Consider the following 118,915-nt stretch of genomic DNA (forward strand, 5'->3'; position numbering starts at 1 on the left):
TGATATCAGGTGCTTAGAGATATAGTGACAATGTATTTGTTATGGTGAGTGTTATGAGAATATATTAGCATGATAGACTATTTTATTCTTGCGATATAATTCGTGACAACCAGTCTGAAAAGTTTCCATTTGCAATGTTATTCTAATAGTAGGCTAATATGTAGCCCGACCGGCCGGCAGATTGCACTATTATTATTTTCAGTCGTTTGTCATCGCTTCATCTGCCGGCCGTTTGTGCTAGCTAATATGCTTGGGCTCATAAACGTGTTATTTGAGAATGCTCTTGTGGCGAGAGTTGCTTGCAAGAGGAAAATGTTGAAAAATGGGACTGTTATGTTTCCTACAATTCAATTCATCCTGCAAAGTGTGTCACTGACAAATGTAGTAATTTCAAGGAGATATTTAAGCTTTTATATGTTTATTGTCTCTACATTTTACAGATGATTGAGTAGCTAGTTTGAAAGTTGTATTGTTGTAATTATGGCATAGTATACCATTATTATTCTATGTAACTCCTCTCTCCATTTTATAGACAGTTGGGCTGGCAACAACAACATCTCCACTAACTACATTCTTGTTCTAACGTCCATACAGATCTCTGGCCCTTCAATGAAGCTCCACTGCCTAACTCTTGTGACCCTAGAATAGAAGTGACCTACATGGATCACCTGTCTGAGCTGACATCACTCTCTCCCCCACATCCATGTCCTCTCCACCTCCTCCAAACATGTCTCACACACTACACCCAACCATGTCTCCCCCACCTCCCCCTGCCATCTCCCCACCACCCCCACCTCCTCCACTTCCCGGTGGCCTCCAGAACAGTCGGGATGTCCTGCAACGGTCGAAGTTACGCAACCTGAACTGGGACCTCATTCCGAAGGAGAAGGTAGAGGGCCGTCAGAGTGTCTGGAACAGTCCAGATGAGTTCCACTTCGACCTGAGCTCGTTGGACGAGCTGTTTGGACAACAGAAGAGGTCTCGGCCCCCCAAGAAAGATGGCAGTTTACGGCATGGTCTCAGACCTATTGGCTCCCCTCTACGCAATGCACCTGAAAAGGTCAGTGGACTGGTTTTCATATGTAAATGCACAGTTTTAGGCATAATGTCTATTAGTCTTAATTGTAATGAAAAGTGTATTCCAGGTTGGTGCTATTACCATACTGTGGGTTGTTTCCTTAGAGAATGATTGGGGTGTGGCTGTATGCTGATTGTTGTTCTGACTGGTATTTTCTGTTTCTGTCTAACCCTGTAGGTATCACTTCTGGACGGGAAGCGCAGTATGAATGTGGGAATTTTCCTCCGGCAGTTCAAGAGGTAGGAGAAATATTTTAAGCCCACTTTAATCAGGTTTTCATAATAATGTCACTATCAGATAAATGTTTAATGTCATCCGTGGCAACTCATTATAACTAATGTCTTCACAGTGCAGTCAGGGAGATAGTGGAGGACATCAGGCAGGGGAATGGGCAGCACTATGGAAGTGAGATGCTCAGTGAACTGTGCAAAATGCTGCCTGAGACTGAGGAGGTACTGTGGAGTTCGGTCTGTCTCTCCATATCATCTGGCTCTATTTAGTATCTTCATTGTTTTTCCGTCCTACAGTGTACTAACTCATGTGTCCTGTTCTGTAGGAGAGGCGTCTGAGGGCATACCGGGGAGAGCGTAGCCATCTTGAAGACCCTGACCTATTCATGCTCCTACTAGTGGAGGTGCCCAGGTGATTAAACACATTGTTGGTGTTTAGTCATCACCCTTCTCCTACCAAAAGACAATGCTATCGAATCCTCCTTGTCTAATTTCTCTTCTTGTCTTTTGCATCCCCTCAACTTGTCGCCATTTTCTCTCATTTAAGCTGTTTAAAATGTGGGTTTTCCGATACTCTCCTGTTATTTTTCTTGGTCAGTTATCGCTTGCGTCTGGATGCCATGATCCTGCAGCAGGAGTTTGACCCAGCCTTATCTTCTCTGTGTGTGTCAGCACGCTGCTTGGTGTCTGCAGCCACAGGTGAGAAAACAGCAGAGTGATTGAAATGTGTTTTTCCCAGATCCCTGAACTTTTTTTGTGAGATTTCTTCGACTTTTAGGTTGATTTATCTTAGTGACATACTATAAATTACTATCCCTTCTATCTCTATTTCTTAGAGCTTTTGAGCTGCCCAGAGTTGCACTCCATCCTACGGCTGGTCCTGAGGGCAGGAAATTACATGAATGCCGTGAGTCGCAGTCACCTGGCACCTAGACAGCCAGTGCAGCCAGACAGGCTGATTGGTTGATTTATTGACAACCAATATTCTACATTTTTTCCAAATGTGTTGAGTGCATGAGTATGAATAAGTTATCTGATCTTGTCGCACCTTCTGACCTTCAACAACAGGGAGGTTACGCAGGCAATGCTGCTGGGTTCCGCATCGCCTCTCTGCTCAAGCTAGCTGACACCAAAGCCAACAAACCAGGCATGAACCTGCTGCATTATGTGGCCATGGTAAAAGTCTGATCAATATTTCACAAAGGGATGTAAAATACTTTTCCCAACACTCCTACTACTAGTCCTACTTGGGTCTCACAGAAAGAAAATAATACAATATGTCTGTCCTCTCTCAGGAAGCCGTTAGGAAAGACCCAACCCTGCTGTCATTTCCCCTCAAGTTGAGCCATGTGGGTCTCGCCTCCCGGTCAGTGACACACTTAGGATGTTATGAGTGCTTCATGACAAGTTGCTGACATAGTTCTCACATGCTTGAAAAAGAAAAGAAGCAGCATTATATAAAATTTTGTTTTTGCATGTTTTGGGGGTTTACCCAAGTACTCAATGATGTTGATTGATTAGTTTGTTGATTGATTGAGTCATTCATCCATTCATTCATTAATTCAGTCCATTGTTAATAACAATGTTAGGTCCCTTTAAATCAGACTAATCTCACCTTACTGTTCTCTTTCACCCATCAGACTGTCTGTGGATGTGGTGCAAGGGGATCTGTCTCAGCTGTGCAGCAGACTAATTGGACTAGAGAGGAGAATTCAGACGGAACCTGTTCTCCAACAGCAAATCAAATACTTCCTCCAGGTAAGTGCTTCCTGTAAGTACGTGTCTGTGGGTTTTTGCTCCTCCCTTGTACTTGATTGATGAATTAAGGTCACTAATTAGTAAATAACTCCCCTCACCTGGTTATCTAGGTCGTAATTAAAAGGATAAACCAAAAACATGCAGACACTAGGCCCTGCATGGAATGAGTTTGACACTCATGCTATAAAATAATTAATAATATGTCAAAATAAGACCACAAGACTGCCCCTGAAATGTTTCATAAAGGACCTTACCATTGCAAGTCATTTGAAAGTACATTTATGGTAATTTGGACTAACAATCATAAGTTGTGAAAGGTGGTTTGCAAGACTTTTGTTGTGGTCTGTTGTCAGAGCGCTGAGGGGAGGCTGGAGGAGGCGGAGGTGGAGGTGGAGGCTCTACTGCAGGCCCAACAGGACCTGTTGGACTTCTTCTGTGAGGATGATGTCACGTTCAAGCTGGAGGAGGCCTGCAGCATCTTTTACTCCTTCAACATTCGCTTTCAGAAAGCTGTAGAGGTCAGCACCTAAGCAGCATCTGTTGGTGTTCATGTTTTCATTTCTCCCATTGATATGAATTAATATTTGTTTGCTACAATAATGTGTGCTGGTTGGCAAGACCTCCATTGATGCACTTTTATTTGCCCTAAATTATTTTGTTCATTTTAATTTGATAACTCTTCTGATTTTGTTTCAGGAGAATGCAAAGAGGGAGCTTCAGGAACAGAAGCGAGCAGAGAGAGAGAGGCTGGAGAGGGACCGGGATGGGACGGTGAGACGTCGCTCCATAGCCACCTGTTCAGCCCTGGAGGTGGGACTCAGGGACACCCAGCAAGAAGACCTGGAGAGCACTCTGGAGAGGAGCCTCTACCACACCTGGCAGAGCCGCCACAACGTGCGAAGCCCAGACAGCCGACTACGTGCCATGAGCCCAACCTTACACAACTTACTGGAGAACATCAATGATGATGATACTAGAGAATCATGTGACACACCACCAACAACCCTTGCTCACTCACCAGCCCCACCCAAGACAAAGCATCAGCAGACTGTGTCTGCTCCCCCCTCTAACCCCACAAACAGTATGTCAGCCAAGCCTGCCAAGGAGACCACCCCTCCAGTGGACAGCCCACAGTCACCTCTGGAGAGTGCCGATCTGCTGAAGCATGTAGCATCCAAAGTGGTGAACCAGCAGTGCAGTCTACAAGAAATGTCTGACCCAGAGAAACAGCATGACACAGCCTCTGCCCAACCTACCACCAAGGGACAGTCACAGAAGCCTGGGGAATGGGAGTGTCTGTATTCATGCATGGGAGACACAGTAGTGTGTCACACTCTTGTGACTGGCCTATGCTCCTATAAGAACCTGAGCCCAACACAGCCCTGGGAGGAGCCCACGGAAGGATCCCACTGCTTCTTACGGTTGAGGGACAAGCAGGTCAGAGCGGCATCACCCCAGGTCCACAAAGCGGCAGCACCCCAGGTCCACAAAGCGGCAGAAGCCCAGGTCCACAAAGCGGCAGCAGCCCAGGTCCACAAAGCGGCAGCACCCCAGGTCCAGGGGGACAACGTGCAGAACAAAAAGGTGCGCACACCAGCTTCTGGGCTGCAGAGAACTATACCCAGGAGTAGGGCTTCCACACCCTCCACAAGCCCCACTTCCACCCTTTCCTCTACTGCCTCTGCCATCCCCACTCCCACAGCCTCGGCCATTCCCAAAATGCAAGGCAGGTCAGAGGCAGCCTCCACATGGTCCTCACGTCTCCCTCTCAGGAACTCAGTGCGTTCCCCAACTCCAATCACCTCCAGAGATCATTCTGAGGTCAGACCGGAAGGGATTGTTAGGGGAAAAATGCAATCTCTGAATGAGCAGACCAAAAAAAAGCATCCTCTTCGTCGACTACTAGAAAAAGCCAAACCAAATGAGGAGAGAGAGAAGATAAAGAAGGAAAGAGAGCTGGAGAGTGAAAGAGAGAGGGAGGGAGTGAGAAAGGAGAGGGAAAGTGAGAAGGAGAAGAAAAGAGTGAAAGAGAGGGAGAAGGTCAAGGAGAAAGTGAAAGAGAAGGAGAGGAAGATGGCGAAGGAGAAGGTGCAGATGAAAACTAAGCTAAAGGGGAAAGAGAAGGAAGTCAAAGTGGAGCCAGTGATGGAGTCAGCTCTGTGTGTGTCCAAGCAGCTGCCCCTGCACCCTGACTTTCATACCTCTCTGCCTCGCCGTGCCCTTCAGGCCTCGGTGACCACCAGTGCTAAGGTCATACGCTGTGCCCTCATGGCCGCTGCGGCTGTGAATAAGGACAGGAGCAGCCAATCTGCAGTCTCAAAGACCACAGTTATAAAGCTGCCTGGCCCCAGGTCAAAGCTCCCGATTCCACTATCCATGTGGAAGTGAGTCTGCCCACACCCACCTAGACATACATAAAAACCCTCAGATCTGATATGGAGAGATGCCAATAGGGAATCAAGAATAGTACCTTTATTTTTGATATCACACCTCATTGGCTTTAGCTAGGTAATCAGGCATCTTTTTAGAAATGACTTTGTACTGAAAGTGTGATAAATATTATAAGGTAGGTAATAAAATAACTCAATAACGTGGAATAACGAAAGTAGGCAAAGGAAAGGAAAAATAAGGTATGGATATGGTGGTATACAGGAAGTTGTACTTAGGGTTATTCAACAAGATACTTGAATATGGAGTGATAGAGAGGGAATGGGCGAAGAGGGGATAAACAGAGAAGGATCTGGTCAGGAATAAGACCCACTTTGATGAGTATTGAAGTTCTCCATATTTCAATTGAGAGATGGAGTGGTGGGGTGCTTGGAGGTGACTGCATCAAGATGCATTGCGAGTGTATTTACATTTCTGTGTTCCAACTGTACACAAAACAATAAAAACAGTGATCTTTCAGTTGTGTTTAAATTGTGTGGCTTTTGTTAAATAAGTGTGACCAACTCACTTCTCCACTACTGTATTGTAGCAGCTAGCGACTACAACAACCAGAATAAAATACTGTTTGGGCAAGAATCCCCGGATGAAATACCTGCTACAACAAAAGGAGGGTTCCCCCATTATTGTTTTTTTGTGAACAAATGTGCAATGCACTTTCCAAACTGAGATGCAGCAATACGAAGCGTCGAGTCTGCCGGGAAACCACACGAAGAAGAAGAAGGAGGAGGAGGAGGATGATGAGGGCGCGAGTCAAAGAAGCGGTGGGGCAATTTATTAAGATAACCTGACTTTCAGCTCAGTTAGCCAATGGGACATTTCAACGTCCCTTTTAAATACACTGTGAGTTATATTCTTCATTGAACCTGGTTAAAGATTATTTCCCAAAAGTTATTTGTGTTCTCGGCCAATTTTACAAAGAAAATTGGCGTTCGCGTGTAGCGGTGGCTAGCGTGCACTAACGCCAGCTAAAGTTCACAGCTAGCTACGGAAACACAAGCGCGTGCTAACTAGCTAGCTGGCTCAAGGTTCTATCGACGTTTTTCCTGGCGGATAGCTAACTAAATCCCTGGGCTGTACTGCCTGTACATAACCGTTTTATTTTCATTCAATAATACTAGTATGTTTGTACTTAGTTAGCTATGTAACTAACGTTAGTGCAACCTTTGTAGTTAACGAGAAAGAGTTCGCTAGCTTGTTTGTTAACAAGCAAAAGAAGCTAACTAATGTTTTGCTATCAGTTTGTGTAATGTATTTAACTGTCTTATTTCTAATGTTCTCGTTTTGACTGTATTGGTAAGCCCTGTCTGCCTCTTTCCATTGAGGACCACATAAAAAAAATAGGTGTTGCAAAAACATGTGTTCTCTAAAATCAATGACTACTCATTTATGATCAGCATTTTATGCTCATGTGGCTCTCTCTCATATTGCCCCTTGTTTCAGGAACCCTAGTGGCAAGTGTGGATGAAGGAAGCATGCAGACCATAAAGTGTGTGGTGGTGGGCGATGGTGCCGTGGGTAAGACTTGCCTTCTAATCTCCTACACAACAAACGCCTTCCCGGAGGAGTACATCCCCACCGTGTTCGACAACTACAGTGCCCAGATAAGTGTGGACGGCCGCGCCATCAGCCTCAACCTGTGGGACACGGCCGGCCAGGAGGAGTACGACCGCCTGCGCACCCTCTCCTACCCCCAGACCAATGTCTTCATCATCTGTTTCTCCATCGGCAGCCCCTCCTCTCATGCCAACGTACGACACAAGTGGCACCCAGAGGTATCCCACCACTGTCCTGGAATTCCAGTGCTGCTGGTGGGCACCAAGAAGGATCTGCGTGGAGATGTGGAGGCGGTGAAGAAGTTGAAGGAGCACGGCCTGGCCCCCACCAACCAACAGCAGGGTAATGCCTTAGCCAAGCAGATCGGCGCCGTCAAATACCTGGAGTGCTCAGCTCTGATGCAGGACGGTGTGAGGGAGGTGTTTGAAGAGGCCGTGCGAGCTGTGCTCTACCCCGTAACCAAGAAAAATGGAAAGAAGTGTGTTGTGTTATAACTATGTGCCTAGACTGTAGGGGGACTGGGGGAAGAGACTAACGATTGGCACTGCCATTTTGGCTCCCAATATGCCTTCCACGTTCTAACCCTTGCCACTTGTTAGCATTGCCTGGCTTCAATATTAATTGGTTGTTTGTCAAGAGGTCCTCTCCACTAAGATGTGGTTTTAATTGATGCCAACAGCCTTCCTATGGATTTCTTTGTATCTCTGAATTCAAAACTACAGTGACGATGCTGAGGGATTTCAATGGTGCCTTCTCAGCAACTTGCTGCCTTGTCCTCACTGGCTGTATGTTTAAGAAGATTACAATTGATTTGACACCTTTGCTTTTCTCCTTCATCAGGCCAGTCTTGTAATGTGTTGATCTTTTTTTGTGAACTTTGCTCTTGTTTTCATCAGATGTGATTTACAGGAATGTTGTGTCAATCAGTAGCCACTGTTAAACATTATGTTCATTCCTCTGTGCCATTACAGTAATAGTTGTAGTGTGGATTGTCAATAAGATAGTTTGCCTTTAACGTGGTTCATAAGCCAGGGTCACAGGATATCTGCCGAACTACCCTTGCTGGTATGAGACAAGCACGGGTGTATGTATGACACTGTCACCCTGAACACATGCACAATTTGATTAGAACAGTCTGTCTCCTATTGCTCTGTTACACTCTCTTACTCTGTAAAACCATGAGCTTGCCATTCTGCTTTGTCAAAACAAAGTCCTGATTGTGTCAGAGTGAATACAGATTTGGGTAGCTGCTAAGTAAACAGATGCCCTAAAGATTTATTTTTGTATTGCTGGTGGGAAAAGTCAGGAAGCAATAATTTGAGTGTTCAGTGATTAACACCCCCCAAAAGTCTAACTCTGTCAGCTGACCTGCTTATGGGTAGACTTTATTTTTTTGTCTGAAGAAAACAGAAACCACAAGTAAACTACATTCTATGTTCTATTGTAACTGATTGAAATCGGTGCTAAATAATGCTACACATTAGGATGTCATAAAAGTTGTTTAGTGTTACTGGCCTCATTGAGGAATGCGTGTTGAAGGTACCACATATCAGCAGTAATGCTGCTTATTCCTGGCTAACTGTTAACTTATCTAAGTGTAATGGCAAGTATGTATGGCTAATACTGCAACAGGAGCTGCAATCCTAACAGTTACTTGTGCTGCATGAACATGCTTGTTGGAGAGTGGAAGGCATAGGCCTACATTTTTACCCAAACTACTCTAGCAGGATTTTTTTTCATTGTCTGGTGGTATTATTGGTATGAATATTTCTGTCGTTTGCCTCGTCCCTTTGTGATGGCATATGGGATCTGTAATGAGTTGATGTGCAGCTTCTGTAATTAAGAGCCACAGGGTCAGCTGGTTTTTCCCATCAGACCAAATTCAATTTAGTGGTGTGAAGTATTGCATTTTAGGTATAATTCATAGAAATTTGCTGACTGGACAATACATGTGGTGGAAACCTGCAGAGTCTAGCACTTGAGAACTGAAGTTGCGCTTCCTCTGTGTGGAAGTCTTTGCCTTCTCAAACAGATGGAATTCATTCTACCCCAACACTGACTGATAACAGATTGGTTCTGGTGGAATGTAATAGTTTTTTAAAACCAGAAACCTGCTATGAAATGTACATCTAATTGCCAAAATAAAGGAAACACTTGAGGAATAAAAGTATATTGAAAGCAGGTTCTGCCACACAGGTGTGATTCCTGAGTTTATTAAGCAATAAACATTTACATTTAAGTCATTTAGCAGACGCTCTTATCCAGAGCGACTTACAAATTGGTGCATTCACCTTATGACATCCAGTGGAACAGCCACTTTACAATAGTGCATCTAAATCTTTTAAGGGGGGTGAGAAGGATTACTTTATCCTATCCTAGGTATTCCTTAAAGAGGTGGGGTTTCGGGTGTCTCCGGAAGGTGACAAACATCCCATCATGCTTAAGGCCATGTGTGAAAATGCCCAGTTGCCTGTTATTTTGGCAACCATGGCTAGAAGAGATCTGTTACTTTGAAAGAGGGGTCTCAAATGAGCATGGGGGTTTAAAGGATGTGTGTGTGTCAGTCACCAGATCACAACCCAATTGAACACATGGGAGATACTGGAGCGGTGCCTGAGACCGCATTTTCCACCACCATCAACGAAACACCAAATTATGGAATTTCTCATGTAAGAATGGTGTCCAATAGATTTCCAGACACTTGTATAATCTATGCCATGCTGTTCTGGTGGTACATTGTGTCCCAATGCCCTATTTAGACATTTTATATTGGTGTTTCCTTTATGTTGGCAGAGACCTGTATAACAGGTTATAATGGTTCAATTAAGTAAGGCCTACATATTCCCTTATTACTTTGGTGCTCAATTCCATTCTGTACTACAGACTAAAGAGGCTTGGTTGTGGTATTTATGATCCAAGAGAGACATTTTGGTATTCATTTTATATTCCATTTAATTCCAGATACAAGTTTCATGGTCTTTACCTTTATGTGTAAAGACTCAACTTGATATATTTTTGATTAAATTCTTTTTTACAATAAGTCAATGTGTGTACTGTACAATAAATATTTCAGATAAACGATTACCTTACGTTGTGTAGTTAACTTTACAAAGAATCACATGCATTACCTTTACAAATAATTACTTTGATAAGATGTTTACCCATTTTCTTTTAATTATATAAGCTTACTAATAAAAGGCAATGTAAAAGAATGTGCAACCAATTTCTTCAATCTATTAATGCGGTGTCAGAGCAGTTGCATCAAGGAAACGTCACCTGGTAATAAAACATAGAAATAAATAAAAAATTGTCCTCCTATACTTACAAATCACTGACAGGCTTGGTCGGTCCTGTATGGTACAGTGAACCCAAACCATAGATTTGGCATTACCTAGACTTGCCCTTCTGCATACAGCCATCGTTTGAATCGGTTGTTGTTGGTCTATCAGTGTACAGGTTTACTTAATGAAAAGGCACATTCTAGCATTAGGTAGTGCCAAAAACTCAAGTTTTACCTTCTTTAAAAAAAATCTCTACCTGAAAGGAATGACTTGGCATTGAAGTGCCTCAAAGGAGTGTGTGGTTGTTGACTCAAGCACTGTGGAACTTGATTTGTGAGTTGTAATTTGAACTGCAACCAAACCCACTTGCATTACTAAATAAATGCAAAAGTTTACATTTGTGTGTATTTCATCTTTGTTCTGTATATAGTGCCTTCAGAAAGTATTCACACCCCTTGACTTTTTCCACAGTTTGTTTTGTTACAGCCTGATTTTTTTTTAAATTGCAACTGGCCTACACACAATACCCCATAATGCCAAAGTGGAATTATGTTTTTTGAAATTTGTAAAAAAAAAAAAAAAATGAAAAGGTGAAATGTCTTGTGTCAATAAGTATTCTACACCTTTGTTATGGCAAGCCTAAATTAGTTCAGGAGTCAAGATTTACTTAAGTTGCATAATAAGTTGCACAGACTCACTCTGTGTGCAATAGTATTGTTTAACATGATTTTTGAATGACTACCTCATCTCTGTACCCCACACATACAATTTTCTGTACAATCCCTCAGTCGAGCAGTGAATATCAAACACAGATTCAACGACAAAGACCAGGGAGGTTTTCCAATGCCTCGCAAAGAAGGGCACCTATTGGTAGATTTTTTAACATTTTTAAAACAGACATTGAATATCCCTTTAGAGCATGGTGAAGTTATTAATTACACTTTTGATTGTGTTTCAATACACCCAGTCACTACAAAGATACAGGCGTACTTCCTAACTCAGTTGCCGGAGAGGGAGGAAACCAGTCAGGGATTTTATCAGTCAGTGACTTTAAAATAGTTACAGAGTTTAATGGCTGTGATAGGAGAAAACTGAGGATGGATAAACAACATTGTAGTTAATCCACAATACTAACCTAAATGACAGAGTGAAAAGAATAAAGCCTGTTTGCAACAAGGCACTAAAGTAATACTGCAAAAAATATGGCAAAGCAATTCACTTTTTGTCGTGAATACAATGTGTTATTTTTGGGACAAATCCAATCCAACACATTACTGAGTACCACTCTCCATATTTCCAACCATAGTGGTGGCTACATCATGTTATGGGTATGCTTGTAATAATTTTTCAGGATATAAAATACATGGAATGGAGCTAAGCACAGGTCAAATCCTAATCCTTCAGTCTGATTTCCACCAGACACGGAGACGAATTCACCTTTCAGCAGGACAATAGCCTAAAACACAAGGCCAAATCTAGAGTTGTTTACCAAGAAGACAATGAATGTAACTTCGTTACAGTTTTGACTTAAATCTACTTGAAAATCTATGGCAAGACCTGAAAATGTCTATCTAGCAATGATCAACAACCATTTTGACAGAGCTTGAAGAATTTTGAAAAGGAAAATGGGCAAATGTTGCACAATCCAGGTGTGGAAACCTATTAGAGATTTACTAAGAAAGACTCACAGCTGTAATCACTGCCAAAGGTGCTTCTACAAAGTATTGACTCAGGGGTGTGAATACTTAAGTAAATTAGATATTTCTGTATTAAATTGTCAATACATTTGGAAAAAATCCTACAAAAATGTTTTCAGTTTCTCATTATGGGGTATTGTGTGTAGCTGGGTGAGAAAACAATCTATTTAATCCATTATGAATTCTGGCTGTAACACAACAAAATGTAGAATAAGTCAAGGGGTATGAATACTTTCTGAAGGCACTGTATTTGAGGCACTACTGAATGATGAAAACCTCACCTCCGCAGATAAAATGATTAAATATGAGAATATACACATTTTCTATGAACAGGAGGAGCATTCAGCACCTCTATTGACAGAGCCAGCAAGGGGAAGTCACCAGATTTCTTTTTTTAAATAACACTTTCAAGATAGTCTGTGACATTTTCAATATATTCTGTGATTTTGTTTTACAGTTTGCTGAAAGCCCACAACAAAAGACAGAGAGAGTAGATGCAGTGCATTCTCATTGAACAATCTTACATCCTACCTTGCTGTTACACCACTGTAATGCTGGTAGCCTAGTGGTTAAGAGGTTGGGCCAGTTACCAAAAGGTTGAATTCCCTAGGTGAGAAATATGTCGATGTGCCCTTGAGCAAGGCATTTAACCCCAATTGCCCCTGTAAGTCACTCTGGATAAGAGTGTCTGCTAAATTACAAAAATGTACACAAACATCTCATTGTCACTTTGCTTGGTGAGATGGGCATGGCTGACTGGGCTCTTGCCCTGGTGTTTGTCACACAGATTCTTAGTGGGAACAATAGAATAAATGTTCCAAGACACTGTCATAAAGGCAGAGACACCTCAAGCCAAGGATGTTTGCTCTCTTTCTCAGACCAGTGAGCTTAGTTACTTCTTAAGGGCTAGGAGTCAGGTCAGGTCACATCAGGTAACAACAACAATAATCATGTTGTTTTGATCACGTGTGTCAGTGTGTTACTACACTATCTTCACAGTCAGTGGCTTGCATTGAACGGCCCTGTCCAAAAAGAATCAAATACGCTATCCTGTAGATGGCGACACATCACTCGCTAAAGGAAAAACAACTGCCGGGGGGCAATCCTTCATGGGGCGGAAATGAATTATGCGCACGCGCATTGAACAATCTCACCAGTTTTGGTTGGTGTTGTCTGCATGGACTACACTTGAAAATAAATGAAACCATTACATTTTCTTTCCAAATAACGGTCCTGTGAATTACTTTAGACTACGTGCAAGCGTACTCACAATTTTACTCCGTGTGGATAATGGCGTAGTGAAAGGAGATCGCATAGGGTGTAATGGCTAACGTTAGCTTGCTAAGCTAAACTTCGGTTAGGGTCCGAAGATATTATCAAGCTGGCCTCAACCCGAGGCCAACCGGCCTTCCTAACTGAGTAAAAGTAGCGCAAGGTAAGATTAAACCTTCAACAGACCTTTTTTTTTTGTTGCATGCAACTCCTGTCTGTCATTCCATCCCATTTGCTGTGATCATGCATGCATGAATGTCATTGACACCCCCTTTAACTGCTTTCCATTTCTCCTGACAAGTAAGGACTAAATAAACAATGTAAGAGAGAATCTACGAATCACACATTGATTTGACTAATTGATCAGTAAATGTTTCTCTCAGGATGTCGGACTCAGACAGTGATGAAGACCAAGACCGTCCCTTCTCTCTCACTGGCTTCCTCTTCGGGAACATCAATGAAGATGGTCAGCTGGAAGGAGACAGCGTGCTGGACACTGTGAGTGATTACTTTGTTACAAGAGGAAAACACTCTGCATAGAGTGCAAAAAACCACAACTGTTTTGAATGCATACATTAAAGCAGGAATGGGTAATCCTCACGATGAGTTCACATAAAGTCTGAACTCATCATGAAGGGCCGCATTGGCTGAGGGGTCTGCATAGCTACATCCGTACTCATATATGCAGTCAGAGCCGGCCCTAGCCTTTTGGGGACCCAGAGTAGGGATGTGATAGAAAAAAATGCTTATCTTCTAAACATACAGTGGGGCAAAAAAGTATTTAGTCAGCCACCAATTGTGCAAGTTCTCCCACTTAAAAAGATGAGAGGCCTGTAATTCTCATCATAGGTACACTTCAACTATGACAGACAAAATGAGGGGGAAAAATCCAGAAAATCACATTGTAGGATTTTTAATGAATTTATTTGCAAATTATGGTGGAGAATTGAGTATTAGAGTATTGCCATACAGGACTTCATTGCTGTCGCTTGCCTTTCTCTGCCATTTTTCAGACTGTTAACAATGATGACATTTTATTGATTTATTTTTATTTTTATTTCACCTTTATTTAACCAGGTAGGCTAGTTGAGAACAAGTTCTCATTTGCAACTGCGACCTGGCCAAGATAAAGCATAGCAGTGTGAACAGACAACAACACAGAGTTACACATGGAGTAAACAATAAACAAGTTAATAACATAGTAGAAAAAAATAATCTATATACATTGTGTGCAAAAGGCATGAGGAGGTAGGCAATAAATAGGCCATAGGAGTGAATAATTACAATTGAGCAGATTAACACTGGAGTGATAAATGATCAGATGAACATGTGCAGGTAGAGATACTGGTGTGCAGAAAAGTAAATCAAATAAAAACTATAGGGACGAGGTAGGTAGATTGGGTGGGCTATATACCGATGGACTATGTACAGCTGCAGCGATCGGTTAGCAGCTCAGATAGCAGATGTTTAAAGTTGGTGAGGGAGATAAAAGTCTCCAACTTCAGAGATTTTTGCAATTCGTTCCAGTCGCAGGCAGCAGAGAACTGGAAGGAAAGGCGGCCAAATGAGATTGTGGCTTTAGGGATGATCAGTGAGATACACCTGCTGGAGCGCGTGCTACGGGTGGGTGTTGCCATCGTGACCAGTGAACTGAGATAAGGCAGAGCTTTACCTAGCATAGACTTGTAGATGACCTGGAGCCAGTGGGTCTGGCGACGAACATGTAGCGAGGGCCAGCCGACTAGAGCATACAGGTCGCAGTGGTGGGTGGTATAGGGTGCTTTAGTAACAAAACGGATGGCACTGTGATAAACTGCATCCAGTTTGCTGAGTAGAGTATTGGAAGCTATTTTGTAGATGACATCGCCGAAGTCGAGGATCGGTAGGATAGTCAGTTTTACTAGGGTAAGTTTTGAGGCGTGAGTGAAGGAGGCTTTGTTGCGAAATAGAAAGCCGACTCTAGATTTGATTTTGGATTGGAGATGTTTGATATGAGTCTGGAAGGAGAGTTTGCAGTCCAGCCAGACACCTAGGTACTTATAGATGTCCACATATTCTAGGTCGGACCCATCCGGGTTGGTGATGCTAGTCGGACGTGCGGGTGCAGGCAGCGAACGGTTGAAAAGGATGCATTAGGTTTTACTAGCGTTTAAGAGCAGTTGGAGGCCACGGAAGGAGTGTTGTATGGCATTGAATCTCATCTGGAGGTTAGATAGCACAGTGTCCAAGGAAGGGCAAGAAGTATACAGAATGGTGTCGTCTGCGTAGAGGTGGATCAGGGAATCGGCCGCAGCAGGAGCAACATCATTGATATATACAGAGAAAAGTGTCGGCCCGAGAATTGAACCCTGTGGTACCCCCATAGACTCCCAGAGGACCGGACAACATGCCCTCCGATTTGACACACTGAACTCTGTCTGCAAAGTAGTTGGTGAACCAGGCAAGGCAGTCATTAGAAAAACCGAGGCTACTGAGTCTGCCGATAAGAATATGGTGATTGACAGAGTCGAAAGCCTTGGCCAGGGTGATGAAGACGGCTGTAACAGGTCTGTAACAGTTTGGGTCCAGGGTGTCTCCCTGGAGGGGGGCATAGCTATTGGCCGAGGTTGGAGTAGCCAGGAGGAAGGCATGGCCAGCCGTTGAGAAATGCTTGTTGAAGTTTTCAATTATCATGGATTTATCAGTGGTGACCGTGTTACCTAGCCTCAGTGCAGTGGGCAGCTGGGAGGAGGTGCTCTTGTGTCCCAGAACTTTTTGCAGTTAGAGCTACACGATGCAAATTTCTGCTTGAAAAAGCTGGCCTTTGCTTTCCTGACTGACTGCGTGTATTGGTTCCTGACTTCCCTGAACAGTTGCATATCGCGGGGACTATTCGATGCTATTGCAGTCCGCCACAGGATGTTTTTGTGCTGGTCGAGGGCAGTCAGGTCTGGAGTGAACCAAGGGCTATATCTGTTCTTAGTTCTGCATTTTTTGAATGGAGCATGCTTGCCTAAGATGGTGAGGAAGTTACTTTTAAAGAATGACCAGGCATCCTCAACTGACGGGATGAGGTCAATATCCTTCCAGGATACCCGGGCCAGGTCGATTAGAAAGGCCTGCTCGCAGAAGTGTTTTAGGGAGCGTTTGACAGTGATGAGGGGTGGTTTGACCGCGGATACAGGCAATGAGGCAGTGATCGCTGAGATCCTGATTGAAGACAGCAGAGGTGTATTTGGAGGGCAAGTTGGTCAGGATAATGTCAATTAGGGTGCCCATGTTTACGAAATTCCCCTTTGGCAGTTATATCTTGACGGAAAGTGTTATAGTTGGGTATGGAAATCTCAGAATTTTTGGTGGCCTTCCTAAGCCTGGATTCAGTCACGGCAAGGACATCAGGGTTGGCAGAGTAGTGGAGAGTCGATTCCTCGACTCCAGGTGTCAACTCCAATTTCTTAGTGTCAAGATTAAACTCTGCAAGGAATCGACTCCTAAGATTCAATATTTTTGGAGACCAGTGCTTGACTTGAGCAGTAGCTCACCGGGGGCTGGGTACCGGCACCTCACATTTTCTACTGCTTGAGCTCCCGTTCCTCTTATTTATTTAATCTAGAATATTTGCTCAAAAGTATTGTGGAGCTCCTAAATGTAAACAATACCGGCCCAAAAAATGAGTACATGCTCGTATTTCAGTCCAGGTCAAGCACTGGAGGAGACTAATTAGTTGCTGTATTTCCTAGAACACAAAAACTCGCATCTTTCGTAGTATAGGCAGGTTGGCAGTCAGAACCGTGCACTAGGCCAATCTATTGGTAATCAATAGCTGTATCTCGCAATGAAATGCTGTATCTCACAATTTCTTGGCTTGCAATGTCTCGCAACTACAGTGAAGCAGGGCCTGTCATTAATGAAGAGGCTAGGACATTGGGATGAGCGAGGTTCAACACTTCACTCTCACACAGTCACACACAGTATCTGCACATGTGCATGTGTTTGCTTCACACTGTTCACAGTGTGGTAGCCAGGGATATCAAAACAGCAGAGAAGTTGAGCATCATGCTTCAGAGCTCTTGGTTGTTGTGGAAATTGACCCACTATGCGGTTTACTTTCTGCATCTACGTGAAACATTAATCAATCAAATTGATTTTATAAAGCCCTTTTTACATCAGCAGATGTCACAAAGAGCTTATACAGAAACCCAGCCTAAAACCCTTTGGAGCAAGCAATGCAGATGTAGAAGCACGGTGTTTAGGAAAAACTCCCTAGAAAGGCTGGAACCTAGGAAGATACCTAGAGGGGAACCAGGCTCTAAGTGGAGGCCTATCCTGGCTGTGCCGGAGTCATAGTCCTAGGGCTCAGGTCCTCTAGGAGGGGAGAGGGGGAAAGATCCCAATTTCAAAAATATATATATACACTGCTCAAAAAAATAAAGGGAACAATTAAACAACACAATGTAACTCCAAGTCAATCACACTTCTGTGAAATCAAACTGTCCACTTAGGAAGCAACACTGATTGACAATAAATTTCACATACTGTTGTGCAAATGGAATAGACAACAGGTGGGAATTATAGGCAATTAGCAAGACACCCCCAATAAAGGAGTGGTTCTGCAGGTGGTGACCACAGACCACTTCTCAGTTCCTATGCTTCCTGGCTGATGAGGAATTTTAATTATGAGATTTTTGTTGTTTTGAATTTGGCGCCCCCACTTTAACTGGCTGTTGGCAAGGTGGGACGCTACCGCCCCAGTTACACAAATGTTCCTTTTGTTCCATAAAGATTATTTTTATATCCAAAATACCTCCATTTGTTTGGCGCGTTATGTTCAGAAATCCACAGGCTCGAGCAGTCATGACATCGCAGACCAAAATTCCATGTCGGATCCGTAATGTCCACAGAAACATGTCAAACGTTTTTTATAATCAATCCTCAGGTTGTTTTTAAAATATATAATCAATAATATATCAACCTGGACTGTCGCTTTTTCAATGGGAGAGGGAGAGACAATGGTTGCCCCACTGTTGCGCAAGCAAAACTCTGCGAACACCCAGCTATCCACTGACTCGATGTTATCTTTCTCGCTAATTTTTCAAAATAAAGGCCTGAAACTATGTCTTAAGACTGTTGACACCTTGAGGAAGCCATAGGAAAAATAATCTGGTTGATATCCCTTTAAATGGAGGCAAGGCATCCAAAGGAACAGAGCGCTTTCAGGAAAAACAGCACTTCCTGGTTTGATTTTCCTCAGGTTTTCGCCTGCAATATCAGTGTTTTCTATCCTAATCTGACAATTATATGCATATTCTAGTTTCTGGGCCTGAGAAATAGACAGTTTCAAATGGGTACGTTTTTTTTGCCAAAAACGAAAATCCTGCCCCCTACACTCAAGAAGTTTTAACCAACAATGCGGTTTTAAGAAGAAGAAAAAAGAGATAAGAATAACAAATGATTAAAGAGAAGCAGTAAATAACAATAGTGGGACTGTATACAGGGCGTACCGGTGTCGGGGTAATTGAAGTAATACAGTTGAAGTCGGAGGTTTACATACACCTTAGCCAAATACATTTAAACTCAGTTTTTCACAATTCCTGACATTTAATCCTAGTAAAAATTCCCTGTCTTAGGTCAGTTAGGATCACCACTATGTTTTCAGAATGTGAAATGTCAGAATAATAGTAGAGAGAAGGATTTATTTAAGCTTTTATTTCTTTAATCACATTCCCAGTGGGTCAGAAGTTTACATGCACTCATTTAGTATTTGGTAGCATTGCCTTTAATTGTTTAACATGGATCAAAGGTTTCAGGTAGCCTTCCACAAGCTTCCCACAATAAGTTGGGTGAATTTTGGCCCATTCCTCCTGACAGAGCTGGTGTAACTGAGTCAGGTTTGTAGGCCTCCTTGCTCACACACGCTTTTTCAGTTCTGCCCACAAATGTTCTACAGGATTGAGGTCAGGGCTTTGTGATGGCCACTCCAATACCTTGACTTTGTTGTCCTTAAGCCATTTTCCCACAACTTTGCAAGTATGTTTGGGGTCATTGTCCATTTGGAAGATCCATTTGCGACCAAGCTTTAACTTCCTGACTGATGTCTTGAGATGTTGCTTCAATATATCCACATAATTTTCCTACCTCATGATGCCATCTATTTTGTGAAGTGCACTAGTCCTTCCTGCAGCAAAGCACCCCCACAACATGATGCTGCCACCCCAGTGCTTCACGGTTGGGATGGTGTTCTTCAGCTTGCAAGCCTTCCCCTTTTTCCTCCAAACAGTTCCATTTTTGTTTTATCAGACCAGAGAACATTTCCCCAAAAAGTACGATCTTTGTCCCCATGTACAGTTGCAAACCGTAGTCTGGCTTTTTTATGGCGGTTTTGGGGCAGTTGCTATTTCCTTCAGCAGCCTTTCAAGTTATGTCGATATAGGACTCATTTTTACTGTGGATGTAGATACTTTTGTACCTGTTTCCTTCAGCATCTTCACAAGGTCCTTTGCTGTTGTTCTGGGATTGATATGCTCTTTTCGCAGCAAAGTACGTTCATCTCTAGGAGACAGAACGCGTCTCCTTCCTGAACGTTATGACTGCTGCGTGGTCCCATGGTGTTTATACTTGCTTACTATTGTTTGTACAGATGAACGTGGTACCTTCAGACATTTGGAATTTGCTCCTAAGGATGAACCAGACTTGTGGAGGTCTACAATTATTTTTCTGAGGTCTTGGCAGATTTCTTTTGATTTTCCCATGATGTCAAGCAAAGAGGTACTGCGTTTGAAGGTAGGCCTTGAAATACATCCACAGGTAAACCTCCAATTGATTCACACAATGTCTATTAGCCTATCAGAAGCTTCTAAAGCCATGACATAATTTTCTGGAATTTTCCAAGCTGTTTAAAGGCACAGTCAACTTAGTGTATGTAAACTTCTGACCCACTGGAATTGAGATACAGTGAAATAATTTGTCTGTAAACAATTGTTGGAAAAATTACTTGCATCATGCACAATGTAGATGTCCTGACTTGCCAAAACTATAGTTTGTTAATAAAAAATTAGTTGGGGGAGTTTTAATGACTCCAACCTAAGTGTATGTAAACTTCCGACTTCAACTGTATGTACATGTTGGTAGAGTTGTTAAAGTGACTGTGCATAGATAATAACAAAGAGTAGCGCAGCGTTCCAGATTGGTAGCCATTCAATTAGCTGTTCAGGAGGCTTATGGCTTGGGGGTAGAAGCTATTTAGGAGCCTCTTGGACATAGACTTTGCGCTCCGGTACCGCTTGTCGTGCGGTAGCAGAAAGAACAGTCTATGACTAGGGTGGCTGGAATCTTTGACAATTTTTAGGTCCTTCCTCTGACACGGCATGGTATAGAGGACCCTCTGTAGTGCCTTGCGGTCAGAGGCCGAGCAGTTGCCGTGCCAGGCAGTTATGCAAACCGGTTGGATGCTCTCTATTTTGCAGCTGTAAAATCTTTTGAAGATCTGAGGACCCATGCCAAATGTCTCCTGAGGGGGAATAGGTTTTGTCATGCCCTCTTCATGACTGTCTTTGTGTGCTTGGACCATGTTAGTTTGTTGGTGATGTGGACACCAAGGAACTTGAAGCTCTCAACCTGCTCAACTACAGCCCCGTCGATGAGAATGGGGGTGTGCTCGGTCCTCTTTTTCTGTAGTTCACAATCATCTCCTATGTCTTGATCACATTGAGGGAGAGGTTGTTGTCCTTGCACAACACGGTCAGGTCTCTGACCTCCTCCCTATAGGCTGTCTCATCGTTGTCGGTTATCAGGCCTACCACTGTTGTGTCATCAACAAACTTAATGATGGTGTTGGAGTCATGCCTGGCCATGCAGTCATGAGTGAACAGAGAGTACAGGAGGGGACTGAGCATGCACCCCTGAGGGGCCCCCATGTTGAGGATCAGGGTGGTGGATGTGTTGTTACCTTCCCTTACTACCTGGGGGTGGTCCGTCAGGAAGTCCAGGATCCAGTTGCAGGGAAGTGTTTAGTCCCAGGGTCCTTAGCTTAGTGATGAGCTTTGAGGGCACTATGGTGTTGAACACTGAGCTGTAGTCAATGAATAGCATTCTCACATAGGTGTTCCTTTTGTCCAGGTGTGAAAGGGCAGTGTGGAGTGCAATAGAGATTGCATCATCTGTGGATATTTTGGTGTGGTATGCAAATTGGAGTGGGTCTAGGTTTTCTGGGAAAATGGTGTTGTGAGCTTTCAAAGCATTTCATGACTACAGACGTGAGTGCTACGCGTCAGTAGTCATTTAAGCAGGTTACCTTAGTGTTCTTGGGCACAGGGTCTATGGTGGTCTGCTTGAAACATGTTATTACAAACTCAGACGGGGAGAGGTTGAAAATGTCAGTGAAGATACTTACCAGTTGGTCAGCACATGCTCAGAGTACACATCCTGCTAATCCGTCTGGCCCTGCGGCCTTGTGAATGTTGACCTGTTTAAAGGTCTTACTCACATCGGCTGCGGAGAGCGTGATCACACAGTCATCCGGAACAGCTGATGCTCTCATGCATATTTCAATGTTACTTGCCTCGAAGCAAGCAAGAAAGTAGTTTAGCTCGTCTGGTAGGCTCGTGTCACTGGGCAGCTCTCGGCTGTGCTTCCCTTTGTAGTCTGTAATGTTTTGCAAGCCCTGCCACATCCGACGAGCATCGGAGCCGGTGTAGTACGATTCGATCTTAGTCCTGTATTGACGCTTTGCCTGTTTGATGGTTTGTCAGAGGGCATAGCGGGATTTCTTATCAGCTTTTGAGTTAAAGTCCCGCCCCTTGAAAGCGGCAGCTCTAGCCTTTAGCTCAGTGCGAATGTTGTCTGGAAGATATTCCAGTCTGTGCTAGCAAAACAGTCCTGTAGTTTAGCATCTGCTTTATCTGACCACGTTTTTATAGACCGAGTCACTGGTGCTTCCTGCTTTAAGTTTTGCTTGTAAGCATGAATCAGGAGGATAGAATTATGGTCAGATTTGCCAAGTGGAGGGAGAGGGAGAGCTTTGTACGCATCTCTGTGTGTGGAGTAAAGGTGGTCTGAACAATTGAACAGAGCAGTAGCTGAGTTTATCTGTATGGATCAGGTGCCGTTCTGTGACTGGCTAATATACCTTGTATTGTTTTAGGTGGTATCGAGTATCGTGATACTAACCTGATATGAGTACAAAGTCAAAATTTTGCTTTGGGGCGTAGAGAATTTTTTGTTCAATTTTAAAGCAAGTTTGCTGCAATTCTACATAATTTTGCCATTGGCCAAAGAGAAGATTTAGCAATTTTATAACACAGTTCTACTAAATTTGCCATGGGGTGGAAAAATGTGCAGTTTTACAGCGAATTTGCTGCAATTCTACACATTTTGTCATGCAGTGGATTTTTCCATGACTTATGTCATGTTAATATGATATCTGATTGAGAGTGAAAACAAACAGTGACTGACATAAAAAGATAAAATGCTGATGCACAACCACATTTCAAAATTGCACCTTGTGTATTCTTCTATTCTAAACCTCAACAGTAAGTTGAGAACCCAGCTGAGTTCCCCCATCCCTGCACAACAGTATGCCTAACAACAGGACTGAGATGTCCATTTGCTGATTATGGGTTTCTTGTTACACTATATATACAAAAGTTTGTGGACAACCCATCAAAAAATCTGAAGGAAGTTTGTTCTGAAGTGTCTGTCCTATATCTGAGAGATACAGTGAGAGATAGATACAGAATGAGATACAGTATGAGATACAGTATGTTGATCACTTGTCCATTGTCTTTTGTGCAATGGTACTTTTATAAATGGTCTTTCTAGACAGAAATTCTAACACCTGGTATTTTCCAATACACTTTGGCATATCAAATGCTGTGGTTGTTTGACAATGGTATTTCCCTCCACACCCCCAGGAATCCAAAAAGAGATACAGTATGAGATAGATAGATAGATACAGTATGAGATACAGAGATACAGTGAGAGACAGATAGATACAGTATGAGATGCAGAGATACAGTGAGAGATGGATAGATACAGTATGACATACAGAGATACAGTATCAGATACTGAGATACAGTGAGAGATAGATACAGTATGAGATACATAATGAGATACTGAGATACAGTATGAGATACAGTATGTTGATCACTTGTCCACTGTCTTTTGTGCAATGGTACTTTTATAAATGGTCTTTCTAGACAGAAATTCTAACACCTGGTATTTTCCAATACACTTTGGCATATCAAATGCTGTGGTTGTTTGACAATGGTATTTCCCTCCACACCCCCAGGAATCCAAAAAGCACCTGGCTGGCCTGGGCTCCCTGGGACTGGGCAACCTCATCACAGAGATCACTGCTAGTGAGGAGGACGATCTGGACGAGGATGGAGACACAGGTAAGAGGGTGAGAGTAAGGCTGTGGGTGGGGTAGTTCCTAGCCCTACAGAGCTCTCTGTCATGTACAGTGCCTTCAGAAAGTATTCATACACCATGACTTATTCCACATTTTGTTGTGTAACAGCCTAAACCAAAACAAATCTCACCATCTACACACAATAGCCAATAATGACAAAGTGAAAACCTGTTTTTAGAAATGTTTGCTAATTTATTGAGATACAGAAGTATCTCATTTACATTGGTATTCATACCCTGAGTCAATACTTTGTAGAAGCAACTTTGGCAGCGATTACAACTGTGAGTCTTTCTGTGTCTCTCTTAAGAGCTTTCTACACCTGGATTGTGCAACATTTTCCCATGATTGTTTTCAGAATTCTTCAAGCTCTGCCAAATTGGTTGTTGATCATTGCTAGATAAATATTTTCAAGTACATTTAAGTCAAAACTGTACCTCGGCCATTCACTGTCTTCTTTGTAAGCAACTCCAGTGTAGATTTTGCCTTGTGTTTTAGGTTATTGTCCTGCTGAAAGGTAAATTCATCTCCCAGTGTCTGGTGGAAAGTTTTCCTCTAGGATTCCGTTTCTATTTTATCCTAAAAAACTCCCCAGTCCTAATGATTACAAGCAAACCCATAACATGATGCACTATGATTGGAAATATGGAGGGTGGTACTGTGTTGTATTGGATTTGCCTCAGACATAACATGTTGTATTCGGGACAAAAAGTGAATTGCTTTGCCACAGTTTTTGCAGCATTACTTTAGTTCCTTGTTGCAAACAGGAATCAGGTTTTGTAATATTTTTTATTCTGTACAGGCTTCCTTTTCACTCTGTCAATTAGGTTAGTATTGTGGCGTAACTACAATGTTGTAATGTCCATCCTTAGTTTTCTCCTATCACAGCCATTAAACTCTGTAACTGTTTTAAAGTCACCATTGGCCTCGTGGTGAAATCCCTGAGCGGTTTCCTTCCTCTCTGGCAACTGAGGTTAGGAAGGATGCCTGTATCTTTGTAGTGTAATTAATAACTTCACCATGCCCAAAGGGATATTCAATGTCTGCTTTTCTTTTTACCCATCTACCAATAGGTGCCCTTCTTTGTGAGGCATTGGAAAACCTCCCTGGTCTTTGTGGTTGTATCTGTGTTTGAAATTCACTGCTCAACTGAGGGACCTTACAGATAATGTTATGTGTGTGGAACAGAGATGAGGTAGTCATTAAAAAATCATGTTAAACACTATGCCACTTATTATATGACTTGTTAAGCCCATTTTTTACTCATGAACGTGTTTATGCTTGCCTTAAGAAAGGGGTTGAATGCTTATTGACTTTTACAACATAGTGACATTATGGGGTATTGTGTTTAGGCCAGTGACACAACATCTCAATTTAATCCATGTTAAATTTAGGCTGTAACACAACAAAATGTGGAAAAAGTCTAGGAGTCATGAACAGTCAATATGCTCCTTAGTTGTGTTTGTAAGTTGTATGTTTGTAAATGCTGCGATAAATGAGTGACGGTTTCGTGTCCTGTTTCTTATGCAGGCTGGGTGAAGAACGATGCCGATGCAGTTGATTATTCTGACATCAACGAGGTGGCTGAAGATGAGACTAAGAAGTATCGTCAGGCCGTGGGCAGCCTGCAGCCTACGAGGAGAACAGGTGCAGTAATACGCATGCAACTAGTCACATATAATGAGTATACAAAACATTAAGAACACCTGTTGTTACATATGTACAGTTGAAGTCGGAGTTTACATGCACTTAGGTTGGAGTCATTAAAACTCGTTTTTCAACCACTCCACAAATTTCTTGTTAATTAACAAACTAGAGTTTTGGCAAGTCGGTTACGACATCTACCTTATGCATGACACAAGTCAATTTTCCAACAATTGTTTACAGACAGATTATTTAACTTATAAATCACTGTATCACAATTCCAGTGGGTCAGAAGTTCACATACACAAAGTTGATTGACTGTGCCTTTAAACAGCTTGGAAAACTCCAGAAAATGATGTCATGGCTTTAGAAGCTTTTGATAGGCTAATTGACATCATTTGAGTCAATTGGAGGTGTACCTGTGGATGTATTTCAAGGCCTACCTTCAAATTCAGTGGGAAATGGGAAAATCAAAAGAAATCAGCCAAGACCTCAGAAAAATAATTGTAGACCTCCACAAGTCTGGTTCATCCTTGGGAGCAATTTCCAAATGCCTGAAGGTACCACATTCATCTGTACAAACAATAGTACACAAGTATAAACACCATTGGACCACGTAGCCGTCATACCGCTCAGGAAGGAGACTCATTCTGTCTCCTAGAGATGAACGTACTTTGGTGCGAAAAGTGCAAATCAGTCCCAGAACAACAGCAAAGGACCATGTGAAGATACTGGAGGAAACAGGTACAAAAGTATCTATATCCACAGCAAAACGAGTCCGATATCGACATAACCTGAAAGGCCGCTCTGCAAGGAAGAAGCCACTGCTCCAAAACCGCCATTAAAAAAGCCAGACTACGGTTTGCAACTGCACATGGGGACAAAAATCGTACTTTTTGGAGAAATGTCCTCTGGTCTGATGAAACAAAAATGGAACTGTTTGGCCATCATGACCATCGTTATGTTTGGAGGAAAAAGGGGGATGCTTGCAAGCTGAAGAACACCATCCCAGCCGTGAATCACGGGGGTGGCAGCATCATGTTGTGGGGGTGCTTTGCTGCAAGAGGGACTGGTGCACTTCACAAAATAGACGGCATCATGAGGGAGGAAAATGATGTGGATATATTGAAGCAACATCTCAAGACATCAGTCGGGAAGTTAAAGCTTGGTTGCAAATGGGTCTTCCAAATGGACAATGACCCCAAGCATACTTCCAAAGTTGTGGCAAAATGGCTTAAGGACAACAAAGTCAAGATATTGGAGTGGCCATCACCAAGCCCTGACCTCAATCCAACAGAAAATGTGTGGGCAGAACTGAAAAAGTGTGTGCGAGCAAGGAGGCCTACAAACCTGACTCACTTACACCAGATCTGTCAGGTGGAATGGGCCAACATTCACCTAACTTATTGTGGGAAGCTTGTCGAAGGCTACCTGAAACGTTTGACCCAAGTTAAACAATTTGAAGGCAATGCTACTAAATACTAATTGAGTGTATGTAAACTTCTGACCCACTGGGAATGTGATTAAAGAAATAGAAGCTGAAATAAATCATTCTCTCTACTGTTTTTCTGACATTTCACAGTCTTAAAAAAGTGGTGATCCTAACTGACCTAAGTCAGGGAATTTTTACTAGGATTAAATGTCAGGAATTGTGAAAAACTGAGTTTAAATGTATTTGGCTAAGGTGTATGTTAACTTCCGACTTCAACTGTATATACTATACACAGACCTCTAGGAGTGCATGTACCCTAGGTTACCAGAACAGATAAATGAAGCTTATTTAATTTCCTCTATTGTCATCAGAGACTTTGCACAGCCGGTAACTGGATACTTTTTTTCTCTCTGTCTCAGATGATGAGGATGACTATGATGCGGATTGTGAGGATATTGATGCCAAGCTTATGCCCCCTCCACCTCCTCCATGTCTCCCCACGCCTGGTGGCAAGAAAGACGACTCCTCTCCCACGGCTGCAAGTGGTAAGGATCAGATAAGGAAGGGCCAAAGGGTGGCGGTCAACTGTAATTAATTTAGTCTTTGATCAATCTCGTGCCGGTGAAAATATACTTTGTTCTGTACAAGCATAATTACTGCACAAGCATAATTCTTCATAATCTGTTATAAAGTAAACATGGATATTGATGTATTTAATGTCAAGAATACATGCTAGTAAGTTAGCACTCATCAGAGGGGCTCTAACCCTAGTGTATGCTATTGTGTTGTCCACAGTTGGGGATGAAGGAGACGGGATCATCCTGCCCTCCATCATCGCTCCTTCCTCTCTGGTAGACAAAGTGGACTTCAGCAGTTCCTCAGATTCTGAATCGGAGACAGACAGGCCATCTGCAGGCCCTGGGTCAGGGGGTTCTCCAGCCTGCCTCAGCTTGCCCCTGGCTGGCATCATGCAGAAGGATGCTGCCAAAGCCCTGCCTGGCGTCACACAGCTTTTCCCAGAGTTCAGGCCTGGAAGGGTGAGCTGTCCTTTTTGGAAACACTATATAGTACACCACATAACAGAGAGTTGTGATTGGAAGATTAAAACCTTGCAAAATGAATACCTATCCACTCCTCTGAATCCCTCCAGGTGCTGCGGTTCCTTCGACTGTTTGGCCCTGGGAAGAACATGCCGTCGGTGTGGCGGAGCGCACGGAGAAAGAGGAAGAGGAAGCACCGCGACCCCCAGCCAGGGACACCCCCACCAGAGGGCGCTGAGCCCATGGAGCAGCAGGGACCAGAGAAGAAGTCTGGCTGGGACTATGAATACGCCCCACCTCCACCCCCAGAACAGTGCCTGTCTGACGACGAGGTCAGTGTGCAACAACAATGGTCTTAGTCAAATATATGCAGGACTGTGAAAACTTGTTTGAAATCCCTTTGAAACTGTGTGGTTATTTACCAGTATAGTTTGTCACAGCTAATTTATGAGAGTTTACTAGGTTTAGTAATGTGATTCAGTCTCAGTATAATTATGTATGGGATCTTTCTCCTTACAAAAGGAAATGGACAAAAGTGATTGCTATAAGATGTTCTTCAATAGTTCATTCCTTGTGACTCTGCCCCCAGATCACCATGATGGCCCCAATAGAGTCCAAGTTCTCCCAGACCTCTGGAGACGGGGACAAGGTGACAGAGTCCAGGCCCAAGGTGGCAGAGTGGCGCTACGGTCCGGCCCAGCTTTGGTACGACATGATGGGGGTCCCTGACGATGGCAGTGGCTTCCACTACGGCTTCAAACTGAAGGAGGAGGAGGACGATGAGCAGGAGAAACGGGAGAGGCCAGAACCACCGCCACCTTTACAACATCCCAAAGAGGTTAACACCCATACACTACACTGACGCTTTAGGATTAGATATCATGGAGTTCCTTAATAAAGTAGCATTCAGCAGTTGAAACAATAACAAAGCGCTCTCCCACCACTATTTTGGTAAAAAGCTGAGGGATGGGGCTTGAGAAATCTAACCAGTCTTGATAGCTTTAACCATGTAGTGAGGCTATACAGTGTTTGTTTACAAACATATTACTTTGTTTACAAACATTGGAGTTAAACAATCGTATATTTTGGGTTCTGGGGGAGTATGACTGTTGAACTAAGCTAATGAGGCATTAATAAGTTATATTCTTCAAGAATCAATGGGTACATTGATTAATTTATAAGTCCACAAATGGATGTAGCAACTGCAGATTGCCCCTTTTTAAGAATCAATCACCCATTTCTAGCAGATTTTTCTGCGAAGAGACTTTCATTAGATCATTTGTTTTGGTACTGTCCATATGCAGCATGTTTTAGGTCGCAGGTTCAGGAATGGCTGAAGAATTGCAACAATTACCTGGAGCTAACTTTGCAAATAGCTGTAATGTAATTATACTCTTAGCAAAAATCTTTATCTTAAATTTACAATCTGTAGAAACTATGAGACTGGAAAGGTTCAGAACCTTTGTGAAACAACACAGTTGAAAAATATATGGCAAATATAAATCCAAACTGGATGGTGTTCAGAGGTAGATGGGAGGGGTTGAGGGTAGCTGAAGGATGGGACTGGATGGTGTTCAGAGGTAGATGGGAGGGGTTGAGGGTAGCTGAAGGATGGAACTGGATGGTGTTCAGAGGTAGATGGGAGGGGTTGAGGGTAGCTGAAGGATGGAACTGGATGGTGTTCAGAGGTAGATGGGAGGGGTTGAGGGTAGCTGAAGGATGGAACTGGATGGTGTTCAGAGGTAGATGGGAGGGGTTGAGGGTAGCTGAAGGATGGAACTGGATGGTGTTCAGAGGTAGATGGGAGGGGTTGAGGGTAGCTGAAGGATGGGACTGGATGGTGTTCAGAGATAGATGGGAGGGGTTGAGGGTAGCTGAAGGATGGAACTGGATGGTGTTCAGAGGTAGATGGGAGGGGTTGAGGGTAGCTGAAGGATGGAACTGGATGGTGTTCAGAGGTAGATGGGAGGGGTTGAGGGTAGCTGAAGGATGGAACTGGATGGTGTTCAGAGGTAGATGGGAGGGGTTGAGGGTAGCTGAAGGATGGGACTGGATGGTGTTCAGAGGTAGATGGGAGGGGTTGAGGGTAGCTGAAGGATGGGACTGGATGGTGTTCAGAGGTAGATGGGAGGGGTTGAGGGTAGCTGAAGGATGGAACTGGATGGTGTTCAGAGGTAGATGGGAGGGGTTGAGGGTAGCTGAAGGATGGAACTGGATGGTGTTCAGAGGTAGATGGGAGGGGTTGAGGGTAGCTGAAGGATGGGACTAAAAACATACAAAAGATAACTATTGTAAAATATACTGTGTCTGTAAAATGTACAGTGTATAGTATGTATAATCTGGAAGTAGAAGCCTAAGGGTTGTTGTCCTTAAGTTTACTCCAATTAGGAGACTGGTGGTAGGGTTAGGTGAAAAAATAAAGGAAAATATATTTTAAAATATATACAGTACCAGTCAAAAGTTTGGACACATCTACTCATTTGCTGGTTAAGTGTGCCTTGAATTCAAAATAGATATCTGACAGTGTCACCAGCAAAGCACCCCCACACCATCACACCACCTCCTCCATGCTTCACGGTGGGAACCACACATGCGGAGATCATCCGTTCACCTACTCTGCGTCTCACAAAGACACGGCGGTTGGAACCAAAAATCTAATTTGGACACATTTTCACTGGTCTAATGTCCATTGCTCGTGTGTCTTGGCCCAAGCAAGTCTCTTCTTCTTATTGGTGTCCTTTAGTAGTGGTTTCTTTGCAGCAGTTCGACCATGAAGGCCCGATTCACCCAGTCTCCTCTGAACAGTTGATGTTGAGATGTGTCTTTTACTTGAACTCTATGGAGCATTTATTTGGGCTGCAATTTCTGAGGGGCAGTTAACTCTGATGAACTTATCTTCTGCAGCAGAGGTAACTCTGGGTCTTCCTTTCCTGTGGCGGTCCTCATGAGAGACAGTTTCATCATAGCGCTTGATGGTTTTTGCGACTGCACTTGAAGAACCTTTCAAAGTTCTTGAAATTTTCCGGATTTACTGACCTTCATGTCTTAAAGTAATGATGGACTGTCGTTTCTCTTTGCTTATTTGACCTGTTCTTGCCATAATATGGACTTGGTCTTTTACCAAATAGGGCTATCTTCTGTATACCACCCCTACCTCGTCACAACACAACTGATTGGTTGAAACGCATTAAGAAGGAAAGAAATTCCACAAATAAACTTTTAACAAGGCACACCTGTTAATTGAAATGCATTCCAGGTGACTACCTCATGAAGCTGATTGAGAGAATGCCAAGAGTGTGCAAAGCTGTCATCAAGGCAAAGGGGGGCTACTTTGAAGAATCTCAAATATAAAATATATTTTGATTTGTTTAACACTTTTTTGCTGACTACATGATTCCATATTTTGAAGGTTTTATTTTTTATTTAACCTTTATTTAACTGGCCAAGTCATGTGCTATTTCATAGTTTTGATGTCTTCATTATTATTCTACAATCTAGAAAATAGTAAAAAAAATAAAGAAAAACCGTGGAATGAGTAGGTGTATCCCAAATTTTGGCTGGTACTATATACAGTTGAAGTCGGAAGTTTACATACACCTTAGCCAAATACATTTAAACTCAGTTTTTCTCAATTCCTGACATTTAATCCTAGTAAAAATGTCCTGTCTTAGGTCAATTAGGATCACCACTATTTTAAGACTGTGAAATGTCAGAATAATAGTAGAGAGAATGATTTATTTCAGCATTCCCAGTGGGTCGGGAGTTTACGTACACTCAATTAGTATTTGGTAGCATTGCCTTCAAATTGTTTAACTTGGGTCAAATGTTTCAGGTAGCCTTCCACAAGCTTCCCACAATAAGTTGGGTGAATTTTGGCCCATTCCACATGACAGAGCTGGTGTAACAGAGTCTGGTTTGTAGGCCTCCTTGCTCGCACACGCTTTTTCAGTTCTGCCCACAAATTGTTTATAGGATCGAGGTCAAGGCTTTGTGATGGCACTCCAATACCTTGACTTTGTTGTCCTTAAGCCATTTTTCCACAACTTTGGAAGTATGCTTGGGGTCATTGTCCATTTGGAAGATCCATTTAACTTCCTGACTGAATTTTTGAGATGTTGTTTCAATATATCCAAATAATTTTCCTCCCTCATGATGCCATCTATTTTGTGAAGTGCACCAGTCCCTCCTGCAGCAAAGCACCCCCACAACATGATGCTGCCACCCCCCTGGCTTCACGGTTGGGATGGTTTTCTTCGGCTTGCAAGCCTCCCTCTTTTTCCTCCAAACATAACGATGGTCATTATGGCCAAACAGTTCTATTTTTCTTTCATCAGACCAGATGACATTTCTCCAAAAAGTACGAGCTTTGTCCCCATGTGCAGTTGCAAACCGTAGTCTGGCTTTTTTATGGCGGTTTTGGAGCAGTAGCTTCTTCCTTGCTGAGCGGCCTTTCAGGTTATGTCGATATAGGACTCGTTTTACAGTGGATATAGATACTTTTGTACCTGTTTCCTCCAGCATCTTCACAAGGTCCTTTGCTGTTGTTCTGGGATTGATTTGCACTTTTCGCACCAAAGTACATTCATCTCTAGGAGACAGAACGCGTCTCCTTCCTGAGCGGTGTGACGGCTGCGCGGTTCCATGGTGTTTATACTTGCATACTATTGTTTGTACAGATGAATGTGGTACCTTCAGGTGTTTGGAAATTGCTCCCAAGGATGAGCCAGATAAAGCAACATTTTTTCTGAGTTCCTGGCTGATTTCTTTTGATTTTCCCATGATGTCAAGCAAAGAGGCACTGAGTTTAAAGGTAGGCCTTGAAATACATCCACAGGTACACCTCCAATTGACTCAAATTATGTCAATTAGCCTATCAGAAGCTTCTAAATGGCATAATTTTCTGGAATTATCCAAGCTGTTTAAAGGCACAGTCAACTTAGTGTATGTAAACTTCTGACCCACTGGAATTGTGATACAGTGAATTATAAGCGTAATAATCCATCTGTAAACAATTGTTGGAAAAATTACTTGTGTCATGCACAAAGTAGATGTCCTAACCGACTTGACAAAACTATAGTTTGTTAACAAGACATTTTTGGAATGGCTGAAAACGAGTTTTAATGACTCCATCCTAAGTGTATGTAAACTTCCGACTTCCAACTGTATATTTACAAAAAATATATATGGGGGATTGGAAATGATGCAGACAATTACATTAATGGAATTTGCAATATTAAAGCTGAACTACCCCCTAAAATGTTTTGTAAATAATAATTTAGAAGAGAACAGACAACATGATTTAAAAACCTATGTTATTTGTGTGTATTTCTGTCTTTTTCTGTCTAGGAGGGCAGTGGTGACGAAAAGGACAAACAGGCCCTGGAGAATGAGCTCTTCCTGATGGTCACTCAGCTTCAGTGGGAGGACGACATCATTTGGAACGGAGAGGACGTGAAACACAAGGGCACTAAGACCCAGCGAGCCAGTCTGGCAGGGTGGCTGCCTTCCAGCATGACCCGCAACGCCAATGCCTATAACGCACAGCAGGGTGAGAGACCCACTCACTCCAGTACCAATTAACAGACTGACCTGCGTAATGGAGATTCCTACCTCATTGATATCCTATCACCAAAGCATAAACCCCAATTGTCCAGGGGACTTAGGACAAAAGTGGCAAATATAAACTGTTATAACTGTTGTGTATTTGTCTGCTTTGGGTTATCTAGGTATTCATGATGTCTATCTACACTCTACAGGTCTGAGTAGGAGTAACTCTCAGCTGGTGCCCCCCACTCCTCCACCCATGCCCAAAGCCCCTTCCATCGGCTCTGGCTCCAAGAGGGACAAACACCACCACGACCATCATGGTACTATGAGTCTATTTTACCTGCCATCTGTTGTAGAGTGTCATTTACTTTTAGAATGATGAATAATGTGATATTACAACATATCCTACATATCTCCGTTAATTGATGTGTTAAAAAGTACCACTAAAGCAGGGGTCTCCAACAGGTCGACCGCGAGATATTAGTAGCTCGCAGCCCACCTATGAGTAGCTCGCCAGACAATTCTGAAAGTACATGCAATTTTCACGTGTTTCATAGCACACTGTCATAAACAAATCTCACAAGTATCAGACACATCAAGCTCCCAGCTACTATGTAATCAATGCAACATTGATATTATCCCAAGGCCTGAACTCGTGGTTAGCCTTTATTGGCTAAAAAAGCCAAACCTAAAACAATATCTGCCAATTAATTTCCAACAATATTGTCCCTGTCTGTCTGTGTGGGCTCACGTTTGTCTATCACTCCCGTGTGTAGCCAGTTGATGTGATAACCATCTTGTGAGTTTGCAGAAATACTTTCCCCAAAACCTTCTCAATTAAATGTTAACTACAAAGTATGCTTACCTGGAAGAAGTATATCATGAGTAAGTATATACAGTGTATTCGGAAAGTATTCAGACCCCTTGACTTTTCCAACATTTTGTTAAGTTACGGCCTTATTCTAATATTGACTGAATTCATTTTTCCCTCATCAATCTACATACAATCCCCCATAATGACAAAGTGAAACCAGATATTTAGAAATGTATGCAAATGTTTTAAAAATAAAAAACAGAAATACCTTAGATACATATGTTTTCAGACCCTGCTATGAGACTCGAAATTGAGTGCAAATGCATCCTGTTTCCATTGATTATCCTCAAGATGTTACTACAACTTGGAGTCACCTGTGGTAAATTAAATTGATTGGACATGATTTGAAAAGGCACACACCTGTTTAGATAACGTCCCACAGTTGACATTGCATGTCAGAGCAAAAACCAAGCCATGAGGTGGAAGGAATTGTCCGTAGATCTCCGAGACAGAATTGTGTCGAGGCACAGATCTAGGGAGGGGTACCAAAATATGGCCTTCATCATTCTTAAATGGAAGAAGTTTGGAACCACCAAGACTCTTCCTAGAGCTGGCCGCCTGGCCAAACTGAGCAATCGGGGGAGAAGGGCCTTGGTCAGGGAGGTGACCAAGAACACGATGGTCAATCTGAGAGAGTTCCAGAGTTTCTCTGTGGAGATGGGAGAACCTTCCAGATTGACAACCATCTCTGCAGCACTCCACCAATCATGCCTTTATGGTAGAGTGGCCAGACAGAAGCCACTCCTTAGTAAAAGGCACATGACAGCCCACTTGGAGTTTGCCAAAAGGAACCTAAAGACTCTCAGACCATGAGAAACAAGATTCTCTGATCTGATGAAACCAAGTTGGAAATCTTTGGCCTGAATGCCAAGCGTCACTTCTGGAGGAGACCTGGCATCAGCCCTTACAGTGAAGCATGGTGGTGACAGGATGTTTTCAGCGGCAGGGACTGGGAGTCTAGTCAGGACCGAGGGAAAGATGAACGGAGTGAAGTATATAAAGAGATCCTTGATGAAAACCTGCTCCAGAGTGCTCAGGACCTCAGCCTGGGATAAACACCTTCCAACAGGACAACGACCCTAAGCACACAGCCAAGACAACACAGGAGTGGCTTCAGGACAAGCCTCTGAATGTCCTTGAGTGGCCCAGCCGGAGCCCAGACTTCAACCCAATCGAACATCTCTGGAGAGACCAGAAAATAGCTGTGCAGCAACGCTCCCCATCCAACCTGACAGATCTTGAGAGGATCTGCAGAGAAGAATGGGAGAAACCCCCCAAATACAGGTGTGCCAAGCTTGTAGCGTCATACCCAAGACGACTCGAGGCTGTAATCACTGCCAAAGGTGCTTCAACAAAGTACAGAGTAAACGGTCTGAATACTTACAGTTGAAGTCAGAAGTTTACATACACCTTAGCCAAATGCGTTTAAACTCAGTTTTTCACAATTCCTGATATTTAATCATAGTAAAAATTCCCTGTCTTAGGTCAGTTAGGATCACCACCTTATTTTAAGAATGTGAAACGTCAGAATAATATTAGGATGATTTATGTCAGCTTTTATTTATTTCATCACATTCCCAGTGGGTCAGGAGTTTACATATACTCAATTAGTATTTGGTAGCATTGCCTTTAAATTGTTTAACTTGGGTCAAACGTTTCGAGTAGCCTTCCGCAAGCTTCCCACAATCATTTGGTGAATTTTGGCCCATTCCTCCTGACAGAGCTGGTATAAGTGAGTCAAGTTTGTAGGCCTCCTTGTTCGCACATGCTTTTTCAGGTCTGCCCACACATTTTCTGTTGGATTGAGGTCAGGGCTTTGTGATGGCCACTCCAATACCTTGACTTTGTTGTCCTTAAGCAATTTTTCCACAACTTTGGAAGTATGCTTGGGGTCATTGTCCATTTGGAAGATCAATTTGCATCTGACTGATGTCTTGAGATGTTGTTTCAATATATCCAAATAATTTTCCTACCTCATGATGCTGTCTATTCTGTGAAGTGAACCAATCCCTCCTGCAACAAAGCACCCCCACAACATGATGCTGCCACCCCAGTGCTTCATGGTTGGGATGGTGTTCTTCGGGTTGCAATCATCCCCCTTTTTCCTCCAAACATAACGATGGTCATTATGGCCAAACAGTTCTATTTTTGTTTCATCAGACCAGAGGACATTTCTCCAAAAAGTTCGATCTTTGTCCCCATGTGCTGTTACAAACTGTAGTCTGGCTTTTTTTTATGGCGGTTTTGGAGCTGTGGCTTCTTCCTTGCTGAGCGGCCTTTCAGGTTATGTCGATATAGGACTCGTTTTACTGTGGATATAGATACCTTTGTACCTGTTTCCTCCAGCATCTTCACATGGTCCTTTGCTGTTGTTCTGGGATTGATTTGCTCTTTTCGCACCAAAGTACGTTCATCTCTAGAAGACAGAATGCGTCTCCTTCCTGAGCGGTATGATGGCTGCATGGTCCCATGGTGTTTATACTTGTGTACTATTGTTTGTACAGATCAACGTGGTACCTTCAGGCGTTTGGAATTTGCTCCCAAGGATGAGCCACTTGTGGAGGTCTACAATTTTTTTTCTGAGGTCTTGGCTGATTTCTTTTGATTTTCCCATGATGTCACAGGTACACCTCCAATTGACTCAAATGATGTCAATTAGCCTATCAGAAGCTTCTAAAGCCATGACGACATTTTCTGGAATTATCCAAGCTGTTTAAAGGCACAGTCAACTTAGTGTATGTAAACTTCTGACCCACTGGAATTGCGATACAGTGAATTATAAGTGAAATAATCTGTCTGTAAACAATTGTTTGAAAAATATCTTGTCATGCACAAAGTAGATGTCCTAACCACCTTGCCAAAACTATAGTTTGTTAACAAGAGATTTGTGGAGTGGTTGAAAAACAACTTTTAATGACTCCAACATAAGTGTATGTAAACTTCTGACTTCAACTTTATGTAAATGTCATATTTCAGTTGTTGTTTTTCTAAAAATCTGATTTTGCTTTGTTGTTATAGGGTATTGTGTGTAGATTAGTGAAGGAAAAAAACATTTAATCCATTTTAAAATAAGGCTATAACAAAATGTGAAAAAATTATAGTGGTCTGAATTCTTTCCGAATGCACTGTAATTTGTATGTATACTGAACAAAAATATAAATGCTCTATGTGAAGTGTTGGACCCCAGTTTCACGAATTAAAAGTTCCCAGAAATGTTACATATGCACAAAAAGCTTATTTCTTTAAATTTCGTGATCAAATTTGTTTACGTCCCTGTGAGTGATGTATTATTTGTCAAGATAATCCACCTATCTGATAATCCACCTATAGTGGCATATCAAGAAGCTGATTAAACAGCATGATCATTGCAAAGGTACACAGGTGCACCTTGTGCTAGGGACAATAAAAGGCCACTCTTTAATGTGCAGTTTTGTTACACAATACAATGCCACAGATGTCTCAATTTTTGAGGGAGCGTACCATAAGCCACCTCCAGCATCGTTTTTAGCAGTCCAACAGGCCTCACAACTGTAGACCACATGTATGGCATAATTTGGTCGTGCGGCTTGCTGATGTCAACGTTGTGAACAGAGTACCCCATGGTGCCGGTGGAGATATGGTATGGGCAGGCATAAGCTATGGACAACGAACACAATTGCATTTTATTGATGGCAATTTGAAAGCACAGAGATACTGTCACGAGATCCTGATGCCCATTGTCGTACCATTCACCCACCTCCATCACTTCGTGTTTCAGCATGATAATGCACGGCTCCATGTCGCAAGGATCTGTACACAATTCCCTGACCTCAATCCAACAACTCCCAGTTCTTCCATGGCCTGCATACTCACCAGACATGTATCCTTTGAGCATGTTTGGGATGCTCTGGACTGACGTGTACAACAGGGTGTTCCAGTTCCCACCAATATCCATCAACCTTCCACAGTCAACAGCCTGATGCTGAACTCTATGCGAAGACGTTGTGTCGCACTGCATGAGGCTAATGGTGGTCACACCAGATACTGACTGGTTTTCTGATCCACACCTCTACCTTTGAAGGTATTCTATCTGTGTCCAACAGATGCATATCTGTATTCCCAGTTATGTGAAATCTGTAGATTAGGGCCTAATGAATTTATTTCAATTGACTGATTTCCTTAAATGAATTAACATCTTTTAAATTAACATCAGTAACATCTTTTAAATTGTTGCATGTTGCGTTGTATATTTTTGTTCAGTATATTATTCCTTAGTTGCGAACTTGGCAATAAAATGAGCAGCAGCAATAGGCTCCAGAACCATCGCTACACCACCACATTACATGGCACATTCCTCACTCGCTAGATGTGGACGCAAAGGGCCAGATTACACACACTATTATTATTATTTTCTTCTCCAAGACCTAAAACAAAAAAATGTATTTTGATGTGATTTAAACATTGATATGGACTCAGAACATCCAATTAAATTGTTTATCTATGAACAATTGTAATTGAGAGTGAAAAACAACAATTCTAAAACCAGAAAATCTAACTGAGAACATAATTTGAGAAAATATAGAACAACATTTTTTGGGGGGGAAATCACAGATTTTTGTAGGGGCCCCCTGTTTATTAACCATTATTTGACCAGGTATATGAACAGAAAACACAGTACACTACTTTCTCTTGTACACCAAGGACCAGGGGAAGAGTTGCAGGGCAGAGGAGCTAGAAAACAATGAGTAGCTTGTGATATGTACATTTTTTTAAAGTAGCTCTCATGCTAGAAAAGGTTGGCGACCCCTGCTTTAAAGAGAGAGTAAATCTCTCACTACTGTTTTCCTATTGGTCTTTCCACAGCCGCTCATGAAGAGGATGCCCCCTGGTTCTCCATCTTCCCCATTGACAATGAGGAGCTGGTGTACGGGCGCTGGGAGGACAACATCATCTGGGATGACCAGGCCATGGACCGCATGCTCTCACCCCCTGTCCTCACCTTAGACCCCAACGATGAGAACATCATTTTAGGTATTGCCCCTTTCTTAGTGAACTGTGGGTACACTGTTTTTCAGTCAGTTTAAACAAGTTATGAAATATCTTGATGGTCTCTGTAACCTATTGAATGCTTTGATCTATCCACTAATCTCTACATTTGGCCTCTTGCAGAAATCCCAGATGAGAAGGAGTCTGAGCGTATGTCCCACTCTCCGTCCAAGGAGAACAAGAAGGAGTCATCACTAAAGAAGAGTCGCATCCTGTTGGGGAAGACTGGGGTCATAAAAGATGAGCCTCAACAGGTACTACAGGACTGGACCATGGAACATACAGTGGGGCAAAAAAGTATTTAGTCAGCCACCAATTGTGCAAGTTCTCCCACTTAAAAAGATGAGAGAGACCTGTAATTTTCATCATAGGTACACTTCGACTATGACAGACAAAATGAGAAGAAAAAAATCCAGAAAATCACATAGTAGGATTTTTAATGAATTTATTTGGAAATAAGTATTTGGTCAATAACAAAAGTTTATCTCAATACTGTGTTATATACCCTTTGTTGGCAATGACAGAGGTCAAACGTTTTCTGTAAGTCTTCACAAGGTTTTCACACACTGTTGCTGGTATTTTGGCCCATTCCTCCATGCAGATCTCCTCTAGAGCAGTGATGTTTTGGGGCTGTTGCTGGGCAACTCCCTCCAAAGATTTTCTATGGGGTTGAGATCTGGAGACTGGCTAGGCCACTCCAGGACCTTGAAATGCTTCTTACGAAGCCACTCCTTCGTTGCCCGGGCGGTGTGTTTGGGATCATTGTCATGCTGAAAGACCCAGCCACGTTTCATCTTCAATGCCCTTGCTGATGGAAGGAGGTTTTCACTCAAAATCTCACGATACATGGCCCCATTCATTCTTTCCTTTACACGGATCAGTCGTCCTGGTCCCTTTGCAGAAAAACAGCCCCAAAGCATGATGTTTCCACCCCCATGCTTCCCAGTAGGTATGGTGTTCTTTGGATGCAACTCAGCATTCTTTGTCCTCCAAACACAACGAGTTGAGTTTTTACCAAAAAGTTATATTTTGGTTTCATCTGACCATATGACATTCTCCCAATCTTCTTCTACATCATCCAAATGCTCTCTAGCAAACTTCAGACGGGCGTGGACATGTACTGGCTTAAGCAGGGGGACACGTCTGGCACTGCAGGATTTGAGTCCCTGGCGGCGTAGTGTGTTACTGATGGTAGGCTTTGTTACTTTGATCCCAGCGCTCTGCAGGTCATTCACTAGGTCCCCCCGTGTGGTTCTGGGATTTTTGCTCACCGTTCTTGTGATCATTTTGACCCCACGGGGTGAGATCTTGCGTGGAGCCCCAGATCGAGGGAGATTATCAGTGGTCTTGTATGTCTTCCATTTCCTAATAATTGCTCCCACAGTTGATTTATTCAAACCAAGCTGCTTACCTATTGCAGATTCAGTCTTCCCAGCCTGGTGCAGGTCTACAATTTTGTTTCTGGTGTCCTTTGACTCTTTGGTCTTGGCCATAGTGGAGTTTGGAGTGTGACTGTTTGAGGTTGTGGACAGGTGTCTTTTATACTGATAACAAGTTCAAACAGGTGCCATTAATACAGGTAACGAGTGGAGGACAGAGGAGCCTCTTAAAGAAGAAGTTACAGGTCTGTGAGAGCCAGAAATCTTGCTTGTTTGTAGGTGACCAAATACTTATTTTCCACCATAATTTGCAAATAAATTCATAAAAGATCCTACAATGTGATTTTCTGGATTTTTTTTCTCGTTTTGTCTGTCATAGTTGAAGTGTACCTATGATGAAAATTACAGGCCTCTCTCATCTTTTTAAGTGGGAGAACTTGCACAATTGGTGGCTGACTAAATACTTTTTTGCCCCACTGTAACATAGTTCTGCCATTCAACGGGTACTACAGGACTGGACCATGGACATAACATAGATCTGCCATTCAACAGGGACTACAGGACTGGACCATGGAACATAACATAGATCTGCCATTCAACAGGGACTACAGTCCCTGAACTAACCTGCTCTAACTCCTTTTCTGTTTTGTCTGCTGCCTACAGAACATGTCCCAGCCTGAGGTGAAGGACCCATGGAACCTGTCCAATGATGAGTTCTATTATCCTAAGCAGCAAGGACTGAGGGGCACCTTCGGTGGCAACATCATTCAGGTGAGAACTAGATTCTCTCCTGTGAGCTCTGTTCCTATACAGGTTGATTAGCAGTTAAAGAGTATAATCTTAAAGATGCACTATGCCGAAATCACTCTGCAATTTCCTGGTTGCTAAAATTAAAATAGTTCACATAAATTCAGTTTGTGACAAAACAAGCAGTCATTGTGGAGAGAATAATCTAAACCGCTCTGAAATATATTTTCCATAAAAAAACTAAACTTGGTAACGGGAAGCATAGAAATAGCGCACATAAAACATATCTACCACTTTTTAGACTTGCTTTCAATGACAATTAAATATCTATAACTCACATCTATATGTGAATTTAGTCGAGTCACACAAAAAGTTACATATTGTAGCTTTAACCCCCTAAGGTCGATTTCCACACCCCCGCGGAAATCTAATTAGCATAATAATAATAAATCCCCATAAAAATTGGTCAATTTAAACTAGAGATATCTGTTTTTTTTGCATTGGATGCATCTCAATCCACCACGTCCATCAGTGCCACACTTCCGCATCTGTGGTGAAAGGTGACAGAGCTAGAGAGGTGTTTGTCAGACCATGGGACATCCCGAAAATCAGAACGGTTTGGCCTACACGACTCAAATAAAGAGATATACAGTATCTCTCAGATGTAGAACAGACATTTCAGAACAAACTTCCTTTAGATTTTTTGGCTGGACTATCTGTTGTTCCATGTAGTAAATATGTTATTCAATGCATTTGTATGGGCTAATAACAGTAAGGCTGAATTTTGTTTTTCATGAAATAAATTTTTTCTATTTTGAAATTGTATTTAATTTTTTACTTCAAAGGGTCTTAAAATTCCAAATCAAATAGCAAAATGATCATTGGTATGACCTTAAAACAATTCCATATAGCTTAGACTGGTTATTGCCAAAAATAAGGGGTTAAATACATGTATTAAAAATAGCTTAGTAGAACCCCCCCGTCTCAGACAGGGCTTAGACTCTTATGGGTTAACTATAGTGTAGGATAATCTTAACAACACTGTAGTTAGCCTATGCTAATGTTTCATTTCCTTGTCTATCTTTCTCTCCAGCACTCCATCCCTGCAGTGGAGCTGAGGCAGCCGTTCTTCCCTACTCACATGGGACCCATGAAGCTGCGTGGGTTCCACCGGCCCTCTCTGAAGAAGTACTCATTCGGGACGTTGTCCCAGCCAGGTCCCCACGCAGCCCAGCCCCTACTCAAACAGATCAAGAAGAAGGCCAAGGTGAGGCCCCAGCACTCACCTCATTCACCTCCATCTTTCTCTCCGTCTTGACACAGGTCGTCAAGAATGCTTCTGCTTCTCTGTCTGTGTTGATAACCTTGTTTGTGTGATTTGTGTTAAATGTCCCTTTTTTGTGCCTGTAGATGCGAGAGCAGGAACGCCAGGCTTCCGGTGGAGGTGACATGTTCTTCATGCGGACAGCTCAGGACCTGACAGGGAAAGACGGAGACCTGATTCTGGCAGAGTACAGCGAGGAATACCCTCCGCTCATCATGCAAGTCGGCATGGCAACCAAGATTAAGAACTATTACAAGAGAGTGAGTCACTGCAGTCGTCTTTCAATTACCATTCCCCTTGTATCAACATCGTTTAGCATTTACTAAAAGCTGAACCACCTCAGTGGTTCTTTTCCTTCCTCTATTGATATGAGTTATGTTTATGTGAAAAAATGCATTTTAAGATCTAATTAACTTGAAACATGGCTGTTCTCCCACAGAAACCAGGGAAGGACCCTGGAGCTCCAGACTGTAAGTACGGAGAGACCGTGTACTGCCACACCTCACCTTTCCTGGGCTCCTTGCACCCCGGGCAGCTGCTGCCGGTCAGTACCACAGTCATTACAGTCAGTTGCATGACAATTCAGTGATGTTTGAAAAAGCCATTCACTGTGAATGTGAATAGCCTGATACCTAAAAAGAGAACATTTTAGAGACCTTATTGCAAATCTGTGTCTTTCTTTTAGGCTTTTGAGAACAACCTTTTCCGTGCCCCCATCTACCTCCACAAGATGCCAGAGACAGATTTCCTGGTGCTGCGTACACGGCAGGGCTACTTCATTAGAGAGCTGGTAGACATCTTTGTGGTCGGCCAGCAGTGTCCCCTCTATGAGGTCCCTGGACCCAACTCCAAACGAGCCAACACCCATATCAGAGACTTCTTGCAGGTATACCTTACGATACACACACACACATTGTCAAATGAGTTGTTCCACAAAATAAGTCCCTTTTAGGTAAACAAACAAACAACAGGTTTATTTCAGAATATTGTCAAATTATGTCATGACGAGTACATGTTCCACTTAATGAAAAACATGTTTTCCCATCTCAAGAGGTTAAATAAAAACAATACATAGTATGTGTCTATTAAGAGCCAAATAAACAGGGTTGCCCGTGACAGACAGGGTTGCCCGTGACAGACAGGGTTGCCCGTGACAGACAGGGTTGCCCGTGACAGACAGGGTTGCCCGTGACAGACAGGGTTGACCGTGACAGACAGGGTTGACCGTGACAGACAGGGTTGACCGTGACAGACAGGGTTGACCGTGACAGACAGGGTTGACCGTGACAGACAGGGTTGCCCGTGACAGACAGGGTTGCCCGTGACCGGGTTGACCGTGACAGACAGGGTTGCCCGTGACAGACAGGGTTGCCCGTGACAGACAGGGTTGCCCGTGACAGACAGGGTTGCCCGTGACAGACAGGGTTGACCGTGACAGACAGGGTTGACCGTGACAGACAGGGTTGACCGTGACAGGGGTTGCCCGTGACAGGGTTGCCCGTGACAGGGTTGCCCGTGACAGGGTTGCCCGTGACAGGGTTGACCGTGACAGGGTTGACCGTGACAGGGTTGATGATTTCATCTTAAATCAGCAATAAATCTCACTGTAACAGCTTGTTGTATGCAGCAGGGAGGGACAAAAGAATGCAACAATGGTAACAGGGTTGACGTGTTTTGCCGACCTACTCAGTTTTCCACCACGGAACACCAGAAATTGGAGTAAAACCAGCTTACCTGCTTTAAACTATGATTTGACTGTTTATTTTGAACAGCATATTTAATGAGAGTTGAGTTCACGTAACAGTGTTGACCTTAGAATGAGGGACAGATTATTGTTTTAACCTTAAAATGTAATACTAATAACATTAAATAAATAATCATCATCAGAAATGACTTTGTCAAAGCAAAACATAACTAGGACTTTACAATGATGGTGACATGTTTTAGAAGTTCGGAGGTTAAGTGGGTTAAAATGTTCCTAGTCACAAATGGTGCACAGAGGGACTTCAAAATGCTGCATTTAGAATTTCCCACGCCGTTTATATTAAAGGGCACTTCATCTCATATAACAGGCTTTTATAATCAAAAATTGATGCACAATTTCTACTTCAAATATCAAAGGGACGCAAAAGGGACTCATTTCATGGAATGACCCACATACAAGAGAAAGCACACTTACAGAATACATGCTTGCCTACACTCATGTCTTCTCTGCTCTTCTGTGCAGGTGTTTATCTATCGGTTGTTCTGGAAGAGTAAAGATCGTCCCAGGAGAATCCGCATGGAGGACATAAAGAAAGCTTTCCCCTCACATTCAGAAAGCAGCATCCGCAAACGCCTAAAACTCTGTGCTGACTTTAAGCGTACAGGTAGAAACGGCTAACCCTGCCATAACCCAATACAACCGTATAGCCTCATGTTTGTCAATAGTACGGTATGACACGCTGTCCTTCATTGTTTGCCCTCACAAAGATGAATAAGTAATGCAGAACTGTGAATATGCCTCGTGAACGTTGTCACTCACAACTGTCCCAACAATCCTGATTTCCTCTTAACGTTTCTACTCCCGTGTGATCTCAGGGAAGTGCTGAGGTGTAAGAGAGAGTGTTTAGCTGTGTGAGCTCAGAGATGGTGTGCCTTACTTTGACAGATAGGCGCCAGGAAAGAGAGAGGTCAGCATATTATGGATATGGAGTTTACTGTGGAGGTAAGGTGTGGTCTAAGGAAAGCATCAATAAGGACCCATAGGTTTGCAGGGTCCTTCGTTAATATCTGCTGTTCTGCTCCTGCAACACCTCCGCTATAAGCCTACAAAACACTTCAGTTGAATGGAATGATGGTACATTTGATGCAGCAGGGAAGCTTTCTAATCAAAAGTCTTTGGAGGGGGGAATTGGCCATGCAAAATGCATCCATGAATCTTAAGTAAAGGTGGACTAAAGAGAACTTAGTAATACTTGTTATATGATTGAAGCTCATTTGCCCTGCCTCTGTCCCCAGGGATGGACTCTAACTGGTGGGTGCTGAAGCCTGACTTCAGGCTCCCTACTGAGGAGGAGATCAGGGCCATGGTGTCTCCAGAGCAGTGCTGTGCCTACTACAGCATGCTGGTGGCAGAGCAGAGACTGAAGGTAAGACTGACAGGCTCCTTGTGTAGGTACCGGCTGTGATACCGATTCTCTTTATGGCACTGTGTGAACTATACCAGAACTTTTCTCTCTCCTCCAGGATGCTGGATATGGTGAAAAGTCCTTCTTTGCCCCAGAGGAAGAGAATGAGGAAGACTTCCAGATGAAGATTGATGATGAGGTACAGCTCTACTGCTTCCTTTTCATGAAACATTGATTTTGATGCTCCATTGATGTTGAAAAAACGATGATCCATGATTTCACCAATATTCTCTGTGGTTCACCTTAGGTCCGCACAGCCCCTTGGAACACGACACGAGCCTTCATCGCTGCCATGAAGGGGAAGTGTCTGCTGGAGGTCATGGGGGTGGCCGACCCCACAGGCTGTGGAGAGGGATTCTCTTACGTCAAAGTACCCAACAAGCCCACTCAACAAAAGGTACTTCTCTCTCTTACCCCCAGTGCTCTGAAACACTTCTGCCAGATCAGGGGGCCCTAATTCCATTCATGCGTTCATAGCCTCCAGAAAAACAATACCCATGTTCCTGTTCTAACCATTCAACGGTTGTTTGGTGATTATTACTAAAGCTTAAGGTTATTTTATTTGTCGTGTTCAGGCCCAAGACGACCGGGAACCACAACCCGCTAAGAAGACTGTGACAGGGACAGATGCTGATCTGAGAAGACTGTCACTCAAAAACGCCAAGCAGCTGCTGCGCAAGTTTGGTGTCCCAGAGGAGGAGGTAATAACACAGTAATAACATAATAATAATCATCATCATTTGGGAGGTGCTTATATTGGTCCTGTTACACACAAGTTTGTAATGAAAATGAGTTTTTTCGCGTATCCCAACTCCCCCTGAGACACCCACAGAGAGTGGGTGGTTAGAGTTAAGAGAGAGCATTTAGAGTTAAGTGCCTTGCTCAAGGGCACAGCAACATATTATTTTACCTTGTTGGCTCCGGTATTCAAACCAGAAACTTTTCAGTTACTGGCCCAACACTCTAACTTTGAGGCTACCTGCCGCCATATAACTTAAATGTCTTCATTCCCTCATTTCATCCACCAACCTACGTATGAAGGCTATATCAATCTTTCAAACCAGTGTTTCTGTGTGTGTTTCAGATAAAGAAGCTGTCTCGTTGGGAGGTGATTGACGTGGTGAGGACCATGTCCACAGAGCAGGCCCGCTCTGGTGAGGGGCCCATGAGCAAGTTTGCCCGTGGGTCCCGCTTCTCTGTAGCCGAACACCAGGAGCGCTACAAGGAGGAGTGTCAGAGGATCTTTGACCTGCAGAACAAGTGAGGCCCTCCCCATCCTCCCCTTTTCCAATTAACCATAATTCACTACCCGTTTCTTATAGGGATGCTGTAGTTGTACACTATCTCATGTTCCAGCCTGTCTGCCTTCCCCCCCAGAGTATTGGATTCCACAGAGGTCCTGTCCACAGACACAGACAGCAGCTCAGCGGAGGACAGTGACTTTGAGGAGATGGGGAAGAACATTGAGAACATGCTGCAGAACAAGAAGACCAGCTCCCAGCTGTCCAGAGAGAAGGAGGAGCAGGAGAGGAAGGAGCTGCAGAGGATGCTGATGGGAGAGGAGAGCGACCACAAGGGACGCAAGGGCTTCTGTAAGTGTTGTGTTTGTGCGTTTCAGGCTTTTTTAAATGTGTTTACAGGAGTATGTGTTTACAGGAGTGTGTATGTGTCAGGGTATATGCTAGGAAAATATGGCGCCGGACAACGTGACCAGGAAGATTCAAATGTACCTGACCCATATGCAATGGGTGCATAACACATTATGGCGTCCACCCACGGTGCTCAGCATGACAGAAATCACATTTATATTATGGTAATGCTCTTAACAGAACATTGCAACTCATGTAATGAAGCAGCCAATAAAACTGACTTTTCAAACATTTGGCAAAATGCAATTTGTGGGAAAACACCATTCTAAACAGCACACCTGGGAAAACACCATTCTAAACAGCCAACCTGGGAAAACACCTTTCTAAATAGCCAACCTGGGAAAACACCTTTCTAAATAGCGCACCTAGGAAAACACCATTCTGAACAGCGCACCTAGGAAAACACCATTCTGAACAGCGCACCTAGGAAAACACCATTCTGAACAGCGCACCTAGGAAAACACCATTCTGAACAGCGCACCTAGGAAAACACCATTCTGAACAGCAAACCTGGGAAAACACCATTCTGAACAGCCAACCTGGGAAAACACCATTCTGAACAGCGCACCTAGGAAAACACCATTCTGAACAGCAAACCTGGGAAAACACCATTCTAAACAGCCAACCTGGGAAAACACCATTCTGAACAGCACACCTGGGAAAACACCATTCTAAACAGCACACCTGGGAAAACACCATTCTGAACAGCACACCTGATAATGGTTGCATAAGTGAACGAGATGAAATCTCAGTTAGAAAAAGAGGGTTAATCTAAAGATGCAACAACTAGGATGGGTTGCTATTATGACTAGTACAGTATGGTGCCTTTGGCTTCTGGACATCAATAGAAAGTTGAGAAGAAAACCAATAGAACAGGAGAGAAATGGCATAGTTTGCCCTTTAACAAAAAAAAGTTTATTTTTATCAAATCCTCATTACATACAGTACCAGTAGTAAAAATACCGTTTATCCCCGTCATTTGGTTACAGAGTTCACCCCTGCTACACTTGAGTAACAGGTTTTGGTTTATTTCATGGAGTGCTCCTTGTCAGCAATGAACATGTCTGGTTTATCTGTTCTGATAATGTTGAGGGAGAGTGTGCCTGAGTACGCGTAGAAGTACCTGGCCTGCTGCGCAGAAATGTAGGAAAGTGTTTATTTAACATCCATTGCGAATGATAATACACTGAGTGTACAAAACATTACGAACACCTTCCTAATATTGAGTTGCACCCACTTTTGCCCTCAGAACAGCCTCAATTCATCAGGACATGGACTCTACAAGGTGTCAAAAGCGTTCCACATTGTTACTGGTCCATGTTGACGGCAATGCTTCCCACCGTTGTCACGTTGGCTGGATGTCCTTTGGGTGGTGGACCATTCCTGATACACACATGAAAATGTTGAGCGGGAAAAACCCAGCAGCGTTGCAGTCCTTGACACACTCAAACCGGTGTGCCTGGCATCTACTACCATACCAATGGAGGCTCCCCAGAGGAGGAAGGGGAGGACCATCCTCATTTGAATTTCATAAAAATAATGAAACATTAAAAAAGTTATCCTTTTTAGATTAAACTATACTAATTATATTCACATCATCAAATCATTTATTTAATCACGCTGTTTTGCAATCAAGGTCTTCAGTAGCCTCAACAGAACTCTGTAGGGTAGCAACGTGGTGTAGCCGGAGGACAGCTAGTTTCCGTCCTCTGGGCCCTCTCCTCTTCTCTCTATACACCAAGTCACCCGGCTCCATCATATCCTCACATGGTCTCTCCTATCATTGCTATACGGATGACACTCAACTCCTCCCCCCTTCTGACACCCAGGAGGCGACACGCATCTCTGTATGCCTGGCAGATATATCAACTTGGATGTCGGCCCACCACCTCAATCTCAACCTCGACAAGGCGGAACTGCTCTTCCTCCCAGGGAAGGCCTGCCCGCACGAAGACCTCTTCATCACGGTTGACAACTCCACAGTGTCGCCTTCCCAGAGTGCAAATAACCTTTGCGTGACCCTGGACAACACCCTATCGTTCTCTGTAAACATCAAAGCAACGACTCGCTCCTGCAGGTTCATGCTCTACAACATCCGTAAAGTACGACCCTACCTCACACCGGAAGTGGCGCAGGTCCTAATACAGGCAGCTGTCATCTCCCGTCTGTATTCCTGCAACTTGCTGTTGGCTGGGCTCCCCGCTTGTGCCATCAAACCCCTGCAACTTATCCAGAACGCTGCAGCCCGCCTGGTTTTCAACTTTCCCAAGTTCTCTCATGTAAACCCACTGCTCTGCACACTCCCAGTCAAAACTCGCACTCCAAGACCATGGTGCTTACCTACGGAACAGCAAGAGGAACTGCCCCTCCCAACCTTCAGGCGATGCTCAAACCAAACACCCAACACGAGCACTCCGTTCTGCCACCTTAGGTCTCTTGGGCCTCCCACCCCTACGGGAAGGAAGCTCCCGCTCAGCCCAGTCCAAGCTCTTCTCTGTCCTGGCATCCCAATGGTGGAACCAGTTTCCCCCTGAAGCTAGGAAAGCAGAGTCCCTGCTTACAGCCCAACACCGTGCAGGACGTTTGGCGTTTGCCAGAGAACACCAAGATTGGCAAATTCGCCACTGGCGCCCTGTGCTCTTCACAGATGAAAGCAGGTTCACACTGAGCACATGTGACAGACGTCTGGAGTCTGGAGACGCCGTGGAGAACGTTCTGCTGCCTGCAGCATCCTCTAGCATGACCGGTTTGGCGGTGGGTCAGTCATGGTGTGGGGTGGCATTTCTTTGGGGGGCCGCACAGCCCTCCATGTGCTCGCCAGAGGTAGCCTGACTGCCATTAGGTACCGAGATGAGATCCTCAGACCCCTTGTGAGACCATATGCTGGTGTGGTTGGCCCTGGGTTCCTCCTAATGCAAGACAATGCTAGACCTCATGTGGCTGGAGTGTGTCAGCAGTTCCTGCAAGAGGAAGGCTATGGACTGGCCCGCCCGTTCCCCAGACCTGAATCCAATTGAGCACATCTGGGACATCATGTCTCGCTCCATCCACCAATGCCACGTTGCACCACTGACTGTCCAGGAGTTGGCGGATGCTTTAGTCCAGGTCTGGGAGGAGATCCCTCAGTAGACCATCTGCCACCTCATCAGGAGCATGCCCAGGCGTTGTAGGGAGGTCATACAGGCACGTGGAGGCCACACACACTACTGAGCCTCATTTTGACTTGTTTAAGGACATTACATCAAAGTTGGATCAGCCTGTAGTGTGGTTTTCCACTTTAATTTTGAGTGTGACTCCAAATCCAGACCTCCATGGGTTGATAAATTTGATTTCCATTGTTAATTTTTGTGTGATTTTGTTATCAGCACATTCAACTATGTAAAGAAAAAAGTATTTAATAAGAACATTTCATTCATTCAGATCTAGGATGTGTTATTTTAGTGTTCCCTTTATTTTTTGGAGCAGTGTAGTTTAGCCTACTCAAACACCCGGCTCAAACTGAGATCTATCTCAGGCTATCTAACACTAGAACTCTTCCAAGTCAAGGTACAGTGCCTTGCGAAAGTATTCGGCCCCCTTGAACTTTGCGACCTTTTGCCACATTTCAGGCGTCAAACATAAAGATATAAAACTGTATTTTTTTGTGAAGAATCAACAACAAGTGGGACACAATCATGAAGTGGAACGACATTTATTGGATATTTCAAATAAATGAATAATGAATCATTTTGCACGCCCAATTTTTCAGTTTTTGATTTGTTAAAAAAGTTTGAAATATCCAATAAATGTCGTTCCACTTCATGATTGTGTCCCACTTGTTGTTGATTCTTCACAAAAAAATACAGTTTTATATCTTTATGTTTGAAGCCTGAAATGTGGCAAAAGGTCGCAAAGTTCAAGGGGGGCGAATACTTTCGCATGGCACTGTAAGCTTTTGGTTTTATGAATTTATTCCCACCGGTATAACTGCTCAACTGCTTGCTAACTGAACAAAAAAAAAGGTGAGAGGAGGAGAGTGTGTAGATGCGAGAAGGAATTATCCAATGATCAAAGGGATCGTGCTGTTTGTATGTGGCTGCTAATAAAGTCAACGGACGATTCTGTTGAAAAACGTTTTGTTAAGGAAGCAAACGGAACAAAACGGATAATCATACCTGAATTTGTCCAATAGAAACTCTCGTTTGCAACTTTTGGTGTAATGATCAGCTAGGGTGTAAGGCGGTATGGATTGTGTCAGTGTCTGTCACCTAGATTACTCAAATTTCTCTCACCTACCTTTGTAAACTGTCATTCATAGGCTAGGTTGTAGCAACCTCATGATGGGTATAGGGAAGATTTGAGTATCATGTAGTAGCATATCGATTTTACATCGAGCTGGGTGAATGGAATACGAATGAGAGTCATCCAATATACTGTACTAGAAATAAGGCCATGCTCATAAAAATATATCATCCTCCCTCATCTTCAACGGCACCAACCGCTGCTGTACCATACCCCATTCAAAGGAACTGAAATATTTTGTCTTGCCCATTCACCCTCTAAACGGCGCACATACACAATCAAGGCTTTCACCTGGGTTCCTGGTAAGTTTGTCATGGAAAGAGCAAATGTCCTTAATGTTTTGTACACTCGGTGTATATTAAAAGTATTAGTTCCTCACAGTAAGCTATTTGAAAAATCTTTCCAACAATCTCCCCCTCGATAATCACCAATCCCCAGTGTGAAAGAGCTATAGAAGTTCTAGGCCTACTGCTGCGTTGGCCTGTAGGCTATGAGTTCCATGCACAAATGTCTTGTATCATTGTAGATGGATCACAGTGTACGATCACGCGCTGCCTAGGAAGTCTTTATAAAATAATTGCCTCCACGTTTCCGTGGTCGGATTTTGCCTTTGGGCTACTTTGTAGAAAGGTAAGATATGCCTCATAATATGAAATATAACATTCCAGTTTCAAACAATTAAGTATGCTTTCAAAATGCATCCTGCCTCCAGCTCATATTGTAAAGTGGTGGGTGACGGGCTGATAGCCTGTTGCCTGCACTTGAATGGCGAATGAGAGGCGTGCTTTAAATACCAGTTGAGAAATAAAAATAGCTCTCTTTATTTTTTAACACACAATTGCATTTAGAATTGTTGCATAATGAATGGGCTGATAAAATAAGGTTTCACTCCATCAGCAACCAGCTGAGGAGCTGCAGGTGAAATCCAGATTCAAATGTGCACTTGTGATAGTTGTGTTCGATAAATAAGATACATGATGACCAACAAATTGGCAATTGCCGGCTAACGGAAACTCTGGTGTGTGTGACTTATATCTCTCTCTGTGTGTCCCTGCAGCCAGTGCCTTGTCCACAGGCTCCCATAAAGATGACGACACGTCCTCGGTCACCAGCCTGAACTCGTCCGCTACGGGACGGCGCCTCAAAATCTACCGCACCTTCAGAGACGAAGACGGCAAGGAGTATGTCCGCTGTGAGACGGTCCGCAAACCCTCCGTCATAGACGCCTACACCAGAATCAGAACCACCAAGGATGATGAGTTCATGTGAGTCCGTCCGTCTGTGTGATGTGTGTGTGCGCATGATGTCTGTTGTCTGCGCATGCGGTCTGTGTGTGTGTGTCCAACCTGTCACTAAGTCTCTGTCTGCCTCTACAGAAGAAAGTTTGCTGTGTTTGACGAGCAACACAGAGAGGAGATGAGGAAGGAGCGGAGGAGGATCCAGGAACAGCTGAGGAGGCTGAAGAGGAACCAGGAGAAGGACAGGTTCAAGGGCCCCCCGGAGAAGAAGGCCAAGAAGATCAAGGAGAGGCCAGACCTCAAGGTAAAAGTAAGCTTGCCAGCCCATAATGATTCAACTCCAAGACTATCCTCCCATGCTTTTCCATAACCTACTGTCTGTTTTCCTGCTGACCTGCTCTGTTTCTAAAATAGGATCATTCATTTCAAGATGAACCTTCCTCACTGTTTTCATACTTTCCTTTAGTAGCAATATATTATATTGCTTATAATAAGCATGATAATGTAGTGTTTGCATGTGATGTGGCAGTTATTGTGCCATGTGATGCAGTGAGTTGCAGTTTCCATTCCTGTATAGCGTGTTTGTCTGATTGTTAACTACATCTCCTTTTCTTCCTCCCCTGCCCTAGCTGAAGTGCGGAGCTTGCGGTGCCATCGGGCACATGCGAACCAACAAGTTCTGCCCGCTATACTACCAGACCAACGCCCCGCCCTCCAACCCGGTTGCCATGACAGAGGAACAGGAGGAGGAGCTGGAGAAGACTGTCATTCACAACGACAACGAGGAACTCATCAAGGTGGAGGGAACCAAGATCGTCCTCGGCAAGCAGCTTATCGAGAGGTACAAACACACACAGGCTAGACATTCAGGAGAAAAGGAAACTTAAACTGAAATATTTCCATGTCACTAGAGTGACCGAAGTCTTTTTTACTATATTTACTCTTTTACTGAGTCGGTAATGCCAGCTTCGAAGCACCAAAAGGTATTGCACAGCTAATTGAGCTTCTGTAGATCTGTCCATTATGCTCTATACGTCTGTCTAAATAACCATGTTTCCATCCAACCATTTCATGCGGATTAATTACCTGTCACATTAAAAAAAGTCACAACCGGGCTGATGGAACATGAAATGCCGGTACAATTTTATAAATGCTGACAGACAATTTGTTCGTTCAACATGGTGGAATCTTTTTTTGTCTATAAAATGTTAAATTAAAATGATATGAGAAATGGTGGCAGAAACGCCTTGATGCGCATGTATTTATATAACAACCATCATACCATCATGACTAGTTAAATAAAGGTTAAATAAAATGAAAATACAGAAGTAAACTTCGAGTCAGGCGGTGGAGGATATGTTGTGTGATCCTCCCATTATGACTCGGGAAAGCATGCAGTTTATTAGGCTACAGATGAAATAAATGATGATGAAAGTGCACGGTGATGAGATTGATGCTCCTTTCCAATGAGAGAGTCTTATTCTGGTGAGATGATGATCGATACTTGACTGCTGTTTGACAAATACAAATAATATCGCTCTTATCCATAATAATCTCATAGTGTAGGTAGCCTACCCGCACTGTATCTGTGAGCTGTTGGCTAGAGACCATGTGCCATGACCAAGGGAGGCACATTTTCTATAGAACGCAACAGTTTTTGTGACAAACCAGTAGAGTTGAAAATATGATGGAAACCCACTTAACTTGTATTTTTCATTCAGTACATGGGAATTTAATGTCAGTTACTTGCATGTGCACTCAGAGCTGGTCCTGACCTCCCTGGGGTCCTAAGCAACATGCTGCTAAGGGGCCCTCCTACCTGACCTGTGAGCCATGTAAACCATTTACCACTGCCACACAGTCACACCTGACACACCAGTGTTCCCACTACAATCATCCCTCCTTTAAAACAGTTTGCTCCATCTGTCAATATTTATTGAATGTAGTATTTTCTATAGAATCTTAAGATTCACATAAATAAGAAATTGTAGAAAATATAACATTTGGAAAATAATAAAATATAACACTGAGCTTTTGCTCTGCTGCCTGGTAATTAGTCCAGTCCTCACAATATTATACAATTAGCTTTGTCTAGACAATGTAAATATAAGCCTATAGGCTATGGCTACAGCTATATGTCTCAAAATAGCACAATAAAGCCTATACAGTGTGATTAACTTTGGTTCCCACTGCAGCCTGGGAATTGTCAGCATCAGCATGGCCACCAGTCTGTCTGGGTACCAGTCTATCTGGACTGTCTGGAAGAAATGGAGAAAGTATGTCACAAAGTTAGTTAAACAGTCATTTACACAAATGCACTTCTGCCATGCAATCTTAAATGTTACTAAGTGTGTAACATTTGAATGTTTGAATGAAAATATTACCATCAAATTATTCCTCTTCTGCACATTCTTGAGGAACAATCATCAATGATGTCATCATAGGACATGTGTTTCCCTACATCATGATGTATGCTCATGATGGCCAGACCACTCATACGTTCCTGTGACATGTGTTTCCCTACATCATGATGTATGCTCATGATGGCCAGACCACTCATACGTTCCTGTGACATGTGTTTCCCTACATCATGATGTATGCTCATGATGGCCAGACCACTCATACGTTCCTGTGACATGTTTCCCTACATTATGATGTATGCTCATGATGGCCAGACCACTCATACGTTCCTGTGACATGTTTCCCTACATCATGATGTATGCTCATGATGGCCAGACCACTCATACGTTCCTGTGACATGTTTCCCTACATCATGATGTATGCTCATGATGGCCAGACCACTCATACGTTCCTGTGACATGTTTCCCTACATCATGATGTATGCTCATGATGGCCAGACCACTCATACGTTCCTGTGACATGGGAGACCTCAGGTAGCTTTTGATGAGCTTTCATTTTGAAAAGCTCCTTTCTGCCGATGCTACTGTTACTGGTAGGGTGACTGCAATTCTTAGGGCCAACCAAAGGTTAGGAGAGAGTTCCTCCAGGGTTTTCTCACAGAGAAAGGAAAGCAGCTCAAAGGCAGTCAGTCATCTTATCTGATGGCAGATCAGGTACATTCTGAATCTCGTGTGCCAGATCCATTCCGCTGAGGTCACAGTCATCTCTGAAGGTTAGAGTGTTTTCAACTTCCATGCAGTGAGCCTTTAAAGATTCACTGGACATCTGAGAGGCCGTGTTGAAGGTCAGCAGCACTCCATATTTGTTTTTCACCTGGTTGAGTGTTTCAAATCTCTCATCCATGGATGTCACAGCAGAGTCGACCACAATGTTGACTTAAAGGTTTTTCAATGCATCAGTCACTGGTTCATCCGGAGCCTCATAGCTGAAATGCCTCTTGCTGTTTCTCAGTCTCTTCTCTTTCAGAACAGCCTCCACATTAATTTCTTCACAAATGCTTTTGCCTGTTGTCTGGGCCTCAGAGAATCCAGTTTCCCGGTATGTAGTGAGTGAGGCCTTTGCATTTGAGATTAAATTCACTGCGATATCCAACTGCATTGAGGCGGATTGGAGGAGCTTGTTCACCTTGTTTGTCATTGTCTGTATCTTACACCATACGACACAGCAAATCAGAATCCTGATACCTGAGTGCATGAACACTTTGGAGCCGACTCTCCCATATTGTGTCCCTCCATGACTTCACAGTGACAGATACCTGAGTGCATGAACACTTTGGAGCCGACTCTCCCATATTGTGTCCCTCCATGACTTCACAGTGACAGATACCTGAGTGCATGAACACTTTGGAGCCTACTCTCCCATATTGTGTCCCTCCATGACTTCACAGTCACAGATACCTGAGTGCATGAACACTTTGAACTCTCCCATATTGTGTCCCTCCATGACTTCACAGTGACAGATACCTGAGTGCATGAACACTTTGGAGCCGACTCTCCCATATTGTGTCCCTCCATGACTTCACAGTGACAGATACCTTGCATGAACACTTTCCTCTCCCATATTGTGTCCCTCCATGACTTCACAGTGACAGATACCTGAGTGCATGAACACTTTGGAGCCGACTCTCCCATATTGTGTCCCTCCATGACTTCACAGTGACAGATACCTGAGTGCATGAACACTTTGGAGCCGACTCTCCCATATTGTGTCCCTCCATGACTTCACAGTGACAGATACCTGAGTGCATGAACACTTTGGAGCCGACTCTCCATATTGTGTCCCTCCATGACTTCACAGTGACAGATACCTGAGTGCATGAACATGGAGCCGACCATATTGTGACTTCACAGTGACAGATACCTGAGTGAACACTTTGGAGCCATGAACACTTTCTCCCATATTGTGTCCCTCCATGACTTCATTGTGTCCCTCCAGTGACAGATACCTGAGTGCATGAACACTTTGGAGCCGACTCTCCCATATTGTGTCCCTCCATGACTTCACAGTGACAGATACCTGAGTGAACACTTTGACTCTCCCATATTGTGTCCCTCCATGAATGAACACTTTGGAGCCGACTCTCCCATATTGTGTCCCTCCATGACTTCACAGTGACAGATACCTGAGTGCATGAACACTTTGGAGCCGACTCTCCCATATTGTGTCCCTCCATGACTTCACAGTGACAGATACCTGAGTGCATGAACACTTTGGAGCCGACTCTCCCATATTGTGTCCCTCCATGACTTCACAGTGACAGATACCTGAGTGCATGAACACTTTGGAGCCGACTCTCCCATATTGTGTCCCTCCATGACTTCACAGTGACAGATACCTGAGTGCATGAACACTTTGGTGGTGTCCTCCATGATGACAGATACCTGAGTGCAACTTTGCCGTCCCATATTGTGTCCTCCATGACTTCACAGTGACAGATACCTGAGTGCATGAACACTTTGGAGCCGACTCTCCCATATTGTGTCCCTCCATGACTTCACAGTGACAGATACCTGAGTGCATGAACACTTTGGAGCCGACTCTCCCATATTGTGTCCCTCCATGACTTCACAGTGACAGATAGTGCATGAACACTTTGGAGCCGACTCTCCCATATTGTGTCCCTCCATGACTTCACAGTGACAGATACCTGAGTGCATGAACACTTTGGAGCCGACTCTTCCATATTGTGTCCCTCCATGACTTCACAGTGACAGATACCTGAGTGCATGAACACTTTGGAGCCATGAACACTCTCCCATATTGTGTCCCTCCATGACTTCACAGTGACAGATACCTGAGTGCATGACACACTCTCCCATATTGTGTCCCTCCATGACTTCAGTGACAGATACCTGAGTGCATGAACACTTTGGAGCCGACTCTCCCATATTGTGTCCCTCCATGACTTCACAGTGACAGATACCTGAGTGCATGAACACTTTGGAGCCGACTCTCCCATATTGTGTCCCTCCATGACTTCACAGTGACAGATACCTGAGTGCATGAACACTTTGGAGCCGACTCTCCCATATTGTGTCCCTCCATGACTTCACAGTGACAGATACCTGAGTGCATGAACACTTTGGAGCCGACTCTTCCATATTGTGTCCCTCCATGACTTCACAGTGACAGATACCTGAGTGCATGAACACTTTGGAGCCTACTCTCCCATATTGTGTCCCTCCATGACTTCACAGTGACAGATACCTGAGTGCATGAACACTTTGGAGCCGACTCTCCCATATTGTGTCCCTCCATGACTTCACAGTGACAGATACCTGAGTGCATGAAAACCTTGGAACCTACTCTCCCATATTGTGTCCCTCCATGACTTCACAGTTATGTTCACATGTTTCTTTAAAACACTCCATCTTTGTGTGCCAGCTGAAAAGAAGGTGAAGAGCTTTTGCACATGCCCCCAAAAAAACAACTGCATCTTTTGACGATTTGGCAGCATCTGCAATGACAAGGTTTAGAGTATGTGCTCCACATGGGACGTACACGACTCTGGGATGTTTTTTGAGCAGTCTGGCTTTACTCCTTGGTGCTTGCCCTTCATGTTGGCCCCATTATCATAAGCTTGCCCTTTACAATCTTCAAATGGAATCTTCAGCTCATCTAAGATGACAGTGGACAGATTCAAGCCTGTTGTAACCTCCACATTCACAAAGCAGAGGAAGTTCTCCTTGATCTCTGGCTTTCCCTTTAAAGCCACGCGTCTCAGAGTAATGGACATTTGCTCCTGGTGACTAATCTCCTCTACTGACAAACTTAAGCAAAGCACCTGTCAATTATAGATAACAATACTATTATTAATTTTATCAGCTGCATCAGGCCCATTTAAACTGGCTCCCCCAGATTTCCATTTATACATTTTCAAATATAAAATACTTTTTATACTCTGGCTTGGCTGAATACTTGATGGTTATTATTTACCCACGATCCATTTTGTCCAGTATGCCCAGCTAATCACCATTTTAAATTCAATATATAAATCCATAGTCAAGGTCAATCCATTGCTTTTCTTCTTGCATTAGTCAAGAGTTGTAACTAAACCTTGACTGAGAGACTAGATAATCATTGTCTTGTTTTAAAATGATGTGCACCTATGAGGAGTGCAATCACGCCCATATATTGTCTGGACTGGTCCCCACAGAGGTTGCTGCATGGAAAGCGCGAGTTTAATTTCATGCACGCACATATGAACACATATGAACACATGTTCACACACGACGCGGTTATCTTTTCCCGAGCTGCAATTTATGAACACCGTTGCCCGTTGGCGTTTATCAAATATAATAAATAGTTTTATTTCACTCTCACTTTTGTCAGGCATAAAGTCACAGAACACAGTCCTGGAAGTGGCTGGCAAGCAAGACACTGACAGACCAAGAGATGCACTGCCCAGCTCGGTTAGCAAGACAGGCAGACTAGAGAGAGATACACTGCAAGCTAGCAGATCAACTTAACGTTACTGTTATTTGCTGACATCAAACTTGGAGAGAACACAAGTTTACCTGATCGCTGTTCCCGCAATTCACTCTCATTGTGTTTTGTTTCTCTCTCTTCGTGACCAGAAGGGTAGTTCTGCTTCATCCTCTCATCCAAGTTGTAAACATTGACACCCGCTTTGACACGAGGGGGAGGCGGGCCCTTGCATGATTTGCAGGGCCCTACTCAACTTGCGTAGTGAGCGTATAGGGCCGCCCGGCTCTTTGTGTACTATGTCATCACACACAGACTTTTAGCCGCAAAAAGTCTGTTTGATGGAAACGCATCTCCGGTGGAATTATTTTTGAATATTTTTTAATATTCACATGGAAATCTGTCACAAATTGGATGGAAATCTAGCTAAAGTTTGTGATATATCATGTTGTGCTGCTGTGTAAAGGACCAATGTTGTCTCCTCTTCCAGTGCTGATGAGGTGCGCAGGAAGTCTCTGGTGCTGAAGTTCCCCAAACAGCATCTTCCCCCCAAGAAGAAGAGACGTGTGGGGACCACTGTACACTGTGACTACCTCAATGTGAGCCTAGTTGTCACTATATTGACTGTTGTTGTATATTCAGTTCAAGCATGGTCTAGAAATCTTTAACACTGTGATTGTTGTTTTGTTGTTACTTGTCGTCCTCTCACAGAGGCCCCACAAATCCATCCACCGCCGACGCACTGACCCCATGGTCACCCTGTCCTCAGTCCTGGAGAGCGTCATCAACGACATGCGGGATCACCCAAATGTAAGCTACACACAATTCACTGCTTACAGACAGACAGACAGACAGACAGACAGACAGACAGACTGTCTATATTCCTCTGACCATTTTAAATTCTCTCACTCACTCACTCACAAACTCTCCTTCCAGACCCACATCAAACATCTCCAATCCAAAGTTAAATCTAGAATTGGCTTCCTATTTCACAACAAAGCATCCTTCACTCATGCTGCCAAACATACCCTTGTAAAACTGACCATCCTACCAATCCTCGACTTCGGCGATGTCATTTACAAAATAGCCTCCAATACACTACTCAACAAATTGGATGCAGTCTATCACAGTGCAATCTGTTTTGTCACCAAAGCCCCATATCCTACCCACCATTGCGACCTGTACGCTCTCGTTGGCTGGCCCTCGCTTCATACTCGTCGCCAAACCCACTGGCTCCATGTCATCTACAAGACCCTGCTAGGTAAAGTCCCCCCTTATCTCAGCTCGCTGGTCACCATAGCATCACCCACCTGTAGCACGCGCTCCAGCAGGTATATCTCTCTTGTCACCCCCAAAACCAATTCTTTCTTTGGCCGCCTCTCCTTCCAGTTCTCTGCTGTCAATGACTGGAACGAACTACAAAAATCTCTGAAACTGGAAACACTTATCTCCCTCACTAGCTTTAAGCACCAACTGTCAGAGCAGCTCACAGATTACTGCACCTGTACATAGCCCACCTATAATTTAGCCCAAACAACTACCTCTTTCCCTACTGTATTTAATTTATTTATTTTGCTCCTTTGCACCCCATTATTTTTTATTTCTACTTTGCACATTCTTCCACTGCAAATCTACCATTCCAGTGTTTTACTTGCTATATTTTATTTACTTTGCCACCATGGCCTTTTTTTCCCTTTACCTTCCTTATCTCACCTCATTTGCTCACATCGTATATAGACTTGTTTATACTGTATTATTGACTGTATGTTTGTTTTACTCCATGTGTAACTCTGTGTCGTTGTATGTGTCAAACTGTTTTGCTTTATCTTGGCCAGGTCGCAATTGTAAATGAGAACTTGTTCTCAACTTGCCTACCTGGTTAAATAAAGGTGAAATAAAAATAAATAAATAAACACGCAATTGTGTTGTCTTTACCTCTTGTCCCAGACATACCCCTTCCACACGCCGGTCAATGCCAAGGTGGTGAAGGACTACTATAAGGTCATCCCTCGTCCCATGGATCTGCAGACGCTACGGGAGAATGTGCGCAAGCGTGTGTACCCCTCCCGGGAGGAGTTCAGAGAGAACGTGGAGCTCATCATCAAGAACAGCGCCACATACAATGGTACAACTTTAAACCACTTGAAGCCTTAGAGAATGACTGTAATATTGGACTCTGTGCGACCGTTATGTAACTTATTGAGACTGTAATTGTTTTTGTGTATTCAGGTGCCAAACATCCAATAACCCAGGTGGCGCAGACAATGCTGGACCTTTGTGATGTGAAACTGAAAGAGGTACGTGTGAAACGCTGAGGAATTCCTGGATTGGTGCCATTTTGGACACCGCCCAAAGTCTGCTGCTCTGTTTGCAGAAGGACGAGGCAAATGTTCAGCAACTCTTGGAAGACAATGGAAGTGGCCTTCAATAGTAGTACTTGTTTATTATTAAAGGGGTCAATTCCTTTGTCCTGTGCAGAAGGAAGACAGGCTGGTGAGACTGGAGAAAGCTATCAACCCCCTGCTGGACGATGACGACCAGGTAGCCTTCTCCTTCATCCTGGACAACATCGTCACTCAGAAGATGATGGCCGTGCCTGATGTGAGTGGAGCCACCCGTCATCAGGGTTTCTACTTTCTTTCGGACGCTTCAGATGTCACTGAGAGAATATCTGCTATTAGTATTTTCTCTGTGTCTAAGTCATTTTAGTGAGCCTAGCAGTTAGAGCGTTGGGCCAGAAACCAAAAGGTCGCTGGTTCGAATACCCGAGCCAACAAGTTCACAAATATGTAGATGTGCCCTTGAGCAAGGCACTTAACGCTAATTTGCTTTAGGGGTGCCGTACTTCTATGGCTGACCCTGTAAAAACACATTTCACTGCACCTATGCGGTGTATGTGACAATAAAATATATATTTTTAATGTGTTAAAATATTGACAATTGTGGCAAAACTTCAATCAAGCACTCAGTTGGATGATGTTATAACTGTCCTTTCTCTGTCTCTATCCCCTCTTCAGTCTTGGCCGTTCCACCATCCAGTCAACAAGAAGTTTGTTCCAGATTACTACAAAGTGATAGTCCAACCCATGGACCTGGAGAATGTCCGCAAGGTGAGTTAGTTAGGGGAAGTGGACTTCAGTGTCAGCTTTGAGGAAAACCACAACAAAGACACCTTTAGGATCCTTCCATGCCAAGATGGATCAAACCTATATGTCGTAGATGATTATACACTGAGTGTACAAAACATTAAGAACACCTGCTCTGTCCATGACACTCACCAGGTGAATCCAGATGAAAGCTATGATCCCTTAAATCAAATCAAATCAAATGTTATTTGTCACATACACATGGTTAGCAGATGTTAATGCGAGTGTAGCGAAATGCTTGTGCTTCTAGTTCCGACAATGCAGTGATAACCAACAAGTAATCTAACTAACAATTCTAAAACTACTGTCTTATACACAGTGTAAGGGGATAAAGAATATGTACATAAGGATATATGAATGAGTGATGGTACAGAGCAGCATACAGTAGATGGTATCGAGTACAGTATATACATATGAGATGAGTATGTAGACAAAGTAAACAAAGTGGCATAGTTAAAGTGGCTAGTGATACATGTATTACATAAGGATGATGTAGAGCACAGTATATACGTATGCATATGAGATGAATAATGTAGGGTAAGTAACATTATATAAGGTAGCATTGTTTAAAGTGGCTAGTGATATATTTACGTCATTTCCCATCAATTCCCATTATTAAAGTGGCTGGAGTTTGGTCAGTGTCAATGACTGTGTTGGCAGCAGCCACTCAATGTTAGTGGTGGCTGTTTAACAGTCTGATGGCCTTGAGATAGAAGCTGTTTTTCAGTCTCTCGGTCCCAGCTTTGATGCACCTGTACTGACCTCGCCTTCTGGATGATAGCGGGGTGAACAGGCAGTGGTTCGGGTGGTTGATGTCCTTGATGATCTTTATGGCCTTCCTGTAACATCGGGTGGTGTAGGTGTCCTGGAGGGCAGGTAGTTTGCCCCCGGTGATGCGTTGTGCAGACCTCACTACCCTCTGGAGAGCCTTACGGTTGAGGGCGGAGCAGTTGCCGTACCAGGCCCGCCAGGATGCTCTCGATTGTGCAAATGTAAATGTAAATCTGTAGAAGTTTGTGAGTGCTTTTGGTGACAAGCCGAATTTCTTCAGCCTCCTGAGGTTCAAGAGGCGCTGCTGCGCTTCTTCACGACGCTGTCAGTGTGAGTGGACCAATTCAGTTTGTCTGTGATGTGTATGCCGAGGAACTTAAAACTTGCTACCCTCTCCACTACTGTTCCATCGATGTGGATAGGGGGGTGTTCCCTCTGCTGTTTCCTGAAGTCCACAATCATCTCCTTAGTTTTGTTGACGTTGAGTGTGAGGTTATTTTCCTGACACCACACTCCGAGGGCCCTCACCTCCTCCCTGTAGGCCGTCTCGTCGTTGTTGGTAATCAAGCCTACCACTGTTGTGTCGTCCGCAAACTTGATGATTGAGTTGGAGGCGTGCGTGGCCACGCAGTCGTGGGTGAACAGGGAGTACAGGAGAGGGCTCAGAACGGACCCTTGTGGGGCCCCCGTGTTGAGGATCAGCGGGGAGGAGATGTTGTTGCCTACCCTCACCACCTGGGGGCGGCCCGTCAGGAAGTCCAGTACCCAGTTGCACAGGGCGGGGTCGAGACCCAGGGTCTCGAGCTTGATGACGAGCTTGGAGGGTACTATGGTGTTGAATGCCGAGCTGTAGTCGATGAACAGCATTCTCACATAGGTATTCCTCTTGTCCAGGTGGGTTAGGGCAGTGTGGTTGAGATTGCATCGTCTGTGGACCTATTTGGGCGGTAAGCAAATTGGAGTGGGTCTAGGGTGTCAGGTAGGGTGGAGGTGATATGGTCCTTGACTAGTCTCTCAAAGCACTTCATGATGACGGAAGTGAGTGCTACGGGGCGGTAGTCGTTTAGCTCAGTTACCTTAGCTTTCTTGGGAACAGGAACAATGGTGGCCCTCTTGAAGCATGTGGGAACAGCAGACTGGTATAGGGATTGATTGAATATGTCCGTAAACACACCGGCCAGCTGGTCTGCGCATGCTCTGAGGGCGCGGCTGGGGATGCCGTCTGGGCCTGCAGCCTTGCGAGGGTTAACACGTTTAAATGTCTTACTCACCTTGGCTGCAGTGAAGGAGAGACCGCATGTTTTCGTTGCAGGCCGTGTCAGTGGCACTGTATTGTCCTCAAAGCGGGCAAAAAAGTTATTTAGTCTTCCTGGGAGCAAGACATCCTGGTCCGTGACTGGGCTGGGTTTCTTCTTGTAGTCCGTGATTGACTGTAGACCCTGCCACATGCCTCTTGAATTGAGATTCTACTTTGTCTCTGTACTGACGCTTAGCTTGTTTAATAGCCTTGCGGAGGGAATAGCTGCACTGTTTGTATTCGGTCATGTTGCCAGACACCTTGCCCTGATTAAAAGCAGTGGTTCGCGCTTTCAGTTTCACGCGAATGCTGCCATCAATCCACGGTTTCTGGTTAGGGAATGTTTTTAACGTTGCTATGGGAACGACATCTTCAACGCACGTTCTAATGAACTCGCACACCGAATCAGCGTATTCGTCAATATTTTTATCTGACGCAATACGAAACATGTCCCAGTCCACGTGATGGAAGCAGTCTTGGAGTGTGGAGTCAACTTGGTCTGACCAGCGTTGGACAGACCTCAGCGTGGGAGCCTCTTGTTTAAGTTTCTGCCTGTAGGCAGGGATCAACAAAATGGAGTCGTGGTCAGCTTTTCCGAAGGGGGCGGGGCAGGGCCTTATATGCGTCGCGGAAGTTAGAGTAACAATGATCCAGGTTTTACCACCCCTGGTTGCGCAATCGATATGCTGATCAAATTTAGGGAGTCTTGTTTTCAGATTAGCTTTGTTAAAATCCCCAGCTACAATGAATGCAGCCTCCGGATAAATGGTTTCCAGTTTGCAAAGAGTTAAATAAAGTTCGTTCAGAGCCATCGATGTGTCTGCTTGGGGGGGGATATATACGGCTGTGATTATAATCGGAAGAGAATTCTCTTGGAAGATAATGCGGTCTACATTTGATTGTGAGGAATTCTAAATCAGGTGAACAGAAGGATTTGAGTTCCTGTATGTTTCCTTCATCACGCCATGTCTCGTTAGTCATGAGGCATACGCCCCCGCCACTCTTCTTACCAGAAAGATGTTTGTTTCTGTCGGCGCGATGCGTGGAGAAACCCGTTGGCTGCACCGCATCGGATAGCGTCTTCCCAGTAAGCCATGTTTCCGTGAAGCAGAGAACGTTGCAGTCTCTGATGTCCCTCTGGAATGCTACCCTTGCTCGGATTTCATCAACCTTGTTGTCAAGAGACTGGACATTGGCAAGAAGAATGCTGGGGAGTGGTGCGCGATGTGCCCTTGTCCGGAGTCTGACCAGAAGACCGCTACGTTTCCCTCTTTTTCGGAGTCGTTTTCTTGGGTCGCTGCATGCGATCCATTCCGTTGTCCTGTTTGTAAGGCAGAACACAGGATCCGCGTCGCGGAAAACATATTCTTGGTCATACTGATGGTGAGTTGACGCTGATCTTATATTCAGTAGTTCTTCTCGACTGTATGTAATGAAACCTAAGATGACCTGGGGTACTAATGTAAGAAATAACACGTAAAAAAACAAAAAACTGCATAGTTTCCTAGGAACGCGAAGCGAGGCGGCCATCTCTGTCGGCGCCGGAAGTGATGTCACTTGTTAAATCCACATCAATCAGTGTAGATGAAGGGGAGGAGACAGGTTAAATTATTATTTTTAAGCCTTGAGACAATTGAGACAGGATTGTGTGTGTGTTCCATTCAGAGGGTGAATGGGCAAGACAGAAGATTGAAGTGCCTTTGAACGGGGTATGGTAGTAGGTGCCAGGTGCACTGGTTTGTGTCAAGAACTGCAACACTGCTGGGTTTTTCATGCTCAACAGTTCCCTGTGTGTGTCAAGAATGGTCCACCACCCAAAGGACATCCAGCCAACTTGACAGAACTGTGGGAATAATCAACATGGGCCCAGCATCCCTGTTCTGAAGCTGTTCTGAGGTCAAGGGGGGTGCAACTCAATATTAGGAAGGTGTTCTTAATGTTTTGTACACTCAGTGTATATGTAATATACAGAATATATTACAGAATGTGGTAGATGGTAATATGTGTAATATAATAATTTATGTTATTTAAAAGACTCTGTGTGCTGTGGTCCAACAGAACATATCCAAACACAAGTACCAGAACCGGGATGTGTTCCTGTTTGACGTCAGCCTGGTCCACACCAACAGTGTCAAGTACAACGGTCCAGACAGTCCTTACACCAAGACGGCCCTGGAGATAGTCAACGTGTGCAAGCAGACCCTGGCAGAGGTGTGTGTATGAAACGGAGAGAGAGGGACATAATGAAACTCTTTACACCTTTTCAAATGACGAATCATGTTTATGATCCTCCAATAAGGATAATTTGATTGTTGCTTGCTATCTCCCCAGTATGATGAGCACCTGACCCAGCTGGAGAAGGACATCTCCACAGCTAAAGAGGCAGCTCTGGATGCAGCAGACCTGGATTGCCTGGACCCCATGACTCCTGGAACCTACACATCACAGGTAGCAATGTTCCTGTCCCATAAGTATGGGCCAGAAAACAGACAGATACAACCAATGGGCCCTTACATCCCTATCACCCCCAGTCACCAAATAAAGTACCTCAACTCAACCCTCACATGTTCCAGAGTTGGGGAATGCAACTCCTCTCCAAGGACCTACTTTTTAACCTCTGTCTGCTGTAGTCTCTCTATTACATAGCCTCTTCACATTCTAGTCTTTCTCTGCCTCGTAGTTCCTCTTTAGCACTGTTGTCTGCAATTCAGTAGCTGTTTCTATAGCCTCTGTATATCTTCATTTCTATGCTATCCTTCCTACCCTGTGGGTTATCTTTTCTCCTCCCTCTTTCCTGTGTGTGTGTGTGTGTGTGTGTGTGTGTGTGTGTGGGCAGCCTGCCGATGTGTTTGACAGCAGTGCCTCTGTGAGCCTGCACAGAGAGCCCAGACTCTTCTCTGAGGTTAAGGCATCTCTTATGGCTGTTCCAGAGAAGAGGGGGTTAGGGAAGGTATGGAGAGATCCCCCAGGAGTATAACGGCGTCTGACCTCTCCTTTAACCACCCTCTCGCCTCCCATCCCTCCGTTCCTCCCCATAACTCATTTGGTTCATGTGTCTGCCTGTTTTGCTTGTGTGTTACTTTTGCTCCTAATTGTGACTGTTTGTCGTACTAGTGTTCTGTTTGCCCTGACAATTATCCATTTTCAGCCATCATCTCTATTGCTTCACAAGTCATCACACTGTCTTTCCCCAGAAATATCCCTTCTGTCTCTGTCAGTGTTGCTTAACTTCTCTGTGTGTCTCCAGGGTCGTCATAGAAGACTAGGAGAGGAGGAGTCGGACGTGGACATCGAGGGCTTCGAGGAGGAGGAGTATGACTGCAAGCCCAAGACACCAGCTCCTGTAAGACTCTGATCGTGGAGAAACAATATGGGGTTTAGAGTGGATGGATTTTGAAAGGGAGGCATTATGTATTTGGAGACAGACTGATCTACAAACAAACTAGTCCTTTTGATGATGATGACTGTTCCCCAGGCTGAGGATGGTGAGGGAGACCTGGAAGATGAGGATGATGAAGAGGAGATGCTGTTGCCGCCGCTCCGCAGACAACTGCAAGGCCACAATGATGATGATTATGACGAGGATGAAGGCTCCAGTCGGCCAGCCCAAGCCAGCGTGCTGTACCAGGACCTGCTCATGTCAGACGGAGAGGATGACGCCAGCGAAGAGGAGGGAGACAACCCGTTCTCCTGTGAGTCACACTAAGGGTGGAGATTGTCATAGGATGGAGTGAGATTATAAATAGAGATTAAACTGACATTAAGAAGTATTTCAAGGTTAATTAACACCTACATCCTATGATTTGGGGATATCTGTAGGACACTACAGACTGTATGTGAGATATGAGTTTCTAATGGTGTATCCGGCCCTGTCACACCCTAGCGATCCACCTGTCAGAGAGTGGCAGTGACTCAGACAGAGAGGTGGAAGTGCGTCCCCTGCCCCCTCCCAGACCCCACCAAGAGACAGCCCGCATGGGCCTGGAGCAGGACGACAGCATGATGTCATACGGGGAAGATGTGCCGGATGAGACCCACCTGGAGGACAGTAATGTCAGGTACAACATGGAGCCGTCAACCACCATGGCCGACATTATGTACATGGTGGATTTGCATCGTTGGTTGGCTCTTGGGCCCTATTAACCCACACTTTACCCATCCCTCTCTTTCTCTCCCCCTTCACCATAGTTATGGGAGCTATGAGGAGCCGGAGGGTCAGACCCAGACCCAGACCTCCAGCATGGGCAATGGAGAGGGCTATGGCATGAGTGAGGAAGAGGAGGAAGATAAAGAGGCAGCTCGGAGGAGGGGTCCCAGTGTACTTTCCCAGGTGCAGCTGAGTGAGGATGAGGAGGACAGTGAAGAATTCCGGTCCATCGGGGGTGACAGTGACATGGACTCAGACAACTAGAGAAGTGTTCCACCACACACACACACACTTAAAGATGCAAATGTGCTCTACAATCATTATAACAGACTGATCCACATCCATACACATGAGTTCAGGCTCACTAAATGAATACACCTTAAACTTGCAGGCTGAATTACATGCACGTACTGTCATCATAACTTTATCTCATGTCAGTCAATCCCCCAATGATAGTTAAGACTGTTTTCTGTCTGGTCATTACCACACCTATGAAGTCTCTATGATAAACTCCTGTGAGATCAATATTGTACAAAATGTTCAATCAAACTGAAGTGAGCTTGTTTATCTATAATGGCAGGATTAAATTGGAGTTGATGCTTTAAGTCAATGTTTTCTACTGGTTATGCTCTTCTCAGTGTACCGACACATGTATATATTTTTTTTTACAATTTAATAACGTTTTATTTTATGGTTGTGCAGAACTTTGGCCAAAATGAAGATATTTGAATAGTCAGCTTTGACAATTGTTTGTTTTCAGTGCCACGTCTCATCTCAACCTTTTGTCTTGAGACACTGGGTTGAGTGATCGAAAAATACTGTTATTCCCCATGAACTATTATGATTGCAGCCTGGATTTTCAGGCATTTGAGATGTTTCCAGCACTGTTACTAGGAAACTCAAACTTCCAAGGAGATCCTAAATAAAAACCAGAGATAAGACCATCATCTTTTCATTGTTTTGTTTTTGGGGATAAATGTTAGCTGCATCTGATGTAACCACGTTGAAGTTGTCCTTTCGTGTTATGCTGTGTTGCTTATCGAAAGTAAGAGGCACTGTTGAATACCAATCTGCACTAACGCATTAACGATAATATGAAATGTTATTACAGATGTCTGTTGTGTGTTATATGACCAAGGTGCTTCCTGTTTCCCTGCTTTTCCCTATCCTGCCATACCTTACAGGCTTGCCCTCGCTCGTATCTTAGAACAGTGGTCATACAAGCTGAACATGAACTCTGCTCCACCGTAAACTCACTATGATTGAATGGAGTCACGTAGATAGTGTGTTAAGTATAAAATAGTACAGTACGTGTGTGAAGATGAAGGGCTATAGTTTGCTGTGTTTAATATTTCTGGCCCCTGTCACAGTTATTGGACAAACGACACCAGATCGTGAGTAGCAATTTCTTTCTGTTGAAATCTGTAAAGAAAGCCTGTCTTTTAGTATGAGTAGGATATGTATTACTGTAGCATTGAATCAGATGACATCTCTAAAATGAACATGTAAATATACTGTGGGTTGTCCTGCTGCTTTTTGAGGTTTTGGGGGGGGTAGGTTAGGCACTCTGTTTGAAGATAGTGCTTTTTATCAAATTGTGTCTTCATTTTCTCATGATGTTGCTGGGCCAAATCACTATCTCGTTTCAGTTACATGTTTTCTTTTTACATCCAGCAAGTTGTGTAACAGTAGATGACTTTGAAGTGTGCACAGGAACTGCATATCCATGCAATGTTGAGAAAAGCAAATGCTACTGTAAGGACAAGAAACCTTTCTGTAGGTACGTTTCAACGCTTCCCACACTTGACTCTATAGCTTTATCCTCAATATTTGTTTATTTTCGAAATTCAGATATATTAAATCCTTATATAAATATGACAGTTACCTCTGTTATGCTGTTCTTTTCAGGTGTAACAACTACATAGACAAGTGGTACATAGGGGAGAAGTGTGACTTTGAGTGGACGATATTGAACTTTGCCCTGGTATCATCTCTACCAGGACTGGCCCTGGCTGTTATTGTTGGTGTGATAGTCCAGTGTGTCCATTACTTAAGGAAACCAGCAAAGAAAGAAAAGGATCGGACAACGGGGTGAGAGGGGGAGAGGGTTTGGACAAGAGACAATTCAGAGGCTCAATATTGCCATGTGTTTTGCACAGTGCATGGCACCTAGTATCAGGAAGTTGGCTTGTTAAAAAATAATAAGAAAAGAAAAATAAGATGTTGGGCATTAACTAAATAGATGAATATTTGTCCACAGTCTTGTTTCAGGTTTGATATGACTACTCATCATGTCTTTCTAATTTAATTTTCACTTTTTTCAGTTACACAAACTATGCGATGTCACCGACAACATATTATGAAAATAACCAAGATGACATGTTCTCCAACACAGTGTTTGCCTCAGACATGCCGGTGAGTAGCTTGAGTTCCTTTACTCTCCAAGGTATTAGATCAACCTAAGACCAAATGGTATTTCCAATGGTGATGTCACATCCAGAGATCCTGCTAAGTTAGGGTTTCCTTATCTCCCAGTAGTGATACCGCCAATTCTGTCCAATCAAAAGAATTTACTAAAAACAATCCGATTTTGACAGAATTATGGCTGAGATGCAAAGAAAATTCAAGGAGAGGGGGTACAAAAATTGTCAAATTAATACTGCCATTGAGAAAATTCAAAACAAGACATTACCTTTTTTTCAAGGTCAGTCTTGCAAAAAGAAGCATTCTAAATACCCGCTATTCAAAATTCTCTGAACAAATTAAGGGAATTGTTCACAAACATTGGCACATTCTAAGATCCGATGATAGTATCGGTAATGTGTTTTCGGAACTTCCCTTGGTAGTAATTCTCGCTGGGCAGATATCAACTGGTAAACTCTGATTTACCACCCCAAGATATCCCTGCACAATGTGTATTTGTGCCCCTACAAGTATAATGGCTGTGCTCAATGCAATGGCACTTATACATGTAGATCCTTTACCCCCAAACAGGGAAACAGATCCCAATCAAAGGTGTTATAACGTGCTCCACTAAGGCAGTTATTTATCTTATAACTTTTCCTTGTGGTAAAAATTATGTGGGTAAAACAAAGCGTGAATTACAAGTATGAATTTCAGAGCGTCGTAGCACTATTAGGTGCAAAAACTCGACTTACCCAGTTGCGGCCCACTTTTTGGAAGCAAACCACTCGACTTCGTCTCTATGTTATATTGGCATCGAACATGTCACCCTCCCTAGGAGAGGGTTGACCTCAATAATTTGTTGTTAAAACGAGAGGCTGCCTGGATCTTTAATTTAAAGACCCTTGCTCCCTTCGGTCTCATCGTAGACTTTGATCTGAAGCCATTCTTGTGATTTTGCTGTTGTAAATGTTTGTAGGCTTATGCAGCCAAATTGTATCTATGATCGTAGCCTATCCATTTATGTTTTTTGTATGCTATTTTAATATATGAGAATTAACCAATGATATCAGGCCACACCCGGCCATGATTACAGACACGTGTGTGTCTTCTCACACTATATAAATGAGTCATCCTGCAATGTTTGTCATTATACCCTGATGAAAACAGCTTGTCTGGCAAAACATGGACATTATCATTTTTGCATCTGACTCCTAGGGTGTGCGGCTCTCCTTTATTTTTCAAGATGTCTTCCACACCATCTCTTAAAGAGCAATTTGAATCTACTGTCTTTCCTGGACGTGGTTTGTGTCATCCAAGTAGTGTAGCGTAAAGATGCCATAAGTGCAGATGCAGAGCAGACACATTCAGTAATAGACATGACTGTCAATGTTGCATAGTAAACATGGCCCTGAGAAACTGTCTATTTTTCTTATTTCTTCAGAATCGGCCAAAGCCTCCCAGTGTCCAGCCCACCCAGGGGAGGTTTCCCATATCCAACTTACCCAACCGCCCTTACAGGTTAGCTGTCTGAACACAATTCAACATGCCATTGGTTTTCACTTTCATTATAGGGGACCTTATTATAGTGTGCAATGTTATAATGTGCTTTCATTGAAATGTTGATCTCTCTACTCTCTTAGCCTTCAACCAAACGGCATGCTGCCTACTTTAGACAGATTGTCTTTGACCAACCCTACAAGCCAGCCATACAAGTAAGAACCTTGGTGGTGTTTGCTTTCGGTCTGATACTTTGTTCAATGGCAGTGATGTCATACCCATTCTGTGCGTATAACCATGTTCTGCGTGGTGGACTAAAAATGGAAACAACATTAGAGACGACAACAGGGCAACGCCCCCTCGACAGAGAATGAGTAGTCACCCAGTGATTTGAGGAGCATGAGTCATGATGACACGGACATTATCCTTATCAAATCTTATTAGTCACATGCGCCGAATACAACAGGACACCTTAGTGAAATGCTTACTTATACAAGCCCCTAACCAGCAATGCAGTTTATAAAAAAAAGTATGAATAAGAATTGAGAGTAACAAGTAATTAAAGAGCAGCAGTAAAATAACAATAGCGAATCTATATACAGGGTGTACCAGTACAGAGTCTATGGGCGGGGGCACCGGTTAGTTGAGGTAATATGTACATGTAGGTAGAGTTATTAAAGTGACTATGCATAGATGAGCAGTTGCCATACCAGGCAGTGATGTAACCAGTCAGGATGCTCTGGATGGTGCAGCTGCAGAACCTTTTGAGGATCTGAGGACCCATGCCAAATCTTTTCAGTCTCCTGAGGGGAATAGGTTTTGTCGTCCCCTCTTCACGACTGTCTTGGTGTGCTTGGACCATGTTAGTTTGTTGGTGATGTGGACACCAAGGAACTTGAAGTTCTCAACCTGCTCCAGTATAGCCCCATCGATGAGAATGGGGGCGTGCTCGGGTCCTCTTTTTCCTGTAGTCCACAATCATCTCCTTTGTCTTGATCACGTTGAGGGAGAGGTTGTTGTCCTGGCACCACACGACCAGGTCTCTGACCTCCTCCCTATAGGCTGTCTCGTCGTTGTTGGTGATCAGGCCTACCACTGTTGTGTCATCGGCAAACTTAATGATGGTATTGGAGTGGCGCCTGGCCGTGCAGTCATGAGTGAACAGGGAGTACAGGAGGGGACTGAGCACGCACCCCTGAGGGGCCCCCATGTTGAGGATCAGTGGGGCGGATGTGTTGTTACCTACCCTTACCACCTGGGGCGGCCCGTCAGGAAGTCCAGGATCCTGTTGCATAGAGAGGTGTTTAGTCCCAGGGTCCTTAGCTTATTGACGTGCTTGTTTTTGTCCCATGAAAATCTTGTATTTTTCGGGGGGTTTTGTATACATTTCATCATCTCAATCTCTTTTTTTTCCTTTTTCAAATTAAATATACCTTCCTACAACCCGCCTCACCCAATGTGGTACGGATCTGCTATTAGTTTTTCTTTTTAAGACCTTGTAACTGGAACCTCCATCAGCAGCTAGCCAGCTAATTAGCTACTAGCTTTTTAGTAATTGTTAGCCACTGCTAGCGGTCTTTACCTTTTGTTCGGACTCCAGCTGCTTTAGCACTACATCACCAGATTCCTGCCGCAAGCTCTGGACCATCAAACTGGATCTTCGCTGCTAGCTAGTTACTACTGAGTAGGTAGTAACTAGAAGCATGCACCAGCTAGCCTCGAGCTAGGCCCATTTCCCGGCAAGTAAACAAAGTACACCAACTACAATACCTCTCTTGCAATTGGCCTGGACCCTTTGTCGACACGGAGCCCCGCCAATCCATCACGACTGGTCTGCTGACGTAATTCGGCCAATGTGCGTCTTGGATGTTGGTGTTGATCCATCTGCTAGCCCCGGCCTGCTAGCTTCCTGAACGCTGTGTCTCCCGCTCTCCTTACGTAGTAATCGACTACCTGAGCCTGCTCCCTGTTTCATCTTTGCTGCGCATTGGACCCTATGATCACTCGGCTACACAGCTGATGCCTGCTGGACTGTTCATTAACACAGTACTTCATTTTGTTTATCTGTCGGCCCCAGCCTTGAACTCAGGGCCTGTGTGTAGCTATCTGACCCTCTCTGCCCATTCATCGCCATTTACCCATTGTTGTTGTCCTAGCTGTTTACCCGTTGTTGTCTTAGCTCTCCCAATCAACATCTGTGATTGCTTTATCAAGTCAAATTGATTTATATAGCCCTTCGTACATCAGCTGATATCTCAAAGTGCTGTACCGAAACCCAGCCTAAAACCCCAAACAGCAAGCACGTTGACTAGGAAAAACTCCCTAGAAAGGCCAAAACCTAGGAAGAAACCTAGAGAGGAACCAGGCTATGAGGGGTGGCCAGTCCTCTTCTGGCTGTGCCGGGTGGAGATTATAACAACATGGCCAAGATGTTCAAATGTTCAGAAATGACCAGCATGGTCAAATAATAGGTCTGGGACAGGTAGGACGTCCGGTGAACAGGTCAGGATTCCATAGCCGCTTGCAGAACAGTTGAAACTGGAGTAGCAGCACGGCCAAGTGGACTGGGGACATCATGCCAGGTAGTGCAAGGAGTCATCATGCCAGGTAGTCTTGAGGCATGGTCCTAGGGCTCAGGTCCTCCGAGAGAGAGAGAGAGAGAGAGAAAGAAAGAGAATTAGAGAGAGCATACTTAAATTCACACAGGACACCGGATAAGACAGGAGAAGTACTCCAGACATAACAAACTGACCCTAGCCCCCCGACACAAAAACTACTGCAGCATAAATACTGGAAGCTGAGACCGGAGGGGTCAGGAGACACTGTGGCCCCATCTGATGATACCCCCGGACAGGGCCAAAGAGGAAGTATATAACCCCACCCACTTTGCCAAAGCACAGCCCCCACACCACTAGAGGGATATCTTCAACCACCAACTTACCATCCTGAGACAAGGCCAAGTATAGCCCACAAAGATCTCCGCCACGGCACAACCCAAGGGGGAGCGCCAACCCAGACAGGAAGATCACATCAGTGACTCAACCCACTCAAGTGACGCACCCCTCCAAGGGACAGCATGAAAGAGCACCAGTAAGCCAGTGACTCAGCCCCTGTAATAGGGTTAGAGGCAGAGAATCCCAGTGGAAAGAGGGGAAAGCCTTTCTCTAATGTCAATATGCCTTGTATACTGTTGTTTAGGGCAGCTCTTATTGTTTTATTTTACAGCGGAGTCCTGCTCAACATGCTGCTCAACATGCTTCAGATACCCCCCTTGTCCGAACCCCCACACAGGCGGAGACCGCACCTAGCTTAACTGGCGCCTCCAGAGATGAAACCTCTCTTATCATCACTCAATGCCTAGGTTTACCCCCACTGTACTCACACCCTACCACACCCTTGTCTGTACGCTATGCCCGGAATCTATTCTACCACGCCCAGAAATCTGCTCCTTTTATTCTCTGTTCCCAAAGCACTAGATGGCCAGTACTTATAGCCTTTAGCCGTACCCTCATCCTACTCCTCCTCTGTTCCTCTGGTGATTTAGAGATTAACCCAGGCCCTGTGTGTCCCCAGGCGCTCTCATTTTTTTACTTCTGCAACCGTAAAAGCCTTGGGTTCATGCATGTTTACATCAGAAGCCTCCTCCCTAAGTTTGCTTTATTCACTGCTTTAGCACACTTTAGCCAACCCTGATGTCCTAGCCGTGTGTGATTCTTGGCTTAGGAAGGCCACAAAAAATTCAGACATTTCCATCCCCAATTACAACAATTTCCATCAAGACAGAACTGCTAAAGGGGGCGACATTGCAATCTATTGTAGAGGTAGCCTGCAGAGTTCTGTCATACTATCCAGGTCTATGCCCAAACAGTTCGAGCTTCTATTTTTAAAGATCCATCTCTCCAGTCTTTAGGAATCTCAGACGATACGAAAGAGAGGTTGAACAGGCTAGTAATAGGGGACTAGTAATAACAGACTAGTAATCTCTGTCAAGCGCTCCCTAAACACTTCTGCTAGCAGCACTTTCTAATCGACCTGTTGTCACGCCCTGGCCATAGAGAGGCTTTTTATTATCTATTTTGGTTAGGTCAGGGTGTGACAAGGGTGGGTGTTCTATGTTCTTTTTTCTATGTTTTCGTATTTCTTTGTTTTTGGCCGGGTATGGTTCTCAATCAGGGACAGCTGTCTGTCGTTGTCTCTGATTGAGAACCATACTTGGGTAGCTCTTGCCCACATGGGTTTTGTGGGTAGTTATTTTCTGTTTCCGTGTGAGTGTTTGGACCACACGGTACTGTTTCGGTTTTGTATATTTCACGTTTATTATTTTGTTCCAGTGTTCAGTTGTGTTTTTGAATAAATCAATATGGACACTTACCATGCTGCGTTTTTGTCAGATCCTTACTCCTCCTCAGACGAGGAGGAGGAAATCCGTTACACCTGGCCCGGATATCCTGGAAGGATATTGACCTCATCCCGTCCATAGAGGATGCCTGGTTGTTCTTGAAAAGTGCTTTCCTCACCATCTTAAATAGGAATGCCCCTTTCAAAAAATGTGGAACTAAGAACAGATATAGCCCTTGGTTCACTCCAGACTTGACTGCCCTTGACCAGCACAAAAACACCCTGTGGCGTACCGCAGTAGCTTCGAATAGTCCCTGCTATATGCAACTTTTCAGGGAAGTCAGGAACCAATACATACAGTCAGTTAGGAAAGCAAAGGCTAGCTTTTTCAAACAGAAATATGCATCCTGCAGCACTAATTCCAAAAGGTTTTGGGATACTGTAAAGTCCATGGAGAGTAAGAGTACCTCCTCCCAGCTGCCCACTGCATTGAGACTAGGAAACACTGTCACTACTGATTAATCGAGAATTTCAGTGTTTCTCTACGGCTGGCCATGCTTTCCACCTGGCTACCCCAACCCCCGGCCAACAGCTCTGCACCCCCCACAGCAACTGGCCCAAGCCCCCCGCCCCGCTTCTCCTTCACCCAAATCCAGACAGCTGATGTTCTGGAAGAGCAGCAAAATCTGGATCCCTACAAATCAGCTGGGCTAGACAATCTGGACTCTCTCTTCCTAAAATTATCCGCCACCATTGTTGCAAACCCTACTACTAGTCTGTTCAACCTCTCTTTCGTATCGTCTGAGATTCCTAAAGATTGGAAAGCGGCCGCGGTCATCCCCCTCTTCAAAGGGGGAGACACTCTTGACCCAAACTGTTACAGACCTATATCCATCCTGCCCTGCCTTTCTAAAGTCTTCGAACGCCAAGTGAACAAACAGATCACCAACCATTTCAAATCCCAACGTACCTTCTCCGTTATGCAATCTGGTTTCCGAGCTGGTCACGGGTGCACCTCAGCCATGCTCAAAGTCCTAAACAATATCATAACCGCCATCAATAAAAGACAGTACTGTGCAGCCGTCTTCATCGACCTGGCCAAGGCTTTCGACTCTGTCAATCACCGTGTTCTTATCGGCAGACTCAGCAGCCTTGGTTTCTCTAATGACTGCCCTGCCACGAGCTCCAGCAGGTATATTTCACTGGTCATCCCCAAAGCCAACACCTTTGGCCACCTTTCCTTCCAGTTCTCTGCTGCCAATGACTGGAACGAATTGCAAAAATCACTGAAGTTAAAGACTTATATCTCCCTCACTAACTTTAAGCGTCAGCTGTCAGAGCAGCTTACCGATCGCTGCAGCTGTACACAGCCCATCTGTAAATAGCCCATCTACCTACCTCATCCCCATTTTTGTTTTTCTGCTCTTTTGCACACCAGTATTTCTACTTGCACATCTGCACATAAATCACTCCAGTGTAAATTGCTAAATTGTAATTACTTCGCCTCTATTGGCCTAATTATTACCTTACCGCCTTACTTCATTTGCACACACTGTATACACATTTTTCTATTGTGTTATTGACTGTACGTTTGTTTTTCCCATGTGTAACTCTGTGTTGTCTTTGTCGCACTGCTTTGCTTTATCTTGACCAGGTCGCAGTTGTAAATGAGAACTTGTTCTCAACTGGCCTAACCTGGTTAAATAAATAAAAAATTGATGTGCTTTTGAGGCCACTATGGTGTTGAACGCTGAGCTGTAGTCCATGAATAGCATTCTCACATAGGTATTCCTTTTGTCCATGTGGGAAAGGGCAGTGTGGAGTGCAATAGAGATTGCGTCATCTGTGGATCTGTTATGGCGGTATGCAAATTGGAGTGGGTTTAGAGTTTCTGAGATAATGGTGTTGTGAACCATGATCAGCCTTTCAAAGCACCGCATGGCTACAGATGTGAGTGCTACGGGTCGGTAGTCGTTTAGGCAGGTTACCTTAGTGTTCCTGGGTACAGGGACTATGGTGGTCTGCTTAAAACATGTTGGTATTACAGACTCAGACAGGGAGAGGTTGAAAATGTCGGTGAAGACACTTGTCAGTTGGTCAGCACATGCTCGCAGTGCACTTCCTGGTAATACGTCTGGCCCTGCGGCCTTGTGAATGTTGAGCTGTTGAAAGGTCTTACATCGACTTGATGTGATCACAGTCTTCCGGAACAGCTGGTGCTCTCATGCATGTTTCAGTGTTATTAGCCTCGAAGCGAGCACAGAAGTAGTTTAGCTCGTCTGGTAGGCTCGTGTCACTGGGCAGCTCTCGGCTGTGCTTCCCTTTGTAGTCTGTAATGCTTTGCAAGCCTTGCCACATCCGACAAGCGTCACAGCCGGTGTAGTACGATTCGATCTTAGTCTTGTATTGACGCTTTGCCTGTTTGATGGTTCATCGGAGGGCATAGCAGGATTTCTTATAAGCTTCCGGGTTAGAGTCCCGCTCCTTGAAAGGGGCAGCTCTAGCCTTTAGTGCAGTGTGGATGTTGCCTGTAATCCATGGCTTCTGGTTGGGGTATGTATGTACGATGACGTCATCGATGCACTTATTGATGAAGCCAGTGACTGATGTGGTGTACTCCTCAATGCCATCGGAGGAATTCCGGAACATATTCCAGTCTGTGCTAGAAAAACAGGCATGTAGCTTAGCATCTGCTTCATCTGACCATTTTTTAAATTTATCGAGTCACTGGTGCTTCCTGCTTTAATTTTTGCTTGTAAGCATGAATCAGAAGGATAAAATTATGGTCAGATTTGCCAAATGGAGGGCGAGGGAGAGCTTTGTATTATTCTCTGTGTGTGGAGTAATGGTGCTCCAGAGCTTTTTTTCCCTCTGGTTGCACATTTAACATACTGAGTTTCCCTGCATTAAAGTCCCCTGCTACTAGGAGTGCCGCCTCTGGGTGAACGTTTTCCTGTTTGCTTATGGCGGAATACAGCTCATTCAGTGCGGTCTTAGTGCCAGCATCAGTCTGTGGTGGTATGTAGACAGCTACAAAAAATACAGATGAAAACTCTCTAGGTAGATAGTGTGGTCTACAGCTTATCATGAGATACTCTACCACAGGAGAGCAAAACCTCGAGACTTCCTGAGATATCGTGCACCAGGTGTTATTTACAAAAATACATAGTCCGCCACCCCTTGTCTTACCTGACGCCGCTTTTCTATCCTGCCGATACAGCGTATATCCATCATGGTCATTTCTCTGTTGTCATTGAAGAAAGGGAAAAGTCCACGAGTATGTGACCCAATTTAGATAGATCATCTTTATCCAACCCTGAAAGCCAGCCATACAAGGAAGCCTTTGTCTTTTGATTTGTGTGTGTTCAATCTGATATAGTTCTTTGTTCCATGACAAGTTATGATTGTTTGACCTTTGAACTACATTATTAGGATTGTTTTTATATGGTTTGTCTGCTTCTGAAAGTTGAATAGTTTTCTGGAATCAGCTACGCTACAGGTATGACGCAGCCCTTGGGTAACCCCCATCCCAAGTCTCCATCGCCAAGGAACCCGTATGAAGACAGAGCTCCACCTCCAGACTGTTATGACGACCAGCACATGAGACCAACACAGCCCCCACCAGGACACAAAGGCATGATGGTGAGTGATTGATTCCCCCTAGTGAACAGTAGGATGAATTCAACTGATCAACTGGACAAGTAAACTGCAGGGTGAAACTCTGGCTAAAACATTTGGTTTTGATCTTAGCCTAAAAGTCCATTTTAGTTAGACCCTAGGTGACCAGGCTGATATAGAAAAGCAGTTTGACATGAGATCTGTTTCTATCTTCCAGAGAGAAGGCATGTCTGGGTATCCTGCACCCAGTTCACATGCTCCCCTCTATTCGGCACCGGAGTACAACCCCAGTTCCCAGTTCCCAGAGCCCAGATAGGGAGACACTACTGAGGACAAACAGGGGTGACCATGGCCTGAATTAGAACACCACCAATTTCACTATCACAATTCAAAAAAGTTCAACTCATATATAATTTAAAGTGAGTGGAAAATGTAAACATTCAAGGACTTTGTAAACTTGAATTTAACATACTAAAAATGTATTGTGGCTGGCTGCTAAGTTTTATGAGTAATCCACATTGACTGATTATGAAATTGGCTCATATTTTTGCTGTTTTAAGGTTTATTGTTTGACAATTTTGTTACTAATAAAGGCTATTATTCCTAGATTCAATCCGTAGCGTGGATCCACACACGCGATTGAAATGTAAAGGCAATGTTCCGATGTTTCAATTTCCAGTCGCTTTAACTCGGATCTCCAGGCCTAAGTAACAGGGTTTGGGTCAATTCCAATTTCATTTGAAATTCAAATTCAATTCTTGAATTCACTCATGAAGTGGAGAATTTAAGTTGAATTCAATTCAAATTTCAACAATCTTCAAGTTTTGGAATTGGAATTAGACTGTTTGAATTGTAAAACAAAAATGTAGTCTTTGGAATTTAATTTAATTGGAATTCAATATTTGTACATTTCCGAGTTAGATTTGGTTTAAATCATTTCAACGTACATTTCTATATTTACAGTATAGCTACACAAAAAAAACATATATGGAAAACAGCTTTGTGTAAACTTAAACGACTAAAACCAAATCGAAAGTATGTAGAAAAGATAATACCCTATAATCTGAGAATTTACAATCAGCAAAATAAAAGCTAGATAATCAGGCACCCATTGATTTTATGTTTGAGGATAAGAACACGTCAAAATGTGTAGAATTGACTGAAATTAGCTTAAGTGAACATTCTCAGCTCCCTTGAAAAATGTATAGAATTGCAACCTTTTATTTCAGCGTCATGGCAAAATGTGTAGAATTGCTGGAAATTAGCTTCTCTCTGCTGCCAAGATGATGTTCTATGTATATTTTTTTCACCGCTCAACCCTTATGGTGGGTCGCAACTCAAGACACCTCAATTGGTTGGTCATGAAACACCATAGTATACAACTTTTTTAAGTCAAGCAACATCAATTAAAGATACTTTCAAAAAGAACATTTATTTTTTACAAATCAGATGTTAATAATTTTAAATCAATAAACAAAATACAATCTTAATTTCACCTCTAGGTCAATCATGGGATAACTTGGTGTCAGTAGGCGCCCTTATTGTAAGATGCAAAACACTCATCTTAACACAAATCCACTTGTTGGTACATTCTTTGTTACTGAATGATGGCAAAAAGAGTGAATGAAAGTAATAGGTTGAGGTGAACAATTCATCAGGAGAAGTCTTTATTTACTAAAGCTCCTAATATTTCAGTTGACAGACATAGAGAATAGATAACACTGATTTGGATCTGATACATGAGAGATTCCTGATAGTAAACATGTTATTGGCTTTGAGCAACATGATTTTACCAGTGCACACATGGGACAAATTAAAACCCCTGATTGTTTGACAAGCGATTATTTCAAAGGACAAATACAAGTAAAAAGCTGGGTTGTCCACATCCCCTTTTCATGCTTTTGAATACAGAGAAAACTGATACAGATGACTGTTTAAGTTTGAAATTAGAACTGGGTCTTTAAATGTATGTTTTTCACAATTTGCTAGCAGTAACATTACTAAAAATCATACAATGACTTGTCAGATAATGGTTACCCCAAGGTCAACAGTGAGAATACAGTCAACAGATAAATTACAACGTTATCTTACCACTGATACTGCATATGACAAGTGGTGTGCTATTCCAACAACCCAGACAAGCATACTACTGAGAAAATGTGTGCTTTCAAGCAGTGTTCTGATTCAGGATTTATCTGACTTGAGGTTTGTTTGAATAGCACCCCAGGTTTGAGTATTAATGGTGATGTGAGGACAAGTTAATAAATTACTAATGCAGTTCGAGGAAAATGTGACAATTGTCATCCTTTATTTATCACATTGAAATAATTGTATTTCCCTGCTCTATAGTGAGTGAGAATCAGATTGTTCTGAATATGGGAAAGGCTGTGTGAAGAAGCACTTTACATTAAAACATCCTTGTGATGCCGCGCAATGTGCTGGCTCTTTTCAGAGGGCCTACGGAAGCCTTTAGTGCAGTAGTCACAGCGGTGGGGATAGTCCTTGGTGTGGATGGATATGACGTGCCGTTTGAAACCTGAAGCGTCCGAGGAGCTGTACTCACAGTACTGGCACTGGTACACTTTCCGTCCACTGTGGGTCTTCATGTGCTTCTTCAGTTCCAGCTGATGCCTGAAGCCCCGTCGACAGCGCTTGCACTTGAAGGGCAAGTCTTTGGTGTGGACGGACAGGATGTGGCGACTGAGTATGAAGGGGTCTGGGGTCTTAAAGTCACAGTGGCGGCATTGGTGCAGCCTGGCACCTTTGTGAGTCTCTGTGTGTTTTTTCAGCTCCGAGGGCCGGTGGAAGCCCTTCTCACACACGTCACACTTGTGAGGGAAGTCCTTGGTGTGCACGGAGATGATGTGGCGCTTCAGGTCGCTGGAGTTGGTGCTCTTATGCTCGCAGTGCGGACATTGGTGCGTCTTGTGGCCCTGGAATATCTCCATGTGCTTCTGCAGCTCCCGCTCGTCAGAGAAGGCCTGGGGACAGTGGCCACACTTGAAGGGCAGCTCCGCTCCGTGCTTGCTCTTTATATGGGTCTTCAGGTTAGACTGGTCGGCACAGCAGAACTCACAGTGCTGGCAGTGGTAGGGCTTCTCACCCGTGTGGGTCCTCATGTGCTTTTTGAGCTCAGAGGGGTGGCGGAAACCTTTTGCACACTCCACACACACATGGGCAAAGCTCTTGCTGTGGACAGCCAGCAAGTGGCGGTTGAGAAGGCCCTGCTCGGCTGTCTCATAGTCACAGTACTTACAGTGGTGCAGCTTGGGCTCCTGGTCACGTAGGATGAGCTTATTGGAGCTGAGTGGGCTCTCCACACAGTAACGCCTCGTGACCTCAGTGAACTCTGGGACCCGGTCACTCTTCACTATGAGCTTGTGGCCCTCCAGGTGGTTGTGGAAGTTGACCTTCTTGTTGGTGGTGAAATCGCAGTCTGTGCACTGGTACTTCTTCTTGAAGATGTGGTCGGGGTGGTTCTTCATGTGGATCTTCAGGAAGCCTCGCGATCTGAACTTCTTCCCGCAGATGTGGCAGGGATACACAGTCAGAGGCTGGCCATCTGGACCAATGATCACAGCTGAGGAAAAGTGTGGAGGCAAAAAAGAACAGGAATTGTTAGGCCTACATCTAAAAAAGAAAAGTATAATCTTACAAAATGATGCAAGCTTTTAGAAAATGTTTTAATGAACATAGAACCCCATACCTGTCTGACACTGACGTGTTTCTCCCTTTTTCTTTTTCTTGATCTTCTGTTTGAGAGCTCTACTTGTACTCAGGCTGTCGCTGATCTTCAGGTAATGTGTCCCTGTGTTGGTCTTGTTCTCCAGCCTGGAGTCCAGACTGTTACCTAAGGAAAATTATACACCAATTCAACACACTTAAACATTGTGACATGAACAGATCTAAATGTTAGGCTAAATGTAGAATTATCTTATGCCATACTGAATGTATGTCTCTGAGTAACTTGTGTCTATGGAGAAAAGGAGTAGGCTTTACCATAAGCTGCAGCCCAGGCTACAGTGCCGAAGGTCTTATTGTGGCTGGAGTCATCCAGTGAGTCCTGGATGGCAGGGGCATCCTCCTCTCCCACTATCACCTCCATGTACACCTCATCTGCCATCTCAGTGCAGTCTGCTCACAGACAAGGAAAACTCAGTCACTTAATTTAACACTACAACCATCTATTGGGACAAAAATAATAAGGCAGCCATATCGTTTAATATGTTGTGCAGTATAAGGGATTGGAGGAAAGGCTGCTAATTCAGGGGACTCACTGATCTCTGAATCCTCCTGCGATGGGTCTTTCACTGCCATGTAGACCATCTTCTCTCGAGACAGCTTGCCAATGCCCCCAGTCTCCAGCACTGCGTGACCGTTGTGGAAGTCGCTCTCAGCTACAATCTCTGTGCCACCTGCACTCACAGTAAATGTCTGAATTCAGAGAAAATGAACAGAGGTGTATCTTTCAAATTGATCGGAACTTGTAAGAGTCCTTACCTATATCATCATCAGCCTCTGCCTTGAAGATGTAGACTTTGATGCACTCAGAGTCATAGTCACCCTCTTTGGAGCCATCCTCCATCACCTCAGAACCCATCTTCAGGGGCGTGTCCTCCATGTCCAACTTCTCCCCAACATCGTCCACTCCACAAACAATAGCACACTCATCATTATACACTATCAGATTCATCCTATTATTAGAGTCAAAATTTGTGTTGGAGCAGTCTAGTAGTACCAAGAAAATAAGACGTGTCTTACAGGAGATCATCAGGTAGTCCTCGGAGACGCTCTCTCCAGCATCGTCGTCCGGCTCCTGGATGGTGACTGCAGAGTCTTCAATCTCCTCCTGCTCCTCCACATACGTCTCTGAGTTGCAGTTGGAGACCATGACCTCCTCCGTGACAATTTCAAACACCTGGTCAGGAACCCTATCAGATTCCTCTATGAGATCTGTTGTCAGCACATGGTGATGGTGGTCAGAATCCAGCACGTCCTCAATGGCGACCTCGGCCCCCAGGACCGACTCAGTCATGATTATGCCGTCAGGATCATCGCTGCAGCAGATGTCTGGCCCCTCTACAACCTCTGACCCCAGGTCATGCTCAAACATGATTCCCTCCTCGTCAGTCACATCTGACACCAGCACCGCCTCTGGCACAGAAACCACAATGTGATCACCGTCAATGTGGGCCATACCTGCCACCGGGGAAATCAGGAGGAACTGTTATCAGTTCGAGCACACAGACACAATCAAATAAACAAAAGGCCATGGACTATTAGTTCTCTGCATTGATAGAATGGACTTACCAAAATCCTGCATTATCATTGTGTGTGGCATCTTTGAGTCTTGCATCTGAAAGTTCAAGACCCCTCCACCGTGGTCCATTCTCTTTTTATCCTGTCTGCTACCAACACAAATGAGGAGGATTCTTTTATTTTTCTTACTAGCTCTGACTTTGCTGGTTGCTACTTTATTGAGGACTTACTATGACTGTGATATATGGTTGTCCAACCTAGCTATGAATGCACTAACTGTAATTCGCTCTGGATAACAGCGTCTGCTAAATGACGTAAATGTAATGTAAATGATTAAGTTGATCTAATTTTATCAGATCAATTAGGACCTCTGTCAATGCATAACTCATTACAAATGTCTCAACACGGATTCAATGCTGAATAAACATTAACATTGAATAATGCATTGTTGGGTTTGGAGCTTGCAAGAAAGACATTTCACTGTACTCGTTCATGTGACATTAAAGCTTTAACAAAATGTTAATACTGAAAGATTAAAAACACATTGCTAATGACAGTATTTCACCACTCCATATTTGATTTTGAGCTCTCAAACCATCAGGGAAGTGTTATGTTTTTTTTAATCAGCTAGGGAGGAGAAACACCTGAAATAGAGAAAAGAAAAACACAACAGATGCATCAGCTTCAATGATTTTATCTATCTTGAAATATAATTGTGGTAATGGAAATAAAGACTGCTATAATCCTTTATTACTTATAAGAATGTGACTTTATAATGTCTTAGTATTAGGAGACATTATGGTTTGGGGGCGGAAGGTAACCTAGAGTTTAGGCCAGTAACCGAAAGGTCGCTGGTTAGAATCCCCAGGCCAACTAAGGTGAAAAATCTGCCAATATGCCCTTGAGCAAGGCACCTTAGCCTAATTGCTTCTGTAAGTCGCTCTGGATAAGAGTGTCTGCTAAATTACTCAAATTTAAAAATTAGAGGGTAAACTATTTGATAAATGCAGAAGTATATTATGTTATTACGTTGTCTTTGGTCTCTCTTGTCATGATGTGTTTTGTCATTTTTTAGTCCCTACTGGAGGCCTTTTGGTAGGCAATCATTGTAAATAAGAATTTGTTCTTAACGGACTTGCCTAGTTAAATAAAGGTTCAATTAAAAAAACAAGTAAGGTGGTTGATGATGCAATGATACATCTAATGGGAAGCAAAAAGCTACAATGTGTATATATTCACACTCACAGGTGATACTCCTTGGTTTGGATCAATTGAGTAGACTGGTGTTACAAGTAAAGGGAGAATTCTGGCACCAACAAATACATGCCTCCAGGGCTAATGTGTCAACATAACATTATTTGCACTGTGGGTGATAGTAATGGGGCGGCAGGTTGCCTAGTGGTTGGACTAGTAACCGAAAGGTTGCTAGATCGAATCCCCGAGCTGACCAGGTAAAAATCTGTCGTTCTACCCCTGAGTTCCCGGGGCGTGGAAGTCGATTAAGGCAGCACCTCTGATTCAGATTCCCTACTGAATCAATACCACTTTATTACTTGTAAGAATGTGCCTTTATAATGTCCTAGTATCAGGAGACATTGTGGTTTGGGGGCGGAAGGTAACCTAGCGTTTAGGCCAGTAACCGAAAGGTCGCTGGTTAGAATCCCCGAGCCACGCTAGCATAGATATTGCTCCTTGTTCTATCTGTGTCTGTAGTTACAGTGACAGATACGGGAAAGTAGCTGGCAAGTGATTCACACGCAGTTTTCGCCCAATGCAGTAGTTGACTGACCGTAGAGAGCGCGCGCAGACGCATTAAATATGGCGGCTTCTGTTTACATTGTGGACACAGAATCCCGACAACAAAGGCGCTTGAGTGCACACGGTGAATTTAGCTAAATGAATGGCTATGCATGAATGATAAGCATAAATCGAATCTATGCTAAATATTTAATGAAATCCAAGCTATGCGCTTGTTTCAAGACTCCAACAACAAGCGTGCAAGACTGACGCTCTGCGACATCATGACCGTAATGCATATTTTCTGCCCAGTCCGGGCCATTGTTGGGCTAAATTAGCAAGCTAACTAGCTAGCAATAGCATTCCCAGCAATTGCAATCGATATCATTAGTCAAATAAACGCAGTAAACCTACCATACTTTAGAACGTGTGCACTGGAAGATGGCACAAATGACTATCGTCTTACAAATGTCACATATTTCCGAGCGAGCTAGCTATGTCGTTAGTTAGCATAGCTATCGACGGCTAGCTAGCAGTCATTGTTGTTGTTTTTTCGGCTTGGGTAGAGGCCCATAAGCCTTCGTGACAAGGCCTCATCGTCATATCGCATTAAATGTAATATATACTTACCAAATCAAGTCACTATTGTCTTGTTTTAATTCCACTTTTCCGGTTTGAACAGTATTTCCGCAGTCGTATTATTAAATTAGGTTATATTTCTCATGGTGCGAATGCAAGGCCTGTACAACATTCTAGATCCTGAAGGCTGTTTTTCAGGCCTGAACCAATCACGTAGCTCGCTGTTAGCTCGGAAGGGTGGGGGCGGTGGGGAAGTAGGTGACAAACTGCACTCGGTCTTCAACAGTTTATTCTAACTAAAAGGTGGCGCAGTAGTGTATACCAGAACTGATACATTTGCAACAAAAACTAAATAGGGCTCAATACTGTAACTGTCCTCAAAGTGTTAAATTATGATAGTTTCAACTGAAACATGTTGTGGTATAACTTTTAGTATGCAGAATTAGATGGTGTTTACAACCAAGCCCTGTGAGATACTCTACAGTGACAATGTAATAATGATATACTGTATCAGTTCTAAGTATGTGAATTTGTGTGTCAATTCCCAAATCTGAATCAAATTAAGATTAATTTCATTGGTGATCAGTTGGATTTTAGCATTGAGCAGCACCTTGCATTTAAGATGAGAAATTATGGATAAGGTGTCCAATTGCAGTGGAAGGGATTGTGAAGCCACACAAAATAAACCAGCACTGCATGATTGGCAGAAGAAAACAATAATTAAAATCAAATTCACAGAAACCACTGTTTAATGTGCTTTAATACATTAAGTGGAGTTATTTTGAGTGAGAGTATGTTACAGATTACTGAGGAATTACTGAGAAACATTGAGTATACCTTTTTACCTATGGTTATTGGCAGGCTGCCCCAGTCTGCCCCAAGCCATAGTAGTCGACCTCTCAGGGGAGGCATAGACATGACTTGATAGGTACCCTCCAACTGAAAAGTCCTTACTGGGACAGGGGATCCTCAAACCAGAGGGGATGAGGGACTGGGCTCTCGGAGGCTCTCTAATAGACAAGGCCTGAAATGATTCTCTCAGGGACTGCCGTGCTGCTCCAGTTGCAGGGGGGTCACTGGAGTTCAAGGTTTTGGCAGAAACAGATGAAGATCGGCCACCACTCCTAAGCCTGACTGAAGACTCACCTAGGAGGCAATCACAAGTTTGGAAATGTTATGGACTAAACATGTCTTGTCTGAAATAAAGCCAAGTAAAAAAAAATATTTAAAAAAGGCAGCTCCAGAATCTTCTATTAAAGTGTTCAATTGGGTTGAGATCTGAACCCGTATCCACAAAGCATTGCAGAATAGTTCCTAGGAATCCTGTTAAAACCTGTTTTAAGACAACAAAAAAACTCCCAGGTCAGTTAGTTTAAGGATGATGGTAGCCCTATCCTGCAGTCAATGACCAAAAGTGCCTTGTTTGGCCTCATGGGTGGAATGTTCATATTTTTCATAATTTCATCGTTAAAAGTTTTTTTTTAAACTGACGAAAATCCGGTGTTTCTATGTCAAACAGTTTTGTTATATTTCAGTCTTCTGTGATGTATATAAAGTGAAATATTGGGATGCAAACTCCACATTGAATACACAAGCATTTCGCTACACCCACAATAACATCTGCTAAACACGTGTATGTGACCAATACATTTTTTATTTGAATTAAACTCTATAAATGACATGGTACGGGTGTCTTCTTTTTTTAAGACTGTAACCATGTGTGTGAGTTGTAATACTTTTGTTTCAAAATAGATCTGTTTAAGACTACCAAGAATCACTCTGTGACCCCGATTAAGCCCACTGCAGTAAAAGGCTAGACACTGCTCAGACAAACTCTGAGCCAGGAGTAAAACCGACTCCTCTGTGGAGATGGGAGAACCTTCCAGAAGGACAACCATCTCTGCAGCACTCCACCAATCAGACCTTTATCGTAGTGGCCAGATGGAAGCCACTCCTCAGGATTAGGGTTGCAAAGTGTCGGAAACTTTCCGGGAAATTTCCAGAATTTTTTTTTTTTAATTCATCAAAAAAGTTTGCTTATTACAGTGAACCTTTTTTTGTGGGACACACAAAAGGCAATTCTAGGTCTTGTGGCATATTTTGGTTAAACTATCCCCAAATTCAATGGAATTGCAACCCTCTGCATGCACAGTGCATTCTTCCATCACATGTACAGCTGATCTTCAAGATCTTGCTCACTAATGAGATGCTATTGAGTCCACACTACACTGTCTGAGCCAAGGACTACATGCTTTTGATTACAATACTGGGTGGGGTGAATATATTTTATATGACATACATGATTTTTTGTTAACTAGTAAATAGTAGCAGTAGTAGTTCTAAGGTCTTCGAAAGCCAAGTCAACAAAAAGATTACCGACCATTTCGAATCTCACCATACCTTCTCTGCTATGCAATCTGGTTTCAGAGATGGTCATGGGTGCACCTCAGCCACGCTCAAGGTCCTAAACGATATCTTAACTGCCATCGATAAGAAACATTACTGTGCAGCCGTATTCATTGATCTGGCCAAGGCTTTCGACTCTGTCAATCACCACATCCTCATCGGCAGACTCGACATCCTTGGTTTCTCAAATGATTGCCTCGCTTGGTTCACCAACTACTTCTCTGATAGAGTTCAGTGTGTCAAATCGGAGGGTCTGCTGTCCGGACCTCTGGCAGTCTCTATGGGGGTGCCACAGGGTTAAATTCTTGGACCGACTCTCTTCTCTGTATACATCAATGAGGTCGCTCTTGCTGCTGGTGAGTCTCCGATCCACCTCTACGCAGACGACACCATTCTGAATACTTCTGGCCCTTCTTTGGACACTGTGTTAACAACCCTCCAGGCAAGCTTCAATGCCATACAACTTTCCTTCCGTGGCCTCCAATTGCTCTTAAATACAAGTAAAACTAAATGCATGCTCTTCAACCGATCGCTACCTGCACCTGCCCGCCTGTCCAACATCACTACTCTGGACGGCTCTGACTTAGAATACGTGGACAACTACAAATACTTAGGTGCCTGGTTAGACTGTAAACTCTCCTTCCAGACCCATATCAAACATCTCCAATCCAAAGTTAAATCTAGAATTGGCTTCCTATTTCGCAACAAAGCATCCTTCACTCATGCTGCCAAACATACCCGTGTAAAACTGACCATCCTACCAATCCTCGACTTTGGCAATGTCATTTACAAAATAGCCTCCAATACCCTACTCAACAAATTGGATGCAGTCTATCACAGTGCAATCCGTTTTGTCACCAAAGCCCCATATACTACCCACCATTGCGACCTGTACGCTCTCGTTGGCTGGCCCTCGCTTCATACTCGTCGCCAAACCCACTGGCTCCATGTCATCTACAAGAACCTGCTAGGTAAAGTCCCCCCTTATCTCAGCTCGCTGGTCACCATAGCATCTCCCACCTGTAGCACACGCTCCAGCAGGTATATCTCTCTATTCACCCCCAAAACCAATTCTTTCTTTGGCCGCCTCTCCTTCCAGTTCTCTGCTGTCAATGACTGGAACGAACTACAAAAATCTCTGAAACTGGAAACACTTATCTCCCTCACTAGCTTTAAGCACCAACTGTCAGAGCAGCTCAGATTACTGCACCTGTACATAGCCCACCTATAATTTAGCCCAAACAACTACCTCTTTCCCTACTGTATTTAATTAATTGATTTATTTTGCTCCTTTGCACCCCATTATTTTTATTTCTACTTTGCACATTCTTCCATGGCAAATCTACCATTCCAGTGTTTTACTTGCTATATTGTATTTACTTTGCCACCATGGCCTTTTTTTGCCTTTACCTCCCTTATCTCACCTCATTTGCTCACATCATATATAGACTTGTTTATACTGTATGTTTGTTTTACTCCATGTGTAACTCTGTGTCGAACTGCTTTGCTTTATCTTGGCCAGGTCGCAATTGTAAATGAGAACTTGTTCTCAACTTGCCTACCTGGTTAAATAAAGGTGAAATAAAATAAACAAATAAAAAATGTAGAAGGGAAAGCTGTGTACATTTGCAAATACTGTGCCAAATCATAAGTGAAGAATGCAACAAAGATGCATAACCATCTGGCCAAGTGCATAAAGTTCCCTCAGTGCTCACAACAAGCACTCTCTGACAAAAGTCCCCTTACTTCTTTTTGAGGTGAAAATGATGAATCAGACACCTTATCGATAGCAACAGCTCATGGTCCTCCTGGAATCAGAGTTTTTTTACTCAATGGAGGAACGTAGTCAGAGAAATGCTGATGAATGTCTTGCTCGAGCTGTGTATGCAACTGGTTCACCTCTGATGCTCACAGGCCATGTGTATTGGAAGAGATCTCTGAATGTTCTTCGCCCAACATACACCCCTCACACCAGACATGCGTTATCTACTAATTTGCTGGATACAGAGTTCAGCAGAGTTCAAGTGAAGGTCAAGCAAATCATAGAGAAAGCAGACTGTATTGCAATCATCTCTGATGGGTGGTCGAATGTTCGTGGCCAAGGAATAATTAACTACATCATCTCCACCCCTCAACCAGTATTCTACAAGAGCACAGACACAAGGGACTACAGACACACCTGTCTCTACATTGCAGATGAGCTGAAGGCAGTCATCAATGACCTTGGACCACAGAAGTTATTTTCACTGGTGACAGACAATGCTGTGAACATGAAGGCTGCTTGGTCTAAAGTGGAGGAGTCCTACCCTCACATCACACCCATTGGCTGTGCTGCTCATGCATTGAATATGTTCCTCAAGGACATCATGGCACTGAAAACAATGGATACACTCTACAAGAGAACCAAGGAAATGGTTAGGTATTATCAGCAATCTACCTCACCAAGCAAAGTGAGAAGAATAAGAGCACCACATTGAAGCTGCCCTGCAACACCTGTTGGGGTGGTTCATCATGTTTGTCTCCTGGAGGGGAAGGAGTCTCTCCAAGAAATGGCCATATCACAGTCTGCCGATATGGACAGCCCCATCAAGAGGATCCTCCTGGATGATGTATTTTGGGAGAGAGTGGTAAGCAGCCTGAAACTCCTGGAACCTATAGCAGTAGCCATTGCACGGATTGTGGGAGACAATGCCATCCTGTTTGATGTTCAGACTCTGCTTGCAGATGTAAGAGAAGACACCTGTACAGCCCTGCCCACTTCACTGGTGCTCCAAGCAGAGGAAACTGCAATTCTGAAATACATCAAAAAGCTTAAAGACTTCTGCCCGAAGTCTGTTACATCTCATCAGCCACCTGGTGGAAGGGACTTTGTGGATCTGAGGCTCTTTCCCCTGTTGCCTCCATCATCCTCCAAATCCCACCAACATCAGCCGCCTCAGAGCGCAACTGGTCCTTGTTTGGGAACACACACACCAAAGCACGCAACAGGCTGACCAATACAAGGGTTGAAAAATTGGTGGCCATCCTGGCAAATTTGAGGCTTTTTGAGTCTGAGAACGAGCCATCCTCAACAAGGTTGGAAAGTGACAGTGAAGATGAGGCCTCATTTTACAGATGTATGTTGAAAACGTTTTTGGGAGATGCGATGGATCAATGAGGATCATTCAATATTCCCTTTCTTTTGTTGTTCAGTGAAATCATCCCATGTGAAGAGTCAACTCATTTAATTAAAGTTACATTTGTAACTAAATTGTTTTAAAAAATTATATTGCAAGGATTTAATCATTTGCAATTATGTCTACTTATGATAAGGTAAAATGTTTATGTTTCTGTTTCCAGATAGTAAATAGAGTTGAAGTCGGGAGTTTACATACACTTAGGTTGGAGTCATTAAAACTGTTTTTTCAACCACTTCACAAATGTCTTGTTAACAAACTATAGTTTTGGGAAGTCGGTTAGGACATCTACTTTGTGCATGACACAAGTAATTTTTCCAACAATTGTCTACAGACAGATTATTTCACGTATAATTCACTGTATCACAAGTCCAGTGGGTCAGAAGTTTACATACACTAAGTTGACTGTGCCTTTAAACAGCTTGGAAAATTCCAGAAAATTATGTCATGGCTTTAGAAGCTTCTGATAGGCAAATTGACATCATTTGAGTCAATTGGAGGTGTACCTGTGGATGTACAGTGGGGCAAAAAAGTATTTAGTCAGCCACCAATTGTGCAAGTTCTCCCACTTAAAAAGTGGGAGTACTTATTTTCCACCATAATTTGCAAATAAATTCATTAAAAATCCTACAATGTGATTTTCTGGATATTTTTTCTCATTTTGTCTGTCATAGTTGAAGTGTACCTATGATGAAAATTACAGGCCTCTCTCATCTTTTTAAGTGGGAGAACTTGCACAATTGGTGGCTGACTAAATACTTTTTTGCCCCACTGTATTTCAAGGCCTACCTTTAAACTCAGTGCCTCTTTGCTTGACATCATGGGAAAAAAAGAAAAAAAAATCAGCCAAGACCTCAGAAAAAAATAGTAGACCTCCACAAGTCTGGTTCATCCTCGGGAGCAATTTCCAAACGCCTGAAGATACCACGTTCATCTGTACAAACAATAGTACGCAAGCATAAACACCATGGGACCATGCAGCCGTCATACCGCTCAGGAAGGAGAAGCGTTATGTCTCCTAGAGATTAACGTACTTTGGTGCGAAAAATGCAAATCAATCCCAGAACAACAGCAAAGGACCTTGTGAAGATGCTGGAGGAAACAGGTACAAAAGTATCTATATCCACAGTAAAACGAGTCCTATATCAACACAACCTGAAAGGCCGCTCAGCAAGGAATAAGCCAGTGCTCCAAAACCGCCATAAAAAAGCCAGACTACGGTATGCAACTGCACATGGGGACAAAGATCGTACTTTTTGGAGAAATGTCTGGAATGTCTGGAATTTTCCAAGCTGTTTAAAGGCACAGTCAACTTAGTGTATGTAAACTTCTGACCCACTGGAATTGTGATACAGTGTTTCCAATTGTTGGAAAAATGACTTGTGTCATGCACAAAGTAGATGTGCTAACCGACTTGCCAAAACTATAGTTTGTTAACAAGAAATTTGTGGAGTGGTTGAAAAACACGTTTTAATGACTCCAACCTAAGTGTTTGTAAACTTCCGACTTCAACTGTACATGGTGGCGGGCAAGGTTTAGTCATATCTTATCCCTACTAAAATGCCAACCCACCTGGTGGAGATCTGGTTGAACCTGCTACAGGGTAGGTGAGGCGGGAGGTGGGGTGGTCTGTGAGGAGCTGGCCGTTGGCCTCCAGGTTGCGGCTGTTCCTGACTGCCTGGAGAGAGCGGAGGCTGGTGCGAGGGGGTGAATCCTGGTTGGACATGCTGCTTCTCAGACCCTCTACAACAACATTCTGGGTTAACTCCCATTTCACATACAATCGGGTGAAACACACATAGCAGATTATGATAAACTGATAGGAGTAAAGAATGTTCTATGTGACATCACACCACTTTAAAGAGTGCTGTCGATATGTAAAAAAATATATATCTAAAAGTCAATGTGTATATTTGTGTCACAAGGGATTTTCCATGTTGCCTGTTATAGGTGCTCTTTTTACCTCTGCTCTTTGCAATCTTAAACAGCTTAGATTGAGTGGTCGCTTGACTGGGAGGCCTTGGCAGCTGGCTGCTGTAACCAGGCTGGGCTATGGCTCTGGGTGACTGGCCCAATGGGGAACGGCGGTAGTGGGGCAGCTGGCTGGGAGGCGGTGTGTATGCGACTCTGTCCTCCAGGCTATACTTGTCGAACTCCAGATCACTGTAGCTATAATTAGAAGGTGACAGCATGGATGCACCAGGACCCCTGAACGGTGTGGGGGCAGCAGGGATGGAGGCATAGTCCTGTCGTAAACCTTGGGACAAGGAAAACACTGTCATACACCCTGTCCACAAGTAAAGTAGATATGCATAGTATTTACACTGAACAAAAATATAAACGCAACATGTAAAGTGAGCTGAAATAAAATTTCACAGAAATGTTCCATAAGCACAAAACTATTATTTCTCTCAAATGTTATGCACAAATGTGTTTTCTCCTTTGCCAAGATAATCCACCCACCTGAAAGGTGTGGCATATCAAGAAGCTGATTAAACAGCATGATCACTACACAGGTGCACCTTGTGCTGGGGACAGAAGGCCACTCTAAAATGTGCAGTTGTGTCACTCAACACAATGCCACAGATGCCTCAAGTTGAGGGAGCATGCAATTGGCATGCTGACTGCAAAAATGTCCACCAGAGCTGTTGCCAGATAACTTAGTGTTAATTTCTTTAACATAAACTGCCTCCAACATTGTTTTAGAGATTTTGGCAGTACTTCCAACCAGCCTCACAACAGCAGACCATGTATATGGCGTCGTGTGGGCGAGCAGTTTACTGATGTCATTGTTGTGGACAGAGTGACCCTTGGTGGCGGTGGGGTTATGGTACGGGCAGGCATAAGCTACGGACAACGAACAAAATTGCATTTTATTGTTGCAAATTTGAATGCACAGAGATACTGTGGCGAGATCCTGAGGTCCATTGTTGTGCCATTCCTCCACCACCATCACCTCTTGTTTCAGCATGATAATGCACGGCCCCATATCGCAAGGATCTGTACACAATTCCCGGAAACTGACAATGTCCCAGTTCTTCCATGGCCTGCATACTCACCAGACATGTCACCCATTGAGCATGTTTGGGATGCTCTGGATCAATGTGTACGACAGCATGTTCCAGTTCCTGCCAATCTCCAGCAACTTCACACAGCAATTGAAGAGGAGTGGGACAACATTCCGCAGGCCACAATCAACAGCCTGATCAACTCTATGTGAAGGAGATGTGTTCCGCTGCATGAAGCAAATGGTGTTCACACCAGATACTGACTGGTTTTCTGATCCACGCCACTACTTTTTTTTTTAAGGTATCTGTGACCAACAGATGCATATCTCTATTTCCAGTCATGTTAAATCCATATATAGGGGCTAATGAATTTATTTCAATTGACTGATTTCCTCATATGAACTGTAACTCAGTAAAATCGTTAAAAGTTTTGCATGTTGCGTTTATATTTTTGTTCGGTATATGAATCAAAACTTTCCATACTCACTCTCTTCCTGCATGCGAGCCATGATCTGGACATCAGTGAGGTCCTGCAGCCTGTAGCCCATGGTGATGGAGTCATCTGAGAAACTCGGCTCATTCTCGTCCATTGATGGTGGTAAAATGGCATCATTGCCATCTGAAATACCAAGGCAAAGTTATGAAAAATTGAAATACCTTATTTACATAAGTATTCAGATCCTTTGCTATGAGATTCGAAATTGAGCTCAGGTGCATCCTGTTTCCATTGATCATCCTTGAGATGTTTATACAACTTGATTAGAGTCCACCTATGGTAAATTGGTTGGTGATTGGACATGATTTGGAAAGCCACACACCTGTCTATATAAGGTCCCACAGTTGACAGTGCGCGTCAGAGCAAAAACCAAGCCATGAGGTCAAAGGAATTGTCCGTAGAGCTCCGAGACAGGATTGTGTCAAGGCACAGATCTGGGGAAGGGTACCAAAACATTTCTGAAACAAGTTTGGAACCCCCAAGACTCTTCCTAGAGCTGGCCGCGATCAGGGGAGAAGGGCCTTGGTCACTCTGACAGAGCTCCAGAGTTCCTCTGTGGAGATGGGAGAACCTTCCAGATTGACAATCATCTCTGCAGCACTCTACCCATCAGGCCTTCATGGTAGTGGCCAGACAGAATCCACTCCTCAGTAAAAGGCACATGACAGCCCGCTTGGAGTTTGCCAAAAGTCACCTAAAGGACTCTCAGACCATGAGAAACAAGATTCTCTGGTCTGATGAAACCAAGATTGAACTATTTGGCCTGAATGCCAAGCATCCCGTCTGTAGGAAACCTGGCACCATCCCTACGGTGAAGCATGGTGGTGGCAGCATCATGCTGTGGGGACGTTTTCCAGCAGCAGCGACTAGAAGACTAGTCAGGATCGAGGGGAAGATGAACGGAGCAAAGTACAGAGATATCCTTGATGAAAACCTGCTCCAGAGCGCTCAGGACCTCAGACTGGGGTGAAGGTTCACCTTCCAACAGGACAATGACCCTAAGCACACAGCTAAGACAACGCAGGACTGGCTTCGGGACAAGTCTCTGAATGTCCTTGAGTGGCCCAGCCAGAGCCCGGACTTGAACCCGATCGAACATCTCTGGAGAGACCTGAACATAGCTGTGCAGCGATGCTCCCCATCCAACCTGACTGAGCTTGAGAGAATCTGCAGAGAAGAATGGGAGAAACTCCCCAAATACAGGCGTGCAAAGCTTATAGCATCATTCCCAAGTAAAGGGTTTGAATACTTATGTATATGTTGCAAAAATTCCTAAAAAGCTGTTTATGCTTTGTCAGTATGGAGTATTGTGCGTAGATTGATGAGGGGGGAAAAAACTATTTAATCTATTTTAGAATAAGGCTGTAACGTACATTTTTGGGGGGGAAAATCAAGGGGTCTGAATACTTTCCGAATGCATGTACAGGAACCCATGGGAGAGAACAGTTTTACGAAATGGGAATTGTTTTCTCCAGATTGCACCCTACCTGAGCTGTTAGGTTTGTTGGTTTGTTGACTTCTGTCAGTTGATCTCTGGTACCGAGGGGAAGGTGAGCCCATGCAGCGATGGCCAGTGTCAGGGAAGGCTACAGGACGTCTGTGGTAGCGACTGCTAAAGATACTACTCCATCTCGTCTCTAATGGAAAGAATAAGGAAATTAAATTAATAGGAGTTACCTGTTCAATATTATAAAGAATTATGGCCACTTTTAGTCTGTGTCCATTTGTGTGAAAGAGATTGTAATATACTGTGCAGTACTTACTTTGGTCCAGGATATTAATTAGTGTGCGACATGCCACCTCTGTTTCAGGGCTGGGGTTGTCCAGGACCTGTCTGCACCACTTTATAGGGGACTCATCACTTCTCTCGGCAGATGCCCCTTTCTTGGGTGACTCATATAACCTAATGATTAATGAGAGATTCTACTTAAGCACTGAATTACAATTAAGCAACTGAGGTATTAAAAAAGGTGGTTTGCAAAGGCATGGACAAAAATGTTGCCTAAAATAGTGAAGTTGCAAATTCTTGACACTATACAGTTTAGTTTTATCAACACATTGTGCAGGTACCTACCAGCTCACTTCATTCTCCACCTCACAACACTCCTCTAGGTCCAGGATGTCCACTAGCTCCAGAGAAGAGTGCTCTGCTCTTTTCTCTGTGTCCCTGACCACCAGCTCCTCTGACCCTATGCATCCCTGCCTGTGTGTCTCCTCCAACATGTCACTGTGGGGCAAGTGTGTATAACAGCCATCATATACGTGTCCATCCTGCCTCACTAGTGTATCTCTGGGGCTTTCAAGAGGAGGTGGAGATATACCATCCCCACCGTTGACCTCTGCTGGTTCAGGGTCTGGCAAATCACAGCAATTTAGATTTTCCTCCGGTGAAGAGGGACAGCTGATAAGCACACCAGAGAGAGCCTGGTTTTTGGTGTTGATATTTCTTCGCCTCTCCGTTAGAGATTCATTTTGAATTTCTAGTCTCCGCACTAATTCATGTAACTTTCGAACTTCTACCAGCTCCAGTGCAGCAATGTCCTGCTTCATCCCGATATCTGGCCTAAACTGCTCTCCAATTCTCCAGTGTTCTTCACTTTTCACTGACTGAAAAACAAAAAGCATCTAAATTGTACACTAAATTCAGAACACAAATCAAACATTTCTTTCAGTGACATCAAGTAAAAGCGATATATCAATGTCCAAAGTAGCTCTCAAAATGTAGAGCCACTGAATCATGTTACCTCCACTACACTCAGTACTGACCCAGATTTGCAGCAGGAGACTCAACAGCTTGGATGGCTTTAAAGCAGTGTCAGGGTCTTATGTGGATTAAAGAGTCGACAAGCTGCCTCTGATAAAGGATCAGACTTGGTGACAACAGCAGTCATAAGTGATGAGTAACGTTAATGACTTGCTAGCAATCACACAGGAGAAGTCAGATCACACACCAGTCACTCATCAATCTTGTCCTCGGCCATAATATACTCCTAACGTTACTTGGCCAGCCTGTACTGTAGCAGATCCGATAGTGTTGACCTTTAATAAAACCGCCCACTGGGACTACTTGTCAAGACATTTTGAAATGACCAAGTCAGGGATATAAGAAGGGGTTAACCGTCTTGATTTAGTCATATAGCTTGCATATCTACAACATCTCAACATATCCTACAAGACTGAAAATACTAGCTAGAGCACACATTTGGCTAGTACAGTACCTAGCTACAGTAACGTCAAAGTAAAAAATAAATTAAAAGCTAGCAATATAAACTTCTGGTTTAATTCATCTCTAGCTACCTAATGCTCGTATTCCAACATGCTACACGTTATATACCGACACTTGGATACATGGCTCCATTAGTACAAAAAAATTGCTTTTGTTTGATAGGGATTATTTCATACCACCCACAAGACAAGGACCACAATCATGTTGTTGCCTGGCTTGCTGGCTGTTGTTGATAACGGTAACCAACGGCGGAAACTCCCCCGGCGTTCCATTGAGATGTATTTATTCTGTTAGCAGCGCCCGGTAGGCTTCATAACTACTGCTGTGGACACCTTGCTTGACTCATTATTTGGTAGAAGGCATGCAGTGTTTTTGTGTGATGCATCTATCCCAAAGGAAAGGGTTTTATTATACATCAAGGGAATACAATGCATACATATGAACATAACAGGGACTTTAGACTAAGCCCTCTGACTGCCAAATTCCCGACTCCCAGGTCGGTAATTTGAATTGTATAGATAAACTTTTTATCTATTCAAAATTCCAGATATAATTTTATTGTTCCCAGTTCATAACCCAATACATTAAATTCTAGTGTCGATGTTGTGGAGAAGGCAGGAAATCGTATAGAAACAATATTAAATCTGGCACATTTTCACTTTAAGGCAACAGGGATCCTCAAACCAATCAAGAGGTGTCAGAGTAGGTTTAAAGAACTATAATCTCAGCTAAAATCAGACACATTTACATACATTGGCTTAAACAGTAAAATCAGATTCGATTCTGGGGTATAATGGCCTTGGTGTGGATTGCCTTTACCAAGAATTGAAGCAGCTACAGCCGTGTTTGAGAGTTATAGGACGGACTGACAATACTTAATACTCGAAAGAAAAATATATAAAATAGCCTTACACATGGGCAGGCTTTGAGCTACACAAGCCATTGTTTTCGAAATAGAAGACTGAACTGAAGTTTTGAAAGGGTGCATGCTACCCCAAGTGGCGAGTACCCTTAGGATACCCAAGTTTTAGCGTGGAAATTAATCAACTTTACATTACATTTACATTTACATTTAAGTCATTTAGCAGACGCTCTTATCCAGAGCGACATTTCCAATACCGCTACGCAAAACCACTGGGATTCGTAAAGCTCAAATAATGTTAGTTACATTAGGCTCCATGCACTACATGCCTTATTGCTTGATGAATAAAATATGGCAGATGTGCATGATATTGAATCCCATTCATTAGGTAGAGGTAAATACCAAAATAAAAGGAAATACTTGAGTGAATGAGGGATTCAAAGTATGTTGAAAGCAGTTGCAACCACACAGATGGGGTTTCTGAGTTAATCACGCAATTAAAACATCCCATCATGCTTAGGGTCACGTATAAAATGCCCCGTTTCCCATTATTTTGGCTACCATGTCTAAAAAAGATCTCAGTGACTTTGAAAGAGAGGTCTCAAAGGAGCATAGGGGGTTGAAAGGGTCTCAACCCGATTCAACACTTATGGGAGATTCTGGAGCAGTGCCTGAGTGTTTTCCACCACCATCAAGAAAACACCAAATTATGGACTTTCTCGAAGAATGGTGTCGCATTCCTCCAATATAGTTCCAGAGACTTGTAGAATCTATGCCAAGGCACATTGAAGCTGTTCTCGTGACTCGTGGCCCAACACCCTATTAAGACACTTTACAGTGTATGCTGGTGTTTCCTTTATTTTGGCAGTTACCTGTATGTGTGCACTGAAAGTCATGCTTTGATTACAACTACATAAAAATCATGCAACTAAATATTAAAATCATGGTATCAACACACCAAGGCATAGAACTAAGGACACTTGGAATTGGAACTGCAAACACGTCCTAGAATATAGCTTGAAATATAAAGGCATGAAAACAACTAAAGTCTAACTAAAGCGTGGATGTAAACAGTACACAATGCTTTGTTGTTGAACTGTGTAAACGCAGATTTCTATCAGTACAAGCATCTCAAAATTATAACATTATCTAGGAAATGCAGTAGATAGACCGCCTTGTAGCGGAAAACAGATCAGTAACAAAATAACAAGCTCCTTAAACATAATGCCATATTGGCGTGAACATTTCTCTCAAAATGGCTTTCAGCAGCAACGTAAACTAGAGCTTTTCAATCTTGTAATAAACAATACCTATGTGAAACATGGCAGACAATGCCAATATGAAACAGCCTGGCATATTAATACACCAATTAACTAAAATCTTCATTTGGTAAGTCAAAAGGTCAAACCAGTTGATAGCCAGTGCACTGTAACAGAATATTGGTAAGGAGTTTTTTTTTTTTTTAATTGACCCCACAGTATGTCCTTCATTCTTTCCTCCCTTCCTTCCTTCGATGGGGAATAAATGGATGGGTTGAGATGATGGTGGTGCTCCAGACATCCGTCCTTTGGTACAGGTTTCCGGTGAAAGCAGGGTGGGGTTGTTCATGGGATGTTACAAGGGAACATGGCTGAAGAGATACGACACTGACTCGCCGTTGTGTGTCCGGCGAATGGCCTCAGCTAGAATCATGGAGATGTCAATAACCTGAAGGGTGGGGGGAGAAAAAAAATGTAGAAACCAAATTATCACCCAAACTTATTTCCCCCACAGATAAACATTTCAAACCAGAAAGAAAGCAATTGGTTAACGAAACACCACCAGTAGGTCAGTGCGTTGCGCCAAGGCAAAATCATTGCACTCCAAAAAGTATTGAACAAAATGTTTTGCCAAGGCACACTTTGAAGATCCAGGATCAGTCCACATTTACTTCCTCTGCAAACAAAATGAGTAATGGATAGAAAATTCAGACAACCCCATACTAGAATAGTTTATACATTTTTTTTGTCATCGTGTTTTTGTGTGTTCTACGCGAGATAAATATTCCGAGGCCCATTCAAGTTACAGGTGCCATAGGGCGTGAAACATGCATTCTGACAAGCAGTCAATGCACAACAATTCTTCCTATCACGGGGAAAACAGGGGGATCTTAGCTTTCGATTCCTACTTTATTTATTTCTCCTAAATATGCACGAACCGCACCATTTTAAACCGAGTTTTTAGCAGTGGCATGGTTAAGCATGTTACCACTCCACAATTTGCTGTTAGTGCATAGGGGAGAGTGGGGCTAAATGTAACACGGGTCAATTGTAGGGTAACTTGGGTTAAAATGCCATCATAACTCAAAATCATTTTGGGGGAGTGACTTCAATTTTGACGAGACAGATTTTTTGTTGAGTAGTGGGAACTGGGGGTGGTGGGGTCCTTTAAAAAAAAAGTCACCAGAACTGAGTTTAAGTCCTTCATAAATATTATAGAATCCCTATTACAAATTCTTCCAGAGGAAACACTGCAGTAACTAAACGTTCAGAACAGTAAGGAGTTAAGACACAGTAAGAATCAATCAAGCAGAAATGTAAGTAGTCCAGGCAACATGCTGAGCCATTGAAATTAAGATTGTTGACAGCCTGCTGCTTAGGTAATCATTGAACATTGTTTGGACAAAGTTTGAATGGTTTTCATGAGGTGGAGGGAGGTTGGTATGTGTCCTTGTACTGGTGTCAGGTGATCTGTTATTTGTGAAAGAAAACATTGTCAAAACAACTTGTAATTTTTGAGAATAATGGAATGTTTATGTTTCAATTCCCCAAGTGATCTAAACTCTGCAACTACAAGGAAACATCAGGTGCTGAGCTACTGTGATGAGCTTGCGATTCTAACCTGTATTTTTGAACAGTGTTTCATCTTATCCTCCTGAGGGATGGTATTTGTGACAACCACAGCCTCAAAACAGGCGTTGTTGATGCGGGTGATAGCAGGGCCTGAAAAGATCCCATGGGTCAAGATGGCATAGACCTTTGTGGCTCCAGCAGACACTAGCCTGGATATTCAGAAACAAAACATTTGGTTGAATCTCCACATTCTGTTTGTAAAAAATAAAAACTTTGCGATCCATACATTTTCTTTTCAGAGACTTCCTTAAAAACGGATGTAATAGCTCTGGTCTGTATTTGTTGTACATTTAAAATATTTTATATTCAGTCTCTGTAAATGTACGCAGCTTAAACACAGTAGCGACTCACTTATCTGCAGCGTGGCAGATGGTGCCGCATGTGTCTGCCATGTCATCAACCAAGATGGCCACTCGGTCCTTCACATCCCCCACCAGGACCATGCGGTCCACCTCGTTAGCCTTCTTCCTCTCTTTGTGGATTAGGGCGAAGTCCACATTCAGCCTGTCTGCTATAGAGGTGACCCTGCAAAGGGAATCCACAGATTGGAATGGTTGACATCACTTGCAGTACCATAACCATAGCACAAAGTCATATCTATAGGAGGAAGGGAATATATAGACACAGTTTTATGATTCTATGATTAATCCAAGCACTGTAAGGACGGTATCAAAAATACTTTCCTATTACAACAAAATTGTTGTAATAGCCTGAATGAGGTGAACTTGACAAATCCCTTAAATAATGAATTGAGCAAGAACAATCCTTTCAACAATGCTAATATTTCTAACAACTCAAATCTGTCATTTTGACCCATTGTAATGATGAAGCATCTACAGGCACATTGGCCTCCTCCAATCTACCTTTTGGCTCCTCCAGCATCAGGAGACACAATGGTGCAATTCTTCCACTCATTGATGTTCTCTTTGATCCATTTCAGCACAGCTGGCTCCGCGTATAGATTGTCCACAGGGATATCAAAGAACCCCTACAGAGGCATACAGTGAGCAAACCCGTGATAAGATAAAGGATCACTAGTCAGCGTCTTCAAACGGCCTTACTTGCAACAGATTTTTGGAGAAACTTTCACGTGGCTCACTATTGACAGCATGTTGTTTAGAAACAAACCGATGCACGCACCTCTTCGGGGCAATACAGACAGGGTTGACAACATGTAAACTATATTTTGATCCAAATGTTTATTAAAAACAAATACATTTGCAAAATAAGCACTTATTTTGTAAACGGTATAAGTCTCAAATACATTGTAACAGTTGTTAGTTAGCAAAATGGTCATATAGACGTGGCATAAGTCAAAATAAGACATGGTGTCATGAACAAGATACTAGTGCGGCGGAAATAACTTAATTTGAGGGGGTTTTCGGTTATTAAACAACTGACTAACATCGGTTCAATTGCACTGAACAAAAATTATAAAAACATGTTAAGTATTGATCCCATGTTTCATGAGCTGAAATAAATAAAATAAAAATTTAAAGGAACATTTCTGTTATTGTGACCAAATTTGTTTACATCCCTGTAGTGAGCATTTCTCCTTTGCCAAGATAATCCATCCACCTAACAGGTGTGGCATATCAAGCTGATTTAACAGCATGATCAATACACAGGTGCACCTTGTGCTGGGGGACAATAAAAGGCCATTAAAATGTGCATTTGTGTCACTCAACACAATGCCACAGATGTCTCAAGTTGAGGGGGCGTGCAAAGCAACCTCAAATATCATTTGAGAATTTGGCAGTGCGTCCAACTGGTTTCACAACCGCAGACCATGTGTAACCACGGCAGCCCAGGACCTTCACATCCAAATTCTTCACCTGCGGACCATCGGAGACCATCCACCCAGACAGCTGATTAAACTGAGGGTTTGCACAACCAAATAATTTCTGCGCAAACTGTCAGAAGCAATCTCAGGGAAGCTCATCTGTGTGCTTGTAGTCCAGGGTCTTGACCTTAGTGCAGTTCAGCATCGTAACCTACTTCAGTGGGCAAATGCTAACCGTCGATGGCCACTGGCATGCTAGAGAAGTGTGCTCTTCGCGAATGAATGCCTGTTTCAACTGTACCGGGCAGATGCAGACAGCATGTGTGGCATCAAAAGGCTGATGTCAACATTGTGATTTCCCCATGGTAGCGGTGGAGTGATGGTATGGGCATGCATAAGCTGCGGACAACGAACAATAGCATTTTATCGATGGTAATTTTAATGCACAGAGATACCGTCACGAGATCCTGAGGCCCATTGTCGTGCCATTCATCCGCCACCATCACATCATGTTTCAGCATGATAATGCACGGCCCCATGTCGCAAGGATCTGTACACAATTCCTGGAAGCTGAAAATTTCCCAGTTCTTCCATGACCTGCATACTCACCAGACATGTCACCATTGAGCATGTATGGGATGCTCTGGATCAAGGTGTACGACAGCGTTTCAGTTCTTGCCAATATCCAGCAACTCCGCACAGCCATTGACGAGGAGTCGGACAAAATTCCACTGGCCAATCAACAGCCTGATCAACTCTAAGCGAAGGAGATGTGTTGCGCTTAAAATATGGTGGTCACACCAGATACTGACTGCTTTTCTGATCCAAACCCCTACCTTTTAAGGTACAGTATATGGTGACCAACAGATCCATATCTGTATTCTCAGTCATGTGAAATACTTAGATTAGGGCCTAATGCATTCATTTAAATTGACCGATTTCCTCATATCACTGTAACTAAGTAAAATCTTTGAAATTGTTGCATGTTTGGTTTATATTTTTGTTCAGCGTACTTGAATCCCATTTAGGCGGGTTTTGTGAGCCCAATGCAACATTTATCTAGAGACATCAAATCAGTCATGAGAGAAATGAAGTCAAGAACTATATGGGATGCTGGGCTGAAGGGAGTTGTACTTTTCACAGCACAGAACCGTAGTAGTTAACTACAATGACCATAATCCATTGCGCCGGTTCTTTTCCGGCTCAGACATAGATTTACTGATGCCTGCTACGTTAGGTTAGATATACCCAAGACCACACGGGAGGAATGTAGACAAAACGACAAGAGGGATAGAGAGTTCGTGAAAGTATGCCTCATCTACTTTGAAGAACTAGCAAAATGATTATCAGACAGCTCTGCAGCATATTTAGGCCGGCTGGCCTAGCTAAATAGGATGACTAAAGAGAGTAAAGTATGGGGAGAACAGAGATAACGTTAGATGTTTTTCTGTCTGGCTGCTACTGCCTGAGAAGTGATGAGATTACTTTTAGGAATGAAAAAAGATACATTCCAATGTGGACCTGACAGACAAGGGAACATTTTCAATGTTTTGGCAATTGAATGTTCACCATTTTTGACTGGCTTTTACATTAAAAAGCTCTAAATAATTTTATAATGCATTTAATGTAAAATACAAAAACAAATATAGAAACTGAAAACCATGATTATTTTGTAATAATCTAACTAAAACCAAACAGACTTCAAAAAGCTCTTATTTCTCAGCACTACAAAAATAAATTTCTGAAACCAGCCACCTAGGATTCCCCACAAGGCAGCTTCTTGTCAAGCAACAATTACACCTGATCGCTCAGAATCCTAACCCAGCCTTCTACACTTGCGATGTGCGTGCATCATTTGTGACGTTGTCAGGCAACCCATTTATAGTACTTAACTATCTCATAGCCTAATCAATAATTTGTACTTAGTTGTCACACTAGTGACTGCAATATAGATGGAACAAAGCAAATAATGTGCCAGAAGGCTCACCTGTATCTGCGAGGCGTGCAGGTCCATGGTGATTATGTGATCGGCTCCTGACACTGACAACATGTTGGCCACCAGCTTTGCAGAGATGGGAGCCCGACTCTGTTGAGAAAAACATTGCTAATCTCTATTCTCATACAATGCATGCAGAAGGTCAATTAAATGCAATTAAAACAATTTACTAAGAGGGAGATCAATCTCCTTTCTGAATTAGCTTTGGCAGTTATATTCTAATCAACCAAATTGGTTTGCCCAATATGGCATTTCTGTGAAGCAGTCAAATATATGAAATCAAAGCAAATAGACTGATTTATATGGATGTGAAGTGTGTTGATGCTGTGAACAGAACAAACTATTTAAGTTTCCCTCACCCCCACCTTGTCCTTCTTGTCTTGTCTTGCATATGGGAAACAGGGGATGACAGCCGTGACTCGTGAGGCAGAGGCAATCTTACAGGCATTGATCATGATGAGGAGCTCCATTAAGTTATCATTAATCTCACCACAACCACTCTGGACAATGTAGACATCCTCTCCTCTGACACTCTCCCCGATCTCCACGCTGCAGGATCAAATCATAGACTGTGTCAGACAGTAGGCTATACATGGTGACAGGTAGAGAACATGAAGACCAATCTGTTAATGTACATAAATCATGGCATCATGGGCTTCCAGGTCAATAGACAAAAACACTCAACGAATGATCCATATATTCACCCCCCAATTTTTTTTAAATGCTGTTCAAAATTTTAAAACCCCTCACGCGCACTCTCAATAAAATCAACTATATGTAGGCTACTAAGATTGTCTGATGCTTTAAGCAAACAGTGATTCAATAATTAAGACAAATTACTCAAGAGGGAGCCAGAGATCAAGATAGCCTAACCAGCAGGAGGAAAGGGTACCTGAACCACCATCTCCCACTGGCCTTCGCAGATTCTGCCATTATGCTCCCGATAATAGGTTACACCAGGGGTCAGCAACCTTTCCATTTGGAATGCCAATTTATCTTACCCTTTCTAACGATCTGCTCGCCAGTTATGATTTTCATCTGCACATTTGTGAAAGTGTTTAATTTATTTTATAATAAAGCCTTCATATCACAAAATCAGTATCATGTGATTAATAAAAATTAATATACAAATCAAAAAGTAAATATTGCCATCTATGTAAAAATAGCCTATGTAAATTCAACAATAAAAACATTGCAGCCAGCAGTAAGAAATATCCTGATAAAAAAATCAATCACATGGTTATGCATGGCCTGTCTGCAAGAAACTTGAAACATTGTATCAACTAGGTCCAGCACAAGCTTGCACAAATAAACTTAAGACATTGTATAAAATATTCTGGACCCTCAGTTTTGCCAGTGAGCTTCAGACAGAAACAGATGTAGGCTATTTGCGCTAGAGATAAGAAGCAATCAGGTAAGACAATTTTATGGTGTTTCCACCTGATCAGAGCGTGACTAATAGATGCATATCTGTATTCCCAGTCATGTGAAATTCATAGATTTGGGATTAATGAATATATTTAACATTTACTGATTTCCATATATGAACTGTAACTCAGTAAAATTGTTGAAATGTTGCATTTATATTTTTGTTCAGTATAAAATTACTTGCTGTTTGAGGTGAAGAAAAACTTACTTTAAGAAGTTCCTCAGCTCATTAGTGGTGGTGAGTGAAAGACATACTATCAGATCTCCAAGTGGGCACATTTATAAGCCTACATTTGTGCGCAGGCCAGGTAGCCTAGGCCTACTTCTATGTGTAATCAGGCCAGGTAGCCTAGGCCTACTTCTATGTGTAATCAGACCAGGTAGCCTATAGGCCTACTTCTATGTGTAATCAGGCCAGGTAGCCTATAGGCCTACTTCTATGTGTAATCAGGCCAGGTAGCCTAGGCCTACTTTATGTGTAATCAGGCCAGGTAGCCTAGGCCTACTTCTATACGTATTCAGGTGTGCATCCTTAATCAACATTGACAGGAGCACTCCAAAGAAAACAATTAATAAATTGACAAATCGTAAAAGGAACAAAATAAACCAAAACGTGTTTTTCACAAGTGTAGCCTAGGTTGTGTGCTCTGCAAACAACATGTCAACTCTGAAAATGGGAACTGTAAAAGACAAATAATAATAAAGAATGCATTAACAGAAATCAAGTTAACCAAACAAACATTGTCGGTTACAAATTCTGGGAATTAACAGTAAATGTACTACTGGTGGTATTGGTGTGCCATCCCCGCGGCCTCCGCAATGGATTAGTCCACTGAAACAGGCGTCAATCAAGATGTGCCATTTTTTGCAACTGCTCAACAAAACAATCTCAGGTTGACCAACAGCCCATCAACCAGTCAACTAAATGGGGTCAGGCCTAATTCAGTCATACATTCCTGTCCTAACAATTATTCTGGCGTTTAAAGCTGCAATATGTAATTGTTTGGGCGACCCAACCAAATTCACATAGATCGGTCACTCATTTAATGCAAGACTAAGGAGCAGGAAATACCTTTTGTGGACATTTTCTATGCTTCCCATTCTTACATTTTCTGCATCTTTTACTTTTCAGTTTTGTTCACCAGCTTCAAACAGCTGAAAAATACAATATTTTTTATTTATTGAAAATATATTTTGCTGCGGTTTAGATGGTACAGTGACTATTTTATACATTGCTTGTTTCTTCACAAACTGAAATTAGGCAAACTATTAGAATTTTAGCAACCAGGAAATGGCAGAGTGATTCCTGCATATTATACCACCACCATTTAACTTGAAGAAACTGTGGAGTTTAAACAACCCTATGGATGTCAAAGCTCAGGATCAGCACCATCATTACAAACCTCCAGGGAAACCAACTCCTCAGGCTTTTTACATCTCAAAGGGCACTTGTTACTTATACCCGGCCACAGGTAAGCAAGTCAAAGACTACTGGATCATGGGATTTTATATCACTAATAGGAACAGTACAACAACTCACGAGTAGCAAGTAATATGGCAATATGAAAAGATAAGTTGTCTTATCAAACCAGTTTCAATTATGTTGATGGGAAAATCAGTTGTTGCAAATCAACTACCCTTAGTAGAGCAGTGGTTCCCTACCCTTTCCGGTTACACAATTTTGCTCTGTCCAGAGTACACCCTCGTGCATTTCACCAGTAGAGCTATGGTCTTTTGTAGCCCAAAGGACACCAGATGACAGTATTGAGTAGTGTCATCTTACCGTCCAAATGCATTGTAAGCAGCCTGCAATACATTTGTATCTCTCGCTCTCATGAACCGGTTCGTACCTAAAACATACCCCATTACAGGCTGCGTAGGCTTCAATTTTCTTAACTTTATTTAATGGTAAGAAGGCGGGATTTTTTTTTTTACAGGGAAAATATGCATACTTTCCTTATGAAACACCATTTTCTGCCAACATGCTAGTGGCTAAATGCAAATCCCAGATGTTGCGTATCACATTCGCAGTACACACTGATAAACTAGTAATATCATCAACCATGTGTAGTTAACTAGTGATTATGATTGATTGATTGTTTTTTATAAAGGTAAGTTTAATGCTAGCTAGCAACTTACCTTTGATTCTTACTGCATTCGCGTAACAGGCAGGCTCCTCGTGGAGTGCAATGAGAGGCAGGTGGTTAGAGCGTTGGACTAGTTAATTGTAAGGTTGCAAAATTGAAGGTAAAAATCTGTCATTCTGCCCCTGAACAATGCAGTTAACCCACCGTTCCTAGGCAGTCATTGAAAATAAGAATGTGTTCTTAACTGACTTGCCTAGTTAAATAAAGTTGTATAAAAATTATATTAAAAAAAAAAAAAAAAATCGGCCAAATCGACCATAATTAACCAACCATTCCGATTAATCGGTCGACCTCTAGTGTGTATATGTCGATTTCTTCAAGTCGGACGTCATTTTAATCATGAGAATCTCCACTGTCTATTAGTACCGGTAGATAGTGTCCTTTACCCCTGAAAAAAAGATGCAGGAATATGCAGGAACTCCCAAGGCCACAATCACACACTATTGGGCCTTTGTGATAAGTCTCAAGTCATAATTATGCCTAAACCACTACGATTTCTGCAAACAATTATTAAAAACTGATTTGAAACCTAACCTTAACCACACGGCTAACATTGCGCCTAACCCTAACCTTAAATTCTGACCCCAATTTTTGTTTTAGGCTGTGGTAACCAGTGACAACCTGCGAATTGTTACTTTCCTCTTCTATCCTTGTTTTGGTCTAACATGCTGAGTGCACATTGGCTAATGGCAGTAGTCCTTGACCAATCGCGTCGTAGCACTGCTCATACTACAAGAAACATTATCAGACCATCATCCGACAAGGGTCTGGAAAACAGAACAGCCACAATCGGCTTGCCCTTCACCCGCTCAAACTACGCGAGTCCAGAGGTACTGATCCTAGTCCAAGTTCATATATAGGATTTCACCCCGATCATGAAAATTCGTCTGGGCCGGCAAAAAACGTGTTGTGTATGCCCGGCATTACAATAGTCCACATGGATTTTGGGCTGTTGCAGTTCCAACGTTAGGCCTCCTGCCCTTACCGTCTACTTTTTTAACAACAAAACTAAGTAATGCTAGTTAGCTAGCTAGATTAGTTGTGAAACACGTTGGCCGTAAGCTAATTGAGTTAGCTAACTAGCAACAATAACTACCACACTCACTCGCGCTTTCAATCGGCCATGTGGGCTAACTTTAGCTAACTGGCTAACGTTAATGTAGACTAGCTAACAACCAAAGCAGCATTCCCAGGCAGACCATTCACCCACTGGTAAAACAACTAACCGTAGCTAGCTGGTACTCGGTCAAATATATGAATTGTTTAAAACACTTTTAACCTACCATGTCTCCTGGTTGCTGAATTTTTTGGTCACAACCTTCCCCAGCTCAAGTCCCAGGCGGTCGGAAATTCTTTGGCCAAGGTCCGGATGAGAGGTACCGCTGAATATCTTTATGTTAGGCATTTTGGAGGAATCCGGATTAAGTAACCAAACAACACCCTCACATAAATACACGGATAACAAGCAAAACAAGTTTGCTAGCTTCTCTGTATCTAACCCACCAACAGGAGCCTAGAACTTGCGACGGTGACTCTTTTCCGCTGTGGTGTAGTTTCAGCTGCCAAACGATAATGAGTTGGGTCGTTGTCTCATGTCTTTTTCGGATTCTTTCTTCTTATTAAAATGTATATTGTCGGATCGCAACCAGCTGAAAGCTGCATACACCGCCACCTACTGTACTGGAGTGTGAGGCCGACCTCTTCTACCTCGATGAGGTTTACCGGTGGTTGCCATCCAATGTCATTGGTGCATTACTGCCACCAGCTGGACGGAGTATTGAATGAGAAAATTAAAAAACTGCGTGAACGGGGGAAAACGAGATAATATAAAATACCAAATTAGACACGTCAACTAACAAAACCCATCCTACTTCTTCAGTCACAGTCCACTCCAAAATGCATCCTTACACAGGCTCAGAGGTCTGTGATAGTGGAACATTTACAGAGGATTTCTTGAATATTCTCGGCTATGAAATCCTGAAGACCCAAAAAAGGTTCAACTGCATTCACAATGATTCCAATTTTCTTTGACTTCTTCTCCACTTGTGCTGTACAGATTATGAACACTGCAGTAAATAATACAAAGTCCACTTTTTTAACATGTAGCATTTCACTATCCCTCGGTTCATTGGTCTTGTAGGCTCTACTAACATTGCTTCTTCCCCGCCACTCGTTCCTTCCAATCTTCTCACCGCCTCCAGATAGGAGACACACTGGACACTCCTTACCCTCGCCACCTCATTCTCACTCACCCTAACAAGACACCCCAGGAATTCAGGCACATGTTCACCTCCACAGTTGCAGAATTTCACCTCATGATACTCTTCCCTTCTGCACACACTTGACACGTGACCAAATCTTTTACATTTATGACACTGAAGGGGCTTGTGCACAAAAGCTCTTACAGGGTACCTTAGGAATCCTAACTTATATGAGAAGGGAGAGACTCTTTATCAAAGAACAGTAGCATGGATGAAGTGAATTTCTTTTCTCCGTATATTTTATATTTGAGATTCTTCAAAGTAGCCACCCTTTACCTTGATGACAGCTTTGCACACTCTTGGCATTCTCTCAACCAGCTTCATGAGGTAGTCACCTTGAACGCATTTCATTTAAGTTTAGGTGCACCTTGTTTTTTTGTGGAATTTCTTTCCTTCTTAATGCGTTTGAGCCAATCAGTTGTGTTGTGACAAGGTAGGGGTGGTGTACAGAAGATATCCCTATTTGGTAAAAGACCAAGTCCATATTATGGAAAGAACAGCTCAAATAAGCAAAGAGAACTGACAGCCCATCATTAATTTAAGACATGAAGGTCAGTCAATCCGGAAAATTTCAAGGACTTTGAAAGTTTCTTCAAGTGCAGTCGCAAAAAAAAACATCAAGAGCTATGATGAAACTGGCTCTCATGATGACCACCACAGGAAAGGCAGACTCAGAGTTACCTCTGGTGCAAAGGATAAGTTCATTAGAGTTACCGAGTCACAGAGTTCAAGTACTAAAAACATCTCAACATCAACTGTTCAGAGGAGACTGTGTGAATCAGGCCTTCAATGATCGAATTGCTGCAAAGAAACCACTACTAAAGGACACCGATAATAAGAAGAGACTTGCTTGGGCCAAGAAACACAAGCACTAGACATTAGAATGGTGGAAATCTGTCCTTTGGTCTGATCAATCCAAATTTGAGATTTTTGGTTCCAACTGCCATGTCTTTGTGAGATGCAGAGTAGGTGAACGGATGCGGAGATCATCCTTTCACTTACTCTGCGTAGAGTAGGTGAACGGATGATCTCTGCATGTGTGGTTCCCACCGTGAAGCATGGAGGAGGAGATTTATTTAGAATTCAAGACACACTTAACCAGCATGGCTACCACAGCATTCTGCAGCGATATGCCATACCATCTGGTTTGCGTGTATTGGGATTATCATTTGTTTTTCAACAGGACAATGACCCAACACACCTCCAGGCTGCGTAAGGGCTATTTGACCAAGAAGGAGAGTGATGGAGTTCTGCATCAGATCACCCAACCTCAACCCAATTGAGATGGTTTGGGATGAGTTGGAAAAGCAGCCAACAAGTTCTCAGCATATGTGGGAACTACTTCAAGACTGTTGGAAAAGCATTCCAGGTGAAGCTGGTTGAGAGAATGCCAAGAGTGTGCAAAGCTGTCATCAAGGCAAAGGGTGGCTACTTTGAAGAATCTAAAATATAAAATAGATTTGGATTTTTTTAACACTTTTTGGGTTACTATATGATTTCTGTTATTTCATAGTTTTTATGTCTTCACTGTTATTCTACAATGTAGAAAATAGTAAAAAATAAAGAAAAACCCTTGAATGAGTAGGTGTGTCCAAACTTTTGGCTGTTACTGTATGTCTTCAATTACATCCTCAGCCTTTACTTCTTGCACCACCCTAGAAATAACACCCTTGATAGGCGCACTGCTACAAAAAAATCTATACAGGAAACATTCCACTCCGATATCTTTTTGAGTCTTAAAACAAGTTTCTTCTGATCCGCAGACACACACACATAAAAAGTCCCCTTCTTGTGAATCTCACCCACACTTCCTCGAGAAGTTAAACGGATTTTCCAGGTAGCATTGATTCAAAACACTCACTCTGAGTAAAACAAATCAAGTGGCTTCCTGTTTTCCTCCACAGCTTTACTTCTCTTGTTTCCTTTTTTCTTTGCCACTGTAACCCTCTCATTCTCACTCTCTGTGCTATTATCTTCACCCGACTCACTAGCAGTTTCAAACCAAACCTCAATTTCTGCCATCTTCCCGCTTCCTATCGTGAGGCCGCCCTATTAATCTATTTATCTTATCTAGCCCTGTGTTTCCTCCTACTGTTCTGGAGTGTGAATTCATTACAGTCTGTGACACAAAAAGGGAAGGGGAAAAAGGACAGAGAAATGTGCCTTACCAGCTAACCCTACACCCATTAAAACCTCACCACTATTCCACTACTTGGCCCTATCGTGTTCAACGCACTGTGGTATCCCAGGGGGTCTACCCCGGGGGTTGGTGATAGAGGGGAGGTACATGCCGCGACGTTGGCTCCCTCTGCTGGGAGTACCCAGGCTGGGCACCCCGACGCTAATGGCACCAATTTGGGGTAATTAGGGGAGAGTGCCAACCAGCCGTGCAGGCCACATAAATGGAGCATCGTAGCGCAACACAAGAGAGGAAAAGAGAGAGGCAAGGGGTGAGCCTATAGGGGGAAATAAAACTCCCAGAGACACGGAGCTGAATATGAGAAGGGCCGAGCCAACCCTAAGTTTTTATGTTGTTACATCATTTTTTTGTTGCCTAGTAAAGTTGTGTTTTCTGACTAGAACCTCCCTGTCCCTGTCTCTGTGTCCATCTCTGTGCGCTCAACCCAACACTCCACAGTTTTACCACATACGGTAGAGTACACAAGCATCTCAGTAGCGTTGGGTGCCGTGGGGTCGAGCCTACGCAGATTACCATGGAGGAACTGGTGGCTCAGTTTCTCCTCAGCCAGCAGAAGCAACAGGCTCTCCAGGTTAGGTAATCCAGCTGAAAGGTGGTACGGCCCAGGAGTCTAGCCCGAATCAGTTCCTGGTCAAGCTAACGGAGAAGGATGTATTTGTGCACCTTCGAGAGGACGGCGCAGCGGGAAGGGTGGCCCAGCCTTTTGGCACCCTACCTCTCCGGGAAGCCCCAGAAGTCCTACCTCGATTTGAATGCCAACCAGGCAGCGAATTATGAGGGACTCAAACGCAAGATCCTGAGCCGTTATGGATTCAGCATCGCACGCCGTGTACAACTGGTCCACGACTGAGTGCGGCAAGCCGGGACACCTCGCATGGAGCTGCCCCGGCCGGGAGGAGCCATGCCTGCCGCATCCCCCAGTTCCAGGGTAACCTGGATGGCGAGTTACGTCACCTCCTGTTGGGCACACACCGAGACGGCCCCTCCGATGGTTCCAGTACGAATTGATGGTGTCAACACCAGTTCTCTGCTGGCTCCGGCAGCATGGTGACCCTGGCCCAACCGTAGGGACTCACACAAGAGGGGAAAGACGAACTGTGGGATGAAGAGATGACGGTCTCTTGTGTACATGGGGACAGGAAGAGGTACCCAACCGTGCTGGTATGGATAACCACCCCGAGGGGGGAGGACAGATGCGTTTGGGTTCCTAACCTGCCCATCTCCTCAGTAGAGATTGCCCGATCTTTCAGGCAGTGGGGAGGAGGGACCTGGGGAGGCGCGCGAGGAAAAAGGACCTGCGCAACCCACGTCCCGCCGTATGAGGTGTCCACTGTCGGACCAGTAGGAGGGAGATGACCCTGTGCATGGAAACGAGCCATCGTCAGAGGAGGACCTCAGGCTCCCTTTTATGGAGGTGGAGGCACCAAATGGGCCGCCCGACAAGGGAATCCTCACGGGCCAGTTCGGGATGGCCCAGTTAGAGGACGCCAACCTCCAGAACGCGAGGGGCAGGTGATCGCGGTGAAAGGCGCGCTGTTACCTGGGGTAAGTGAGTGGCGCTACCCACACTTCACCATCAAGCCTAATTTATTATATCAGATAGTAAAGCGCAATGGGGAGACAAAATAATTGTTCCTCATACCCAACCAGTATGTTAGTACAGTCTTGCAGCTCGCCCACACCCACCTGCTCGGGGCACACCTGGGGAAGGAGAAAACCAGTGAGCAGATTGGGAATCAATCCCACTGGCCCGGGGTCAAGCGCGCCATTGAGGACTACTGCCGTACCTGCCCAGAAGTGCCAGATCACAGCCCTGAGGGCATATTATAGAAACCCTTTGGTTCCCCTGCCCATTATAGAGGTGCCGTTTGAGCGGGTGGCGATGGATCTGGTGGGTCCGTTGGTGAAGAGCACGAGGGGACACAAATACATCCTGGTAATTGTGGATTATACCACCCGGTATCCAGAGGCGATCCCGTTTTTATTTATTTATTTATTTAGCCTTTATTCAACCAGGTAGGCTAGTTGAGAACAAGTTCTCATTTGCAACTGCGACCTGGCCAAGATAAAGCATAGCAATTCGACACATACAACAACACAGAATTACACATGGAATAAACAAAACATAGTCAATAATACAGTGGAACAAAAGAAAAGAAAATGTCTATATACATTGAGTGCAAATGAGGTAAAATAAGGGAGTTAAGACAATAAATAGGTGGCAAAGTAATTACAATATAGCAATTGAAACACTGGAATGGTAGATGTGCAGAAAATGAATGTGCAAGTAGAGATACTGGGGTGCAAAGGAGCAAGATAAATAAATAAATACTGTATGGGGA

General features: G+C 43.5%; 7 protein-coding genes across 13 annotated transcripts; 4 read left to right on the plus strand and 3 right to left on the minus strand.

The window, feature by feature from the left end:
* The first annotated feature begins 600 nt into the window (after positions 1–600).
* Positions 601–5,973, plus strand: LOC115136459 (FH2 domain-containing protein 1-like). The gene is made up of 11 exons (XM_029672039.2): positions 601–1,060; positions 1,256–1,317; positions 1,428–1,530; positions 1,635–1,720; positions 1,907–2,007; positions 2,145–2,215; positions 2,377–2,484; positions 2,604–2,674; positions 2,949–3,066; positions 3,420–3,584; positions 3,763–5,973. Exons 1-11 carry the CDS (start codon positions 704–706, stop codon positions 5,452–5,454), a joined length of 2,934 nt encoding a protein of 977 aa, XP_029527899.2. The 5' UTR covers positions 601–703; the 3' UTR covers positions 5,455–5,973.
* Positions 5,974–6,166: 193 nt separating this feature from the next.
* On the plus strand, positions 6,167–9,249 carry LOC115135810 (rho-related GTP-binding protein RhoG-like). 3 transcript variants are annotated; one of them, XM_029670912.2, is made up of 2 exons: positions 6,167–6,275; positions 6,955–9,249. In XM_029670912.2, the coding sequence occupies exons 1-2, from the start codon at positions 6,182–6,184 to the stop codon at positions 7,560–7,562; spliced, it is 702 nt and encodes a 233-aa protein (XP_029526772.1). In that variant the 5' UTR covers positions 6,167–6,181; the 3' UTR covers positions 7,563–9,249. The 3 variants fall into 3 exon arrangements, with proteins under 3 accessions (XP_029526772.1, XP_029526773.1, XP_029526774.1); XM_029670913.2 differs by having other exon boundaries at positions 6,266–6,354; XM_029670914.2 differs by lacking the exon at positions 6,167–6,275 and adding an exon at positions 6,385–6,596.
* A 3,925-nt stretch (positions 9,250–13,174) lies between these two features.
* Positions 13,175–70,203, plus strand: LOC115135812 (transcription initiation factor TFIID subunit 1). 4 transcript variants are annotated; one of them, XM_029670915.2, is made up of 39 exons: positions 13,175–13,481; positions 13,702–13,816; positions 23,583–23,688; positions 25,233–25,349; positions 27,198–27,323; positions 27,574–27,815; positions 27,929–28,150; positions 28,408–28,656; positions 33,165–33,366; positions 33,545–33,685; positions 39,082–39,249; positions 39,388–39,518; positions 41,307–41,414; positions 42,484–42,657; positions 42,801–42,974; positions 43,154–43,258; positions 43,400–43,600; positions 44,942–45,083; positions 45,715–45,845; positions 45,943–46,023; positions 46,132–46,281; positions 46,460–46,585; positions 46,969–47,144; positions 47,262–47,476; positions 52,872–53,079; positions 53,191–53,362; positions 53,682–53,893; positions 60,389–60,497; positions 60,610–60,708; positions 61,846–62,023; positions 62,128–62,195; positions 62,377–62,499; positions 62,916–63,008; positions 67,171–67,323; positions 67,444–67,560; positions 68,360–68,455; positions 68,588–68,804; positions 68,996–69,170; positions 69,301–70,203. In XM_029670915.2, the coding sequence occupies exons 2-39, from the start codon at positions 13,703–13,705 to the stop codon at positions 69,521–69,523; spliced, it is 5,844 nt and encodes a 1,947-aa protein (XP_029526775.1). In that variant the 5' UTR covers positions 13,175–13,481; position 13,702; the 3' UTR covers positions 69,524–70,203. The 4 variants fall into 4 exon arrangements, with proteins under 4 accessions (XP_029526775.1, XP_029526776.1, XP_029526778.1 ...); XM_029670916.2 differs by having other exon boundaries at positions 53,191–53,356; XM_029670918.2 differs by having other exon boundaries at positions 33,575–33,685.
* Positions 70,204–70,301: 98 nt separating this feature from the next.
* Positions 70,302–90,379, plus strand: LOC115135816 (uncharacterized). The gene is made up of 8 exons (XM_029670925.2): positions 70,302–70,653; positions 70,934–71,039; positions 71,168–71,350; positions 71,584–71,674; positions 73,107–73,183; positions 73,306–73,377; positions 80,989–81,142; positions 81,336–90,379. Exons 1-8 carry the CDS (start codon positions 70,581–70,583, stop codon positions 81,432–81,434), a joined length of 855 nt encoding a protein of 284 aa, XP_029526785.1. The 5' UTR covers positions 70,302–70,580; the 3' UTR covers positions 81,435–90,379.
* LOC115135813 (zinc finger protein 711-like) lies at positions 82,532–86,509 on the minus strand. Its single transcript, XM_029670921.2, has 7 exons — positions 86,429–86,509; positions 85,880–86,317; positions 85,619–85,765; positions 85,396–85,533; positions 85,118–85,252; positions 84,825–84,968; positions 82,532–84,698 (listed from the first exon to the last, which is right to left on the minus strand). The coding sequence occupies exons 1-7, from the start codon at positions 86,505–86,507 to the stop codon at positions 83,521–83,523; spliced, it is 2,259 nt and encodes a 752-aa protein (XP_029526781.1). The 5' UTR covers positions 86,508–86,509; the 3' UTR covers positions 82,532–83,520.
* LOC115135814 (SLAIN motif-containing protein-like) lies at positions 89,535–102,615 on the minus strand. Its single transcript, XM_029670922.2, has 7 exons — positions 99,854–102,615; positions 99,543–99,682; positions 99,267–99,416; positions 97,771–97,902; positions 96,239–96,532; positions 95,848–96,018; positions 89,535–89,839 (listed from the first exon to the last, which is right to left on the minus strand). The coding sequence occupies exons 1-7, from the start codon at positions 100,402–100,404 to the stop codon at positions 89,535–89,537; spliced, it is 1,743 nt and encodes a 580-aa protein (XP_029526782.2). The 5' UTR covers positions 100,405–102,615.
* Positions 102,616–102,709: 94 nt separating this feature from the next.
* Positions 102,710–113,710, minus strand: LOC115135815 (ribose-phosphate pyrophosphokinase 1-like). Of its 2 annotated transcripts, none has more exons than XM_029670924.2 (7): positions 113,396–113,710; positions 108,903–109,086; positions 108,529–108,627; positions 105,622–105,746; positions 105,110–105,283; positions 104,748–104,907; positions 102,710–103,574 (listed from the first exon to the last, which is right to left on the minus strand). In XM_029670924.2, exons 1-7 carry the CDS (start codon positions 113,515–113,517, stop codon positions 103,482–103,484), a joined length of 957 nt encoding a protein of 318 aa, XP_029526784.1. In that variant the 5' UTR covers positions 113,518–113,710; the 3' UTR covers positions 102,710–103,481. The 2 variants fall into 2 exon arrangements, with proteins under 2 accessions (XP_029526784.1, XP_029526783.1); XM_029670923.2 differs by having other exon boundaries at positions 108,897–109,086; positions 113,396–113,709.
* Between the last annotated feature and the right edge of the window lie 5,205 nt (positions 113,711–118,915).

This window comes from Oncorhynchus nerka, linkage group LG10 (assembly GCF_034236695.1).
Source record: "Oncorhynchus nerka isolate Pitt River linkage group LG10, Oner_Uvic_2.0, whole genome shotgun sequence".
NCBI classification, from domain to species: domain Eukaryota; kingdom Metazoa; phylum Chordata; class Actinopteri; order Salmoniformes; family Salmonidae; genus Oncorhynchus; species Oncorhynchus nerka.

Bases quoted from the DNA above. Each gene is read 5' to 3' on its own strand.
- LOC115136459 (XM_029672039.2), top strand. From the start codon at position 704: ATGTCCTCTCCACCTCCTCCAAACATGTCTCACACACTACACCCAACC. The intron at 1,721-1,906 runs GTGATTAAACAC...TTTCTTGGTCAG, and splicing joins CTACTAGTGGAGGTGCCCAG to TTATCGCTTGCGTCTGGATG. The intron at 2,008-2,144 runs GTGAGAAAACAG...TCTATTTCTTAG, and splicing joins CTTGGTGTCTGCAGCCACAG to AGCTTTTGAGCTGCCCAGAG.
- LOC115135810 (XM_029670912.2), top strand. From the start codon at position 6,182: ATGCAGCAATACGAAGCGTCGAGTCTGCCGGGAAACCACACGAAGAAG. The intron at 6,276-6,954 runs GTGGGGCAATTT...CCCTTGTTTCAG, and splicing joins GGGCGCGAGTCAAAGAAGCG to GAACCCTAGTGGCAAGTGTG.
- LOC115135812 (XM_029670915.2), top strand. From the start codon at position 13,703: ATGTCGGACTCAGACAGTGATGAAGACCAAGACCGTCCCTTCTCTCTC. The intron at 33,686-39,081 runs GTACTATGAGTC...GTCTTTCCACAG, and splicing joins ACACCACCACGACCATCATG to CCGCTCATGAAGAGGATGCC. The intron at 45,084-45,714 runs GTAGAAACGGCT...CTCTGTCCCCAG, and splicing joins TGCTGACTTTAAGCGTACAG to GGATGGACTCTAACTGGTGG.
- LOC115135816 (XM_029670925.2), top strand. From the start codon at position 70,581: ATGAAGGGCTATAGTTTGCTGTGTTTAATATTTCTGGCCCCTGTCACA. The intron at 71,040-71,167 runs GTACGTTTCAAC...TGTTCTTTTCAG, and splicing joins GACAAGAAACCTTTCTGTAG to GTGTAACAACTACATAGACA. The intron at 71,675-73,106 runs GTGAGTAGCTTG...TTATTTCTTCAG, and splicing joins TGTTTGCCTCAGACATGCCG to AATCGGCCAAAGCCTCCCAG.
- LOC115135813 (XM_029670921.2), bottom strand. From the start codon at position 86,507: ATGGACCACGGTGGAGGGGTCTTGAACTTTCAGATGCAAGACTCAAAG. The intron at 86,318-86,428 runs GTAAGTCCATTC...CCCCGGTGGCAG, and splicing joins AATGATAATGCAGGATTTTG to GTATGGCCCACATTGACGGT. The intron at 85,766-85,879 runs GTAAGACACGTC...TTGTTTGTGGAG, and splicing joins GGACTACCTGATGATCTCCT to TGGACGATGTTGGGGAGAAG.
- LOC115135814 (XM_029670922.2), bottom strand. From the start codon at position 100,404: ATGCTTTTTGTTTTTCAGTCAGTGAAAAGTGAAGAACACTGGAGAATT. The intron at 99,683-99,853 runs GTAGGTACCTGC...ATTAATCATTAG, and splicing joins GTGGAGAATGAAGTGAGCTG to GTTATATGAGTCACCCAAGA. The intron at 96,533-97,770 runs GTGAGTATGGAA...CCTTGTCCCAAG, and splicing joins GGCTCGCATGCAGGAAGAGA to GTTTACGACAGGACTATGCC.
- LOC115135815 (XM_029670923.2), bottom strand. From the start codon at position 113,517: ATGCCTAACATAAAGATATTCAGCGGTACCTCTCATCCGGACCTTGGC. The intron at 104,908-105,109 runs GTGAGTCGCTAC...CTGAATATCCAG, and splicing joins ATCTGCCACGCTGCAGATAA to GCTAGTGTCTGCTGGAGCCA. The intron at 103,575-104,747 runs GTTAGAATCGCA...CCCACCCTTCAG, and splicing joins AACACTGTTCAAAAATACAG to GTTATTGACATCTCCATGAT.